Genomic DNA, 107,969 nt, shown 5'->3' on the forward strand with positions numbered 1-107,969 from the left:
ATACTATAGATGGGAAGATGCCAAGAACAAGATGTATCTCTTTCTATTGAAGTTTTCTATACTCCTTTAAAAGAAGGAAATAGTGATGGCAGTAAATCTACCACCCCACCAATTTTCTGTAACTTTTTATCGAGTATTACTTCATATGTTTTAATATTACAAAAGGGTCCCTCTACATATGATTCTACCTTAATTCATCTCTCATATACAAGTTTGTTATGCAAAGACTAAATTGTCCTAAAAACCTCACAATTAGTCTGTTCCAAGCAATGCTAGACTCAACTTATTTTAACCCATAGCAAGGCATGGGTATTTAGTGTGAGATACATACTTTTGTATCGAGTTGCAAGGTCACACTGCCTCAAAGCTGGAAGCCAAGTACAGCTAATACAGTTTCTGACTGTACTTGTCCATGTTACTACTTTACTATAGAGGGGAAGATGCCAAGAACAAGATGCAGCTCTTTCTAGTGAAGTTCTATCTGATGAAAGCAACAAAGAGAACCTCCACACATGCCTGCAGTGGGTAGAAAGGGTAGGAGGGGTGTCTGCCTTACAGCCACATTTTCCTTCTTCAACTGCAGCCATTATTTCAGCTTTTGAAGGCAGGCACTGCATTGGCTCTGGAGCATTGACCTTCTGAAACCAAGCATATCATAACCTCTAGAGAATTCATCTGCATGCTGCTGAGGGAGTTTGAGATCATAGGATCATAGGAGTCAGCTACCCTGTCATGCCAACAACACCTCCATTGTTGACAATCATCGTCGCTTCTTTCGCGATATATGATCTCCCCGACAGCCCGTGAGTCGGGACTAGTAAACCAAATGGCTTTCACAGGTGATGAAACTGTGCTGGAAAGATGAACTGGAGTGACCTCAACCACAAGAACTCTGGATGATGAGAGGGGGTCAAGAGAGTAGTGGCTAGAATTCATCGGCGCGGCAGAGAAAAAAGGCAGGCGCAATGATCCATCCTTGAGGTCCATAGGTGATGGCTGGATGAGAATTGTGTGCACCACAGTGAGGGATTGTTCTTTCCCCATCATTTGATCTGCAGACAGTAAGTAGTGTGTCACACTCAGCAGGGAATTCCTGGAAAATGGTCCCATTTTGCAGGCCAAAGCTCCTTTTCTCTCAAGGGGTCTCTGAATTCATCATCCTGATCAGTTCCTTTCCTACATACCTCTTTCATCTACTTTGATCCGTTGCCATTGGTTTTATCTCACCTTTTTTCAGATTGTTGGTAGCAATGTGAGAAGTTCATAGGGGTGTAGATGGATCAATCAAAAAGCTCTGATAGCAGATCCAAAGCATGTTAGGTGATAATGGACAGACACAACATCCAGAATCCACAGATGTGACACTGAATAATTGGAATGAATTGTGTTACTCCAGTAAGTCAAGCCTGCAGTGGTTTCTTGAGGAGAAAAGAACGGTTGAAATGCATCTGTGGCCTGTAGAACTGATAAAACTGCACCCTGCAGACAAGAATTCAACATTTGCTTTGGGAGTGAAAGAATAATACTACACAGTTTTAAATAGTATGCACGCACATATCACATTTCTGGTAAAGGGGCATTTCATACTTGTAAGCATTATTGTTGCATAAACTGTACTCATACTGCAGAATTTTCTTAAATTGTTCCATGTAGTACCTCAGAAAGCCAGGAAACTCCCAGAATTTAATCATCCAAAAACATTAAGATGAAAATACATCACCAGGAATGTTTACAGTTTGCATTATGCAAGTTGTGGGTGTGATTCTGTTCCATTGAGATGGAACCACCGAACCAGGAAACATGAGCAAAATGCATCATACTCAAGTAGATCGATCAACATACAACCATACACGCTAGCTGTAAGTAATCTCGATATATCACCAGGTGAAGGATTACAAGTATCAATTACTGTAGACACAAGGTTTAATCAAATCAAGCAGCACTTTGCAAGTTTGGGTGAAACATTAGGTGATTGTTTGGCTTTTTCATAGAAAAAACAAACGGCATATTTGCAAACAAAAAATAATTTGTAAATAAAACTTCTATATACGTATTCTTAGCGATCTAAAAGACAAGGCTGGAAAATAAACTTCGGTGAAAGAAAACCCAAAATCAAATCTAATTTTAAAGTTGAAAATTTAAATTTTGGCTCATAAGCATAAACATAAGCGAAAAGATGGGGGTGTACAAAAGCCACAGTGAACGAAACCAATGAAAATAACCACATTAATAATTCCATGACCAACCAAAAGATTAGCTGATCCTTGTACAAAGAAACAAAGTAATTCAGCAACCACAAGTTCACATCACTGTTTACTATTATTCATACAGCACACTGGTTGCCTAGTTTCAACTCTCTTAACTTGAGAATTTGCGCCCTGTCATCTTCTCAGATTCATACAGAATGTGATTGATAAGGCCCCTTGCCGCACTGCACAGCAAGAAACAATTAGAGGATATGTACGAACATTATAAAGTAGCAAACGATAAGAAGTATCATCCAAACAAAGGTGTATAAATAGAAGTAACTTACTCATCCTTCATTTTCTGTATCTTCTCTGGGTCAGTTTCATGCATATTTTTCTTAAACTGTTCCCTTACCATGGAAACAAGCAGCCCTGTATTGTGTTTCTGGGTTACAAGATGCAACAATTCAGTCAGGACAAAACATGTGCAGTTGATACAGATACCCCATAAAATCAAGGAAAAAAAAAGGAAAGGGGCTCTTAATCTTAGTTTTGCTGGAATTTTATTGTATTCCGTGTAACTGACTCTCATGAATCTTACAATTGTATAAAATATTAACCAAATATATTCCATCTACATTTTATGGAGATCAACCTGAACTGCCCGCAAAGGCGCAAACAAACGACCTTTCTTACTATATGATTTTTCCAGAGAAACATCAGTTCTTTAGAGCAGATTTCTGAAAAGAAATCAAAGGAAAGTATCCCAAAATTCCATATTAGCTAAAAATGGGATAATTAAAATTTATATTTTCCCTGCCATTAAATAACTCAGCTTTTGCTCTGTTCATCTGTTGCGAACTATAACCTGATCAGTGTTAAGAAATAGCATACACAAGATAGTGAGATGGAGAAGTGAAAACAAAATATGTGTACCTGATGGCCAATGAACTTAGCCCTCCTTAAGCATTCACGGTATAACTACAGCATGAAAAAAAGTAATAATGATCAACACAGTGAACAGCATATCTCGCTCATCTGCTGCCATGATTTCATTGCACTTTTTTTTGCAGTGGTTTCTCACAAATAAACAAGATTAAAACTAAGGATGCAACGAGCATGACAGAAGTGTTTTTGGAAAAAGCTTTTAAGTTAAATTCTAGGATGATTCACTGATAGATTTGTTCTAGCTATACATGTAAAAGCTCAGGATTCAGGAATGACTGACTGACTGCTTATTAGTCACTACTACCGCCGTTCCATATTATAAGACGTCTTGGCCATATCTAAAGTCATCCATGGATCAATATATATATGTTATATACATATCCAGATTCATTAGCATCCGTATAAATTTAAGTAGGACCAGAACATGGAACGGAAGTAATACAACGTACAAGTTGTGAGGGTTAGATTGCCAATTAGAAAAGAGAAATGCGCAACACAAAATGGATACTTACTCTGAGCACATTATCAGCAAGCTCCGGAGGCAAAGCCTTTTGAATTGAAGGCATCTTCTTTCACTCCTGAGCCTCTCAATCAACCAGTCACTGAAAACATGTAAAAATGAAAGCTTTTTAACATTTGATCTGCGTTTAAACCCACAGAAACTGCCCAGCGATCCAAACAAAACAAAAAGGATGTTCCCGTCGGGAACTAGGTACAGCTCCAACATGGAACCGATCCAGCTCCTCATCCCTACCAAAGAACCGGCGACATGGAAGCCATCCAGGCTTGAGCCCTTGACCCGGCGGCCTGAGACGTTCCCAGCTTTGGAGGAGTAGGGGACGGGGGAGATGATAGGTGGCCGAGCGAGACGGGGGAGTACCTGTCGCTGCCACGGTGGTCGCCGGTCGCCGCGGGAAGGGAGGAAGGTGGCGGCGGCGGCGGGCAGAGGCGGAGAGTTTTTCCGCGACCTATGGAGCGAGCTGATGGTTATGGGCCGTGCTTGGGGGCCCAAAGCCCAGAACAATGTGGGCCTCTTTCGGCCCACTAAAAGTTTATTAGCGTACCTAGTAGAAATCGCTGGATTCGCTGGCCTTCGCCCTTCTGTTCTGCAGATCAGGCGGCGCCACCGCCGGCGAGCCCCGCGGCCCGCGCCCCCTCCGCCCTAGCGCCGGCCGCCACGCCGATCCGCCTCGGCTAGTCGGCCTCGCGTCGCGCCTACGCCGCCGCGCACCCCGCCACCGCGCCTGCAGCGCAGGCCGTCCGCCAACTGACCGCCACACCGCCGCGCACCCCGCTGCCGCCGACCCGCCCGCCGCCCGCCGCCAGGAGCCCAGGAGGGGAGAGAGTGAGTGAGAGAGAGGGAGATTGGAGGAGGCGCCTGGCGAGAGAGGCTGTGGAGTGAGGAGGACTACTGGACTAGGGTTTGGCTGTTGGCTATTGGGCTAATCACTAAGGGCTGCTGGGCTTCGAAAAGGCCAAGGCCTGATGTGGGGCTAGCCCAAATGAGTAGGGCTGAACTATCTGAAAGGCTAATTAGCGCGTGATCGTGCAAACGGCCACGTGCGAACAGGCTGCATGTGGCCCAAAACAGGTATTTTTTTAGTTTATGTGTATAAAGTTTATATTTTTTTATTTTATGTGTAAATTTTGCATATATAAATGTATATATATAAAGATTTATATCTCTAATGTTTTGTGTATATATAATATTTGTATCTATTAGATTTTCATAGGAAAATGTTTGTATGTATAAAGATATATATGTAAGTTTGTATGTCTAAAGTTTATACTTATAAAGTTTTTATGAATAAAGTTTATGAGTATAAAGTTTGTAGACCTAAAGTTTATATTATATATATAGAGAGACATATACGTATACACTATATGTTACAGTGATCGCGCGGGGCAGGGGCGCGCGCCCGCAAGCGCATTAGACCACCCCCTGAGCTACTGTTGTTGTTTTTTGGAAAATACATAGGTACTAGTAAACTAAAAAAAGTTCAAGAGTGGGGCTAGGGCCTAAGATGTCCTAGGCCCAATTCCACCCCTCTTTTTCTTTACCACGTAGAAAATTACAATGTCTGTAAAGTTTACTATAGGTTGTATAAATATTCCATGTATAAAGTTTATTATTTCCAGTATAAAGTCTATGTATCTTGTATAATGTTTATGTGTGTTAAGTTTACTATTTCCTATACAATGTTGCAATGTATAAAGTTTACTAATATTCTATATATAAATATTTCATTTATGTATAAAGTTTTTAGTATAGTTTTTATCATATAGTGATAATTTAATTGGATATCTATTAAGAGAAAGTCCTAAAAAATGCTGTATTTTCCATAGAATTTACAATATAAGACAGAATTTTTGAAAGAAATTAATGTATTTTTTTATTTAGCATGGATGGAATGGGTAAGTAAGAGTAGTAGAGGCTAAAGTGTGATGGTGTTAATTATGGTTCAATTTGTTAGTACAATATTCGTAGTTAGCTAACATATAAAAGCAAAATAATTTAACAAGTGTGTGTAAGGCTTATCCAGAGACACATTGATGGGCCATTTGATCCCACGCAGGGCTATCAGATCTACGTGTGGCCTTCATATACTCCTTACGTTCATTCTCATATACTCCTTACAAGTGCATTGCATCATTATTTAAGATAGTCTGGCACTTGATCATCTCCGAGCAAGGTTGCTATTTGTTACTCTTGGAGGTTGCCACCTAGACGGCTTGGAAGAGTTGCCCGGTGACATCTTTGAGGATGTTGTGGAAGAGGCTTGGTGTTGTTTGTGAGTAGTTTAGAGTTCATCACCTTCAAAGCGAAGGAAGAATTACCCTAGTGATCGAGGATTGGATTGACCACTTCGGAACCGGTTCCCATCTTGCCCACTCCTTGACGAAGGGGTCCAAAGGCTTGGAGGTGTGAGCAGTGAAGTTGGGCTCGCCTCAACGAGGGGTAGAAAACCAGCGAGTTTCCGAACATACGGTGATAATTCCTCATCTCTTGTCTCATTTACTTATTGCATGTACATTTATGCAATTTAATTTCATATATACTACTATTTGAACTCGTATCACCTTAGGATTACAAAACTTAATTTAGTTGCTTAGTTAGACCCATCCCTCTCCCTCGCCAAACCTAGTAACTTAGGTTAGTTTTGATTACGTGTCATCTATTTTAATAGTCACCTATTCAACCCTCTCTAGTCGACATCTCGATTATACACGTTCTTCACATTGTCCATGCTATCCATGACAAAAATCATGATTAGAATTACATGTCTCCTAATTTGATCCCAAACATGGGCATAACATTGATGGAGCATTGATCTCTTTTGTTCATGTTGCATATAACATAATGTGCAGTGAAATTGGTGGTTTAGATATGTTCAGACTAAGGAATTTTGATTTAATTATGTTTTCACTGTGTATCAAACTTCTCAAGGTTTTAATCCGCTTCTGTTGCCTATGAACAGTTGAGCAACTATGATATTATTCTGTTCCGAGTCACGGTTCCCAGTTCATCACCAAGTTAGACAAACTAACACTATTTTATATCTCTTGTTATACTGTTATAATTGTTCTTGATTTAATCTGGCTATAACATCAGAAATTCACAATTAGTGCACATGGCGTTTAAATCAGCCACTCAACCATCAAAATTTATCTAAAACCAAGCATATTTTCAGTTGGGTTAAAGAAAATCATCGGCGGTTGTGGTGGAAAACATCTGGACGTTGAAATACGATCGTACGGTCGTAGATGGCTCAAACGGGTGCGTCCCCTCCGTCTCGCTGACACGTGGGGCTAATCCTGCGGTGGTTTCCTCGGCGCCGCCGTCCTTTGCCCAAGTGCGTCGCCGGCGGTGGCAGAGTCCCCCTCAGAAGCGAGCCGGCGTCACCGAGGCCCTCGCCGAGTGCTGAGGGCATGCTCTCCATGTATTCGACGGAATGCCAGTAATGTGGATGCTCCACCTTTTCTCCTTCTTTGTTCTTTTGATTGAGATTTCATCTGGGATTTAGGAGGTGATGGCTCTAGTTTCTTTGCAAATCCGAGTAACCGAGTTTGATCGGTTGTTGTGCGCTCCAATCCCCTTGTGGTTCTTGCAGGGGCACCAGGAGAGATGGACTATGAGTTAAACCAATGTGTGGCATGCCGGTCCGGCAAAATGTAAGTTCATTGCTTGTTGTTGCAAAATAAAATTAATGCATTTGTGTTTAATGTTCCGCATGTAAAATAAAATTGTGTTTCATCACATATTAACAATGTGTAAATGCACACTTAAAAGTATGCTATAATAATACAATGAGCAAGAATAAGTTTTGCAATGGTACAACTACAATCAATGGGTCTGTGGCAAGTTGTGTTTCAGAACAATGAAGAAGAGGAAAGCAAGTGTAGCGAACATTGTGCACATTCCTGCTAAGGTCATCACATCAGCACATACCCTCTCTTGATTTAAGGACCGAATGATTGCTATCCTGTCCCACACGTATGTTCCGTCAGGGAGCCGTGGGCATGAGCAGCATGTTTGGCATTGCGACGTGTCGCAGTAGAAGCTTATTGTGGTGAGCGTGTTCATTGCATACTGGAACGGGTTTGTCCAGTACATCCACTTGTAGAACCTGATATCTGAGAAGACGACAACCACCCCAGAAGCAGAAACCCACATCGACGTTATTATCGAGACGAGGAACGCAGCGAGGATTGGGCTTGGAGCTAGGAAGGTGACCATCATTCCAAAGTATGTCATACAGAGGGTGAAGAGGAAGAGAACTGACCAGTATGCTATGAACTCTGTGGCTGTTTGCGTTCCAATGCCTGCCATGCCATTTCCAATGCCAGCGAATGCAAGTGTTGCAACAAGGAAGTAAGGAACTTCACTGACGACCCATGACAGTGGGTACAATATTGGGTGGTACATTTTGGACCTCATTTCTCGGAAGTAAGCAAGCCTATCTGTTCCGATTTGAGGAACCACATTGTTAGCAGATATAACCCCGATGAGTATAGTTTGCATGTAGATGTACAATGACCTTGAAGTCACCCCATATGTATCTTCATACTTAATCTTGAAGTAGAGTGAGCCCATCAATAAGCCAACCATCACACATCCAGTGAATCTGCTATAGGTGTAATGCACATTTCTCCATAAAAACCTCTGTGTCCTTAACAACACCAATCCAAGTTGTCTTATAGGTGATGCAGAGTAATTGTAATTGCCAGTTATCATGTTGTTATGTTTTCTGGACTCGTTCTCGGCGGTAGTCACTCTGGTGATGGTCCCCTTGGCTATCTCAAGCAAATAGCTGTTCTGAAACTCTCCTACGATGTCTGCAACTGCAACTTTTTTTCTTGGGATCCCAATTCCAATAACACCCATGATGAAACTGACAGGATTTTGTGCCTGAATATATGGAGGTAACCTTGGGATTTCTGTGAAGTACCCAAGTATTTCATTGCAGTTGACTCCTACTGGACCAAAGTAAGCTTGATCACCGTCTTGAGTTAGGATTATGACTTGATGGAAGTATGAAAGTGCCCGAGCATTAGGATAACTGACTGTTGCGATGACTGTTTGCCTAGACACTATTAACCGTGAAAAGACATTCATGATTGCTGAGGTTCCAGAAGAATCAAGACCAGAAAGGGGATCTTCAAGGAACAGAATACTTGGGTTCGCAGCAAGTTCAACTGCAATTGTGAGCTTCTTCGCTACTTCAAAAGTTTTGACAGTTCCATCTCTTAGGGATCCAACCAAGTGGTTAGCGTAGTACCTCAGGCCGAGCTGGTCAAGAACTGTCTCTACATGGTGTTGTCGTCTTGCTTTGGTAACACCATTGACAAGTCGGAGGCTGGCACTGAACTGAATGGACTCACATATGGTAAGATAAGGTTGATGAGCATCAAGTTGCTCGACATATCCCACTCTTCTTGTGAAATCAGTAGAGGGTCTGGTGCCATTGACTTGGAGATCTCCGATAATATTGCCATCAGGAGGTGGCCTGCCTGCAAGGCACTTGAGAAGGGTAGATGTACTTCCATTATTACCACCCACAATAGCTAGCAGCGCTCCTGGTTTTGCATATCCAGTAACATTCTGAAAGTCCAGAGATTCTTCCTTTTCTCCTTTTCTACACCTGTCATGAGAAAGCTTTGTCAATATTACACTTGATATAGAATTGAAGATTGTTCTTCTGTGGAACTTTTCATTCACCTTATATTTGCTTTGTTTAAGACAATTGATATACCAAAATGGCTTCTCTTATCATGTTTTATTTTTCAAGTATGACACTGTCACTAGAGGATCTTCTCATTATAACTGAAATATTTTATTTAACAGTATGCTAACATAGAACTCCATGTCCGATGATCTGGAAACATACCTGGAAAATGATAGGTCCATGAATGTTAAAGTAACTGGCATGACTGGAATTGACAAGTGTGCTGGTTGAGTTTCAACTCCAGATTCCTCCATCCAACTCCCATCACTCCCATCCTCAGACATAATTTTAGCAGTTTTAGATGCTAACTTTGGTAGCCCCAGAAACTCGTATCTGCCGGACTCTATTGAACCTTCCAGGTAGTCATCACATGAACTTTCATAAGTCTCTAAATCATATAAATAGTTCTTTGAAAGCTTCCTTTTGTTGATCGAAGGCACATAATGACTCATTTCTGAAAATTCTATCTTATTTAGGGACATTAATGCCAACAATTGTACAAACAGTATCCACCCAATTATAATTGCATAAGGAACCAAATGATATTTTGAAACATTTGTCAAAAGTTCAGCGTATATTAAGTAGGCCTTTCCAACAACCATATGACGATATCCCTTGCAGAAATTGAGTTGTTCTGGATACTCCTTGCAGGACTCTTTGTAACCATTTGAGAATTGTTGATCACAGAATGAGAGATTAGCCCAGCGGATTGGATTGATGTGCATTAGCCACTTCCAGTAATGGGGAATATTATATGGGTAAATCACAAACCCACTAAAGAGAAGAAAAATGGACACTACAAGCCCTGCAAACAGAAAACAAATATGTCCAAACTGTTTAAGTTTAACTTCTTTTTTAAAAGGTAATAACTAATAAGTTTCAGGTGTTCATAGTTTATATTTCAAAAACAGATAAGTCATTGTTCAGTGTTCACTGATCACCTGCTAAAGCATTTGCCACTTCAGGAATTGATGACACTGCACTCAGGAAGAAGAAAATCGATGATCCAAAGTAAGCTACCAGAAACATCAGAAAAAGGTACTCAAAGAACACTTTTCCGTCATTCTCCATCGTGAGCCCAGCTAGAAAATATACACAGGCTGAATAAAGCAGTGCCTGCATTGTATACAACATAGTTGCCAAAGTGATGAAGGTAGTAAGTACAATGGACATTATGTTTAGGATCCAGTAGCATATGTCTTGTCTTTAATTAAAATTACCAATAACAATTTACAGTAGGTTGAGATGTTGTCTATTGATGAAAAGAATGATCAGATCGTCAAAGGATGTGATTACCTCAACAAAAGCCTGGGGTAGATTGGTGACACAATGAGCAATAACATAGGAGGACGTCCTGAAAAATCTTTGGTCCTTGTGCTTATAGAAAATTGGTCTCTGAAGCATATATAGTGGGATGTGAGGTATGTTTATGAGCAAAATGCTCATGGTGGTTACAAATCCAAGTGCTCTCACAGAGTTCATGTCTTGAAGCCTGTACTGCCCACCAAGCTTGTAGAACAGTGTCCCAGCAAAGATACCAAGAATGCATGCCTGGATAAGGCAAAGTAAGCTATCTTTTCCTATCATATGGCACAGCAAGTAATTTATTCTTTTGAAATCAGTATTAATCTATAATTGGCAAACCTGGAAGAGTCGAAGCGTGCCCAAAATATAAAGATGTTTTAAGATTCTTAACTGCCTCTGGATAAGGGTCCTTGTTGATGTCCACCATGGTTGCACATATGGCTTCTTTAATTGCACCCACTGTGGCTCATTCTCGTTGATCTGTGCAATTTTGTTTATCAAATGCAAAAAGTTTAAGTTGGATTCACCATGATCGATTAAGACAGTTTCAAGCCAAGTAAACTTGTGCTTTTTATTACTGATAATAATCAGTGGCATAAGTTCTTGATAGAGATCATTAAGGAACTAACTTGCCTTGTTGTCGGATCGCTCAAGTTGAAGGCGGATATGGCCTCGGACATGGTGTAAGGTGGAGAAAGTTTGAGCTAGGTGCTTTTGTTGACCAAACATTGGCCCTGTTGATAGATACTGCATCGGCTCTTCATTTATGGAAATTCCTGTTACCACATCACCAATTTGGATATTGCCTGTACTTTCGACCCCACTGGAAGTCCCAGGTTTGTTCAGAAGCTTTGCAACAACTACTTCTGAATGTAAAAAACAAAAAGGATAACATTAGTGTTATGTGTTAACCTTGAATAATGCATGAACAATTGCCAAGGAACCATACCCATTTCTTGGTGATCATCTGGAGAAGCATCTGAATTGATAGTAGTTATTTTTCTTAGGGATAGGCCAATTCCTGGCTCACTCTCAACCCAGTATGTACTTAACTCCTTGCTCATGCCAATGACCCTTAATATATCTTGGTAATGATCTGATGAGTAGTAGCACTCCACAAGCTCCTCAAGGCTTCTTTGAGTTGACCTTGGTACAAGGTACTGCATGCTATTTTCAGCAGCAATGTCTTGGAGAAACTCCCAGGACTCAACATGTGGTGGTTTCATATATCTAAGTAGCAGAATCATGATAAATATTTACCGTAAGCAGATCTTTATTGAACTAATAGTTTAAAATAAAAGAGAGTAGTTAGTATTACCCTTGTTGAGCAAAGTATGTGACGGCATCTTGTCTTGGACCTTGGTATAGCACATGTCCTTCCCCAAGTAAGGTGACCCGGTCGAAGAGGTCAAATGTTTGTTGAGAGAGGTAATTGAGGGTCATGACTGCTGATGATTGCTGGATTCTAATAATAGTCCTAATAGTATTTACCAAACCATAAGTCATCGATGCGTCTGAGCTGGCCAATGGCTGGTCATAGAGAATGACTGAGTAGGTGCCTAGAGCAAGCTCTGCTGTTGTCAGCTTATCTCGGTCAGTTTTTGATATGGTGCTAACAAGGTGGTTCTCTATTTTCTTCAGGTCAAGGATCTGCAAGACATATTCCAGGAAGGGGTCTTGTCCTTCCACAAGGGCATATGCGAAGAATTTTCTCATCTGCGGTGTGAAATTTTCTGGCTGGAGACCTTGTGTGCAGTCCCTTGCAAACTCAAGGGTTTCTCGGACAGATAGGAAGGGAATGTGCCTACAAGAGCAATTGAAGTTTTGGATGTCAAATAATAAGTATCATAAATGTAAGAACGTCTTATACTTGTCTCGTCTCATTCTAACATTGTTTATTCTATTTTATTTGTTCATGGGAAGGCTGTTATAACATATAGCATTTTTCCCGTCCTTGAGGAGATACCATGAGGTATTACTATTTTCTATATAAAATTTGGTGTCTTCTAATATCTAAGGTACCAAGAGGTACTAAATTTTACATAGAAAACAGTGGTACCTCTTGATACCTCCTTACGGATGATAAAATTACTCTATAACATAACTTGATCAGAGTTCAAGTTAGACCATTTCCATAACTTAAACCTCCCCCAATTGTGCTCATCATTTGGTGAACTCTTACTGTTTGTTTTCATCACTTAAAATATTGTTCTGAGATTTCACACTTCCACTATTTTTTCTCCTAATTGGGAAGAAACAGTGTATTGTTTAGATAACTGAATTTTAATTCATCTGTAAATGTAAGAATATCTTCTACCAAAGCTTTTTTATGAAATCTGAAGTTTTATAATCACGACAATCTATATAGAATTAGTTTGCTCACTTGTTAAGCTGACCGCAAACATAGGCAATTAGCCGACTCTTTTGGACCTCATATGCTGTCTTGTCATTGTACAAGGCCATGCCTGTTAATCCATGATCCTTCCCTGGATCAATTCTTCCGGCAAGTATCTTTAGTAGGGTGCTCTTTCCACTGCCTGCATGCAGCACAGAATGGGCAGAATAACTGATAAACTTTTCATGTAATAAACTGGTGCACTCTTTTATGGGAAAGGGAAATGTTTGCTCGTTTTACAGGGAAAGAAATGACTGTCGAATTGGAGTCTCAAATTTCAATTTAGGTGAGACTGGAAACAGTACATGCACTTCTTGCCTAGATTTTAACTTGATAGTGTGGTGCCATTAGGAGCCTACTAAAATTTTAGACAGCACTTATAAAGTTTCAAGCCATTGTATGCTCCTGAAGGGTGTGTAGTTTGGAATTATTATTTCTGGGTGCAAATGAACTTCTCAACTTTTAAAGTTAGAAAAAAGAACAACCATTTACTTTTGTCAGGCTGGTGAATTATTCAGCTGGAAGACACTGTCTGAAAACTAAATAGGATAGGATTACTCACGGGGAATAACACCATAACAGACTTGGACTTATGGAAGCCACCGGTATTACTGAACTAAAAACATGATGTGCTTGAACCAGGTCAATTACCAGGTGGGCCAAGGAGTAGCGTCATGGAACCTGGCATGATGTAGCCATCAATTCCTTTCAAGATGTGGAGTTCAGTTGATCTCTGCCCCATGGACAGGCTCCTCACTGGTTGGACAAACCATTCAAGTAGCTTGTTGCCAAAGGTCTCATATCTGAAGGTTGAAGTTTCAATCTTTGCCGAGTATGTTATCCCACAGAATTTGACAATCTGCAGCAAACACACAATGTCATTACTGTCTGTTTGTGCCTAATAAATAATACTGGTTTGCATAGTAAGTTTATGTTTTCTAAACCTGTTAATACTCTAGTCTGGCACTTTTAGATGTTTCAATTTGTTTCCACTGTATGCTCTTGGATGTTTCTTTAGAATTCTTCAGATGCTATTGGAAATTAGCTTGAGTTTAATTTGAGATTGTTGCCTTAGGTATTCACTTATATCTGGTTTTGCAATCATTTGCTTTAATGAATAATGATTCATGCCATTTATTTATTTATATAATAATAAGAGAGGGAAAGAGAGAGAGAGTTCTACATCTGATTTGCAGCATGGCATTGGGCCTGTTTGGGGAGCTTCCTCCAACTGCAGTTTTTTTCTAAAAGTTGTTTCTGCCAGAAGCTGCCTCAAACATTCCATAACTTCTAAGAATCTATAGATACAGATTCTGGGAAATGAACTAAGAATCCAGAAGCTGGAGAAGCTAGGTTTAGTAGTTTTTCCAGATTCTCAGAAGCTGGCTACCAAGCAGCTGCTTCTCAGAATCTAAAGTTCCCCCAAACAGGCCCAATGTTCTGAATAAGCCCCGAGTACTTGAGGGGCTTGTGGAATGAGACTTGCCAATGACTAAAGTAACAAGAAGCAAGTCAAACATATTTCATGTCATTAATGTGATTGACATCATCCATCTCTAACATCATTTGTCTAATTAAGTAGTTGGTGCATACTTCTATTGCTAGTGTCAAACCATGGAGAATGTTTAGGTGAAGCCGGCTGACAAGCTATACTATATTCAACTTGTAAACCCACTTTCTACAGTACAGCGTATTTTCCTAATTGTATGAACATGTGGAGAGGTCTAGTTGATTCAACTAAAAAATAAGTGTTTTATGGAACTGCATTCGACATAGTTGCGTCCTTTTATTCCACGTGGTGAGAAATCTGTAGCCTTAGTTAATACTTTACTAATAACTGAATAAATCCAATAAGAATATTGGTTAGTCAAAACTGAAGTACCTGACTAGTGACTAATTATTTCAACTTGCAGGTTTAAATATGGAATCTGTTGTTGTTTTTTTTTCATTCTTTTTCCCATTCTGGTCTGGTCTCTGTCTCACACTAGATGCCAAGAAAGAACATTTTAAGCCACTGTATCTAGGGATGCTGTTTTTGTTCTTTTCATAAGATTGCTAAGTCTCTATCTTAAGAAATGTTCAAATTACTTATAGCTGCCTGCATTGAAAATATTTATTTTGTGCCATATGGTCGCATAGATACATTTTAGGATCCAAGCTTCCCCGTTCAGATTATTTGCATGTGTTTGTGTTATTGCTTTAAATTTCTCAGGGTAGATGATGTCAATGATCAATGGAACTAAAAAAACTTTGTTTTGCCTCAGAATTGGTTTTACCTTTTTGGTCTTGAGTGCAATGTTTTCTGCCCTAGAGCTTCATTTCTTCAAAGCAACTAATATTTAATCATCTTTGAATTTACAGAAGTAATGTTGTTTCATATCCAGAAACATCTATCAAACATGGTCATCTACTTTGTGAAGACATATTTTTCTTTCAAATGTTTCTTTCAGGAACTGAACTGATCGTGCCTTCATGATTCATATTAAGAAGATATTAAGAAGAGATACTCCCTCCGTTTTATATTATAAGACTTTATGTGTTTGTTTAGATTTATTCATGTATCAGTTTATATGTTTTGTATATGTGTCTGGGTTTATTAGCATACGTGGAACGGATGGAATATATATCAAACTCCATGTTTCTATGCCATTGTTTAGGTGCCCGAGCTTTTTAATGGATGCATATATGTGACCAAAGTCCCCGATGAATGAATATAATTGGTCGAGGAACTTGATCGAGAAATTCAGAAGCTAATTTTGAAAGGTTTTAACGAGGTATGGCCGTATGGGTGAGATTATTGACGCTATGTATTCCCAGGTCAGGGACGATGATCCTAAGACGAGGAACGCAGCATGGTGTAGCGTTCCCTGTGACTCGTCATCATTCAAACAATACATCAGTAATCACCTAATCATGCATATCTAATTTATACTACGTAGGTGTGATCGATGAAAAGATGAAAAAAAGTCAAACGATGTATTTGTTAACGAAGAATAATTTATGAATAAAACTTATATATATATATATATTTAGTGATCTAAAAGTTAAGGCTGAAAATAAATTTTGGTGAAAAAACCCTAAAATTAACTCTAAATTTAAAATTAAAAAAATTAAATTTTATCTTATAATTACAAGTAGAAGTGGAAGGATAGAGGTGATATTGTCCGCACATTGCATATTTGACCGTATGTTGAAGTAAAATTTTAATTAAAAATTTCATTAACATGTCTATTATAAATCATCATTTTCTATATATATTATCACTTAATTGATGCATAAATTTATTACTAACATGTGGGCTCATTAGCCACACTACTTTTACACATGTATTACCATCCCGGTAGAGAATTGGCGTGACTGTGGGAGTGGTTGATATGTGGATCATCTATTACTACATAGCCATTTTCTCTTTCGAATAAATATGGTGTTGTTCGTGTGGGTGAGAACTGAGAGGTTCACTTTTATCTCTGTTTTATAGGAATATAGATATACGATATACAATACTCTCGAGAGCAAGTGCTCTTGTTGCTCGCATATCAATCAAATAATTATAATTTTTTAAGTTTAAACTTGATTCCTACAAAATATAGATAAAAACAAATATTTATGTAAATATACGAACATTATGCAAAGAAGTACATGCATGATGTGGTACAGCATTGAACTATTGATGTCACCTGTTTAGGGATGGGCGGTGTGATGGTTGCAAAGCCTCGGAGGTAGCTGACGAAGCCGTCTTTGAGCAGGCACGCCATCCCCGTCAGCTCCTCCTCGCCGCCGCCGCCGTCCCGCTCGCGGCCGCCGCCGCCGGCGTCGGCGACGTCTCGGAACGCGCGGTCGGCCTCGCGCCGGAGCCCGTGGCGGCCGAGGCTCTCGTAGAGCCGCACGGCCACCCGCCGCGCGGTGCCGGGCGACGCGGCGGCGATCCTGTCCCGGGCCTCCGGCGACGTGCACCGCGACAGCCCGGGCATCCGGGCCCGCGTCGCCGGCGTCTCCGATCCCCTCGCCGGCACCACCACCACCACCGCCGCGGCAGACTCGGCGTCTCTCTCGTCGTCGTCGTCGTCCGTCCACGAGCTGGCCGCCGGCGTGCGGGCGGCGGCGGGGGATGAGCAGTACGACGACCGCACCGGGGACTGCGACCGCGCGTTCCGCCGGCGGCCGCCGGAGGTGGGGCGCCACGTGGCGTCGGCCGGCGAGCTCGGAGCTCGCAGTGACCGCGACATCGCTGCACGCTGAGCTGCTCAGCTCGGGTTGAAAGTGCGGTGCTATTTAAAGGGCTTTGCTACGTACGGATGCATTCTTTTTAACATATTGTTTTGTATAAAGTTAATTATCTTATATTTATAACATAGATTTTTAATTTTATATTAGTAAATTTTATTATTTATACTACGAAATACTTAATTCACACATATCAATATATGTATACGTGTCTAGATTCATCAGGACACCAAATAAATCTAATCAAGAACAAAAAATCTTATAATATGAAACAGAGAAAATAGCTATCATAAAACTCAAATAATTTTTCATCTTTTGTCTTTATCTAACAAAGAACATCATATTACTATGTTGCAGGTGAGCTTCTAGAAGAATGTTAATTTTAGTAATTAATTCTATGATGTGATCTTGGGCGTTCGATTTGGAGGGATTTTTTTAGGAATTAGGACCAATCCACAAAATGATACTGTTAGATGGGCCTGTTAACTGTTGGGCTTCTTTGTGGTCCAAATGCCACCCTCCTACTAGAAAAAAAAAAGATAGCATGCCAATGAAACTATATGTTGGTTTTATTTGTTACTCGAAAAAAATCACTAGATCAAAGGTTACCAAAATTTTGGTACAAGAAAAGAGCTCAAACATTTAGTACCAAATTCACAATTTACCATTTTTTTCTAGCAATGTCGAATCTTGCCACTCGCCCACTCCCAATATATGAGTAATGTTAATTTGCATTCCCTTCAATTTTTTATGTTTAACACTTTGACTTTTACGTATACTTTGAGAACTTATCTTATTTAAAATTTTGTGTAATTATACAAAGATAAAAGTTATGCTTAAAGTTTACTTAATGATAACAAACTATAACAAATTAAGTGATAATTATGTACTTTTTAAGAAGATAAGTAGGTTTAAAAGTAAACAACGTCAAAAATGAAAAACCAAGAAGATTTGTGGTAATGATCTCTTTCTAACATTGCAACATCTTTAGTGCAAAAAAAATCTTAGAAACATTTTAACTTCTTGCCACTTTTATGGTTAAGCGGTAACAAATTTGTTACTCTACTATCATAGTGTGTTGTTAGAGGGATTAAAGTAAAGAGTGTCAAGAAAAATTAAAAGCCCCAAAATCTTGCCCTATGCACCATGGAAGACTTGAATGGGGGAGTGTTTGTAGAATTTTTGATAGCTCACTGTTGCAGACATGATTGATATGTTACCTACAAAGAAGTTCCCTAACCCCATCTTTTAGCTTTGGGTTACGCTTATAACCAAAATTTGATTTTCAATCTTAATTTTATAGTTAAGTTTGAGGTTTTTCACCTAAATTTGTTTTCAGGTTCGGCATTTAGATAGCTATGAATACATATATAAAAACTTTATTTATAAATTATTTTTCGTTTACAAATATGATGTTTGGCCTTTTCTTTTTACAATTTAAAGATAACCATGCATATCTAATCTCAGGACCTTGATTCGACATCATACGCTTTTATAGTTGATTAGCCCACAGATTAATAAAGTGTCCTCCACAAAAGCAATCACCAGGCTGGGTCTTATGGGAAAGCACGCAATTTGATTAAATTGTACTCGCAACAGCACCTGCTTGAAAAAAAAAAGGTCTAATCATAATGTGCATGAGATGATTCCCGTGAGAGAGATCAGCTGCCATGTGTAATTGATTAATTTGGTGTCTGCTTTGGGCTGGCGATCAGTTCAGAGCAAATTAAAACCAGACGATTAAACTAATTAAGGTCTTTTTGTTGCCTAGATTCATTTTAGAACTTTACAAGGAAGTTAGTAAAAAGATGCTTAGATGCTCATATGCAAAGGAAGTGACTCAAGTGATGAGTGTCTCTCACCAAAGTTTTTTTTTTTTTGGCCTTGTCTAGGGTAGATACTACAATGGAACCATTGCTTAACCACGACCTTAATTAAATTCAATTTTAGCTGGGTCCCACACCTTTACCCAAGGCAAAAGGTTTCTTTTTTGCATAACATGAATCATGGCAATTAATTAATGAGTTGCTTTGTTCACAATTAACTAATTAGTGGCTGCGACAACAAGAAAGTAGATAAAATTCATTTGAAAATAAAGTAGATAAAAATATTCTAGTGTGCCACTCGTACTGTTATTACCATTTGTGTATCCTGTTCCTGTTAAAGCCGTCGTATTGGCTTCTCATTTACCATACACCATCAAAATTTAAAAATTTAAAACAACTTCGCTCCTTTAAAATGACGGATTGATATTCAATTATAATTTTTTTAAAAATAATCTTTGCACTTTTTAGTATTAAAAATAATATATGTCAATATCCGTGATAGCAAAAAAGATGGTTAACACCCTCCACGAATATTTATTTATTTATTTTAGAAAATATTATACTATATTGTGCTAATCCATAGCAAAGTACATGTATTAGGCTAGCAGATGTAATTTTTAATCTGGTATTTTTCCACCGTTCTGTTCTTTTTTTAAACTATGGTTCTGACTTCTGAAACCGCCAAGAGTAGACTTATATACGGCCTATCCTAATTTTTCTGTTTATTTGTTTATTTTCCTGCTATTCCGTGCTAGTATTTGTTTACCCTGGCTCAACCTAAACCCAATTGTGATGAGGAAAAAAAAAGCAAAAATCATCTCGTATCTTCCTATCAATTAAAGTCCATGTAAAATTTGATGGCCCAAACACATTTTCCACGAACATTGTTTAGAAATTCTCGCCCACTGCAAAGTGAAATTAGGGTTTACATCGGTGTCGGGCGAAACCACTTCGCTAGCTGCCCAGGACTAAGGGATGACATAAGAATACCATACGCTCTTATAGCTAACAATATACACTGTGAACTTTAGCCATAAGACAGTAATGACAAAAATTATCCTTAAGCTTAGAGCTTGACCTTAAGGAATAAAATGATAAAGTAAACACATGCACATGCCAACTAGTATATTTATTAGAGATAAAAGCTAGATTTCATACGTAGATATGGGACCCATATTAATATTTTTCTTGTTTTAACTATTGTGCCGATAACAATAGTGTATGATGAGACCTACCTTATTTTCAAACATAAATATTGATGATGCCCTAACGGATGTATATATTGTCAGTGTTGGGTGGATTGTTTGTAAATTCTTTTCTTAATATTCATCTATATAAATTTAGGCATGCCATTAATGACCATAACAAGACTAAACATACAAAAAATAAAAAATAGAGATTAAGCTCACTTTTTTTCCCTTTCACTCCCGTTCTGCGTTGCTACCTATTAAATGGTTGTATTCTTTTTCATTATTATGATTCTGTGATAGTTATTTAAGGGTGTAAATGATTGAATTAGACACTACAAAGCTAAAAATTTATATTAAAAATATAAAATATTATACTTTTATATAACTTTTTAGAGAATATGGACCGTTTAATAATTTTAAAAGGTGCATGTAAAAATAGAAAAAAATGATAAAAAATCAACGGTAAATAACGCAGCCCATGTATCCTTGGCTCGCACGAAACGTCAGAACGCGCCCCGGGTCCGTCCGACGTGGCGAGCCGAGTCCACGCACGCAAACGCAAGTGCAACAGAGCCCCCCGCACAGGCACAGGCGCATGCCCTCCCCTCCCTCCCCTCCTCTCCTGCGGGATCATCTGCGCCGGATAGCCACACACACCCAACCCCACCTCCACCCACGCCACGCCACGCGTCCGAGCAAGGACCCTGACAGGGTGGGGCCCACCTAGTGCCAGCCAGTCACGGCCCGCCACGCGTCCCCGCAAGGCCCCCCATCTTTTATATTGCTCTCACGAGCGCCTCTCCAACCTTCTCTTCTCTCTCTCTCCTCTCTCCTCGCCGTCGCCGTCTCCTCCACCCCCACCCTCTGACGCGTGGGGCCCGCCTGCCATCCTCCCCCGCCGCCGCCGCTCGCCCGCCGGCCGGGCAGGGCGGCACCGTGGGGGTTCGGTTCCGCCGTCCGCGGGCGCTGATCCGAGCCGGGGCCAGGCCCCCCCCCCCACTCCACGTCCTGATCGGCTCCCTGAGCCCTAGGGTTTCGTACACCCCCCTCTCGCCTGCTCGGCTCGCTCCGCGCCGCCCCCAGGTCGGGCTCCGGCGGGGATAGAGATCTGATCTCCCCGGCCGGTGGCGGAAGAGGGCCTCGTGGTGGGAGGTTGGTTGCGCTCGATTTGGGGCGCTGCGGAATTTGGAGGTCCGTGTGAGAGGGCGCTAGCTCGCGAGGAGGAGGAGGAGGAGGAGCTATGGCGTCGAGCCTGCTCACTACGGACAAGAGGTTCGCCAACCCCGTCACCCGCCCCCGAGCCCTAATGCGCTCGGCGATTCAATTTTGTGTCACTTGTGATTTTTGTTGATGTGATTTTTCGAGTTGCGATTATGGATTGGATGTGCAGAACCTTTGCATTGCTGCATACGGAGAGTTTGATTATGTATCCCGAAATTTAAGGATTTTCTTAGAAATATAAGGTTTTGATTCTACTTGATAGTGTGTGGTGCTTATGCTGGCATCAGACCATTGGTTTCTGATTTCGTGATTTATGGGTACTAGGTTTTGGATTGTAGTATGACAGGTCTTGTGCTCTTTAGGTCAATTGGTCTGATCCTGTGTTTTTGGGGGTAATGTTGCATGCGAGATGATTTTATCTGTGTGGTGGCATGCCAGTGATATTAAAGAAAATAACTGTAGCTCTATGAGCAGAGTGCCCCAATTTGTGTTTATTCAATTTGGACAATTGAGAATTGTGCAGTTTTGACTTGGTGCAAATGGAGTTTTTGTACCATGTTAGATTTTGCATATTCACAGTATCTGTCTCTGATGAGTTTCAAATCCTGTCCAATAGCCCAGCTCTTCAGGTGTAGTGATTTCACTTTTGCGCCTTGGTCTTGTGACTTTTACGTAAAGCTGATAGATTTTTTGTTATATATGTCGTCAAGCCCGATTTGGCATATTGTTGGCGTTCAAATCTCTAGTCCCCTTGATATAATTATCCAGGCGGTACGTGCTGCCTGATGTCATTCGTAAAACAACTTAGGGCATTCCTGTGGTTTCTTTGCATGGTAAATGATTGTGCACCATAAATGTAACATTCATACACTGTATATCTTATATTCCCTCTGTTTCACATTATAAGACTTTCTGGTCTTGCCTAAATTCATGTGTGCTAATGAATCTAGACACATATACAAAACATATATATTGATACATGGATGAATCTAGGCAAACCCAAAAAATCTTATAACATGGAACGGCGGGAATAGTTTTTTTTTGTGTGTGGTGTAGTTCTAGTATTTCCTTATAATATGGAACGGAGGGAGTATTTCTTCTCAATAGTATGCCTTTTGTGCTTGCATACTCAAAGTAATTCATTTAATAATTACTTATATATAAGGCGTGCTTTACTTGTATGCATGTTCAACTATATAAGGTGCTCACTGTTTTCAAATTAATTTTTTACTCAATTCCTCCGCTAACTTGGTTCTGCAGCATGCATGTAATAATAATTCAAATCACAAATTTGGTTATTGTTTTGGTATGAGGATGTGGCTCTTTGTGATGAATATGCATGCTGTTGTTTTGGCTCCATAGTCAGTGCATTGAATGTGCAGCATGCATGTAATACTCCCATATAGTAGTATTCACCATATGAGTTAAGAAGTTGCATGAATGTAATTAAGGCACAAATGGGGGAAGTGTAGTCCTTTTTGCTGGATCATTGGTTTACGTGCAAAAATAAAACCTCATATAGTTTAAGGAAGGGAGTTCATAGTTATGTTAGCATATTCATTATCTGCTACCTTTTGCAGATGGGCTGCCCCTGCAAGGAAATCTGGCATGACTGTTCTAGGAAAAATTCCAAAACCTATTAATTTGCCAAGTCAAAGGTATCTGGTTTCTATCTGGTTGTTGACACCCATATCTTGATTTATGGATTTGTTTATGTGTCGGCTGATTCATTAGTTTCTCATGAAGGTTGGAAAATCACGGTCTTGACCCCAATGTGGAAATTGTTCCAAAGTAAGCTACACTCTTTTTATATTTATCACTTGCTTATGATTTGATACTTTCAGATATTCAATATGCTACATTTAAACTTCTCTATGTTCCTTGTGATTGCTATTGTGATGTGTCTATGGTACGTATGTTAGGGGCACCCTCACATGGGGTAGCAAACCCAATACTACAACCCCAAATGCATGGAATTCATCTTCACTCCTTTCTCCCAAGAACGATGGAAGTTCCAATTCACCCAGCCACTTTAATGGACGACCCTCTTCTGGGGGAGGATCAAGACCCTCAACAGCTGGAAGCGAATCCCTTGACTCACCGAATGCTTGGGGTTCAAGTTCTCGACCATCCACAGCATCGAGCACGCTCCCAACCAATCATTTACAAACGGTGACAACTCGTCCTCGAAGTGCAGAGACAAGACCAGGAAGCTCACAACTTTCCCGGTTTGCAGACAATTCTTCAGAGAATATGAAAGTATCAATAAGAACTATTGACAAATCGGTAATAAACCACACTAAAACCTAACTGGATCGAATGTAGCATATATTTCATATGATTGGTTAAAATTTCTATATGCAGGGATCTTCATCACATGGACATGGATTTACTCTAAGTACCGGTGATTTCCCAACACTTGGCTCTGAGTCAAACAGTCAACGAGGTAATCTGCACCATAACATATCTCATGTTATTTTTTTCATTTGGATTTATAACGTCGTGCTTTCTAATTAGCATGTTAAACTCTTAACTGTATTGAGCATGTGAAGTGTACAAAATCGCCATTGCACTATGGCCAATCTCAGTATTTTTCCAATTTTTTGATGCATAAAAGGTGTTTTGATGTACAAAAGGAGCTCATAAAAGGTGTTTTGATATACAAAAGGAGCTCCCTTTACAGTTTACAGCTTTCTTAATTATAGGTCATAGCTCTAAAGGACGCCCGACTTCTAGTTCGGGTAAAGAGGCAGCACAAAATGAACAAGGAAAGAGCCTGCCAGCTGGTATTACTAATTAAACTGCTTTCTCATTGATGGCAGTGCTTATTGCTGCTCGAAACATTCAATTGCCTTACCGTTGGTAATGTTTGTGTGTGCTAGGACCTACTGAAGAAATATTGTCAGCCAATAGTCAGTCTGTGGATAACATAAAGACAGAGCAGCATGTGTATGATCATGGAGGTGCTCCCTTCCCAGCTAAAAGTCTGCCAAATGAAGTTCAGCAGCCACAACCTTACCCTGCTAACTTTTGTGTGCCCCCACCACATTTTGATTCATGGCATGCGCCTCCAGGTCATCCCCCTGATGGAATGTGGCACAGAGGAGCGGCACCAGGTGGGCCATACAGACCACTAGGCCCACCTGGTGGTGGTTTCCCTGTCGAGCCATTCGCTTATTATGGTCAGTTCCCACCCAACTCAGAAGCAACAGCAAGGCAGGGCCCAGGACATGGTGGGTATCAACCTAAAAACGGAGATGCATATCTTTCAATGCCTCCTAATTCCTACATGATGAACCAGCCTGTTATTCCAGTCAGACCAGTTTACCAGAGCCCAATGTCTTATGATGGGTATTATGGCCCTCCTCCACGAGCAAGCTTCAACAATCCCAATGTGAGAGATTCACCTTTTGTTGGAGGTCCTCATCAACCAGGAATATTAAATCAATTCCCCAACCAGCAAGAGAAGTTCCACCCTGGACATCCTCAGAGCAGACCTGGGAAACATGAAGTAGCTCCTAATGAGCATTTGGAATCTGATAGAATACATGTGATCCAGCGAGGACAGCCTAGGATTTTGCATGATAACTTAAGAGGGCCACGTGAAGTCGAGAGAAATGCTCAACCAGCACCACCACTTCTTCCACATCCAAATGGAAATCGGATTGATGTAAACAGGAGGGCAGATATAAGGGAAACCTTTAATGAAAAGAACAGGGTCCTTATGAAGTCGGTGCCTGACCATAGAGGCCCAGCGGATGCAAGTCATTTGTCTATTCCAGAAAATGTGCACCCGCATCCCAGGGAAACTGATGATGGCACTATCCGGAAGAAGTTCAAGGACGATAACCCCATTATTCCTGATCAGCAACCTGTCATTAAGAAGAATGTGGCTTTAATAGAGAAAATAGAAAGTTTGAATAACAAAGCTAGAAATGTTGATGTGCGAAATATTGCAGAACCATTATCATCCAAAGAAGCCAAGGAGAAGCAGCAAAAAAGTGCTCCTTCAAAGGAAGTTCAGGTGATGAAATGTGTCCCATCTGCTGTTGCCATCCCAAATTTTGCTACCTCTTCTTCCCTGCCTGCTGATGTTTCTTATATTTCTCTTATGGTGCAGAAACAAGTCAAACTACAAAATGTACCTGCTGGTGGTATGGCTGTTGAACTGTCACACTCTGAGTTAACTGAAACCACTAAAGCTGGAAATCCTGGTGAATCAACTCGTGATCGACCACACAGGAGGGGTGATTCTTCAAGAAGCAGTCACCATGGTCCTGTTAAAGATAGGATAGCTAATAACTCTGCAGGACAGGGACTCAGAGAAAATTCTGGAACTGATTCTTCACCAATTATTAGTTTGAGAAATAGCCAGCATGACCAGCCTCCTGATGATGCTTTGAAGCTGGAACCTGTGATGGTCACTGATGATATGCCAGCTTCACTTGATTTTGAATCTCAGGTATATGGCTCTAGATTTCTTATCATATCTTTACAATATTTCAGAGCTATCTGCCATACTAATTTTCATTTTTCCCCATATATCTTTACAAAATTGTACAGCTATCATCCTAGTTTTTCACATGCTTTCTGTAGTATCTCAATTTACCAGTTAACTATCTTTATATACATTTTAAATGATTATATTACTTCAGATTACCTTGATATTTTTTTATTTACAAGAATTTATTCAAGTAAAACTGTTAAAGAAGTTGCATTTTTGTTACCTTGATAATTTTTTTTATCTACAAGAACCTATTCCAGTTAAAGAAGTTGCATTTCAATTTTTTTGACAATGTTTCAAGGTTCTAGTGAATTAACCTGTACTCTATCTGTATTTGAGATGCTCATGCTGGTCATACTTCATATTTCAGTACAAACATAGGCCTGATAGCTTAAAATTGGGACACCTAATGCTCTTCTTTGTTCTCAATTCCCATTCTACACGCTTAGGTGAATCTTTTCATTCTTTTCAACGTTTAGGTGTTCTTAAAATATATTATTTAAGTTTATAGGATGTTTTGGATGCTTCATGGTTCTCCAATATCTATATATGACCATTGTTGAGCTAGTTAAAAAATATAGGAACTATTATATTACCAAGAAAACATTTTTTCATGTAAATCTAATGAACAATATTTTCTCATGGCCATCCAATAGTGTATATACATTGTTCTTCAAATTAGGTAAGTCTGAGTGAACACTGTCTACAATGTCATTTTATTTCCTTGTTACTTGCATGTGCTACATAGTTTTGCCATTATTAGGTCAGTATATACTTATAGCAAGCTAAGTTTACTGAATATAGTTGCTTTAATATAATTTAAAATAGTTCATTTGGTCATATGGATGAAGTGGTTAAAATGGACAACAAACAATGTAATGTCTAGTGCAAGGTTAGTGTGACATGTAGGAATTCATAATTTTCTGCTTAGTGACTTTCTTTTCTTGGTTTTACTTCCATTTAGCGTGCAAAAATGAGGGAGTTGGCTGCACAACGCGCAAAACAATTGCAAGCTGAGGAGGAGGAACGTACAAAGCAACAGAGAGCAAAAGCTCTTGCAAAGTTGGAAGAACTGAATAGGCGTTCGTCAGTACATCAGAAGAGCTCAAATGATGCACCACCAGAGATTGCCGTAGTGCAACAAAAACAAAATGCTGGATTTGATGAGACTGCCAAACCTGCTAGTTTGGCTGCTGAATCTTGTGATGTTGCATGTGATAGTCATACTGCTCTTCAGCCACCAAATGGCCCCAAGCATACTGAACTTTCTGTACAGTCCAAGTCTTCTACACCAACACATGCTTTAGGTGTTGGTAAAGATCCTACTGTTCATAATAGCTCATCGTCAGCCAGGAACTCAGAGCATGAAGGCCAGAAAGTTATAGCACAATCACATGGCATTAATGTCCCAAAGCCTAGACAGGGCTACAGAAGAAGGCAAGCTGTCTCTGAGGTCTCTGAGAAATTTCCTAGTGAGAAGTCCAGTGCAGTGTTAAGCACAGAAAGTGGCAAGAAAATTGTTGAGGCCCTTTTGGACACTCCAACTGCTATTGTTACATCACATGACGATACCCTGGCCCACAACAAGAAGAGTGCCAGACACTCAAGAAATAAGAAAAAGTCTGATGAAGCTCCAGTTACTTGTAAGCATCCACCTGTAGTGCTCAATGAGCAGGATTTAGTCAAAGCTCCTAGTGACAAAGTCCCTAGCGAGCCAAAAATGCAAACATCTAGTGAGCCAAAAACACATACTGCTGGTGTTATCATCAGTAGTTCAATAGTTCCTAGTAAAGGTACTGTTGTCACTGTGGGAAGTATAATGGTGGGTGGTATTTCGTTTGGATCTTTGAACCAAGCAGATGAAACAGATGAAGCTCATAGTAGCAGCTTCAACAGCCACCCAAGACGCCAGCAGGCAAAAAAATCAGGAAAAAACCAGCAGGCTGTCCGACCTATTGAGAGGCCACATGGGAATGAGGGTGCTGTATGGGCACCAGTTAAGCTGCCAGGACAGAGCGAACATTCTGGCGATGCCATGAGGAAAGCAGGAGTAGTTGCTCCCACTCAGCCAGCTGGACAGAACACCAATGATGGGGAGAACATTACGAAAACAAAAAGGGCTGAAATGGAGAGGTATGTTCCCAAGCCTCTAACCAAAGAGCTTCAGCAGCAGAATTTGGAGGAAATAATTGAAAAGTCTACTGGTGGTAAACTTGAGACTGCACCTGAGGCCAAGAAATGGGAGGGCAAGAAAACTAATAGAGGGCATGGGAAGTCTCATCCTTCTTGGCGTAGAAGAAATACAGATGAGTCAACTTTGGTAGGACCCAATGCCACTGAGCTATCAGACAACTATCAAGAGTCACATGAACCTCAGAGACAGACTGATCAGCATCAATCGCTTGAACCTGATAGGCAAGAAGATGCTCTTGCTAGTAATAGTTCAGCTGTAGCTGAAACTGTTACATCAGTAGTTACAGTTACTTCTGCCAAGGAGCATGGTGCAGCTAACAGGCAAAGGCGTCAGCATGTTAAGGCTCAGAAAAATGAGGGAAGTAATTACCCTACTGAGAACAAGGATCAAGCAGCAGCACCACCAGCACTGGGCATTGATTCAAACTCGTATGAACGTAGAAGTATGTTGAGATCTGATGTGAAGAACAGTGGAACAATATCACAATCTAGAGCACACTGGAAGCCTAAAACCATCTCCCAATCCCAGAGCAATTCACATGAGGCTTCCATCTCCCAGTCCCAGAGCAATTCACATGGCAATATTGCTAAGGATGAACACGTGGATAGTGCAACTCCACAAGACAGCAGCAGCATCAACCTTGCTGGAAACAGTGGTGGAGATGATGAAAAGCATGCACACGGTGGAGAAAAGAGACATGTAGAAGATCATCAGAAGAGCGAGAGCCATGAAACTGCAGAACAGCAGCTTAGTCATGCACCGCGCCGACAGGGCAACCACAATGGGAGGTACCACAGAGGAGGTGGCACAAACAGGGGAAGGGGTTATGATGCTGGGAAGCCAAGCCATGGCGCAAACACAGACAGGCGGAGGGGTGGCACTCATCTCGAATACCAGCCCGTCGGATCCTTCAGTAAATCCACAGACTTCCAGCAGAACCCAAGTGTCGATGAACGGGCCGAGGGGCCTCCAGTGCACAGGGAGCGCGTCCACAATAAGGGGCCACACCCTGCTGGCCAGTTCGTCAAGCGGAACCCTGCCTCGGCCCCATCTGCAAATGCTTACCGAGACGAATAATTTTCCTCCACCCCAAAGGATTCCTAAGCTGTGCGATCTCTCTCTTTCTGGGTGACGAACAGCAGGTTTGTGAATGTAATGTTTCCACAGTTGATGCCAGTTCAGGGGACTCGTCTGATGTGATGATCTCAACTTCTCAGGCTCCTTGTGTCTAACATGTTCAGAGATTAGCAGGTCAAAAGCCACGGCGGCGGCAGCCCTTCGTCGTCGTCGGCGGCGGTTAGTACTAGTGGGGTGTAATGGATTTTGTCTGTTCCAGGGCCGTTTGGCCCCTCGCGTGTGATTGTTAATTGTTCTGCAGGAGCATCATCATCATCCCTTGCTTCGGTGAGATGTGATGTTGGAAAACTTTGGAATGTGTACTAACTGGAGTTGACTGAGAACTCAGGTGTTATTAGCATCTAAACAGAAGATAGTTCGTTTTGGGTGATCTGATTTGGGGTTCAGGAGGACAGATTATTGATGTCACCATGATATTATCATACGATGCCCATGTTTTGTGTTATTTGGGGAGATCAGAGCTGGGATACTGGGTATCATGTTTTACTTTTAGTTAGACAGGAATAGAAGATAGCCATGATCTCAATATAGGTTTGATTGGGATCGGAATGATCACGTAGGTTTGATCGTGATGGAGACTATCCTGATGGGAATACTATTATCTGCTTGCATTAAACGCAAAGGGAGAGAATTTTAGTTATGTAAAATATGAGCCTTTGCTTGTTAATGTGGGCATGAAAAGCCCAACCAACACCTACCCCAACCTCCCATCCGATACCTCAGCGTTCCAAGCTTCCAACCTCCATCAGTCAGGCATCATACCAGTGTCTAATCCTCCTTTAAAACGACCATCATCCGCTTAGGAGAATGACACGTTAACAGCGTTAGCTGTATAGTCTATGCCTCTTTTAAGTATAATTTCTCTGGAAACTTGCTTCACCAGTATTTTGTAAGATGTTTTTTTAAGTTAACCTTTCAACTTTCTGATATTTAATTCATTTGTGTCCTCGAATGATATTGTAATTGTCACAAACTTTCATGCATCATCTGATCATCCTTCAGCACTTCGGGATGGAACTACTTGTGGGAATCTTTACTAATATTTCTTATTGATGTTCTTAGTCCAAAAGAGAAACATTATTTTTTTTTCAACGCTATATGTTAGCGCGCTCATTTGATCTTCACTTGCAGTTATGGACACTGAAAATCTACTACAATAATTATTACTCTTTGATACACTAGTGATCAAAACTGGCAACATACAAAATCCAAGCAGACGTCGTACAGAATGATCGTACTAACATTCCTAAACACAATTAAGTGAGACCTTATATCTACTCTTTTCCTTTGAATTGGAATATGTGTAAAAAGGTCCAGATAAACTACCTCAGCTATCTTTTATTTGTCATCCAGCATGTCGACACTATTCCAAACCACATACTTTATTATTGCTTTTTAAAATTATATAAATATAAATCAACAAAAATATGCACCCCATCTTTTCAATTCTTCTTATGCTTATAGCCAAAATTTGAATTTTCAACCTTAAATGATTTTAGGATATTTTTTTCATCATACTTCATTAACTTCTAAATCGCTAAGAACAAATATATAAAAGTTTTGTTCATAAATTATTGTTTGTTTACAAATATGTTGCTTGTCTTTTTCCCCGAAAAAGCCAAACAAACATCCCCATAAATATTCAGAGCTGAAAAATCCATCTATATTTTTTAATTAAATGTTAATATATTTTCTGAATGACAGTCGATCAGGCTCTCTATGGTGGAACATGTTACAATTTTAATATGTGTGCTCACATTTCCTATTATTCATTCTTTTTTTTTTTGCGGAGTCCTATTATTCATTCTATCAGCGCCATGCAAAGTAACCATTACTAGCAAGACACTATAATGATTTTATCAATTTTAAGGTATATCAGCCTTAATTTTGAAAGGCACTTGCAGAACATGCGTGTGTGGGTTGATTCGAGAACAAGATATCTTAATACATTTTCGCTTCGACGTACTCCATTAGTATCTTATTGGACGAACATTAATAATTTTAAGCTTGAAAAATATATTAATATAACTTTTGATCTACTTTTCTTCGTAGAATATTTAGGGAGGGAGAGAGCGTGCCAACAGCTTACAAAACGTGGTAACATAAAATGAGTTACACCCCCATGCCTTCGCTTCTCCTTATATTTATAAGATAAAATTTAAATTTATAACGTTCCAGCAAAAATTTAAATTTATGACATTAAATTTGTGGATGATTTTAGGTTTCTTTTACTAAAACTTGTTTTTCAGATCTAGCTTTTAAATAGTTAAAAAATACATATATGAAAGTTTCATTTTTGAATTATCTTTATTTATAAATATACAGTTTATATAAAATAAAAAAATCATCTCCCCTGACTTCTCAACCCTCGGGCCTCGATGAAGACCCTGTTTAGTTCCCAAAATCATCTCATCGAATCTTTGGACATCTAAAAGGAGCATTAAATATAGATAAAAATTAAAACTAATTACATAGTTATAGGGGAAATCGTGAGACGAGTCTTTTAAGCCTAAGTAGTGTATGATTAACCATAAGTGCTATAGTAATAAATATATATTAATAATGGATTAATTAGATTTAAAAGATCCATCTCGCAATTTTCAAACGAAAAATAAAATTTAATTCATAATTAGACTATGACCTCACTCAAAAAAAAAATTTGGGAAGCGAAGGGGCCAAAGTAAAAGATTGGGAAGAAGCAGACGACCTCGCACGCAGCCAGGCGGCGACGAGATCCCAATCCAACGCCCACGCACCGGAGACAACCCGCCTCTGCTATAAATACGGCCCACCAGCATACGTCAGCGCGCACGCGGCCCAAGGCGATACACACTTCGGTCGGAAAGAGGAGGAAGAGGAGCAGAGGTTCTAGAAGCTTCTTCGTCGGAGGCGGAGGCGGCTGCCATGGCGCGGAAGAAGATCCGGGAGTACGACTCCAAGCGCCTCCTCAGGGAGCACCTCAAGCGCCTCGCCGGAATCGACCTCCAGATCCTCTCCGCCCAGGTATACTCTCTCTCTCTCCCCCCGCGCTGGATCGTGTTCGGTGATTGGGGTTTGGGTGGCGCGAATTCTCTCGTTTACCGCGGTGGATCTCGCCGACCCGGGCCTTAGATTCGGCGTCGGTGTTTGGACTAGGGAGTTGCTCCAGTTCACCCGAGTTCTGCTCGAGCAGAGCTCGATTTTGCGTTGGGAAGGACCAGTGGTTGTGGATGCCCCGCCCCGCCCGGGGATGTGGAAGTTGCTGCAAGCGTTGAAATGAGCCGTATGCTCGTATGCGGCAACGGAATCTGCTGGGATAATCCAGGCAATCGCGTTTCGATTGGATTACGGAAATGGGAGATTGCTCACGCTTACCTGCGGGCTGGATGGGTCGCGTGATGCACAAAGTATCTGTATCTTAGATCTGCTGCGATGTGATGTAGGCGTAAACTCTGTTTAGTGTTGCTTCGTTGTGCTCGTCAAGGTTGTTTTTTGGTTTTGGTGTGCGGTTTGCCTTAATGGAATCGCGGTGCTGGTAGGTGAAACTGGTGTGGTTGGTAGCTTCACTTCGGAGAACTCTGTTTCTTGATATTTGATTACCTTTTTATTTTTTTTGCTTTTTTAACCATGGCAAACTTAATGAGCAGTGCTACCATGGTTCAAGGCTCCATTTGGATCCGAGCAATCGGATCTCTAATTTGTGCTGGGATAGTTGTGCTCTAATGATGTGGGCTCACGTTGAAGTTCAGTACCATATATGAAAAGATCAAGTGTTGTCACATTTATAATCACCAGAGAAGAACAAGCAATCTATATGTGCTGATTTGCTTTGAACTCAAAAGTGCACTCGTTTGTGTTGCGTTAGCTAGGATTATGGGTGATAATGAGCAAAGTTGGTTTAGATAAATTCTTGGCTGCATTGTCTTTTGTTCTGCAGTAGTTTATGTTTGATATCATTCCAATCAATGACTAATTTGATTCGTACTTTTTCTTAGGTCACAGAATCAACAGATTTCACAGAGCTCGTCAACCAGGAGCCATGGCTTTCGTCTATGAAGTTGGTTGTGAAACCTGACATGCTGTTTGGTAAACGTGGGAAGAGTGGCCTTGTGGCACTCAACCTAGATCTTGCTCAGGTTCGCCAATTTGTCAAGGAGCGGCTGGGAGTTGAGGTAGTTAACACACAAACATTTTCTTGCCTCTAAAAGCTTGTTGATTAGAACTATTTCTGAGCTGTCTGGCATGCTGCTGTCTGTAGGTCGAGATGGGCGGCTGCAAGGCTCCTATCACAACATTCATCGTTGAGCCATTTGTTCCCCATGATCAAGAATATTATCTTTCAATTGTATCTGAGAGGCTTGGCTCCACAATTAGCTTCTCAGAGTGTGGAGGTATTGAGATTGAGGAGAACTGGGATAAGGTCAAGACAGTTTTTCTTCCCACAGAGAAGGCAATGACACCTGATGCTTGTGCTCCATTGATTGCCACCCTACCATTGGAGGTAAGCTTACATTGTTATCTTCCCTATCTCGTGCTCTTTATTTTGATACTTTTGATTAAACCCATTTTTGACTCAGTTCCTCTTATGTTAGAATTTAATACTGATGATACTTCGTTTAGTTCTGCATTAGCCATCATGTGCTTAGGTCGCTCATGTATTCTGTCTGAATTTCAGGTTCGCACAAAAATAGGTGATTTCATTAGAGGCGTGTACTCTGTTTTCCAAGGTAACATGCAGTTTAAAAATGAAGATAATCTGATATTATTGCTTTACCTTGAAATCCTGTACTCAATTCATTATGTTGGTCTTTTGGCAGACCTGGATTTCTCATTCCTTGAGATGAATCCGTTCACCATGGTGAATGGGGAACCATATCCTCTGGACATGAGAGGAGAATTGGATGACACGGCTGCTTTTAAGAACTTTAAGAAGTATGATTCGGGCTTTTGTCTAGCTTTCAGAGTCCAGTTCCATCCTTTCACCATGCTAGTCGTGCTAACCAGAGGTTCCATTTACAGGTGGGGAAACATTGAGTTCCCTCTGCCTTTCGGAAGAGTCCTCAGCCCCTCTGAGAGCTTTATCCATGAATTGGATGAGAAGGTATCCTCATATTACTTTTCTTTTTTCTCTCCTCTGAAATCTGCTGCCTGTTAGTGACTAGCACTTACATTTGTAAGCAAATTGTATCTCATTGCCTCTGAATGCAATATTGAGTCTTGAATTGAGGATGGCCTGATTTTTCAGACAAGCTCATCGCTGAAGTTCACAGTTCTGAATGCAAAAGGGCGCATTTGGACAATGGTTGCAGGTGGTGGTGCTAGTGTCATATATGCTGATACTGTAAGTCTAACTCTATCCATATCTTATTTAGGTTAAGTTTTGAAGTTTATCAGCACTCTTCAGAATCTGAATTCTATTACCAGGTTGGAGATTTGGGATATGCGTCAGAGCTTGGAAATTATGCAGAATACAGTGGTGCTCCCAACGAGGAGGAGGTTCTGCAGTATGCTAGAGTGGTTTTGGATGTAAGGGCTCCAAAGGAACCTATCACCTGACAAATCTATCCATTATATTTCCTCTCTGACAAAATAATATCTGAATCTTTGTAGTGTGCCACTGCTAATCCTGATGGCCGTAAGAGAGCCCTTCTCATTGGAGGTGGTATAGCTAACTTCACCGATGTTGCTGCTACATTTAGTGGCATCATTCGAGCTTTAAGAGAGAAGGCAAGTTTCAGTTGGATCATTGTTATGTCCCCAACTACACACCACCTGTCTCTATTAAAATCCTCATCCGTCTTATTGTTGTCTCGCTTCCAAATCTGGTGCCAGGAATCCAAATTAAAGGCTGCAAGGATGAACATTTATGTTCGGAGAGGTGGTCCAAATTACCAAACCGGCCTTGCCAAAATGCGTACACTAGGTGCAGAGCTTGGTGTCCCAATTGAGGTATGCACCTACTATGTTCTTCCAGAAAACGTAGCTTTCCAACCATTTCCTATACTAATCAGAATTCGTCAGTGATGAACTTTATTAGACAGTAGACATAGGGCACCATTGGACCATCCTCATGATCATAACAGGCGAGCTGAATTCACTGAATTGCAGGTGTATGGACCAGAAGCAACAATGACTGGAATCTGCAAGCAAGCCATCGATTGCATCATGGCCGAAGCATAATTCAGACTATGATCTGCGCTGTTGCCAGCTTTGCGTCCGTTTTGTTTCAGACATTGTCAAAGTGAGGTGTTGCATTTTTCTTTCAGAGTGTGTGTGTATGTGGATGTCGTTGGTGTAGAACAAAACGAAGAAAGATCGTATTGTTTAGAATAAACTGCCACTACAAGTCTGTAACGTAATTACTCAATAATGTTAAATCTTGGTTTATATTTCTGGATCCTCTGTGCTTCGGTACAGTTTAGTTGGCCTGATCCACCAAACTCAGAAGAGAACCATTGATGAATTTTATCTTATCTTCTGGTCCTAACCTCCTAGATCAATCGTACTCTCCTTGATATAACGTTTTCTATATTTTTTTCCCACGGAGATCTAAGGAAGGTGAGGGGGCATGCCTGATGGTTTGACATGGGGAAATTAGCTGAAGGAATTAAATCAGAGATAGATATGGGCTGGTTTATGTTCACCCATCAGAATCCGTGAAATTTTAAGGTTTCAATGTTGGACGAAAGTATATTTCGAGTGAAATTTCGACTGGTCTACGGGATTTAAATTTGAAACAGGCAAACCTGATCAAAATTTGGAAAAAAAAAGGTGTCATATCACTTTGGTCAGGATCTAGCACTCAATTGGAAAAGTGAACCCACTTGGAATCTGTTGAGATGGTAAGGAATTTGTTACACAAGTTAAGGAATTTGTTACACAAGTTAGTACTCCCTCTATTTCATGATATAAAATATTTGCCTTTTTTTTTACAATGTTTGATCATGTCTTATTCAAAAAATTATGAAAATATCATTTATTTTGCTTGTGACTTACTTTATTATCAAAATAACTTTAAGCATGATTTATCATTTTTTATATTTATATTTTTTAATAAGACGAATGGTCAAACATCATAACCAAAAAAATCAAACATTTTATATTACGAAACGGATGTAGTATATTTTTTGATAATTTTTTAATGAACTTCTATATTTATGATGTATACAACATATATTATACTACCTTTTCAAAATATAAGCACTTCTAGGTTATTTTAGGACTAAGGTTAAAAAATACTATTGTGTTACCCTCCAATAATGATAAGTGGATGGAAGTGGAAGATAAAATGGAACGTACAATTTTGTATGATAAGTAATTAATGGGACGAGTAGAAATTAATTGAACACCAGAAACTATAAAAAAATGATTTCATCACTAGTTGCAACATCCAGGCATTATGTGAGTTATAGTAAAAAAAAATCCTACGGAGTAATAGTTAAAGTTTCATACATCATCACTATTAGCTTAGTAGTTTGCAAACGACTGATAAAAAAAATTGAAGTAGGAAGCTCAGGCGGTTAGGCTCTCGGATGCAATCTAATTTACCCACTCTGGTTTTTATTTTTACACTAAAAAACATATCCGTAGTGCGAGACACCTACAATGACTTCATTAACCACAAAATATATTTTGGAGATGTTAATCATTTAGGTATTTGTGCATGTATACATTTACAGAAGTGAGCGTGTGGAGTGTGGACATGTATATATAATTATAATGTGTACAAGTGTTTGCGTTTACAACATGTTTTGAAAAATAAGAGTGAGAAAATTTTGTTTTTAAGTTTCTTTAATCATTGCGAGCACGAAACGTTCAATACGGAGTATCATGGTCTCTCCCAGGCGTTCTGGACCGTTGGATGAGAAGCAAACGGTGGATACGTGACCCGTCCCGTTACTTGTTCACGGCAGGGGAAACAATCCACACACATCCCGTACGGACGGACCTCGATCGAGCACCGGGATCGGCGGCCGAAGCAGAAATCGGACGCGGCGGCGGCCGGAGAAAGCGAGGAGCGTTGGAGTGGGGGCGGCAGCATCTTGACGTCGCCAGTTTGCCGCGGATGGGGATCGGCCACGTGCTCGGCGTCCTCGGCGGCGCCCTCCTCGCGCACGCCGCCTACGCCACCATCCAGTGTAAGCTCTCCCTGCCTCCCTCCCTCCCTCGAGATTCCGGGCGCCCCCGGGGTTGCCCCCCCCCCCCCCCACGGCGGCGGCGGGGGCTGCCGCGGGGCTGAGCTTTGAGACGCTGCCGTTCCTGCTCATGTCGGTGGGGTTTAGATCTGGTCTTGGCTAGTAGGTAGTAGTTGGGGGTTGAATTGGACGGAGGACTGGCTTGTTGTTGTTGGCTAGATTCCACGATTTGATCTTGTGTTTGCCTTGTCGCTGTTGCAGATCGGGCGGTGCTGAAGATCACGGAGGAGGAGTTCTCGAGCCCGCCCATGGATGTAAGTGATCCCGCCCGTCCCTCCGAAAATACTGCTTTCCTTTAGTTGATCTCCGTTGCGTAAAGCTGTGGTCAAAGTATGTGTTTGGGTTGCTTGGTTTGCAGTGAGTTTGGGCTCTTGGTGATGGTACTGATGTAGGTGGTGGTCATGAATTGTGTGCAAATAACGCTGCCCGTGGAAATTCTCCTCTATGTGTTGTTGAGCTTTATTGCTTGTGATTTAGGCTGCTTTTGTTGGGGAAAGGAGTGGTTTGTTAGCACCGAATACTTTAAGCATGCTGTTCCCACAGAAATGGCATGTGGTAGTTATGTGGATTAAAATTGCGCTTCGATGTCTATGAGGTGCACCATGTGTTTACATAACTAATTACACGCGCTTTGGTTCCAAATTTGATGCTGATTGTTTTGGTCTACTCACTCCATTTCCACAGTGTAAGATTTCCTAGCCTTGCGCGTATTCATATGGATGCTAATGAATCTAGACACATATACAAGCTATATACGAAAATCAATGGATGAATCTATGCAGGGGCCGCAAGTCCTACAATATGGAATAAGGGGAGTCGTAACTGCTTGTTTTACTGGCAACTTGGGATCACTGACTTTGTCCTTTGGGTGTCTTTGCATTGCATAATTTATGCTTTTGATTGCACAGGTGATGATGCAATTGCTCCTGGGGCTGGCCTTATGCATGTGGGCAGGTCTTGTGGTTCCAGCGAAGTTCCTCTCGGTGCTCCCTCATTCTGAGGAGAATAGGTAAACCTATTTGTAGTCAAGTATTTTACATATCTTGAATTTGACATGCTAGCTTTGAAGATGACACAATCTTAGGAAACTCCGAATTAGTTTCCTTTCCTATTTTCTATTGGCATATCACGGGTGATGTGGTTCTAACTTTGTTTGAGCAGTTATTTTCTAAACTATCGTTGTAATTGACTGAGTTGTTATTCCAGTATAGTTATGTATCAGGGTATGGTTATGTGCATGGTAGACGTCCTCAACAAACATGAATTTGTTTGACAAGCAAGCAACAAATATACTGTGAGATGGAAAGTTAAAAAGTCAACTAGCCAAGTAGTACATAACACTGCTGTTGCATTGATTCTTTGAATTAAATATAATTAGATAACACAAGAGTACAACACTGCATAATGTAGAATATTTGAAACTTCAAGAATCAAGTCGAACATGTATTTTTGATTCTCAGAAATCAGAATTGAGATCACAGTATCACACCATATCTTTAGTCTTGACACTCAGTTGTGAAGCACATATGATTTGGCACTTTGACGTTACTTGCTAGGATCTGAGTTGGGAACAAGAAAATCTCAGCCGTTAATTGTGCAGGACTTCTGAAATGTAGTTGATATGTGCATTAGGATATAGCATAATATGATTGCGGTATTAGATATATGTTGCTGAAATTTGCTCTTTTGTCATTGTATAATGTTGGAACATTGGTAGCATTTTGTAATTAGTGAATAGAATAATAGATAGTTGCACTGCAAAATAAAAGGAGAGAATAACAAATGCTTTCTTGGGGTTTGGGGGAACTATATTTTTTTATAATATTCGTGGACATGTGAATACTATGTTTTGAACTGACTTTGATACGTCCTCACTTCTTTGATGGTCATAGCAATACCCTGCCATTCTCTACCTATACCATTTCTCTCTAATCTGTGTTAATGTCAACTGCACGATTGTTTCACTCCTGGCTAACCTGGACTTCGTCATTCTCTACCTATACCATTTCTCTCTAATCTGTGTTAATGCCAACTGCAGGATTGTTTCACTCCCGGCTAACCTGGACTTCATGACCTTCAACCATCGGGGGAGGGCGCTACCATCAGACCCGGACTTGAAGCTGAAGACATGATTAAACATTCACAGTTTCTGTTATTTACCACAATAGGATGATCCATCCAGTTTTTTCGTGTCACTCATTGTTGATGGGGAGAAGCATTTCCCAGAACCCAACATTTATACTCTGTAACTCTAGATTTTGTGTCACATGAATTCTATATCTGTATACCACTCTATCTCATGCCAGTCCATGTGAATCATCAGTTGTTCGTTCACTAGCTTATACTGAAATCCTGAGATGCATGCTTCTCCAAGTACACACATCACTATTGTATTATGGTTTCTGTTGGGAAGTTTGCAAAAACACATCCAGTTCAGCACTCGCCACTGCTGCCTGTAAAGGTGCCAAGGCCTTGTTGGGAGGAGCGGAAGATTTTGAGGAACATAACATCCTAGATGTATAGATATGAGTCCTAGAATTTGGGGTATGGGGGCAAAAACCGTTGGATTATTTGGAGGAGTTTACCTTTAGCTTAACAAGTCATAGTGTGGCCAAAATTTGAGTATTGAATTTTAACGTAGGAGTTGATCTTAGAGATTTTTTAATTGTGCCTTATCTTCTACTCTATCCAGTTTCATAATTCTTTTTTTATAAGTGTGCAGTTAAATATTTGTTTAACATTTAACATATTTAGTTTGAAAATAATAGGATAGCATGTATGTATGTGTGTGTGTGTATATATATATATGTGTGTGTGTATGTATGTATGTATATATGTATGTGTGTGTGTGCGCGTGTGTATATATATATATATATATAGTCATAGTCAAACATAGATTTAGAAGAGCATGTCGGTGTCCAAACGATAAGATATATCAAACTAGAGTACCATTGCCAACTTTCTTTTCGTACCTGATAAACCACGGTCCCAATCTGCCTTTCCGCACGCGCTCCCTCCCTCATCGCCCAAAATGTCATGCACCATTACCCTGCCAACGGTCGTTGCATCCTGCGACTCCTTAGATCTGTTAGTGGCAGCGTTTCGAGCACCACCGAATCAAGTGTCATCGGCCCGCTTGTAGTTGACTGGGCGAGTGTGCTACGGAGGGGAACGTGCACCACCAGTGGCGTTTCGCACCGACGACGGATTGAGTCGCCTCTCGTCGAGAAGAACGAGTTATTTCCCCTTTCCTGCATCCGCCCCAGCATCCTTCGACGTTTCTACCTTCACCCTTTCGAGCGTCACCATCCCGCTCCATAGCTTCATTAGTGGGCTCGACACACCGTGGGAGTAAGGCGGTGGTGAACAACTGGCGGGGATAAGCCAACAACTTCTCTCTCCTTTTCTTTGTGTGCGTGCGACGAACTGGCAAAGGAGAACAAAAGGTGAAACGTCATTGAGGGGATGTCTCCTTCCATCTGCGTTTAGGCCTAGTGTACACGGGTTATTTTTGTGGGCTGAGGCATGGGCTAGATCAACTTGCACTGTTGCTAAAAGTAGTTGCAACGCGTGGTCTCAGAGTTGCTTGGCCGATGGTTACAATGGCTTGTATTGTACAACTCGTGGCCTTCAAGTGGCTTGAGCTCACATGGTAGCTTGGGGTGTGCCCGGACTGTGCACGCCCTTAAACTCTAAGGGCATTCATAGTGCAAAAGTATTGGCGGAGAAGCTCTAGCATGTCACATAGATGAAACCGCCCATAAAAAAATCTACTTTCCCACGGTGCAGATAGTTCTAGATGTGGTCTAAACTTTGCATGTTAGCCCTTGCTTTATAGTAGTTTACAAAGGACTCCAAATTTTCACACTAAATATACAAAATCTAGAAAAATAATACAAAATCAATCCTAGACAGAGAAACTTTCCCTTTCCTCTTTCTTGCGGCGGCGGTAGGCAACGGAATCCGTGGGCGTGGCGACTAAGGCGACAATGATGGAGGCGACTGGCGGGGCTCGGGGCAGCCGCAGCGGCGGAGCTCGTGGGCAGCTCGAGTGTTGGCGGTCGGGCTCCACGAGCACTGGGCGGCGGAGCTCATGAGCTCCACAGGGATGGTAGCGACGGCTGGCGATCGGGGCGACGTGGCATCCAACGACACTCAGGGCAACGCGTATCGACGTCGCGACAACTCGGCGTGGCTCTGGCAGGACAGATGCTGGGTGATGTCGATAGGCGATGACGACGACTGTCGGGTGGCAGCTAGGGATGGCAACAGGGCGGGTTGGACAAGAACGGACCCAAAACAGTCACCCGACTTTTATACTCGAACCCGAATGGAGAAGCGGGTCGGAATCCATCCCCATACCCGACCGGGTGACCCGCTCACCCACAATGTGTAATGTCTCACTTCGGACAATGATGAATTCAACAAGAATAAAAATTAAATTGGATGAATGTGCACTATTGCAATTCAGTAGATTGCGACAACAATGATGAATTCAACAGATAAATGATTTGCCATGACAGAAATGTGGGCTTAGGATTGGGATTTTGCATCATCTATGGGCTATAATTTAATGGAGACATAGTCTAATATATCCCTCTTGGTCCCCGCGGGTCACCTACGGGTACAACTCCATCCCCGTCCCCTCACGCGCTCAAATGCAGGGCCCCGGACCCAGTTACCCACGGATCAAAACTGGGACCCGTCCCCGTACCCGTAGGGGTGGGTACCCGCCAGGAACCCGGTCCCGTATGTGAAATTGCCGTCCCTAGCGACAGCGGTGGAGGTCACCCCTGTGACAACGGCGGTGAGCTCCGTTGCCACCATCCTCCCCCTTCTCACTCCTGCTTCCTAGACCACTCACAATGTGATGACCTTCCAATACAGTATTTGCTTGTTCTTCTCCTTCCCCGGCCCTTGCTCTGACGAGGCTTGCGTGTCCTCTGCAAGATCCAAGCGGCTAGCTTGGGCCACGATCCAAACTGAGTTGGAGCAGAATCTCCTACGCGATAAGTTAAAACCAATCACCACGTAGGAGCGCTATGAATAGCCGCAGCCCTGGTCGCGCCTACCTCGTAGGCCGTTCCACTTCCAGCAAAACCCCCTCGAAAAGAACACAAAATCGACGAAAACAGCAGAAAAAAAAAAGGAAAAGGAAATCCGCCGACCACGGCTCCCTCCCTCTGACGTGTGGACCCCACACGTCAGCCTCTCTCGCCACCTTGTTGCACAGCTGCGCGCTACAAGGAGGGAGGGACGGCCACGCGACGCACGTAACCTTCCTTCCTTTCTTGGCCCGCACCCGCTACCATGTCGGGCCCGCGACCCGCCGCGGCGGCGGCTGCGGCGGCGGTGGCAGCGAACCCTAGCGCGTCCCCCACGCGGCCTCCCCTTCCTCTTCCTCCTCCGGCGGCGTCCAGGTCGTCTGCGGCGGCGGCGGCGGCCAGGGTGCGGGAGGAAGGGGAGGTCTCCTCCGGCGCCGACGACGATGAGGTGAGAGCTTACGCTCCCGACCCCCCCCCCTCCCTTCCCCCCTCCTCCGATCTAGTAGCTATATGATAGGGGACGGAGTCAGCAGCAGTCGTAGCAGCAGCAGACATCGGTAGCGACTCGCGGTGGACTCACCGCGCGTAGGGTTTGAATTGGAGCTTGTGATTTGGAGCAGTGGGCGTTGCGTTTGGTTTGCTGTAGGATTGGTGGTTGTGGGGCTGTGTTTGGCTCACCATGCGTAGGGTTTGGGCTTGGGATTCGGAGCCCACTGCTCGTCGTTGCATTTGGTTGGAGTAGGATGGGTGATGGGGGATGCGTTGATTGATGGGTGTTGAGATGCAATAGGGATGTAGAATAGATTATGGTCTTCATTGCTTGTAATTGTTTGGTTATTTAGACATAGAAATCCACCCACTGGTGTTTTGAAGAAGGGTAGGGCAGGGCATGGATGTGACTGACCCTGTAGCTATGGTTGGAGCTTCCTTCAGTTTTAGCTATTTAGCTGAAGCTTCCTGAGCAGATAGTCTCCTTTCAGTATCTATTGCCAAGTGAACGTGTAAAATTCGGGCAGGATTTGTGCTGTATGAGTATTTTGAATTTCTCCGGGGGTGTACTTATGTATCTAACTATGCATTTATAGCTATTTCACGTCGTGTACGTAGCCATGCAATTATCACCTTAATCCATGCTTAGCATTGCGACATTTATGGCTTACCTTGTTTATTCAACTGCTGTGGCAGTCTCTGCGAACTCGGTTTACTGCTCCATCCAATGTTTCCAAATATGCGGATGCTTCTGCGCAAGTGCTGTCAGCATCTCTCCCTGGTAAAGGTGAGATCAATTACTGTTTCTTTTTATGCACTTTTGTCTATCTCCCACCTTTGCTGATGCAGCATGATGATCCTTTCGTAAATAGAAAGTTCCTTACACCTTTTCCGTTCTCTTGCCTTTTATGTTTTTATTTGGTAGGCAGTAATAGCTTGAATCTCTCAAGTGTTTTTCCTCACAAAACAGTTGCTCCAAGTTATAAGAAGACAACGCGGGTGAATCAAGGGCTTTTCAAACCTGGCACCAATCGAAACCTTAGTTGGCAAAAGCCTGTGTCAAGTGATAACCTTGTGATAAGTTTCTCTGATGATGATAGTGGGTCCGACTCTGGAAAGTCAAAGCAAGATAAGAGTAGAGGCAGGAAAGACAGTTCACAAGATACACATAAAGCATTGATTAATGTGCACACTGGAATTATGAGGGAGGAAGCACCTCAACAGAAAATCCATGCTGCAAAGGTTGGATCTGCAAGTTGGTCAGCTGTTCCACTAACATTCAGGAATTCAGTGGTAGGCAGGGGATCGAGTGCCACCTTTCCTAGGAGAGATCCACCAGCTCGGCAAATCACTCCCCAAAAGGCTTTCCATAAGGATGGAAATGTTATGGGAGTAAGTTCAGCAGTTCATAATTTGGAAAGCTTGCGCCACAAAATTGCTGCTAGAGAAAATGAATTGAAAGTAAAAAGACCGATGTCACCTGGTCTTTTGAAGGACTCAAGTCTTCCCACTGGCCATTCAAGGTTACCCTCGGAGAAGGTAGGATTTGAAGCTTCTAGCATTGGTGCATGTTCGCGCCTTAATGATCCTGTTGCACATGATGGTAGACCAACCAAAAGGTTGAAACCCAATCCGGAGTGCTCCAACAACCAAGTTCTTGTTAATCATATACCACCTGTACCTTCTGGCAAGTCACTGGGGAAAAGCAATGTGCAATCCTCTAAAAGAAGGGAGCACATTGAAAATGGAATTACCATGGATTGCGATGTTAATGAAGCAATTTGTGCTGTAACAACAGAACCATTGGATGGGCATCATAATGGTGCCATTAAGAGCCTTTCATTGTCCAAAATACAGCATACAATTATACAGGGTGCTGACAACCATGCTACAGGTAAACATTGTCCGGCAGCACCACCAACTCTGAATGAGCAATCTGCAGTGGAAGATGCTAACACTCTGGTGCCTATTACTTCTGCCCAAGCTGGTGCTAGTGTAGAAACGCCATCTATTCAACTGAAGGATCACATGCTTTCTATGTTGAATGGGCAACATGTAATCCCTTCTGATACAGCAACTGTGTCAAACCTGAGACAGTACTTGCGACCTGGAGTGGAGGTTAGTTCATCCTTTTGTCCATTTCATGCTTGTTCTTTTGCAGTTTCTTATACTGTTCTATTAGAATGCACAGACTAGCAATCAGAGATTCATACTATTGGTCTAGAGCATCAAAGTATATTACCAAGAGTTTTCTTATTTTTTTCATTTTGGAACCGGGAAAGTTGGAATTACAAGTTACTTTATTTCTTAAATAACACTACTATTGTGTTACATCTTGCATTAGAGAACACACTGGCACTGAGCCTACAAATTTAGAACCGTAATTAGCCTCTTGCCACTATTTTCCTAATCCTACAATGCGGCATATATTTATTTTATTTCGTTTTTCCCTCAAATATCTACAAGGTTTATATCTCTACCGCATATAGTGCAAACTTGAATTAACCATCTGTTTGCTCATCCGCAACTCTTTTTTTTTTAAAAAAAGAGAGGTGACGTTTTATTGTCATATGAGTCACCTAGCAAATTCTATGGCAGGCCAGACGACAATCTTTGTTTGCAACTGATATCTGGAAGATGCATATTACTCATTTTACTTTAAATGTTTGGTAGCAGCTATGCCTTTATTTAAAATTTACTCCTAACTCATATTATTTTCTCCTGTTGTAATTTGATTTGAGTTGTCAGGATGGTTATCTGCAACATCTAGATTCCTTTTTTAATTTCCCATGTGTGAATATCATATTCTGAAAAGTAAATTTCACATAAATATAACTGTTCTATTGCATCATAAAAACCTAGAAGCTTCATTCTGCAGTTCACAAAGAATACCACTTTTAGAACAACAGTCTCAAAACCTACAGCACTCTCACTTCCCCTGTTTGTTGACCAGGTAAACCCACCTGCCAGTTTACACACCTCTCTGCTTCCGGTGTGAGTCATATGTGGCTTACACATGGCCTTATGCCTGCGTGGGCTTGCCCATCAGATAATGAATGGAGTAGCAGGGTTTTAGATTTTGTATATTAGTCTAAAGTTGCAGTTTCTCAAAATGTACAACAAAAGTTGATGTTTTTTTACAGTAAAGTTTGTAATTTTACTAAATTTACTCCAATCTGATGCCAACCTGTATGGAGAGTAAAGGCAATTTCCGTCTGTTATTTTTGCAGAATGCTGAATTGAACTATGGTGACCAGATAGCTATCACAGGGCAGAACACGTCATTGCTCTCTCTGCTTGAAATGGAGGAACTTCAAGAGAGGGAGCTGGAGGATGCTCAAGAGCATAGAAGGAGGTGTGAGGTAGAGGAAAGAGAAGCTCTAAGAGCTTATCGCAGAGCACAAAGAGCTTTAATTGAGGCCAATGAAAGATGTGCCATTCTTCGTAGAAAAAGAGAGGCTTGCTCTGCACAAGTCCATGGTTTTATTGCTGAAAATTCTTCCTTGACGCAGCCTTTGAGTATTCAGAATGCTAGAAAAGGTCTTGTAATGCCATCAAAACTCAACTCTCAGACTAATGCAGATCAGGTACCTGGAAATCAGGGTGGCAGGTCTGGCAGTCCATGCCCAGACGAGTCCCCTCAGCAGCCAGTTGATAAGCATGAGGCGCGCTCTCACAATTTTGATGAGCTTGCTGCCAGCACTGGTGATCCAAAATTCGTGAGTACTGTCAATGGTAACGGTACACCTTCAGATTACATGGAGGAAGATCTTCTATTCCCTTCCTCAAATCGGGCACGATCAGATAGTCTTTCAAATCTGGAAGATCACATAGAAGAAACTATACATGTATATCAGGTGGAAAACAGACAAATCTCTGATGAAAGTGTGCAGGACTATGAGCTTTTGGAAGCTTCTTTGAGGTCAAGGTTGGTGGAAAGATTTGGGAAGAAATCATATTTGAATAATGCTGAAGCCACTGAAGAATTCTCCTTTGGAAAAGTCTCAGATGTGGGACCTCTGTTACAGGAAGCTGATGACAACGTTATGACAAATCTTGAAGGTTATACATCTCTATTCTCCAAGTCCATTGTATTCTTATTATTGACTGGTGCTTTAAACTTAGTGAGGACCTACGAACATGTCATGCATCAAAATGTTGCCGATTGCCATCATACTGGTAGATCCAGCAAGCACTCCTCTATTGAATGATCAGTCATCTCCTATCTTTCTGATAACTAATTAGCAGCCAGATTCTTCTCAAAACAAAAAGATGTCTAAAATTGTTCCAATTTAGTGGGCATTAAGTCCTTGAGCGTACTTCCTCTCCAAAAATATAAGGCATATTAGTTTTGTTAAGAAAAGACTTTGACCAACAGTTAATCTATTAGAATATAATTTTTGACATAAATTGATGCCATTAGATTCATATTAAAAAAAATACTTTCTTATGATTATATTTTTGTATAAGATAAATGATATATTAGTAGAGCAATTGTTAGTTCAAAGTCTTGTCCTAGCCAGACAAAATATGTCCTATTTTTTGGATGGAAGGAGTAGTTTTGTGTCTTTATATTTCCTATGTGCACGAGAACTAGAAGCCTGCTTGGATCTGAAGTAAAAGTGTGGCTAAGCATGGCATGCCTTTCTACAGTTTAATGCCGTGACTCATGTAAGGTCTATTTCACAGGTACAGTGGATCTTGGGAATGATGGGCATGAAAAGATAGCTGATTCTAGCAATGCACCTTCAATTGGCAATTGTGATCATGAAGAAAATATTTTGTCTTCTCGAGAATTATGCCTGCCGTTGGGTTTGACTCATCTCATATTTCCTTCTTCAGCTCCACAAAATGCTGCAAGACACATGAAGAATGTATTTCCTGGTTTACACAAGAAAGCTGCAGACGACAAAAATGATTGTGAGATCAGCAATGCAGCATCTGTAACAACAGTTAGTGTGCCAGATGTGGCACAGGACCATGCCAAGGATAATGCTAAGATTCACTCAACAACTTGTAAGGATAATGCCATTGTGAGCAGTGGGATTGATCCCTTCTGGCCTTTCTGCATGTTTGAGCTTCGAGGAAAATGTAATGATGAGGAATGTCCATGGCAACATGTTGAACATCATTCTTGGAGAAAGTCAAAGCATACAAAAGATTCAAAGCCCTCGGTTTCAGGTCTGTTTTATGTGCTATCAATATTAATCTGGTTGAGTGATTGATTATGGTGGATGCATGTATGGTTTTTATATGTTTTGGTGAAGTTTCTACATTAATGCCTGTAATAAATTAATGCAGGACGGATTCCTTATGGTCTGTTTCGGCATATTCTGCCCATGCCAACTTATCGTGTTGGTTCCAATCTTGTTAGAGCTGATCTGAACTTGATTCAGTCGGTGTTGGCTAGCAGCATTTGGCAGTATTGGCAAAGGGGGTTTTGTGCTTCCTTTCCTTTACCTTTATCTGTCCAAAGAGTGCTTCCATCAGATGCTCCATTCTTGCAGGCTGGTGATGATTCGATTGCAAGTTTTGACAGAGACAGACAACTATTAAGTTTCCGAATGCTGGATAGTAGGAAGGTGGGTAAGGATTCATTGTATCACAGTTCTTGTCGGATCTGTGGGAGTGACATATATATACCAGTATCTGGTTCTCTGCGCTGAACTTACCCTATCAAGTTTGCTGTCCTGCCTGATCTTGTGATGGCATGTAGACATAGTATATTCTGATTAGCTCATTTTGGTGCTCATTGATGTTAGTGCACTCTTTTCATGCTACTCCTTGCCACAAAAAGAAAGATAAGAGGCAAAGATGGTTTTTACATGCATTGATAGTGTTCTTAGTTGCATGCATTTATTTCCTTAGTAGCTGAAACTCATGCACTTATTTTCATGCATTGATAGTGTTCTTAGTTTGTCTCTCTACTGTCTTCTTATATTTTGACTAGTAATTATTTGACTTTGTGTGCGTAGAATAAGATTATGCAGGGATCTGTTGATGCTGAACTATTCTTAGAGGGGGCACTAATTATTTATTTTGGAAAATTCAACAAACCTGACAGGCTCAAGGTGATCTTCCCCATTTAGACATGTTGTTATAACATGTTCTAGCTCTTACAAGTTTCAACACATTTTTATTATGTTTTATTTATTCGCTACCTGCTTATCTCAAATATGCATCCTGCAGGCTCTTTTATATCTAGCACGTGCTATTGAGGCTGATCCAAGCACAGTTATCTTGTGGGTGTTTTATCTTCATATTTACTATCAAAAGGATGAAGGACTAGGGAAAGATGACATGTTTTCCCATGCGGTAGACTTTATCAATCTTTTGCCATTCAATTCACGCCCTACTATGAAAGTTTCATAGTAAAATGCGTGAACTGTTAATACCTTTTCCTTTTATTTAGCGCACATGTCCTGTTTTATTTTTATCTGCTATGTGGGTGTTCTGCTCACCTTAGAAGTGCAAAAACTATATCATTATTTCATTTAATTTGCTACACTCTTTTGGCTCCATACTCAGTTCATTCATTTATAATACATTTGATGGGTCTTTTCATGCCATATGACATACTTCAACTGCGGAATGCTCCGTGGTGGAGGTTTGAGCAGTGAAAGGCGTATTTCCACTGAAATAAATAGAAGGTCCACTGAAAAAATACCTTACCTAATATTGGTATATTGAGCATTGTTGTATTTCTGGACCATGTATGCTATATTGCTATGACATTCTGTATTTTTTGCTTTAGTTTATATCAGCTGATACTAATATTTGTGGTCTTTGATAAACCATATACTTTTCTTCCTTTTAGGTGCAACACAACGTTTGCTGCTATGAGCTATGGCTTATGTATATTAACAGTAGGTTGCGTTTTGACGATCGATTGGATGCTTATAATGATGCTTTGAGCATGCTTTGCCAAAGGACAGCCAACACCGACATGGAATTGAAAGATAGAAGTGCTTTTGTGCTAGATATCTTCTTACAGATGGTTTACTTCTTGTGCATGTCTGGAAATGTGGACAAAGCGATTTCTAGGATATATGGGATTCTGCCTACTGCAACTCCTGACTGCTCTGGTGACAAGTTGCTAGCTGACGTCATTTCTTGCTTGACCATTTCTGACAGATGCATATTTTGGATTTCCTGCCTATATGTCTCAATTTACAGGAAACTTCCAGAGGAAATTATTGATCAACTGGAATTTCTGAAGGATTTACCTGATGCGCTAGTGTGGTCTCCTATTGAACTCACAGTAGGTAACAGAAGTCAGATTTTAGTGCTACTGAACTATGCTGCTAGAAAGATTGCTGTAGATATTAACGAGACAGTTGAAAATGGGGATCCATCTTACCTGAAACTCTCTCAATTCCTCACTGTTAACCACATTAGTTGTCTTGCTGCTCTTGAAGGCTTCCAATCTTGTGCTAATCTGTTGGTGAAGTATATGGAGGAATACCCAATGTGTCCTCATATTCTTGTTTTCTCAGCTCGGCTAGATAAAAAGTACGGTTCATGTCCTGGTCTGAAAGGGTTTGAGGAGTTGCTTCTGGGTTGGCCTAAAGAGGTTCAAGGAAGTCAGTATCTGTGGAACCAATATGCTGAGCATGCTTTGGCTGATAATGTCGAGCTAGCTGAGAAGGTGCTAACTCAGTGGTTTGAAGAATGTGGAAAAGAGAGTGGTATGCAAAGTGATCGTGATACTGGTGCAGTGGAAATAAACAATGAAGAGTTTGTACGTCCATCAGTTTCCTCTATACAAGAAGTTGGTTCTGGTACATCTAGATCAGAAGATCACATCTTTTGGTTATTAAACCTCTCGTTATACAGGATGCTAGAGAACAACCTACAGGAAGCAAAAGTTGCCGTGGACAAGGCATTGAAGTTAGCCCATGGGGAGAGCTATGAGCACTGTATAAGGGAACATACTGCAATTCACACACTGGAGAAGACATCATCTTCTTCAGATATTCAAGCTCAATCAACCTTCAGTCTTATCAGTGGTTATCTTGTAGATCAACGGAACCTGCCCATGAAGGATCTGCTGTCAAGACGGTTTATGAAGAATGTTAAGAAGCACCGGCTTAGGAAGTTGATAGATGATATTATAGGCCCAACATCTGCGGATTCTTCTCTGATAAACGCTGTCCTCGAAGTGTGCTATGGTCCGTCTCTCCTCCCAGAAAAGATAGTTGAAGTGAAGAACCTGGTTGATTTTGTTGAATCAGTGATGGAGGTTCTTCCTGCAAACTATCGTCTAGCCTTGGCAGTTGGTAAATTCGTGGTTAAGCATTGTTCAAGTCCTGACCCTACTTCCATTGGCACCCGGTTCTGGGCAAGCTCCGTTCTGATCAACGCCATTTTCCGAGCTGTTCCTGTTGCGCCAGAATCAGTATGGTTAGAAGGTGCCAGTCTCCTTGAGAAACTGCAGGCTGCAGAGACAGTGAAGAGGTTCTACCAGCAGGCAACTTCAGTCTACCCCTTCTCCTTCAAGCTATGGCACGCCTACCTGAACTCCTGTAAGACCAGTGGGAACAGCACGGACAGCATCGCCGAAGCTGCGAGGCAACGGGGCATCGAGCTGAATGTAAACGCCTCCCTAGCATAGCGTCCCTCGGTTCGATGACTTGGCGGTTCGCCAGCTGGAGCTGTAATTAGTGTCGTTTTTTACTGGAAGGTGAAGTAGATATACTGGTGGCGATGGGGCGATTGGATAGTTTTCTTCTTGTTTAGGTACAGGTTTAGCGATACATAGCGGTGGTGGATACCGTACATCACAGGAGCAGATTTACTGGAGTGACTTATGTCCCAAAAGGAAAAAAGATGCATGCATAAGGGTTGCATGCCACTACACAAGTGGAGTTTTGGCTGACTTGAGTATATGTTAGGCAGAGTTCTTGATGTGTTTCAGTTTTTATGTTTGTTTACCCTGTTGAAGTGTATGGCATGCATAACCTTGTTTTTGAAACATTATGATCAATGAATGTGAATGAAAATTTTGATTAAGCATTGCAATGTGTTTATCTGAATGCATAGATTCTGCGGCGAATTTTTGTTTGATTTACCAGCTCAGGCGCCATTTTCATGTTTGTTTTCATCTCAGATCTCTAGGAGTATCCGGGTACTATGGTCAGTATATTTATTAGTAACAAGCACCCCTGTTTTTATTTTATCCCTTGTAGTATTTTGATAAACATAGTCAGATTATACTCTCTATTTTTTATTTAACGTTGTTAACTTTTTGATACGGTTAGCCATTCATTCCATTAAAAAGATTACATAATTATTAATTGTTTAACTATAATTTGATTTATTATGAAATACATTTTAAGCATAATTTTATATATTTGCATAGAAATTTTATTAATTATGCATCTTTTTAATTTTTTATTTAACGTTGTTAACTTTTGAGCACGCTTAACTATTCATCTTATTAAAAAGATTACAAAATTATTAATTATTTTACTATAATTTAATTTATACCTAAATACTTTAAGCATGATTTTATAATTTTATATATTAGTATAAAAATTTTGAAGACGGTCAGTATATATTTGTATAGAAATTTTATATATTAAGCATGATGTCAAGTAAGAAAACGAAGGGAATATATGAATAAGTTGTGTATTACCTTTAGAGTTTCGTGTCATTAGTAATTTGTCTTCTGGTCATTTTTTGATTTATTATTTTAGCCTTATGCGTTTTTAATAAAACAAAGGTCAGGTCATCCATTATCTAAAAAATAATACTAACATTGCACTAGTATAAAATTTTAGTTTCTACGATTTTATGAAGGTCCAAAATAAAATGTTCAAATGTCACCGTGAACCAAGCCCGAAAAGAAAGAAATAAAATAAACAGGTTTTTTAAGGGTGAAAAAAAAGCAGCGCACGGCGTGTGAATTTTTTTTGAGAAATATTATTATTTTAATAAAAAAAAAGTAAAATTAGAGGTCATCCACGTAAAATCGTAAATCTAGCGCCCGTAGTTCGATAGGTCCCATATCAAATGGCCAACAGTCGACTGGGGAGCGGATCAGATGGTTGTAACTTGTCAAACTGTCCCTATTCGACAGACCCCTGTCGATCTTACTCTATTCGATAGGTCCTAGACAGGTGACCAGGGGCAATCGTCCTGCAGCAGTTTGACAGGGGCGGTGGGAGAGCCCTATCAGCCAATAGCAGTTCGACAGGCCGCGCGACGCTAGGTGGTGGGCCCAATCAAACGTTAGGCCTTCGATAGGCCTCCTGTCGAACAACGGTAGGGCCTAATCGATTACCCACCGTTCGATAGGGTGCTAGATTTGCGATTTTCCGCGGACGGTATATGATTTTGTGATTTTTTATTAAAATAATAGTATTTCTCAAAAGAGTTCCACGGCGTGTTCTTCCCTGCTTAGTTCACCCACTCGCGCACCACGAAACTCACGTAACCTCTCCATTTCCTATCGATCCATCCATCCATCCATTGCTTGCGATCGCGATCGCATCGTCGCACCCACTTCACCTCCGTGCCGCGCGATGCATCCGCTAATGGGGGCGCTGGTGGAGGCGCGGGAGAGGTGGCGAGGCGGCGGCGGCGGGGCGGCGCTGCGGCGCGCGGTGGTGTGGGCTGGGGCGCTGGCGCTGGCGGTGTCCGTGGCGTCGTTCGCGCCGGAGGCCGCGTTCGTGTGGGCGCTGACGGGCGGCGGCGGCGGCGGCGGGAGGGCGTGCGCGGCGGGTGCGGTGCGGGTGCCGCTCGACGGCGGCGGGGACTTCGTGTGCGTCCCCGCGAGGATGGCGGTGCGGTCCGGCGCCGACATGATCGTGCCGCCGGTGTTCGCGGGCCTCGCCGTCGGCGCCTCCGCCTGCTTCGTCCGCGCCCTCGCCATCGGCCGCCGTCACGAAGATTACTAGCGCGCGTCTCCTCCTCCTCCTCCCTCTCCGTCGGCTTCGTCTCTTCTCCGGCGAGACCAAGTCATCAACGACGGCATGCCCTCTTTTTCTTTTTCTTCGGGCTTACAAAATACGCCTTCCTGTTTGAAAGGCGTAGTTACTCCACATTTCCTTTTCACAGGAATACGTCTCCCTCTTTCGAAGGCGTATTTTATTTAACATTCCTTTTCATTCAAATACCTGAAATTCTGAAATCTGAATGAGATGTGCATACAAATGCGGGTAATCCTTGCTGTAATCACAAGATTATCAAACAATACAGACCATGGAAGATGTGCATTCAATCTACTAAAAATTTCTGCATAATGTTTCTAGTGATTACATATGAACTGTTAAAACTTCTTTACGATGACAAAAATTGCCATTATTTGTCACTGTTTGTAGCTGTCAAATCAACTTGTATTGATTCAATAAGTTCTCCCTTCCGTTTCATAACGTAAAACATTTTAACTATACTAGATTTATTTATTAATTAAAGTATATTATTTATATATTTATACATCTAGATTCATTAACATTTATATAAATCTAGACAATGTCAGAAATTCTTACGTTATTAAACGAAGATAATACCAATTAAGTAGTGTGTCTGAGACGATTAAGTACATGCATGTTTGGTGATCTACAACACTACTATTGTGTACTAGGTAAGACTTCCAACTCCATCACCTTTCAAACATATAATTAAACAAGTAGGTTTCACCTATCACTTTCAGAAAGAGATGACTAACTGAATGTCACCAAAGCATAGTAGATGCTACTGAGACAGTACAATATATGAGCACCTTTCTTCTCCTGTCAACTTTTCTTTTTATTATTTCTCTGCAGTGATCAATGGACACTGCTTAATTTCCAAGCATGACAACAAATGCTCCATAGCACAGGAGCAATTAATTATTCAGGAAAAACGATACTTGCATGATGTGTTTATCTGATATAATTCTGTAGTCTTTTGGAGGTACCGTGAGATATCAATCCATATAATATACCTATAATACCAGTCCATTGATGATCAAATCCTGGCCGTCCGATTTGTGCGCGGCGACCGATGCTCCAGATCGACGGCCGGTGGGGTGACCAGCTGGGTGAAGCTGATAGGCTCGGCGTAGCGCGGCGAGCCATGGAAGAAGCCATGGACGCAGCGGTGGTAGGCGGCCTGGGTTCCGTGCACCCTGTCCCAGAAAATGTAGTCGTCGCGATCTGGGCACAGCTTGGCGTTCGCCGAGCAGTCGGCCTCCGCGTTCAGCTTGCCATCTCCGCAGCACGCCCTCGCCACCTCCTTCAACCCTGATCCATCCATACATACATACACAATTAATTAAAATGTCAGGAGGCTTTGTTTGGAACATAGGAATTTTGTGAAAGTTTCTGCGAGAAATTGTTTATGTTTTACTGAGTTATGAAGTGAATTGTTTGTGTTTCTCTATCTAGCTTTAAACTTTTATGTGAACTTGTTAAATCAATGGTGGGTCAATAAAGAATCTTCTTGCACACGTATTAAGATGCTTGCCTGATTTCGAGATTGTCGGTTCTGGAATAGCGGTGGGAACTGTGATGTTATTGTTGACTATGATTATCCAACAGTTCAAATAAAGTTGATATAGTTGAAGCACAATCAAAATATGGTTTTCTGGATGGAATCTTTGGCGCCAGCCTATGGTTTTTCAGGTCTTTCTAATTGCTTCTTTGGCAGAATGCGAAAGAGTACCTTTTCATTTAGTATAAGCAGAGGAAGAATTGATAGTAGCCTAGCAGGTTATCAAACCAAATATTCTGGTATCAAATATGTATAGTTTGTGTGTGTGTTTAATTCTAGACTTCTAGCTGCAAAATGATGTATCTCCTCCTACAACGGTTACGAGTATGAGAATCAAAAGGCATGAAAATTCTCAATTCTCTACGGGACCTAGGAGATAGAATATTTGCAGAAACAAGAAAACCAGAAGTATCTTTCTGCCTATCCTCTATTGTTTCGCATCTTTTAACTTTACTATCACATCCATTCTATATTATAAGACTTTCTAGCCTTACCTATATTCGTAGGTGCTAACAAATCTAGACACATACAAAACATATGCATTGATACATGAATAAATCTAAACAAACTCAAAAAGTCTTATAACATAGAATGGAGCGAATGTTTCTTGAAACTTACCAGCTAAATCTGGATTCACGGTCATGTCAGTGAAGGTGTGGTAAATGCTGCCGATGGAGTACTTCAAGTCCGGCATGGAGCCGGCGACTGCGGCGGCCATCTCACGCCGGATGAGGCGGTTGAAGAGACGACCCTGCCAGTTGTCTTCCTCACTGCATGAACCATTCTCCATGGGAAGCCTGGAGATGGGAAGACACCCCAGAGGCAGCATGTCAAGTATCCCCAGCCTCCTAGCTCCTAGCTTGTACAACGTCTGCACCACACAATATGTGCATTTTCTTTTTAAAAAATAAGATGCATGTTTTTAAATGCAAATTGTTTGAGACTATTTTTTTATATTGTTTCATAAGATTTTCATAGGAATTACTACCTCTGTCCCAAAATATAAGGATTTCTAGATTGTTTAGCTTAGATTAAGGTTGAGAAGAAAAGACTATAGTGCCCTAATAATAACGAATAGATAAAGGTGGGACTTGGGAGGGTGGGTGGGGAATAAAATAGAAAGAATCTTGAATAAGAAGTGATTAATGAGATAAGTAGTACCGTGAATAGTGATACGAATGTTTATATTTTAGAACAAGATTTAAATGCTAAAATTCTAATATTTTAGAACAGAGGGAGTAGTACATCTCCTCCAAAATTTCCGCAAAATTCCTTCATTCTAATGGAGGTCTAAATAGGTGGAAATAAGAATATAATTTTTTTCACAAGTCCAAGACAATCTTGCTCCTTTTTTTCCCTCTAGGGAGAAAAGTATGACCTTTGGTTTGGAATCATGAAAGTATATATATACCTTGATGTGCTTGATGTAAGTGGTGACCATGTGGGCGATGAAGGCCGGCGCCTCGCTGACAGGGACGATGCCGTCAGTGAAGGCGTCGTAGTCGTTGCCACCGGTGCAAGTGATGAACAGTGACCGTGAGAGCAAGTGGTTGATCCTCTCGCCGTCGACCTCGCCGGCAGCGACCATTGCCGCCTTCGTGTTGGCGAAGAGCTTGACCTGCTCTCCCAGGCTGATCGTCCCGTTCCCCTGGATGTCATATTATGCAACCCATCAAACTGTCTGGATAATTCGTTAAAAAAATTAAACTGTTTGGACAGAGTAATTAAGGATAGTAACCCAGAGAAGCTGGCATCTTCTGTTCTTCAGTATGCAATGACTGACAATTGATATAGATTTCGCTGCAGTAACTTTATTGCAAGCTTCTTCCAATATACTGACATGCAAAGCTTTTGCACGTTCACGAAAAAATTACAAACTGTCACCAACCGATTTATCCACTGATTTGTTCTGCTTCCAAATCAGCAATCGAATTCAGGCTAGCATGGTACCCCAGTCAGCATGTGCGTCACTGAATGCATTTCAAGTGAGCAGGTTGTGCGAGCAATGATCAGATCTGGACAGGGGTGGCACAGGGATGGTGTTAAGAGCAGCGGCGGATCTAGGATTCAAAGGCCAAGGGACTGATTATCTTCTTCTCTTCTTTCTCCTCCTACCATCTTCCCTATTTTCCGTGGTATTTCCCATGGATCCGCCCCTGGCTAAGAGATGACTCCAGTTTTGTTCATTGCAGCAAGAACGAGATGGTATCTGTTCATCGTTGCAGCTGCATTTTTTTCCTTTAATTTTGGGCCTGCCGTGTAAATAAAATTGGCAACGAAATAGGGCTACCGTAAGATTGTAGTTCAAATATTCGGATCCAGATTCTCTACAATAATACAGAGGAGCACTGTTCATGGGAGGACAGACAACAGTGAAAATACTGTGATTAGTGTTGGAATACCGTAGTTACGGTATTTATGAAACATTGGTTCCTCATGCAGCTATCAATGTGAGCCTTCCGTTTTAATCCAACGGTAACAAAATGTCTCAGATAAATTCCAACTGTGTTTATTCTGCTAACGCCATTGCAAAGGTTGCATTTTTTTTTTCCTTTTACTTACAGTGAAATCGAGGATGCCGGATCCGCTGGAGGCATAGTTGACGCCGACGAGGCCTCGCCGGAGGTCGCCGCGTCTTCCCGGCGTCGTCAGGGAGAGGTACGCCGGCGGGCTCATCTTGAACCCCACATGCTGCGCTGCAAAATGATATATACTCACGCGTAATTTAATTTTCCTTTCATCCATAATCAACAATAAGAGATTGATTCACATAAAGAATGTTTTTTCAAAATCGAATCTTTGAAAATAAATTTTGTCTATCTGTGCGTGTTGATAAAAAAAATGTATTTTTTTTCCTTTCTCACACAAGCTAGCTTCTTCGGCTGCTCACCGATGATGTCGGCGAGGTTGAAGCCGTTGGTGAAGCGCCCGCCGCCGCCGCCGGCGAACCCCGGCGGGAGGTCGACGCCGCACGGAGGCTCCGGCGCCCTGGGCGCCGGCGGCGGCAGGAAGTCGTTGTTGCCGACGTCGACAAGCGAGTCGCCGAACACGTACATCGCCGGGACCTCACGTTCCGCCGCGGCGGCGGAGGCGGCGGCAACGGCAACGGCAACGGCCACTCGCAGCAATCCGTCCGCCGTGCTCCACCACCTCCTCTTCTCCATGGCCGATTCGAATCAGCTGCTTGAGCTACCAGTGAGGTAAGTGCAGTGATGTACTCCCTCATTATTTGTCTACATTTATTCATATAACAAAATATATATTTTGTATATACGTCTAAGTTTATTAACATATGTATAAATCTGGATAAAATTAAAAAACTTTATAGTGTGAAACGAAGTGAATATTTATAGGATTCTAATTTTATATTTAATAATTTTCTTTTATAATTTTACTTATTTTAATATTTTAAAACTAATTAGGTACGTAGTCTAATCAATTAAATTCATGGCCACTAAATAAGTTAAGAAAATATTTTTACATTTTTAACATATATACTAAATTATCTAAAAATATTTATATTTTGAGAGTCAGACGGAAACAATTGCAAATTTATCAATGGTTTAAAATGTTATTATAAAACTGTTGATATAAAATTAAAAAATACCACTATAACTATTATTCTAGGGATATCTTTGTAGTTTAAAAAACCGATTATAAATTTATAAAAGGCTCGAAAAGATAACACGAATAGCTAGCCTGCCTTGTCCATTAGAGCATGGTTAATAATATAATCAATAAGTTGGCTATAAGATTTTTTGTAGTACTTTTATAGCTCACTTATATAATGGTTAGCTCTTTATCTTTAATATAGGATCCACATGTCTGTCTCACATGCTGTCTTAGTTCTTGTGCTTGAGCTGACTATAAACTTATAGACAGCTTCTTATCTCTCCTCCCTTCTCTCTTATACATCAACATTTAGCTGGCTTATAACATGCTATTATCGCTCTTGGTAGGTGAGCTCATTGACAATCGCTTCGCAAATCTCCTGGTCCAGGATCGATGAGGGTACAGGTGGGGCCCATGCATCGACGAATTATATTGTTGCGCGGTGGGTGTCTGTCGGGTTGCCTGGAGAGGCTGGAAATTAATTAATGGACATGTCCCGAAGGATTTATAACGGGTGTTTAATCGGAGAAAAGAAAATATTTGAAAGTCACGTCGGACGTTTGATTAGATATCGAAAAAGTTTTTGGACACGAGTGAGAAAATAAATTTCATAGCTCGTATATAAACCGCGAGACGTATCTTTTAAGCCTAATTAATCCGCCATTAGCACATATGGGCTAATATAGTATTTATGGTTAATCATGGACTAACTAAGCTTAAAAATTCGTCTCGCGATTTTTCATTAACTGTGCAATTAGTTTTTTATCTATATTTAATGTTCTATTTAGATGTCCAAATATTTGATGTGATACTTTTAGAAAAAAAATATACGGGGCCTTCTTGGGTTAGACACCTGCCATGACTCTCTCTGATACACGTATAATATCGAGTAAATTTGCAAAACTGTACCTAATTCAATAAAATTATCCTAAAACCATATAATGAAAAGTGTGTCACAAAACTTTTAACATTATTTTTTCACAAAATTATAAATTTATGGTATTATATCACAAAATTATAGATTTTAGCATTAATGTTATCCCAAAACTATAACTTTTGCAACTTAAAAAAGATAATAATTGAAGTCTAAACAATTTAGTTCTTCAATAGCTTCACCATTAAATCTGTAATTTTATGATCTAGGACCTTAAATACATAGTTTCCTGATAAATTTGGAGTTAAAATTGTAGTTTTTGAAACATAAACTTAAACTTGTAGTTTTGCAATAATTTAGTCAAAGTACATGTAGTTTTATGAAATTTGCTCTATAATATTATTATTTCAGTCTCAAAATAATATTATTTTTTAGTTTAAATTTAAACTACAGACGGGATAATATTTCAAGACGAAGGTGCAGTTATGTATTAATATGTTTATTGTAAAAATTGCCCATGCATCGCATTGGAACACATGACGCAATATGGTAGTCCAGTTATCATAAAAATACTTAGGCCATGTTTAGTTCCCAAAATTTTCCCTCAAAAACATCACATCGAATCTTTGAATATCTAAATAGAGTATTAAACATACATGAAATAAAAAACTAATTGCACAATCATGTGAGAAGTCGTGAGATGAATCTTTTGAGCCTAATTAGTTCATGATTAGCCATAAGTGCTACGATAACCAACATGCGCTAATGACTGATTAATTAGGCTCAAAAGATTCGTCTCGTGGTTTCTACGCGAGTCGTGAAATTCATTTTTTCATTTGTGTCAAAAATCTCTTCTAACATCTGGTCAAATGTTTGATGTGAACCAAAAAATTTTATTCCCCAACTAAACGGCCCCTTTAAAAAAAACTATGAAGCCCACTTGTCATCACCTTCTTCTCCTCCCCTCTCTCCCTCACTCCTCCCCTTTCCCTCTCTTCCTATCCAGACATTGCCAACCTCCACTCTCCATGCCACCCTCTTCCCTGCCATTCCTCTCCACACCACTCCGCTCTCTGCAAATGCTCGACGATGTCAATGGGGGAGAAGAGATGGAGAAGAGAAGGGAAGCAAAGGGTGGAGAAGAGAAGGGAAGCAAAGGGTGGAGAAGACGGAGATGTCGGCACTCACTTACCTTCCCTCTTCTTCTGCATCGGTAGAGGTTTGTGGAGGGTGGAGGTGGATCTGGGCAAGCTTGAGCTCCACCACCTTCAACTCCTTCACGAAGTTTTTGGCGCTGGTACGCCTTCTGTGGGCTTTCAGCTCGTCAATAGGTATCTCAGTTAGGGAAAACAAGTTATTCTTCTATTTCTTGGTCTGTAGTTGCTGAATAGATGGCTGTTGCTCGAGGCTGGGCGGTTTGTATGGCAAGCCGGTCGTTCCCCCAGTAGACCTTTGTTTGTTTTGTATCCTGGTGCTTTTTAAAAAGCTGGGCTCAGACCTCCTTCCAAAAAAAAAAACTCCTTCACGAAGCGAACTCCGTCGCCGGCCTCCACGGCCGACCACCAGGGCCTCTCCCCTATCGGTGAGCCCAAGCTCCGCTACGGTGCCTTCCCAAGTAAGCTCGACCTCCAATTACCTCCACCGGTCCGTCGGCTACCGTCCCTAGCTACCCTGCATCGTCACCTCCTACCTAATCGAACAGATGGGGGTGCCACTCACTTTCTTTTTAATGCTTTGAACTAAGTTAAGATCATAACGGATGCTCGAGTTTGGATTGAGAGAGACGTATATACACGATGAAAATAGATAAACTTTAGCTAAATAGTTTTCTAGACCGGATTGCAAGGAACCCCTCACGCAACCCAGTTCCACCCCCTGGTTATCAGCTGAGGGGTAGAGATTGAGAGAAATGGAGGGGAGGCGGCAGAAGAAAAGAGGAGAGGACAAATAAAGCACTAACATGTAGAGTCATTATTTTTTATTTAATTCAAGGATAATTCGTACCTTTAATTTTCAATAAGATTGTCATGTAAAGTACAGTACTTTTCTTGTTCTTACACAACCTGTGCAAAGTTGGTACATTTACGTACATACAACAAAACACCTGATATCGCTCAAATTCAAACACACACACACAGAAAAAGGCTTACGCGGTTACGCCTGACATATATTCCATCAAGAATGTGAGAACATCTTCAGTATGACAATATCAGCAAAGTCAAAATAACACCCTTTTTCAGAACAAAAGAGCAGCTCTTACAACATATATGACTGCAGTAACATTGCTACAAACAAACACGGAACAGAAACAACGGCACCAAACCAGATTTGCTACAAGGCCCACTTTCTAAATTTGAATGCAATCACTTCAACTCAGCAAAAAATCGCTGAACCGAATGGTGGGCAGAGTGGTGTTGTGTTATGCACATCATCTGATAGACAGTTCATTTCCTTTAGGTTTTGCATTGGTCGTGCATACAAATATGTGCTGCTTGGGTTGTTGCTGCCAGTGATGAAGAAGGTATGTTTGGTGCAATTGGCACCACTTCCGAATTGGTTTCTGTTGGACAAAAAGTTCTGCCTCACGATCTGGCGGTCGATGACTTCTCCACAACAAGAGTAAGTAACAAGAATGAGCCGAAAGAGATGATGAGTGCAATGGCCATCAAGATAAGCATGGCTTGTAGCGTGATGTTTGGGCTCAGGAAGAAGATGACTGCGATGGCACCTGATTGCCAAACCTTCAACTGTGCAAAAGCTGCCTCCTGCATTTAACATTTTCCCACAATAAATATGTATCCATTTAAGATACATAGTTGTATCAGTGAATGAAATGACATATACATAGTCCACCAAATGAAATAAAAACATTATATTCAAATCATATGAGCAGACGAAAACACTAAAGAAAACTAAAATGAGATTACCTTGACATCCTCGAACAGCAGCCCAAGTAATGCGCTTAACTGTGTATTCAGGACTCCGTCACCAACACCCCACAAGGCACCTATAAACAGTGGAATTGCTGCACCAAGTAGTCCACCCATTGGACTGTAGGCAATACAAATATGAGTTTACTGTGATAAGGATGGCAAGCAGATCTGCAGAAGAATGGCACAACTGCACAATGACGACTAAAGAAGCCAAACCTGTAAAAAAGAAGCAACCAGAAGAGGACTACAGCCTGAAGAATAGCTCCAACTGAAACGATAGATGTAGCTGAATGAAGCCCAGAGGTCAAACGTCCAGCAACCAATGAACACTGAGTTTAGCATGAAAAGGATTAGTTATAGACATATAATGCCTTCAGAAAGCTATAGCAACAGTAGGACCATAGGAAAATGAGAATGTAGAGTTCAGAATGAAATGGCATGAGGATAGTGCTAACAGCTAAGTGATTTAACTTACAACAACATCAGCTGCCCCATATATTGCCATGGCACCGCCAACTCCAGATATGCCAAGCACAGGTGTTACAATACTTTTCGTGAATACAGCCCTAAAAAATGCACAGCCTAATCTCACAAAATGCATAATACAAAATGAAACAGCAATAGATGTCCAAGTCAATTTGTGCTACTGAGTACTTACCATACAAATGCCTGTTGTAAACCTGAATATGCTATAAGAGGGACGATAAGAATCATCCTTCGGTCCTTTAGAGGAGCAACAATATACTTCATCATAGCTCCAAATGAGGAATGTGTTGGAGCATTATTTCTTTTCTCATCCCTTTTGGAAAGTAAACACATTAATACAATGCCGACAATCATGCAGCCAAGAAACACAACAAACAGCAAATTTTTCCCCGTGACACTTCCTCCATCCTGGAGTAATATAAGAATTGTATGGTCAAACATGAGTGTTATTCAGAAAATAAAAAAAAAAAACAAAACTTAAGTCAAACAGAACTTAACTAGTATATTTGTGTAGTTCTTATTCTGCTTGAACAAATATTTTCAGGGTTTAGAATTGTGAGTATTGCTAACCCCAGGACATCCTAGAATAGTTATGTTTATCGCAAATTACAGGACAGCTAATATTTTCTATATTTATTTTAAAATGTACATTTAAAAGATAAACGCAATTTTCTGTATTACTCATGGATCTATTTTTTCCATAGTTTTATTGGAGTGTGCTGCGATATTTTTGTTCGCAGTCATTATTTTTGTTACAACTAACATACTGATGCATTTTGGGACAGTTCTGGGTTATTGTACACCTAGCTGAAAGCATATTTTGAATTGGATAAAGAAATACAGCAGAAGTTTCCAAGATAGAATGAAGAAACAATGGGACTCTCGCTAATACTAATACTATATTTTATTCCTTTGCTATGTCAAACTCATCATACTAAAATACTACTGATGAAGCTCACTTTAGTTACTAATTAGCAGTCACAACAGAAATAAATGACAGTTGGCTAACCTGTCCATTTCTCAGTAGTGCAAGAGAGATCAAATTCCCAATGACCTACATAATTCAAATGTAGTGTTAAAGACAATAATATCCTTGTGTCTGTACATCCCAGATATGCAAAACGAAATATATGTTACACTCGAGGTATGATGACCAAAGACTAAAATATATCTTGGAAATTTTTGGTGAACAATAGCTCTGTAAAACCATACCTGTGTGCTAGCAAACATTCCCCAGAATTCTCCATTAAAGCTCCCCAAAGTTGGCCCTTCAGGCAAATTATTGTCTCTTGCATGACTGAGGGCAGCAGATGTGAGATATGTACCCTGCAGTGTGAGATATAGTATGTGAGTTCGAGTGGACAAAACAGAAGACTAAACAAGCTCTCTCTTTTTTAACGAGGACTAAAAATCTCAATGGCAAGTAAACACCTGCCCAACCCAGATGATCGATGCAGTAAAACCCAGGTACAGGGAAGCTGGCACCATTGTGTACCTGGCAATTTGTTGTGCAAGTTAAAATCCATCGAATCTCAACATGTTAAATACTGAAGGGTTCATTTTTTTAATAGTGTTTTGCGCAGCTGAAACATTTACTGGATTAGAAAGTTCATCAACTAGGGCCAAATTACATTCATATCCATACGAGGTTGCTAATGCTATATATCAAAGAAAATAGAATATTGCTGCACTGGCAAACAGTCCATTACAAAATGGTTCTAAGTAATTTGCTATATTGACCTATTCATATTTCAGTCTCGGTTGAACAGGGTAACAGAGCATTTGATTTTTCAGAAAAGAAGCCTATAGCAGACTGATCGGAGCACATCTTGAACAGGAGCTACACCATACCGCCAAAGCGCAGATGATCAGTTAAGGTGACTGGTACCTTTTTCTGAGTGAAAGGAACAGCGTACCAAGACGGTCTACCTAGGCATTTCATCAAATAGATACGAAGCATCCAAACTAGCACGCCCAGCAAGGTGAGGCACCAGCGCTAGCAGTAGCACACGCTTCGTGTTTCCATGGGATTCGTATCCGAATAACGCTGAACGCACGCACCATGTCGGGACGAGGTTGGCGAGGATGAAGAGCACGTATCCGCTGGTGCCGACGACGAGCGCGCGCTTGGAGCCCAGCCAGGTGACGACGGGCGACGCGGCCACCGCGAAGACCGTGAAGGAGGTGTAGAGGATCCCCATGGAGACGGTTCCCAGGCCGCCCTCCTGCAGCACCCACCCACCCACCCACGGCGGATCAGAGAGAGAGGCGATGATCAGCACGACCGAGATGAAGAGGGGGACGGCACAGATGCACGCACGGTGTTGACGGAGGTCTCGAGGTTCTGCGCGGCGCAGAAGGCGGAGAAGATGAAGAGGAACGCGGCGGAGAGGACGTGCAGGTCGGCGGCGCGGCCCCGGCGTCCCGAATGACCCGCCGGCACGGCGAGCAGCGACGCCGCCCCTGCGGCCACCGCCTCCTCGTCGCCGCCGCGGTGCTGGTGCTCTCGCGCGTCCATGGCCAGCTCCGGCGGCTTCTAGAAGCGACTCGATCCGCTGGGTTTCTTCTAGAATCGAAGCCATCTTTATAGCCCGGGAGGAGAGGAGACGATGCCGGCGAGCGAGAGCGGCGGGGAGCAGCGGAGATGGGCCCACATGGCAGTGACTCTAACTTCCGGTAGATGCCTAGGTGGAGCCCACATGGCAGCGACTCTACGTGCCTGTAGCTGCTTAGATGGGGCCCACACGACAGTGACTCGATGCGGACGGCTGGTCCCTACCTGCCGCTATCTGATTGGCGTTTCCTGCGTGCCCTCCCCGGGCCGCCTCTTCTTGTCACTTGTCAGTGGGGATATTTTTGCCCCTCCAGCTGGCAAGGTCCACGTGGCATTAGTAATGGATTTTTTTTTTTGGAAGCTCCATTGGTAAAGAGACCGGGGGCTGATTGGCTCGCAATAACAGTACAAACACATGCGCTCATATCGTTCAACCACTTGTTGCTATGGATGCACACAAGCACACCCTATTTCATCCAAGCGCCGTTAAAGAACGAGTCACTCGTATTTTGAGATCAATTGGCCAAACTCAGTTTGTCATAAGTGTGGCAAGTTATATAAAGTGTGATTTAGCAAATGAGATTATAATGTGTGGGTTTATGTGTCGATAAAATGTGGCTTAGCATAACTATGGCAATTAACTAAATACTATCCTAACAAGTTGTGGTCCACGAGTAAAAGAGCAATACCATAATGGTTACAGTGACCTACGTAGCATCTAAGGTCTTAGTTTTAAATCTTCGTAGGAGCATGAATTTCAGGTTGAATTATTTGAGGGATTAAGCCTTCTAGTTGGGCTAACTTCCTAAATATTAAAATGGTTTTATTTGAGGGGTTAAGTCTCCTATTTGGACTAAGTTTCTAAACTAAACAATATTAAAATAGCTGTATATATCCATCTGGATATAGAAATAACCAAACAACCCTATAATCTGCCGGTTCAGCTAGTACCAAATGAACTATTTCCTATGTGATTAAATCCCGAAATATCCGATGGAGTATGTACATGAAGATGCGACTACAATACTCCTGGCTCCCTCGCAAGAGAGAGACAATCAGATAACACTTTCACTAGTCAACTTGTTTGTAACAATTCTACTAGTTTCATGGAAGATAAACCATATTATTAGACTGTGTGAACTACAATTATTGGCTTAGGTAGTTAGGTGTATTGTAGTGTACACTAAGATTCAAAGACTAAATTATCAGTGACAGCCCTAAAAGATAATTAAGTGACGGAAGCAAAGAGTTTGTAGCAATGCAGCACCAAAACAAAGCGTTTGCCTGCAGCCCCTGTGTTGCTACGCTCTTGGATTTTTTTGCAGGATGGCAGTGACAGTGGCTGGCCGCTGCTTGAAATCTAATCCAATGCTGCCGCTGGAGCTAAATAGTTAATCGCATCCATTTGCAGCTTAGGCAGTATCATATATTCATATGCTTTGGAGGATCCTGTTTGTCAGGTGACGCATCTGAATATATCTGATCGAATCATGGAGCTATGCTAAAAATCATCAGCTGCCGACGAGATTATCCTATCCTACCCTGATGAATGATGATACTTTGCTCCGGATTTGTCGCCCGTTTGAGCCAAAAAGTTTGAGCTTGGACGCATCTTTACTTTCTCTCTGCAAAAATGCTGGAGGTTCTTGTCTGCGACTTGGCATGTTGTTGCGTTTCATCGCAGTCACTCTACTCCAAACGAAGACATGTTTCGTGGCATCGCGACAAAAAATCAAGCAACTATCTAGGGTGATTCTAGACATTGTAACTGTGACGAGGAAGGACTACCGTGAACAGTGCAGAAGCAGCATGGCTCGTTAACATGTGGGTCCAATAGCATATGAGACCTATTTGTCAGTGAGCAACTCTTCAGTATGGTAAAGGGCGAGATTTGGACCATGCCTTATATTTTCTACTCGTCATTGACCACGTATAGTGTAATCTCTTATATCGTGAGACGTAGGGATTAACATTCTTGAGATTTTGGAATAAGTTTTTTTTTCGTTGCTTATGGGCAAAGAGTGGATGACAAAAGTGATGAAAATAATTAATTTCTAAAATTTAGTTTTGAAGTTCAAATTTTATATGAGCTCATATGAATTAGTCATATAGAACTCTAAACATTGTGCTTTATGAACTGTTGCAGCTCGGTTTTTTTTTCATTCCGCTTTGTGTGGATAACTTGTAATGATAGGTAATCATAGATTTGTGCATCTACGGGTATAGCGGCCAGGATATCATTGTTTCATTATTAAGAAAATAAATAACTTCTTTGTACTTCAATCCTCACATAAAATTATGCTCCAAGCATCCTAAATATGCAAGCGGCAATAATTTTCATTTAACCTATTCACCCTTTGTGAACAATCAAGACAAATCCCCCAAAACCATGGTTGAAATTATTATTATTATTATACTACTAGTAGGGCCCTGGCCGGCTCTATATTTCCAAATTAGATAAACGAATAAAAAACTTATTTTTGCATTTACCACCCGGGATCCCCTTCGTATTTCAACCCACTCCCTGTCCCCCATTTTTGTTCTACTCTGCTCTTAAATAAACTGCGAGCGAACTCCCCATTTCACACAGCAAATTTATCAATTAATCAATGTATATCGGTAGTGTGTATATATTAGTATTCATATTAATTTCGGTAACACTAAAAATTTTTATATCATTAGGGGAGTAGTTAGATGAGCTGTCAGAATTCAGAAGAGATTCAGCCAGTCTCGTGTGGATCTCCGAATGTTCAGATTTATCGATAGAATTTACGCAGCGATGAGGAGGAAGGAGAAGGTTCGAGGAGGTGGGTACCAGGTGGGGACGAGGTTGGCGGCGATGAAGAGGAGGTAGCCAGAGGTGCCGATCACGAGCGCGCGCTTGGACCCCATCCGCCGCACCACCGGCGAGCCCACCACCGAGAACGCCGTGAACGACGTGTACAGCAACCCCAGCGACACCGACCCCAGGTTCTCGTCCTGCACCAGCAAACGCAATTCGATCGGGAGTCTGACGGGAATCCATGGAGGTCGTCGTCTGCGTGCTCGATTGGGATCGGGTCGGCTACCGTGTTGACGGTGCTCTGCAGGTTCTGGGCGGCGTGGTAGGCGAGGAAGACGAAGAGGAAGGCCGAGCTCATCAGGTGCAGGTCGCGGGTCTGGGACGCCGCCGCTCCACCGCGTACACCGGAGACCAGCGGCGCGGCCTCCTCCTCCCCCTCCTCCTCGTCGCCGCGGGCCACGGCGAGCTCGGCGGGGGCGGGGGCCCCCTCCATGGATGCCGAAGAGGGCGGGGCCGATTTGGGGGGGAGGAGGAGGAGCTGGCGGTGGTGGCGGCTTCGCCGCTTGGGTGCCAACCGCCGAAGCACTCTGCTCGGCGCCGTGCGGTTGTGATTTGGGGAAGCGGGGAGGGGCTTGTTTTGTTAAATTTACGGTCTAACAGGGGTGTTTGTGAAAGAAGTTTTGGCTTGTGTGACTTGTCACTTGTCAGAGGTTGTTTTAGTAAAATAACAGGAGGTAGTTTCGCTCTTTCGAGGGTTGTGGGAGCCAGTGGGTTGAGATACTCGTTTAAGTCTCTAAAAATCAAATATGGTATCCTCTCATGTTATTTGATTTATTGTATAGTCGTATCTTCTCCTAGGTTTAGCTTTTACGAGACAAAAGGAGTACATATTTGCTTGATGTAACAAGAGGTAGCTAGATTTTTTTATATCTCATCATTTTATTTTTACTTATGTTTATAAAATAAAATTTAAATTTTTATCTTAAATTTAGAGTATTTTTATTGTATTTATTTTCCAAATTTATTTTATATTGATAAGAACATATGTATACAAGGTTTATTACAATATCTTTTGTTCGTAAATATATCATTTGGTTTTCCCCCTAAAAGCCAAACAATCACCCGATGAATACTCCATCTTTTAAACTATAATTATTTATTAGAGTTGAAGTTTGTATCAAAATAGAAGCATTTTTCCGTTGTTTACATTATTACTTATCTCAGGAATCACTTATCATTTAAAATTCATCTCATTTTATTATCATCTACCCTCCTACTCACACATTTCTCATTTATTAAGGGTGTCATAGTCTTTTTATATTAACATTAATCTCTGTTAAACAATTTAGAAATGATTATATTTTGAGATAGAGATGGTAGTAAAAGTATGTGTTAATATACGGTAAATTTCTAGTACCTCCGCCCTAGAAAGATTTTAATTTTAGCCAAATGTTTTTTATTTTTCAATTCCAATATATTTGTCTCATACAATTTTAAATCTCAATAGATTTGTCCTCTATTTCACCAACATGCATGGAATAATTGATAAAATGAAAATCTTCATAGAATGGAGGCAACGCAACTTAGAATCCTTTGTGCGTAATGACCGTCTTCTTGAAGAAGCACAATAATAATCAGTTGGTTACAATACAGTAGAAGAGATGGTAGTTGGTGACTCAGCTCCCAAGCGAGACCCACCGTTCGAAAAAGAGACTACTACGGATTATGTGAAGGGAGTGACCTGGAAGGTATGTTACTCATGGCTTCGCAACCTTTTCAAGATGAAGCAAATACATGCCTAACTCAATACCTATAGCTTTGACACACGTCTGATAGTGTTGGCGAGTAAAACTTCATGCCCATAGGAATACATAACGGTACAAACATACCTAGTGGGTAATCGGTAGATCTCACATGAATAAATGTTAATATATAGTAATTAACAAAGAGCAACATAATCAATAAAATATAAAACTATCACAAGTAATTCTATCGCTAAACTAGTTTAATTTCATCAAAGTTTGAAGACTTCGAAAGGGACAAGGATGAAGTGGTATGAGGGGTAAACAAAAATAATCTAATATATGTATAATGGTTAGGCCTGGTTATCCGAGGACAAAACATGACTCTTGCCCATTAAATTCTTAGGTCACAAGTGGGCACATCCACGAACAAAAAATCGAACCCATGATGGATGTGGTAATCAACAACATGTAATTCTAGGTCAACCCTATACTGTGATATCTAAATTTGCTCACTCATCAAATCAAGGATTAAAAAGTGTTGATCAACGGGGCCTTGGAAAAAGATGAAAGCATTTACTCTCACGGTCCAAAAATATGACAGACTTGGTGCTGATCCATGAGAGCCTGTGAAGAAGAAAAAAACATTTACTCCCGTCTACCCAAAATATATCAGCTTTGTATATTAGTATAAAGTGTCAAATATCAAATTCAGTACGTGGTAGCTATATTCCGGGACGGTCGATCTTTATTTCATTTTGTTAGACTTTCTTAACCTTTTGTTAGGCTTCATTACACGTAATGAATGTTCAACATTAAAATTCACACATCCCAACTGTCCAAGAGAGTAAAACACGTGAGGTACAAAAAGCCGTAAACGCCGTAAGAAAGCGGTAAAGCAGCAGACGTATCCCAGCAAACCCTCCACCCACGTCACAGCGAACGGGCTCGTCAACCCTCCCCCTCTCTATGACAGTGGGCCCAGAAAGCGGCCGGGCCCACATGCAGTGACCGCGAGGCCTCCCCGTCATCTACCCGGGACAGCGACACCCCGCCTCCACCCGCACTCGTGGCCATGTCGTCCGCCGCCGCCGCCACCGCCACCGCCGCCGCGGCCTCCTTCGCCGCCACCGCCGCCCCCTCCTCCTCCCGGCGCCGTATCACTCTCCGCGGGCGCCCCTCCCCGCGCCGCGGCGTCGCCGCGATGGCCGTGTCCACCCCGAGGTCGGCCGCCGCCTTCCTCGAGCGCCGCGAGTCGGAGCACGCCCTTCACTTCGTCAAGTACCAGGGACTCGGGAACGACTTCATCATGGTGCGCCCCTCGGCTCTTCTCTTCTCTACTCTACCACTTCCATTTCCGTTTTCCTTAGAACAGGTTTATCTCTCTCATTTCCCCCCCTTCCCTTGTAATCGGTTCGTCTGTACGAATTCGAGCAATCTCTGATGCTTTAGACGCTGCGATTTCAGTTTTTTTTTGTTTTTTTGATTTGGTGTTGGATTTTTCAGGTGGACAATAGGGATTCGGCGGTGCCGAAGGTGACGCCGGAGGAGGCGGCGAAGCTGTGCGACAGGAACTTCGGGGTGGGCGCCGACGGCGTGATCTTCGTCATGCCTGGGGTCAATGGAGCGGACTACACCATGAGGATCTTCAACTCTGACGGCAGTGAGCCGGAGGTGAGCAGCGTGGGATAGCGCAGTGCGTGGTAGGAAAGGTATTCCATGTTGGTGTATTTCGTGTTACATGGAGTGATTCTTCAGTTAGAAACGAAATGTGGATGCGGATGATGTGAGCTAATCTAATGCTAGCACAATGCTCAAGGTGGGACTATAGTGAATTTTTTTCAGAGAAAACACAAAAGCTTTGCATGTCATTTCACAAAATTCCTTGTGTTGCTGAATTGTTAGGCAGTGGTCCTTAGCCTGAGAATTAACTGTATAAGTGTGCACGAGCCGTTTGTACCTCTTCCTATAGGCTGGGCCTCCTATGGTTGATCCACACGCAGAATGTGCCATAGGTAGTTCATCTTAAGTGAATTCTTCTGGTACTCTGTACAATGGGGTTGTGGATCTAATTCCATCATTATTCATTATCTTTAATTTGTACTCCTTCCATCCCAAAACCTATCTATCTCTATCTATGAATCTGAACATTTTGGGATAGAGGGAGTACATGTCTTACCGTGTAATTTCTATTGTTTTAACTTTTAACCAAAATTTAACCTTTTTATCTCATGACATTCTAATTTGCTATCATGTTACCAACCCCAATTTCTAAAACAGAACTTTAATTTATCTACATCACCATGTCAAGTAGCTGTGCTCCGATGGAAATTAACAATGTCACAAATTTTCATGTACTCTTCATTTTTGGTGAAGCAGACATGAGCAACCATCTGTTTTATGTTTGTCAAATTGTTTGTTTATGTCATATATTTCTCAATTCAGCTTGTTGCCGCTGAATAATTCGTACATGCCTTATGTATTATTTATTATTTCAGATGTGTGGTAATGGAGTCCGTTGCTTTGCTCGCTTTATAGCTGAGCTTGAAAATCTACAGGGAACACATAGGTAAATTATCCATGCATGAATTTCTCAATACCCTTGCATTAGGATTACACAAACATTGAATTCAAACCATAGATTTTAACAGCTTATCATTTGAAAGACATATTAGTCTTTAGGTAGTTCATAATCAGACTGCAACCTGTTCTTTGCCAATGCTACTAGAACTATGATATGGTTGTGCCATTCTTTGCAATGGACCTGAAGTTACATTCTTGCATTTCAGCTTCAAAATTCACACTGGTGCTGGGCTAATCATTCCCGAAATACAAAATGATGGCAAGGTAAATGCCCTTAGTTTTAAGTCACTATTTAATTTTGAGTTAATTGGTCATGCCTTTTAAATTTAGAAGGTATAAACCACTTTGGTTTGCTGTTCACCTCATTTGACAATGAGATAAAATAAAAAGTTATTTTATTTATATATTTGCCCATTACATGGTTTTAAATATGGTATATATACCTTCCGGAAGGATCTTGTATGCTTCTTCACCTTGCAATTTTTAGCAACATGATCCTTTATACCACTATGAAGGACTGAAGTTTTCACAGATTCAATGTAAATACAGAAGAACCACTAGAAGTCATATAGTTCACATCCTTTACTTCTAGTTGCAATGTGCAATTTTAGTAACCATTTTGTTCTTATTATTCCAAATTACATTTCAGTAAGTATGCCGGAAGAACCTCTCTACATTGTCGTATGACAAGCACATTGTACTTATGGTTTCAGTCTAATATATTGTTCTAACTCTTGCAATTTTCTTGGATGCGTTAAATGTTATAAATATGTTGGCCTGCTTTGTTAGCTCCAGTAGCTTCAAGAGCATTCTTATCATATCAAGCATAAGCAATTAATTGATGACTCATTCTTGTTGAATGTGATTCCTAAAAGTCCGGAATTATTTTGTTGATGGACCCACATGCGTTATCTTGCTGACAGGTAAAAGTTGATATGGGCCAGCCCATCCTCTCTGGACCTAATGTTCCAACAAAACTGCCATCCACCAAGAATAAAGCTGTTGTTCAGGCTGATTTGGTAGTTGATGGTTCAATATGGCAAGTCACATGTGTTAGCATGGGCAATCCACACTGTGTCACGTTTGGCACAAAGGACCTAAAGGTAACTGATTTGCAAGTTCATATTCCCTTTATTTTAATTAATTTAAACATCATCCTCTCAAACCTGTCAGTTTGCCAAAAAGGTTCCTGTACAAAGATGTTAGATTGTTGCCTACCGGTTCATGCGGACCTTGCAATTACTCACTTATGGGAATAGCTTTCCTTATCAAAACATTTCATATTAGTTATCTTTGTGATCCACCTGTTCATTACCATGTCTTCTAATAGTTGTTGGTTTCACTTCCAAAAAATGTTTGTACTATGTTGTATGTTCCATGAAAACAAGAGAACTAGAACCTGTAACTATTTTAGGCTTTTTCTTGCTAGTGAATAGGTTACTATGTTGGTTGAACTGTATATATCTTAAGATGCATATGATTATTAGCCTATCCCAGATATCCATAAAATAATGTGTTCGTCTTGGCTGGAAAACAGGATTTGCATGTTGATGATTTAAAGCTTAGTGACATTGGGCCTAACTTTGAGCATCATGAAATGTTTCCTGCTCGGACCAACACAGGTTACTCTTACTTATTGTACGGCATATATATGCATATCACACTTGAGTTTCTTTAAATAAGTTTCCTTCTGCAGAATTTGTCCAGGTCCTGTCTCGCTCACACCTCAAAATGAGAGTTTGGGAGCGTGGTGCTGGTAAGTGATGTTCCCTTAAGACTATTATATGATATGCCATGTGCTTGAATTTCAGTATGTCTTTTCCTTCCCTGTTGTATATATCTTTGTCTGTTGAGAATGTTGCACGTCATATAGTTCTAGCCTCAATAGGTGATGCTTTGCTATTAGCATGATAACATCTATGAATTATTACCTCCGTCCTCAAATGTAAGGTATTCTAGGTTGTTTTGGAGAAATGAAGGATAAAGTAAAAGGACTATAGTGACCCTCATTAATATAGAGAGTAGAGGGTGGTTGGGAGTAAAATGGATAGAAACTTGAACATGAGGTGATTGATGTGATAAGTACTAGCGTAGGATACTTTACATTGGAGGACAAAATTCAAACCTTAGAATCCTTATTTTGGAGGACGGAGGGAGTATCTAAATATCTTCAGTGTACATATGGGATTTAGTAATATCTCCTTTTATATTCAGGATTACAGTACAAATGTATACACAATTTATGATTTTGACTGTAGGAGAGACTCTTGCTTGTGGAACTGGTGCTTGTGCAGTAGTTGTTGCTGCTGTCCTCGAGGGCCGAGCTGAAAGGGTTTGTTCTTTTCTATTTGCACTTTGCCCTATCAATTTCATCTCTATTTTACCTTATGCCCTCACGTGCAATTGGTTAATGGTTGTATTTTGTTGTGATACAGAAATGTGTAGTTGATTTGCCTGGTGGACCATTGGAAATCGAATGGAGGGAGGATGACAATCATGTTTACATGACTGGTCCCGCAGAGGCTGTTTTCTACGGATCAGCAATTCACTAGGTCAGCTTGACTATCTCAGTTTGCCAGTAGCTGCTTTGTGAGGGTCTGAGATTGAATAATATATTGCCTTGTTACAAGTGTATTGTTCAAGCCATTGTAACTTTGATATTGTCAACCTGTGGAATAGGTCAAAGTATAAACCATATTTGTTTTCACATGACCTGCATGGCAAGAGTGTTTTGATTTACCTTGTGAGTTTGTTACTATCTTATGTTCATGACTGTTGATAAAATAGATTTGCTTATCTTTTTTGTTTTAATTTCCTGATTATTTAGTCTTTGCAGAAAAAATAACACTGGAGCATAACTAGGAAGTATAATTAGAGGAACCAAACAAATTAAAAGGGCAAGTCATTTATAACATTTTGACTATACTCAGCAGTCACAAAGTAAAGAACAAGAATAACCTTCATATGGAGTATACAGTTACCAACTGAATAAAGATTCATGCCAAATATTATGTGATTTGAATCATTCTAATTATTGTATTTATTGGTTTATACAAGAACTGAGGTGTTCCAATCTAGATAGAGAGAGAAAACAAGGTATAGCTCTGCTGTTAATAGATTGTACTGAGTATTTGAGTGTGGGCATAAATAGATAATACTTGTTTATGAGTTATCACTGCTTGTTTTCGGTAGTTAATTATGTAGTTAGGGGAATTTTGTCTTGTTTGATCCCTAGTATCTTACATTGCTGAGTGGATTTCATATAAATAGTTGTCTTTTTATGCAAGTGGTAAACATGCCGTACTGCATGCTCCCTATATAGTACTGTTGTTAATTGGTGAGAAGTAATAGTTGTTGTGACATGTGAAATTAGTACTTATATTTAGTAGCATGATGCTCATGTTTTTTTACCAAAATTTTAGCCAAGTAAATGGAGTTTATTCTGTAACAAATCATTCTTTAAACTACGATGACATTGCACCATGTTGTCATTACCAAATTAACATATCAATTCATGTAGATGCTTACCAAACATTTTTTTAGGTACCAGGGACCAAGCTGGAAAGATTTGCCACAATTAGGAGCCTGAGAGACTGAGCATAAGGTCTTTCAAACAGATGTTTTGGTACCAGTACAACCCCTCCTGGTTCTTAATTGCATCTGTTTACTGTGGACAGAATTAGAGTCTCCTTTCAAATAATTCTACTATTTTAAACCTTTTGTGCTCCTTTAGCTTGTCAAGTTGGAACCCTATCTCACCTACTTTTTTTGTTTCTTTTCTTTGGCAATGAACCCATGCTGTTTAAGTGCATATGCATTTGAATATTTGTGTCTATGAATATCCCAATTTACTACAGAATGTTTGGGCATGTGTGTTGTTCAGCGAGATGGTTGTTGCCTGCTTCCAGGAAATATCTGTGTATCAAACTACATGGGTTATTGGTCATGGTAATTGACTAAGAAACTGCCAATCATGCGCCACATCATGTAGATGATTTTGATCTGACTGACTTGAGGGAACATTTCTTTCATTCCAACTTGAAGCCTTACAATTGTGATTATTTATAATATTATTGGTCATCCTTGATCAGGAAGAATTAATTAAACGGTTAAATATGTCTTTTCCTTTAATATCTTTTGCTAGGTAATATTTATAGGATGCTCAAGAATCATCATTGCAGCATTGTACACAAACTAGTAATTAATATTCCATTGTGTTATGAGGCACAGGTTTGAGAATATATTTATTGTTGTTGAGATGTATATATTTTATTTGGAGGCAAAGTGGGACGTGTCAATTTTCCAAAAAAGAAAAAGGATGTCATTTGTATTGTGTTTCTTGTCTGTTACTGAACATTGTTGTGTTTTATTCTGGCACTTAGATGGTGCTTATTTTATTAGTGGTGGTGTGATCTTCTAGATTTCCCAGTAACCTCTCTATGGGCAACCATGAAATTTGGTGGCCCTTCGACTCTGTATTTAATATTTGTTTAACTATAAAATGTATAAAACATGTTGATGTTCCTATAGATCTAGTAAACAATGCAAAAAAACACTGTGGCCAGCTGCCAGCATTTGTATTGTTGCTGTTCATTTTGGTTCATGACAGCGGTGTCCTTATTTTTCTGTTGAACTGTCCCTCAGATCATATGCTTTAATAAATTGTTTTATCTGATTTATTTTGATTCCAGTATCTTATATATTTTTAATACTATTGATTTCGTTATTGTTGGAGAATTTGTTGTAGGGGAAAGCAAGGACAATCCACAATTCATCTTACCACAGTTTTTTTAATTTTTTTTCCTTGAGGCACTATATGGTTAGTATTTTAGTAATGGTTGGATCCAGGCGGTTAAGCACTAAGCATTATTCAATTATAAGATAATATAAGGTTAATTTGTTGCATATCAGTTGCAGTAAAGTCGATGGCTACAAAGCTCTCGATGCAGACCACTTCTAACCACCTTTTAATTCCCCTATAACAGTGAACTTTCTTTTTTTTTTCCTGCATGCGTGTCTGCAGCTAATCTTCTCTAAAGGAAAAAAAAGTATGCAATAAAGGTCACTCCTCACCCATTCTCTTCTTAACCTCTCGTCTGCTTGCAGTCTATATAACTCCATAGTTCTATAGTAGTATAAAAGAAGCACACTACCTTTGCTTCTATCTGTTTCTGGTGTTGGATGGAAATTTGTATTTACTGGATTTGGCTCACTTAGGAAAATGGTTCACTTCTTCCATTGTGAACTCTAAAGACAAATCCCAATACAGAATACACACTTGCAGGGTCAAATATTGCATACTTTGGCCAACATTGCGGTACTACATTTTAATCTTAGTTTCGGTCCGGTACTATGAGAACAAGTACTTCTAGTGTTAAACACCACAGTAACATTGCAATTAATATTAATACTACCTCTGTCTCAAAATATTACAACCTTCAAATATAATTGCCATTTTACATTAAACTTCAAAAATTCAGTCACTGGTTTACTTGCATTAGTTGATGTCATAACATCATTCTACTGTATTATCATCTATGAATTCCACCAACATAATCTTCATCTTATTCAAGGTCCAAATTTAGAAAGCAGTCATGTTGAAATATAATAACCATATTACATTAAACTTGATAGAAAAGTAGCTAAGGAGATAGCTGGTTGTATTGTGAATACAAAGTGCCTTGACCACTTGCATTGTATACATCAAGGACCAAGTGGCAAAAGCTGTCTTGCACACTAGCTGATACATGAAACATGAGCACACCTGCAACGCTACATAGCTGTAAATATTTAGATCCATGCTAATGATTCTTCTACAAAAGCACTTCACTTCTGCTAGGTGGATAATTAACTTGGTAACCTGATTCAATATATTGCTTCAATAACATGGACCCACCCCTTTACCATAACCATATTTCGAGGCCACTTTGATCTCATCATCCATCGTCAAGCATGTTTCTGGGCAACAGTAATCCCACATAGGAGTTGGCAGTAGAGGACCAGACACACTATTGTATGCGTCTTCCTTACCTTCGTCAAAGCATGGCCCTGCAAGCACATTTGGTGCCTCAATTTCCATCCATATCTGATCCATGGGATAACCATCCATGTCAGCAGGGGCACCCTTCATGATGCTTGTGATGCAGCCACTTCCTCCATGATGCTCCTGCTCGTCGACTCCGAGGATCATTGATGGGGTCTCTGGGTGGCAGGACTGATATGTCAGTGAAGATGAGGATGATGAGGGTGACATGTTACTCTTCCTCTCCTGTGCTTTCTTCCTCATATGTGTCCTCCAGTAGTTCTTGATCTCGTTGTCGGTACGTCCTGGTAGCCGCCTTGCTATCCTGGACCACCTATTGAGGAGAACACCAAAATATATCACTCATAATAGTATAGGAAGCTCTCTGTTCTTTACACTATCTTTTGTATCATATCATACCATACCTATTTCCCCACCGAGCATGGAGCTCGAGGATGAGGCGCTCTTCATGTGGAGACATGCGCCCACGCTTGAGGCCAGGGTGGAGGTAGTTCACCCACCGGAGGCGGCAGCTCTTGCCTGTGCGGTTGAGGCCTGCATGGTAGATATGGAGGGTGGTGCAAGGAGATAGCTTGGTTAGAGATGCGTCGTTTCCTGTTGCGACTTAGCGCCAAGGAATTCAATATAGCTACCTAATTTTTGGATCCCCCACCCCTCAAACCTGATACTTTGGCAATGAAATCCCAACGACGTTCACCGAACAATCGGACAGTGCATACCAGTTGCAGGTCCTCCTGCTCTGTCCATGGCCCTTTGCGGGTCTCTTCTCTCACTGTCACCATATCGATTAACCTAGTATATGACGACGGTGCTTCACTAGCGCTGCTCGCTCCTACCTTGTATCGGCTGGGAGCCGGTCTTCTTGCTCTTCTTCCTCTGTGTGCTTGTTGGCTCCAGCTTCAGAATGTGATCCTTGATGAGCTCCAGCCTGTTCAGCAGAGGAGGAAAACTAGCTACTAGGGAGAGGAAACCACTTTGGTCTAGTTGTCAATGGTCTGGTGGCTTTTGCCCCTCATTTATAGGCAAGAGAGAGAGAGAGAGCTCTTGTGGTCACGTGATGGTGGAGCTCCCTAAAGATCCCATATTACATCATTTGTATTGTCCACAGATTCTAACTAATAAAGTGGCTTTTGAATGGGAGTATTGCACCTTCTTAGGTGTGCAAATTAGGTTTTCCACTATCTTGGCCTACAGAGTTCATTGGAGATAGAAGGATATACCTACGTTGTGTTTACAAATTATACATGAACACTGATGCATTTACATGTAACAACTTTATTAATACCGTTATACTGGACTGTCTGGTAAACTTTGGAACTGTATACTCCGCATCTGTTTCTTTGCACAAACATTTACTGATTGTTTACTAGTTCATGCTGATACCGTCTGGATTATTTACTGGTTTGAGCTGATACTGAATGGAAACTCCCACCAGGTTTCTAGCCAGAACTGCCTGAGTTTACCTAAATTTCTTCTGTTGGTTTTACGTCTGTGCAAATATATGCCTACCTTACAATAATATGATTATTTTGAAGGTGCTGCTTTTCTATTTATGTTCTTCTGCATTTACTTAAATTTAGTCTGTTAGTTTTTTGTCTGTGCAAATATATGCCCACCTTACAATAATATGATTATTTTGAAAGTGCTGCTTTTCTATTTATGTTATTCTTTGATGGGAATAGGATTCGTTTTGTCTCTCTTGAGAATAAAAGTCAGTGTGCTTATCACCTTTTTGGTGCTTGTATATAGACCACCATGCATGGTATAACTGTAAATAGTGCTCTCTTTCTGTTGTCCAACAAATCAGATGCTCTTCATATACTTGATTTGTGTTTTTGTATGCATCAAAAACTTTTGCACAGATTAACTCAATTTTGACAGTGCTATTGTTTGACTTCAAGAAACCTCTGATGACAGAATTTTCAATCCTGAGGTGACTGATGCTTTATTATAGAGTACTTAGTTTGTGTTGCATAATACTACCTTCGTTCATATTGTAAGACTTTCTAACCTGGTCTAAATTTCATCAATTGATGAATGCATATAATTTATATATATGTTTAGATTCATTAGCATCTATATGAATCTAGGCAATGCTAGAAAGACTTACATTATGAAATGAATGGAGTATCATTGATCTTTTGGGCAACAATTGATGTATATATATACCCTTAGGACCATAACCTAGGGTTGAATACTGGAAATACAGTAATGAATAGTGGGGTATTCTGAACAGGTAACTGCTGGCTGTCGATAAAATATTAGCAGTAACCAGTGCTAGTTTGAAAACTGGATGGCTTTTGGCTGAGGTAATTTTACATGAATTAATTGATGAGTCTTAATTGCCCTCCTTTTTTCTAGAATATTATGTAATATGCGTGTGTGTGCAAGATTGAAGAATTGAGCAGAGTCTGAAGATGCTCTAGCTTGTAGTAAAATGTAGAACGAAGGCTACTTTGCACTTTGTGAAAAGTTGTGTATATTCTGGAAATTTAACAGGCCTTGTTACCATTGGAAATGGGATCTTTGTAAAGTCTCTATCTGGTTTCTTCCAAATATTATTTCCCTGTCCGTCTGATATGAAAAGCACTAGCCTTTTTGTCAGCCATTATCATTGGCACAGAGGACTCCATCCCTACTTTTCTGTCAGCCATTATCACAGGCACAGAAAAAAGATCTTACAAGTTTCACAGGCACACTCCCCGTACGACCCCAGCTCTCACCTACTACTGTAGTACAGTTTGAGTGGCTGCACAGGCCTCTGTCATCTTCAGAAGTGTCCCTCTAGAGCTGCTTGAGCCAGCTGACAGCAAAGCTTTTTGGAAATCTCAGGTACTAAGCTGACCTTGGCCTTGCAAAAAAATCATTCATCGATGACCTGATCGTACAGGCTGAAACGATGCACACTGTCAAAATGTTTTTGAACATCTTTTCTGAATGTTTCGGTGCTGTCGAGTCAATAAGGCTCCGTCTTTGAATTGGTTTCATCAAATTATGTTTTATATGCTTAATTTAGAATGATTTTGATCCTATCATATTGATGACATCCATCCCAGCTTGATTGATGAGGTGACCCAGAGGTTAGGACATGCTACTCCTTTTTTTGCATGCCATAGTTATATATTAATTGTCAATCTTTGGTCATGTATCTCATTGTGAGTGGTGGTTTCTCTTTTGCCATCATCATTTGTGCTGAAGTCTGCATTTTTTCATGCGTAATTTTTGCCTGCATGCACAAAGAGTGTCCTGAGATGGCCACATCTCCAGAACAGTAGGGTCATTTGAAAATTGCTCACCTCTGGGACCTAACTTCTCCATTACTGTACATAATTGTTTGAGAGTTTTTATTTCTTCTCTCTTTCCTCAGGAGGGCCTCCATAACAGAATTGAAATGATTTTCTGATGTGAGGTTCAGCAATGGCAGCCAAAAAGTCATGGAAGAAGCTCTGATGTGGAGGCCACCGAACTGCAATCTGTGCTGCAGTCCACTTTGGCCTGGAGGGGTGTGGCCTCTCACCAGTCACCTCCTTTTTATCTTGGCATCTTTCTTTTGGATTGCTCCTCCAGATACACTGCTGCACTGTTCTATCCCACTACTACAAAGAAAAAAAAAACCTTTATTTTTTTTCCTTTTAATTTCCATCCTCTTTTCTCGTCAACTTTTGTTTGTTGTTTTGCGATATTACACCCAAGGTTACAAAAACCGGCGGGTAACCGGTCCAGAACCAAGCCACGGTTACCATATGGTTGGACCTCTATTATGTCATTATCAGTTGCTGTGGCCTCACCTAGTCACCAGTGGGGGCTGCCTGGGGAGGAGATGGAGAGCCCCTGCCCGCCTCCTGCTGCTTCTTCCTCTGGCAGCGGCAGCATGCACTCGCTTCAGGATTTGTCGGTCATCATCGGCGCAACGACGATGTGGAGCTCTCGTTTCAGTGCCAATCGAGTGCCCTGTTGAAAATCCCCAAGCAGGTGTGCAGCTGCAATGTATCCTCCTTGACTTCACAATGGCACCCCCCGAAGGAAAAGAAATCTCTCTCTCTCATGTGCAATTTCAATTGCAATTGCACTCAATTAGTGGAAACAGCACCGTTGATGATGCTGGGACTTTTCTTGGCTCGAGCTTTCTGGAATAAAACCAGCAACACTTTGATCATCTGTACATCCTAGCAATTAATTAATTAATTGCTTAACAATTTCAGCATGTTTTGCCGTGTTGTAGCAAGCATACATGCACACATCGTACGTGTTCCTTTTGTGTGCATGTGTGTGTCGCACTGGGCTGGCAATTACGAGTTCATCGACTGTTCACCTGATCATCTTTTCTCAACCTTTATCTGACGTTCTGTTAATGCTTTATTACAATGTTTCTTGTTTTCTGAGACTCTCCCTGTGACTGTTCAAGGACCCAAGGGTCAGTGGTCACTACAGCTTTTTTCTATAAAACTTCTTTGACATGCCTTGGTTGTCCTCTGTGTACCACTTTCTCACTTTATTTTTGTGTGGGTGTAATCTTATGTTGATCCTTAGCTGTTGATGTGTCATTAACAAGTGATCGGATCATGACATGGGCTTTATTTAACCTTGCATTACCTATTATTATATGCTTATATATTGGGCTCCAGTCTTTGATTTATGATATAGTTGCACATGTAGCACTTCCTGGTGTTTCTTTTTGACAAATTGCTGGATTTTTTTTTTGTCATGGAAAAGTGGACTACATCTGTGCTCCCTGAAAAAGAAAATTCATATTCTGTTGAGTGATGACGCTGAAAGTTTTGGACTTTTTGCGCTGCTCTCCATTTCTGTTTATTCCTTCCGTAGGCTACATGGTCACCTATATGCGTGTGTCCAGGAAAAAAAAGAAGAATTACATCGTAGAAAAAATATTCTTTACTTAGCATCGTTGCTCTATTTGCCATTTTGATGTTCCCGTCAGATTCCCAGAATTTGCAAGCCAATGACAATTATTGTGGTAAATGGATTCGCTTTGCAAGTTAATGAAAGCTGGTGAAACTAAACGATCAAGGGTCCATTTGAAATCCATATGGACCATATGAATTTCTCAACATCTTTGGTCTTATTTGGTCACTCAAAACTCTTTTGGAGCATGTAATCGGTATCGAACCCATGTCCTCAAGGTTAAGAGTGCTGTAAACTATAGGGTTATTCTAACCTTTATTTAATTTGTTGAGTAACATTCGCAAAAATCTTGAAGTTAAAAACATCATTCTATACAGATAATATATTATACAATATTTTTTTTAACTCATGTATCACCTTGATGGTATATTTTTAAAATTCTCTCGCTTTAAAGAGCGAAGAGGTAGAGGATAAAATGGAATTGATAAACCACGCTAAACACAAGGGATAAGTTTACTAAGTTTCAAACATGTTGTCTAGTGGTAAAAGATGTATGGTTCGTGGTACATGTGGCCTGGACGGCCAGCCGGCCGGCAAACCTTTCACGGCGAGGAAGCTGTGATCTTTGAGTGGCTTGATTGTGCCCTGTGACCATGGAAGCGATGGCTCCTAGACGTCTCCTGCGCCACCTGAAAGGTGAACAGATGTACCATTTCATCTTGCAGTCTTAACCTCAGTTTCTCACTTTTCTGGAGGTGAGGCAGGCATCATCTTTTCTCATGGATGATCAGATCAGATCATATGGAGATACGTCATGGTGGTAACAATTTCGGAGGCGTATGATTTCTTCGTTGCGTGTTTGACTCTCTACCGGGTCATTTGTCTTTTTTCTACTTAGGGTTTTAGTGAGGTTCGTGGAATTGTTCTCGGCCTCTGTCTCTTTGAATTTTGCGTTAAATGGGACGTATTTGTATTAAAACAACTCCTCTAACTTATTGTCATCTGACTTTGAGTGACTGATGTATGGTTCTCGTATCTTTATAGGCTCACACGTCAGAAGTAATTACGTAGAGACTCATTCGCATTCGTGGGTGTGGGGCATGTGCGTGTGCATCCGATGTCATCGCACAAGATGAAAAGCGAGGGGAAAAAAGTATAAATTCTTAGTGGCTGTGATCCCTAACGTGAATGCCTCGCCTTCTCTAGTGCTCTTGCCTTGGCTTTTGATGGGGATGCATGAGAGATAACCAACCATCCGGTTTACTGCCAAAAAAGAAACCCTAAAAGGATTAGTGATAAGCAGGGTATAGAGCCGTGGATTTCCTTCTTAATCCTGATTTGTTGAAACGGCTATGGTGGCTGCGACGACGGTGACGGCCATGGATACGAGATAAGAGCCACTTGGCTAGCAAAAAACCACTGGCATGGCATGTGTGCAGCTCTCCATGCTCGGTAATATTCTTTTTGTTTTGGTAATATTCTTCTAGTTTTCAAAAAAAAATTGCAAATACGCATTGCTTTTGCCTAAAACATGCATACGTAGACGACATTCATAGTGAGAATTTAATACTCCCTGCGGTTTCTTACGTTTGTGGCGTTAACTTTTGACATATATCTCATGATTTAATCATTCTTCTTTTTAAAAATTCAAGTAATTATAATTTGTTTTTGTTTTGATTTATTTTATCACTAAGTGAAGTTTGAGCATGCTTATATATATAATAATAAGATGAATGGTTAAACTTATAACTATAAGTTAATGGTGTTAATCTAAAACAAATGGAAGGGAGAGTATAACCTACTACCTTCAACTCAAAATATAATAACTTTTGGTTAAAAATATAGATACGTGTTTGCTTAAATTTATATGTAGAAATCCTTGTATTGTACTCCCTCTAGTTTTATTTGACATCGTTGACTTTTGGATCAATGTTTGACCGTTTATCTTATTTAAATTTTTTATACAAATATGCAACATTATAAATCATTTTTAAAGATACTTTAGTAATAGATTAAATCATAAAAAAATAATTATATAAATTTTTAATAACGCAAATGGTCAATGTAGACCTAAAAGTCAACGACACTAGATAAAAAGAGTGAGTATGACGGATGGTGTAACTAACATTCAACAATACCTCATCATAAATGAATAATAACAAAAGGTACAATAACTGGTGAAGGTAAATGCATCATAAACGTGGAGGTAAAACGCTAAGTATTTTGAAACAAAAAATTATTGTTGTGATATCAAACTTTGCTCCATGAATAGGTCTCATCTATGCATGGTGAACTTCCAATCCATGGTAAATTTGCTAGTATCAGTGTATCACTCCAAATGGCTCTCACCCTCTCAGGGATCCCAGAGGAAGCAAATGAAATTAAAGCATGGTCCACTTCAAGATCTCTCTACATGCTTTCTACTGAGCGAGACCAGAAACAATTATAGAGGTGTTTCTACACTTTAGAAATAAAGGGAGTAGCTATGCACACTTGGTAGTAAGACCTAATTTACAACCAGGCGTAATTATAGTTACACGAGATCATATAATCTTTACCATGGGAGCCCATGATCATATTCATATATCCATGATTCATGAGATGATTTACAACCAGGCATTCACGAAAGCTCCACTTAAACCTGTACTGCCGTGCCCAAGGGTTTAGTGGACTTGGTGCAATTGTGTGGTGGTGGTTGGAACATGTGGACATTATTCATGGGATCAAGATGGTAATTAAGCTAAATTATAGTTGCTCAATCGCATGGGACACGTAGGAAAGTAGCACGCACCTAAATCTCCTGGTGATGTGTCACTTATCAGTGACATGTACATCCCATGATCGAAATATAAAATGGCACTGAATGACAGGGAAGAAAATATATTGAGAAATTTCATGGTCCTTAAAATGGTACATAAAGATATCAATTTTTTTACGTAAATTTTAGTACCTTGATATACAAGTGAGAGATAACTAGTTTTAAAAAACATGATATCTCTATGTACTTTTTATAGGATATAAAAAACTAAAACATATATATGGCATTTACGATATGAACATGGTTAATTACTAATTAGTGCACTCTCTCGTGGTTGGATCCGAGGTAGAGGTGGAACAAGCCAGAATTCACATCTAGAGCTCAAATCTATTATCTTGTCTTAACTCTTTATAAAATTAACTTATTTTTTTAAATCTATATGGAATTTATATGAAGTATGGATCCGAGACCTAGGCTCAGGGCCCTAATTATCCCAGGTCTGGTTCTGTCCTTGATCTGAGCCATCCAATCAACCAAAGGAGATGGTGCATGTATCCTAACAAAGGCACGAAAGTCTTGGCTTGGAAAGTAACCTCAGGGATCATCATGGTGTACGTAAGCACGTTCTTGTCGTAGTTGTATTTTTGGCCATTTAAGCTAATATATATGGGGTATCCTTGTATATGGTAGACTCCCTCGTCTAGAGTCGTATCATGGGGCCACTTTACATTGTAAATACATTTAGGACATGTCAGCATGGATAGTTCCTCTGTCCAAATATGTAAGGGATTTTTCCCTATCTAAAAAGATTAAGAATAAGAAAAGAAAGACTAAGATACCTCCTTATTAGGTTAGGATGAGAGGGAAGACGAGGGGTATAATGGATAGAAATTTAAATAAAAAGTGGTAGATGTGATTGTTAGTACTAGAAAATACCTTGTATTTAAGGACAAGCTAAAACCCTAAAATCACTTATAAAATTGAATAGAGGGAGTATATGTGTTAGCTTTCATGTGTTGAATATAAGCTATCAGTCTCATTGTTTAAAATTAAGCATAAGTGAAATTGTTTATTAATGTTTAAGAAATAACACTTTTAGGAATAATTGTGCTTTTGACCTTGTTTTGAAGTCTAAATACCAATCTGACCCTTTTTTCTTTTAACTTTGCTTATTTGACCATGCTTTTCAAAAATAAAACTTTCGTCTCACCCTATTCTGTGAAGTCAACTTAACAATATTAAACTCAAGGCCAAAATACTATTTATACCCTTACTTATTTGACAATACTTTCTCAAAGTTTTGTTTGTGCCCTGATTTGTACTAAATTTATCAAGTCTCAAAGTCAACTTAATGATTCTTTTGAGCCTAATTACTCTATAATTAGCCATAAGTACTATAGTAACCCACGTATGCTAATAATGGATTAATTAGGCTCAAAAGATCCGTCTTGCGGTTTCCAGGCGAGCTGTGAAAACCATTTCTTTCATTCATGTCCGAAAACTCCTTCCGACACCAAATCAAATGTCCGACGTAACAACCAAATTTTTTTTCGTGAACTAAACACACCCTATGTTGTTGTATATCCGGTTTTGCGGGTTAATGTGAGGTGAATGAAACTCAACTCATAGTTGAGGACCAAAAGTGGATTTTCACTTTTGCATACAATCTCGTGTCATCTCCGTATCGTCCTATGTTGCAAATTGAGGCCCAGCTTGATCCTGACCCATGTGACTGTGCTTCGGTGGCCCACAAACGCATAACATGCAGTCAATAAATTCTAACCTGATTTAGGACCATAGAATAACTCTTTATTTCTATAATTCTTTACATTTTAGGCAAGGTTAAAGTTAAATATTAGAATTTTGACTGTCAATAACTTTTAGTTTGACCATCATGCATATATTAGTCTATAAAATGCATTCATATTTGTTTACTTATTTTTATATATTATAATAGAAAATTATATTCAAATGTATGTTTTGGAGTCTGTGTCATTATTCAAAACGTTAAGAGTTATGAAACTTGGAAGAAGTATACTCTAGCATATTGCTATAGAACATTGTTTTTCCTTGCATATTTTTTATATTTTATTAAATGTGCCTATTTTTTAGGTTTTCATTAAAAATAAATCCTCCCAAAACCTACTTTAAATTTACATCATCTTGCCACGCCGACATGAATAGCATGGGCTGCATGGCCAAATACACTATCAAACTAATAGGGTGTGACAGTGTTATATTGTCACGTCATGCGAGATGGTATGGTCAAATGGTGCATATTTTGGAAATAAACTTTGGGACAGCTTATTTTTAGAAACAAGTATTAAAAAGGTGCACTTGATAAAATATTTTTTAATTCCTACGTTAATTTGAAAACATCGATTTTTATTTATTTTGCTGAAGTAATCAAAACTATAAATACTTCTAGGGCATATAAAATATAATGGTAGACTATTCATGTTTCAAGATGCTTTTAGAAATTATCGGTTTTATCGTTATTAACAATAGTACTCACTTTGTTGCATATTTTAAGATGTTTTGCTTTACCTATATCCATCCATCCATCAACCAATATGTTTTATATATGTGTCTAAATTAATTAATATACATATGAATATAGAGATGCCTATAACATCGTATAATGTGGAATGGAGTTAATATATTTTACGAGAAACCAATGTTGTGTAACCTCGAATATTACTTTAAAATAAAATCGACATTTAGGTTCTGAGATGATAAGTGGATTGGTAATGTTTGTTTCAAGGAGCAATATCCTTCTTTAGATAACATTGTTCGATAGAAGAATGCATGAGTGGAATCTTGCTCTATGGAATAACTTGGTTGCTAAAATTATGCATGTCAGGTTAAGTGAGGACAAGGACATTTTCATATACAATCTTAACCAAAATAATCAGTTTTCTGTATGTTCGATACTCATTGATTAACAATGGTTATATAAACAGAAACAGTGATATGGAAACTAAAGATGCCTCTTAAATTTTAAATCTGAGAATATGTTTTATTTTGGGCTCTTTGACTTACTAGAAATGACATGGTTAATTTTTGATAACTTGTAACTAAATCTTATATGGAGATGATTTTCAACGCAACTCATTAGTTCTAATTCTGAGCCCAGTTACAATAATGAATTTATTCTTCAAGCATGATGAAGTATAGAGCCAACGGTCATGCAAATTTTTATTAATTTAATTTGGATGGAGATTTACTAATAGATTCTCTTATTAAGTTTGACTCTCCTTTTAGTTTGGTGTGTTTAGTTTGTCTTTAGTCATCTCTTTCTAACAAATATCATTAACAAACAGTTACTCCCTCCGTTTCATAATGTAATATGTTTGACTGTTTTGCTTACAATGTTTGACCATTTGTCTTATTCAAAAAATTATGGAAATATCATTTATTTTTCTTATTAATTATTTTATTATCTAAAGAACTTTAAGCACGGCGTGTCATTTTTTATATTTATACTAAATTTTTGAATAAGACGAATGGTCAAACGTTGCAAAAAAAACTAAACATCTTACATTATGAAACGGAGATATAGAAATATACAGAAAGCAATATATTCTCTTTATTTTGTTGTTCTGGAATTCCACGTTAATTACGGTTTAATTTACAATACAAATGAACTTGAGATCACACGAGAAAATCATTCGCAATCACGAACAGTAGCTCATCTGGATCATCCTGATCTTGGCTCGATCTCCATCATCTTGGTGCCAGCTCAAGCACACTCTCCTGCCTCAGCTCACCGATCTGAGCATCGCTGACGGCAGCAGCACTCGCCGCCGCGCTGGCATTGGCGGCGGCGGCTCTGCTGCTCGTCGCCGTCGCCGTCGTCGGGACAGAGCTGCCGCCGCTGCTGCTGTAGTCATCGTAGCCGCATCCCGACCGCGCGCGGGACGCCTCCAGCTCGAGGCACTCCTTGAGCTCGGCGACGACGTCGGCCATGGCCGGCCGCTCCCGCGACGGCAGCTCCTTGCACCGCAGCGCGAGCTCCGCCACCTTCCACACCGAGTTGACGTCGTAGTAGCGGCGCTGCTGCTCGCCGCCTCCTCCTCCTCCTCCCCCCATGGCCGGGTCGGCCACGCTCTCGATGTCGCCCTCCGCCAGCCGCTGCCGCGCCCACACCGCAAGGTGGACGCTCTCGCCGCCGCCGCCGCTGCCGGGCACGGCCGGCGGGCGGCCGGTGACGAGCTCGAGCAGCACGACGCCGAAGCTGTAGACGTCGCTCTTCTCGCTGAGGCGGGAGGTGTGGTAGTACTCCGGGTCGAGGTAGCCCAGCGTGCCGGCCGGCTGGGTGGTGACGTGGGTCATGGCGCCGCCGGCGAACGCCAGCGCCTTGGTCAGCCCGAAGTCGGCGATCTTGGCGTCGAGGTCGCCGGACAGGAGGATGTTTCGCGTCTTCACGTCCCTGTGGATCAGCGGAGGCTGGCATGACTTGTGCAGGTACTCCAATCCTGCATCCATGGACAGAGAAAAAAAAACAAGAGGTGTCTGAATTAGTAGCAGTGCAGTCAGTTGAAATTTGTCCAAATTTTGAGCAAAAATGTGTGATTTTGAACATACTTGAATTGGCGTGGAAGTTGTCTCTTGCTACTAGGGACGAAAATGGATCAGAAACGGATAAAAACTATATCTATCATATTCATTCCATATTTCTTTTCAGACTTAGACTCGGAAATCTGGATACGAAAATGGAACCAGATAAAGTATAAGTCTGTACGAAATGATTTTTTTTCTTGAATTATCCAAATAGCTATCTGAACAAATATACAGATAGTTTTAGACCGAATCAAGTTTCTACCCGATACGGCGATACTGGCCTTACCATATCCGTATCCGTTTACGGGAAAAAATATTCGAATCTGTTTACGAGACTATCAAAAAAATATCTGTCCGATACTATCTATTTTCCAAAAATCGTTCGGATTCTGGAAACTTTTTTAACCGATTTAATCCCTACTTGCTACTGTGTCATTACAGTTTCTTTTCAGGTGTAGTTACCAGGGGCGGTACCAGAAAAGATCATTTATCTTATAGTATTAACTATTTTTAAATTTTATATGGTAAATTTATATGATATTAAAGTGATTATGGAAGGGCTCCAGTTGCCCTAGGCCTAGTTCTGCCACTGTAGTTACTACTGTGCAGTACTACAGAGACCTTGAGCAGAGTCAAGAGCGATCTTCAGACGTTGATGCCAAGTCAGCGGTGCAGTAATGGAGGCCTCTCCTGCTATTGTCATAAATTTTAGATATGAAAACCATGCAGAAACAAATCTGGATATGAAAAAGAATTTCTGGAGAAGTTGGCCTTTGCTTTGGCCACAATCTATTTGTAGGGTGAACACATGTGTGTGGCATTAACAATTACTACGAAATTAGCATGACAATAGCACATTGAGTACTTTTCTTTTGAGATGAGCACATTGAGTACTAAGGGGCTAACAATTATCACCAACTAAGTTTCCACTTTTTTTCGAAAATGAAAGGTAATCAAGTAGTATCCTCTAGAAAATGATTCTTTTATAAGAAGTGTGCATTTTCTACAGATATGCTGACTATTTTGAAAAAAAAATAATGATTAAAACAGAAATTCAGCAATAGGTGAAATAGTATGTCGAACCAATTAAGCACCTGATTACCTGAAGGTGAAAATATTTTTGGACAGAAGCTAGCTTACCTCTTAAACGGTCTTCCAGGTTCCCTCCATGCATATACTCATAAACAAGTGCCAGATGTTTCTTATCCTTGCAATACCCAATCAAGGAAACAAGGTTTCTATGATGAACTCTAGTCAAGTGCTGAGCCTGCAAAATGGAGCAAAAAAACATTTTGTTTCGTTTCGATTGCGCGCAAAAGATGAATTTCAACTGAACAACTCATATAATTTACCTCAGATAAAAACTCTTTATCTCCCTGAGAAGATGTTTTTGAGCACATCTTGACAGCAACTGGAGTTCCATCCTCCAAGTAGCCTAGGAAGACAGTGCCAAATCCTCCTTGCCCTAATTCCTCTCTGAAGTTTGCTGTCATGAGTTTCAGCTCCCTGTAGGTGAACTGCCTGTTCTCGAATACATTCGACCTTTCTCGAGGGCTAATGAGCCTTGCATTGTTTGCCATCCAGGTCTCTGGAGTAATCAAAGACACATTTTATATGAACAAATCTTTTACAAACTGCAGGTTTCAGTTTTTCTGTTAATGAGTTATTAATTACCTTGGCTATTCCTCCTCCTGTGAAGGATAACAATTGCTGCCACAAACAGCAGAGTTGCTACAGCTACTGGAATAACTATTGCTATGACAAGGATTGTCTTGCTTTGTTTACTCTCTGGTGCACATGTATTGTTAGCACCATTATCGCAGAGATCTGCGTTGTTCCCAATCCTAGCATATCAGAGCAACAACTCCAAATTGATTAGTTTTAGATATTAATTAAGTCAAGGTCCATACAGACTCTTTCTTTTTGCAACAAGAACGAAAACTACATAGATCACAGGTCCATCATGGAATTTTATACAAGGTATGAGTTCAAGATGATGCAGACCTTAACACAAGAGATCCTTTTTGTCGCTTTTGAAGCAAGTCCTGAGGAATCGATCCACTGAGTTTGTTGCTTGATAAATCACTGCAGAAACCAAGTACATTACCAACATACTGGTACAATTAGTGAAGTTAATTCAGGTTTACAAAAATACTTACAGGAACTTGAGTGATGGCATTTGAGCTAGAAAATCAGGTATTGGGCCAGATAGGCTGTTATTGGACAAGTCCCTGAAATTGAAAATCTTGTACATATACTATGCTAGGTAAAACCAAGATTTAATAAGCAAAAGTTGAATGCCATGCTGCATTCAAGTTTTTGCAACAGAAATTAGTAGCCATGTATATGTATTTCAGGTCTGGAGGTGAGAACAGATAGCCTGAATTAAGAAGCCATAAACTCTTGCACTTACAAGTATTGGAGGGATTTTAGATCACCAAGAGAAGGATCAACTGCCCCAGTTAACACACTTGATGACAAGTTTCTGCAGAAAATCATTCAGTACATCAATAACTACATCAGAAACAGAATTTTTCTGCATTTTTGTAACCACTTACAAAGATGTTATCCATGCAGGGCCAGATGATGAATAACTACAGTTTAATCCAACCCAGGCAAATGCACTTGGTGCACATGGATCCCCCATCCAATTCTTCTTCAGTTCATACTTATCGCGAATTTCCATCATCGCCTTCGCTGTTCATACAGAAAAAAAAAAACAAGGAAGGAGATTCTGAACTTTTACCTTATACCGTTCTAACAAAAAAATCAAACTTGAAACAATAAATTGGACAAGATATTAATTTGGGGGGTAAAATATCAAGAACCAAGAAGTTGCACCTGTGTTGTGTTCCCTTTTATATTACAAGATGTTTGATTTTATTTAAAGCCAAAATTCTTTAGGTTTGACCATTTTTATAGAAAAACGTAGCAACATTTTCAACGTAAAACAAATATAATATTGAAACATATTCAATGTTAGATTTCATGAAACTAGTTTGGTGTTATAAACTTTGCTACAATTTTCTATAAATTTAATCAAACTTAAAGAAGTTTAACTTTATAAAAAAATTCAAAGCGTCCTCTATTATAAAACAGGGGGTATAAATGTACAGCAGTACAACGCACAACACCAAGAAAAGAACATTTTTCTTATCCCTAAGAAGATATCATAAGTTATCGTTGTTTTTTATGTATATCTCTTCGTACCTTACATACTAGAAGATATTATAGTAAATAATGATACCTTCTCAAGTATGGAAAAATTGCTCCAAGAAAAATACAATGCTTTGATCTATGCAAGCCGAATTTTATATTTATGCAAACAAATTTGAAAAATTCAAACGAATTTGAATCTGTTTAGAGCTGTACCATCTCCGCCGTTCGTCCCGAGCTCAGGCATCGGCTGCACCGTATATATCTCGAGCCCGTTCACGATGGGCGGCGCCGCGGAATCCGTCGCGGCGACGAGCGACGCCACGTGCCGCTGCGCCGGCCGCGCCCCCCGCACCGTCGCCCTCACCACCTCGGCGGAGAGGTACCTGGGCGCGTACCCTCGCCGACCGCCGGAGACGGCAGCGCCGCCGCCGCCGCCGTCGACGACGACGTCGAACCGCCGCGGCGCCGGCAGCCGCTGCAGCTCGGCGAAGTAGAGCAGCAGGAGGTAGGTGATCTGCGCCGTGCCGCCGCCGCCGTCGTCGTCGGAGCTCCACGGGAAGTCGAGGCGCGTGCCGCTCGCCGGCGTGGCGGCGCTCCGCAGGATCGGGGAGGGGTCGTCGGAGCGGCTGATGTTGGTGACGTCGACGGCGGCGGCGACGGTGATGTTCGTCCATGAAGGGTCGTCGCCGTACGGCTGCCACAGCCGGTCGTACGGATCGTATGGGTACCTATTAGTGGTATTTATTTGCACTAAGAATAATTAGAAGTTTAATTAAAGTGAGAAAATTTTAAGTTTGAAAGGAGTAAAAAATGTGTGCTTCAACTGTTCAAGAGATGTGGTAAAATAAATTTACAGTATGTCATGAAAGTGTAAGCTAAAAAATATGGTAATTTTTATTATTATCCTTGAAAAGTAGCTTAATATATCAAATATTTTAGTGTAAAATTTTAGTATCTTAAAATATAATATATCTCAAGTTATTAAACTTTTATAATAAAAACGTGGTAACTTGAGAGCTTTTTGAAGAATGATAAAAAAACTCAAAAAATATTGATGTTCCATATTAGTTATTATTGTGAGTTTTTTTTACCAGAGATATACTACATAACCATAACTATAGGGCACTTCGTCTGTGTTCTACTTTGAGGGTTGGGAAAAGATTTTCTCGGCACGTACAGTAGATCGGTGAATTAGCGTGTAATTAATTAAGTATAAGTTATAAAAACTTATAAAAATGGATTAGTGTTGCCAAGTTGCATTAGCAATTTCACTTCCTTATTTCAGTTAACTTTTATTTCAAATAGTGCATTTCTTCAATCTTTCGAGGATGTACCGGGAATTTCATCCCTTGAACTCATACATACATACATACATACATATATATATACACACACGTATGTATGCATGTATGTATGTACGTATGTATGTAAGAGTTCAAGGGATGAAATTCCTAGTACATCCCATAGAAAGATTGAACAAATGTACTATTTGAAATAAAAGTTAACTGAAATGAGGAAGTGAAATTGATATATATATATATATATATATATATATATATATATATATATATATATATATATATAAAAGAGTTCAAGGATGAAATTTCCTGTACATCCCCGGAAAGATTGAACAAATGCACTATTTCTATTTGAAATAAAAGTTAACTGAAATGAGGAAGTGAAATTGCTAATGCAACTTGGCAACACTTATATATATATATATAAGTGTGTTACTTGCCTAAAATGTAACATATTTTGTGAAGATGTTTTTAAATATGTTTAATATCGATACTACTCTCTAGTTATAAAATTTGAAGTTTAGGAAGGTTCAACTTTTTATAGGTGTTTTAGGCAACTTATGGAAGATATCGAAAAATGCTAAACTAACGTGTGGGTGTTTTATATATATATATATATATATATATATATATATATATATATATATATATATATAAAATAATCAGATGAAATATAGTATATGTACTTAGATAAGGGAATGGACAACAGCTTAAAGTGATAGCTTTGTTTAACATTGGTTATGCTGGTCAAATGCCATGCGGCAATCAGAGCGTGGTTCAGGGGAATCAGCAGCGAATACGTTGACATAGACGACCGATGGATTCTGAAACTACGTGCAGACAACCGTACTTGGTATTTTTAAGCTTCTTTAGAGCAAGTTCAATATTACAATTGACTCTAGATCATCTATAGTTAACTTAACAGTTAATTTATACAATAGGTATATACTATATAATTAATATCCGGTCACATCTATCGTACACACATATTTCTTAGAGTTCATGCTGTAGCTAGCTGCAAATTAGTAGTCTGTTGCTATTCTCCCTATTCTCTTATCTTCTTAGCTATTGTACCTGCTCTTATTAGGGATTAAATTTAAAAAGAAAAAATAAACTGGCTCTTAATAAGGTATAAATGATGATGCGATGATATTATATTTTGAATGGAAAGTGTTCTACGAAACAGGTGATATCATGAATAATGCTATGAATACATATATTCTAGAACAAAATTTAAATCTCATAAATCCTTACGTTTTGTAACAGAGGGGTTAGCTGCGAGGCTCTCACCTGAATAGTTTGTAGTAAGTGGCCGGGAGCCAGAACTGGTAGCGGCCGAAGGCGAACTTCGCCGGCGGGCGGCCGTGGTTGAGCAGAAGCAGCGACTGGTTCGCCGTCGCCTCCGGGTACAGCTCCGCCTTCAGAGGTCTCAGGTCCAGCCCGGAGATGAACGGTGTGCCCATGCCTATATTCACCAGGCACACCTGTAAAAAAAATATTTACAAATCAGTTCTGCCTAATATCTTACATCCTTTTTGGACGTAGAAACCGAGTTTTAATTTAATTCACAATCGAAAATATTGTGTTAAATCTTAGTCTGCTAACAGATGCTCCCACGGTTTGAAATGTAACCGCTCGATTGTTATGTTTATCGGCCATTTCAAGCCGATTCGTATTGAGAAGTCCTCTTGTAAAGCAAGCATTCAAGCTAAAGTTCTATTTTTTTAAAAAAAATTGCTGGGACAATCGTAATATTTGTCACCAGTTTAAATCACTACAGCAATAAGACAGTAATAAAAAAAATTTAAGAACATCACCGGAAATATCGTTCAAGTGATGTCTTTGCATAATAGAAAAAGGAAAGTTGACAAATGCTCCAAATTTGTTCGAATCTCACCAGTTTCAATCGGTTTACAGTTGAGGGTGGTAATAAGCTCAAGGTTTTTTTTATGTAAAATTTAACTGAAATTTTATAGTTGTTTTATTTAAGTATGGTTATAAAAAAACCAAATGCCTTGTACCATTATCACTTAGGCGGTAATCACAAATTCATAATAAGAGTATAATTCGCTTAGATCTAGAGACTTTTTTTTAGTCCATTGTCCCATCACATGTTTGGACATTAATTAGGAACATTAAATATAGACCGATAATAAAACTAATTGCATAAATAAAGGCTATTTTATTAGACAAAATTTTTTAAGCCTTATTAATCCACGATTAGCAAATATTTACTTAGCATCACATTCGCTAATCATAGACTAATTAGAGTCAATAGATTGATCTTGCGAAAAAGTTCAGAGCATAGTGTAAGCTTTATTAATAATTTATATTTAATACTACTAATTAGTGTTAAACATTTGATGTGACATGACCTCACATGTACTTTAAAAAAAAGTTAGACGAAAACAGTGTCTAAAATGGCGATGGTGTACCTGGAGGAAGTCGGCCGGCGACGACACCACCGCCTCGAAGATGTAGGTGGCGTCGGCGGCGGTGACGTTGACGGTGGCCCACCGGTTGGCCCCGAGGTGGAGCTCGAAGACGACGGGGAGCCTGGCGATGGCGCCGTCGTAGTTGCCGTAGTAGAAGGTGGCCCTGACGAGGTACCTGCCTCCCGGCGACAGCTACCGGAGCGTATAGCATCCGCCGCGGCGCCGCCGCCTGGGAAGTAGCGGACGGTGAGGTAGCGGGCGGCCATGTCCCGGTCGGTGTAGGGCGGGTTGATGCCGGCGTTGAGCCCCGCCCCGCCGTCGACGAAGCCGGCGTCCGGGACGTACCGGAGCCCCCGGGTGGACTCGTCGGAGTAGCCACCGCCGTCCGGTATCCCGCAGTCGATGCTGACGAACCCGAGGCTGTCCGGCTGGCCATGAACGCCGCCGCCGCCGCCGCCGCCGACGACGACGACGACGTACAGCAGCGTCAGCGTCAGCAGCCGCCGCAGATGAACGGTCGCCGCCGCCGCCATTAGTGACACCGTGCGAGCTAGAGGTAGAGCTAGCTCTCCCTGTCCTGATGCATATGACATAATGCTCTCTTAATTAACTCATCTCACCTTGAATAATGGTGATTACTGAGCTGATTTGGGGTGATTAGAGCGGAGCATAATTAATTATATCTGGTTAATTAAGTATTAATCATGTTATGATCAGGTTGGTGTGAGTGAGGCTGTGAGCTCGAGTGGTTTTATAGGATTGTTTTGATTTGATTGGGTATTCTGGCAAGCTAAGCTTCATATATATGAGTAGTTGTACGTAGCAACTCTTTTTTTTTCACCTATGTTGTTTATAAGTCAAATTTTAAATTTTTAAATTTAAATCTAGAGTTGATTTTAGGTTTTTTTCTACCGTAGCTTGTTTCGCTATTTACATTTTAGATCGCTAGAAACACGATATAAAAATTATTTATAAATTATTTTTAAAAAAAATATATCGTCGGGCTTTTTTTTGCAGAAAAAAGCTGGGTTGCTAGGTCAATTACGTGCATTTCCAAGCGTTTGGAAGGAACTTTCCCGGGGAAAATTAAGGTCACAAGTCAGCATGCGACAGCGAGAGCGGCATATCTAATAGCAATTAACAACTAATTAAACAAGAGATAGGCACGGCCTTATCCATAAATACACCTAGGCAACTCCAAGCAATTTTTCTTTAATCAACAAGTGCAAGCCCCTTGTCATTTTCATTAATTAACAGAAATAGAGCAACAGTTTACAAATAGTACAAACTTAAAAAGAAACTAGCATCCTTCTCCAGAACCATGGATGTCATCCTGGAAAAGTAATCTAAACTCTTAAACTCTTAAGAGATCTCTCGTCTATTACATTTCATCTAAATAGTTATAAAAAAATTAAAAAAATTATAAAGATAGATTAATACTAAATATACAAATAGGGGCGTATCTTATATGACACAGTGTAGCTCGCTTGCTAGGGAGGAAGAGGAAAAAAAGCTGAATGATATGAAGGATCAGATTCTGAATTGTGTTCGAAATCTCAGTCAGAGGGTTGGAGTGGGTTAAGTCTGCTGTTGCTGTTTTAGATGTGTTTGTAATTAGCCTGGTGCCTGGGGCACTCCTTGTCTGTTCTTATAGCTGGGTCTAATGTTTTAGGCAAGTTTGTGCTTTAGTTTTTGTTGTCATATTTCCTGCTGGTTCTCATACTCGGTAAGCTGGTATCCCCAGCAGTAAACCCTTTTGTGCTTTATAAAAAGCAGAGCTTTTAGTTTTTTCTTAAAAAATATTAAATATACAAATACACAAATATACAAGTTTAAAATCCACCTCATGTGCCATCCCATCTAGAGTTCTGAAGAGAACATGTGTGGTAGCTATTCGATAGCCCAATACTACAGCCACTAGCAAGGCCGTGTTCGACGGGATGGGTATAAGATAACTTATCCCTGACACGAAAAACGTGATAATAGATTAGTACATAATTAATTAATTATTAATTATTAAAAAAATATAAAATAGATTAATATTATTTTTTAAACAACTTTCCTATAGAAAATTTTTGCAAAAAAATACACTATTTAGTAGTTCGGGAAGCGTGTGCACGGAAAACGGGGTAGATAAGTTAACTTAGGGGCCCTGCCGGACGCGGTCTAAGGTGGTGTTTAGATTGAGAAAATTTTTGAGAGAAGTGTCACATCAAATAATTGACCGGATGTCAGAAGAGGTTTTCGGACACGAATGAAAAATGAATTTCACGGCTAGCCTAGAAACCGCGAGACGAATCTTTTGAGCCTAATTAATCCATCATTAGCACGTGTTGGTTACTGTAGCACTTATGGCTAATCATGGGCTAATTAGGCTCAAAAGATTCGTCTCAAGATTTTTTCCATAACTGTGCAATTAGTTTTTTGGTTCATCTATGTTTAATGTTTTATTGGATGTTCAAAATTCGATGTGATGTTTTTAGAAAAAAAATTTGGGAACTAAAACAAGTCCTAAGTAGTAAAGGGTTAGTTCGGTATGGATCCAGCTACAGATTGGGTTGACTTGATATTTCTGGATAGAATATGGTGTGTTTGGTTCATAAAATGCTAAATGATTGTATTTGAACATAAAATCGGGGTCCCGTGGGTTTGACTTTACCAGCAGATTGTAGCTACTTGCACTCATCTTTTAGCTTCCGTTTATACTTACGAGCCAAAAAAATAAATTTTTACCTTTAAATTTGAAATTGATTTTAAGTTTTTTTTCTCATCAAAATTTATTTTTCAGTATTAGCTTATAGATCGTTAAGAATATATATAGAAGTTTTATTCATAAGTTATTTCTTATTCGTAAATATGTCGCTTGGCTTTTTTTCAATCACCCTAGTTAGCCCATCATCAATTAATTGACTTCTTAGGGTGTGTTTTTGTCTCATGAGGGATTATTGACTTTTATGTGCATATTTTTCAAGCTCTTAAATATATATTTTCTTAAAAAACAAAATATAAAAGTTCTTGATCTGACTTTTATTTTCATCTTATGTAGAACAAAATATAAAGTAATAATTTTACTTATGTAGAACCCCGTATCTTTCCTACTTAAATAATAGGAATATTTCGTTGTGGCCCTGCATGCCAGTCACCTCGCGTTCGCCTTCGCTAGCCCGCACGTTGCCACCTTGCCCCTGCTCTTGGGTCACGCCTCGCGCTATCTGTGTGCATGGAGTGGTAATGAGTAATGTATGTCGGTTCTTTCATAACCCTGTTTAATTTTTTAAATTTTTTTAACTTAAAATTCTATACAATTTTATTTTTAACGTATTTTAAACCCGGACCATATAAAATTAAATTTTATAGATAAAATGATATCACCCCTATCCGTGCGTGCACACGCCGTTCGCTAACTGGGCGCCTCACTGCTCGCGTGCGTGGAGGCCCATGGGCCGGCTGGTGCGCCGCGTCATGGCTCACGTGTTTGGCAGGTGGGCCCAAACAGTGGCAGGATTGTGGCCCATGACGTCTCTTGGTCCACCCCTCGGCCCTCACCAGTCCACACGGTCCACGGCCATGGGCTGCAACTTAAGTAGTGCTTGGTTCTTCAAGAGTCAAGTGCATCAGCGATCTTTAAACCTGTGTGTATACGTTATCTGGGTTCCTAAACTCTCAAAATGTATTTTTGGGTCCCTGAACTTGTCTGGGGTGTCATATAAGTCCAAACGGACTCCGACCCGCTCCATCCATTGACGTGGCATGCCACGGTGGCGCCTACGTGGTGTTGACATCGCTCGGCCGCAGCCCGCGCCGTCGTGTGCCAGTCGTCTCCCGCTCGGATGCACGTACATGTGAGAAGGGAATGAGATAGCACAACAAAGGAGTGGGGGAATCGAGAAAGGTGAGAAAAGAATAAGGAGAGATATATTGACATGTGAGACCCACGTAGTCCCACCAACACGTAGGCGTTATCGTGGCATCCTACGTCAACGGATGAAGCGGGTCGGAGCCCGTTTGGACCTATATGACACCCTAGACAAGTTCGGAGACACAAAAATGTATTTTGAGAGTTCAGGAACCCATATAACACATGCACGTAAGTTTAGGGACCGCTGGTGCACTCACTCTTCAGGCAAAAATCAATTTTAATGTGCACCTAATTCTATCATCTGAAGTTCACGGTGGTGCATAGTCAATTAATACTGAAAATATACGTGTTGTATTAGTTAATTAAGAGCTTAAGTAGCTTCGGTTAAATCTATCGTGGATGAAGAAAAGACTAAGGCCCTCTTCGGTTTGGAATAATTTTATAGGAATTTTGAAAAAATTAAATTGTTTTCTCTGGAATTCCTGTAAAATTCATGTGATCCGAACAAGCCCTAACTCGTGCATGCATGATTAGTTTTTGCGTGGTTAATTGTAGCATCCATACAAGCGCTTCTAGCTCAAGATTATCTCTTCGTAAGTCGTCTGTCGCCGCGTCGTAACCAGAGTTAAAATAGAACCTATCTAAACTTAGACAGTTCACACTAATAACCTCATCATCATATGTATTTTTATCCGGATCACATCGTATCGATCATAGTTCGTGCTGGCCTATTAGATTATATACCCAATATATTTTAATGAAATTTTATAAGGAATTTTTTTATTTCCGTGACGAAGCACGTGTACTGTGCTAAGAACTATAAAAATGCAGAGCTGGGCGGTCAAATTAAGCACGCAGATCAGTCGATCGAGCTGCGATGAGGTGGCTGAGTTAGCTGAGCTCGTGAACACAGTCGTCTTCGTCTTCGTCTCCGTCGCCGGCCGGCCTCTCTTCGCTCGACACGCTCGGTTCACACTCCGATCATGTGGGATCGAGTAGCTGGCCGGGCGCACGCATGGTTCACGCCTCTCACGCCGCTGCACCGGGGAAAACCCGTGACGTGTCCCTGCTGGCTGCTGCCACCACACATGCACACTTGTTCACTTTGACTTGCTCACGGCCAGCCAGCCAATGCTGATGACTATACTGTCCCATTGGAGCCTACAAAAGACTAAGACCCTATTTGGATGATACGGACTGTCACATCGAATATTTGATACTAATTAGAAGTATTAAATATAAATTATTAATAAAACACATCTCATATTCTGGACTATTTTATGAGACGAATCTATTGAGCCTAATTAGTCCATGATTAGTGAATATGATGCTACCGTAAAACATTTGTTAATCATGACTTAATTAGGCTTAAAAAATTGTCTAATAAAATAGCATTTATTTATGTAATTAGTTTTTTGTCCGACTATATTTAATACTCGTAATTAACGTCCAAACATCCGATGTGACATGGGAAAAAAAATCCCTCGATCCAAACAGCCACTAATTTCGCCGTTATCGTGGAAGGTTAATGGTGAACAAATTGTTGATGGTACTAGATAAATGAGGAATGGATTTTATGTCTAGTTTTTAATTTAAGGTGGTGTTAAGCGCCTACAATAAGCGCAAATCTGATCACCCAGCGACCCTCTGTCAATATCTAGTTATCACCATCATGTCGAGCGGTGGAGCCAAAACAGTTGTTTAGCCCAAACAACTTGAGAGACTGTAATATTTATCGATCTATTTTTAATGAATTTTGGCGACTTTCCAAACACATATCAGTTATCGACATTACTCTCGTTGGATGATCAATATCTTCTTATACCAGGTCATTGGCTCATACTTCATCTGTCCCAGTAAAAATAATTTGTGCATACGAGATTCTATGACCAAATTGATTTCATCGCTATCAACGCTCCAGTTGTGAAAACAGAGTTGACATCCAACACTGTCACAAGCATTCAGTTGAAAGTACAAATCACTCACTCGAGTTCAAAGTCAAAAAAGCAAAAGGTCAAAAGCCGATCGATCAGCTCGTTTGAGGCCCCGTTTAGTTACCAAAAATTTTCGTTCAAAAACATCACATCAAATCTTTAGATGCCTAAATAGAGTATTAAACATAGATAAATCGAAAAACTAATTACACAGTTATATGAGAAATTGTGAGACGAATCTTTTGAGCCTAATTAGTACATGATTAGCCATCAGTGCTACAGTAACCCACATGCGCTAATGACGGATTAATTAGGCTCAAAAGATTCGTCTCGCGGTTTCCACGCCAGCCGTAAAATTCGTTTTTTCATTTGTGTCCGAAAACCCCTTCCGACATCCGATCAAATATCTGATATGACATACAAAAATTTTCATTTCACCGACTAATCACCCCTAAATTTCCACCAGGCGCCGGTTGGCCTATCTAACCATGGTAGCCACCAACCCATGCAATGCACAAACATTTGCTTTATCCGAGTTCACGGGCATCATATCGCACCGATCTTATCTTATCTCCCCCAATTTCTCACACTGTCAATCATACTATCAAGATGCAAAAAAAAAAAAAACACTAGTTAAACTTATTCCTCACTTGTCACCATCATCTCATGTGGCTAGCCTAACAGACCAGCCTTGGTTGTGTAACGTCTCTCTCCCACACTGACTATCGTACCCGTCTCGGTCACGGTTACACCGATTTGGATGACTAGTTTCTCATACTAAAAAAATCTGGTGAAGTTCAAATGGTAATCATGACGAATAGATTATGATGCATTGAACTGTATGCCTTAGGTATATGAGTAAAATAGGTTTAGCTTTTTCCGTGACTGAAACTGTAGTTGACATGTGGGCCTACTTGAAGTAGGAGAATTTGTTGACCGGTTACATCCTACGTGGTAGGAAATTTGATGGTGTCACAAGAGCTAAATAGTCCACTAATGGCATCATTAAATTCGATCACATGTTCGTGCCAAACTACCATCACACACGTGTCACCAATTTTTTCGCTCCCCTCCCTGAGGCTGCCATGTGGGCCCGGCACCCTGCCACGTCAGCGTGCCCGTGACCCAGGAACCCATGTATATATTCAGGTGGTGTGGATCGTGCGCGAGTGTGGCGGTGTTCGACCGGTCGTGATGCCGTCGTCGTCGCCGGTGCGCAACGGCGGCGAGCTGGCGGCGGCGGAGGGGAGGGGGAAGTCGGTGGGGCGGCTGGTCGGGCTGATGCTGCTGCTCCGGCTGGCGGCGCTGTGCTTCGCGGTGGCGGCGGCGGCGTTCGCGGCGACGGACGGCGCCGCGCTCCGGCTCGCGCCGTTCAGGTTCCTGCTCGCCGCGAACGCGATCGTGGCGGTGTACTCGGCGTTCGAGGCGGCCGCGGCGTCGTGGGAGGCGGCCAGGGGCGGCACGCTGCTCCCCGAGGCCATGCAGCTCTGGTTCGACTTCGGCCACGACCAGGTAGGCCGCCGCCGCCGCCGCCATGGCTATAGCTTCTTCCTCTCCGGTAGCTAGCTTGGCTGAACTGGAGTACTACGTACGCGTGCGCATGCAGGGCTTCGGGTACATGGCGCTGGCAGCGGCGGCGGCGGCGGCGGCGACGGCGACGTGTGGAGGAGGGACAAGCGGCGCGGAGCGCGTGCAGGGCGACATCGCCGTAGGGCTCGGGTTCGCGGCGTTCGCGTCCGTGGCGGCGGCGGCGTTCGTGACGGGGTACCGCCTCGCCTGCTTCCTCGTGACCGGCTCGCGCTCGCCGGCCTCGCCGCCGTCCTCTCCCTACTGACCGACCAAATCGACCAGCACGCATGCAGCCCGGAGCAAACACCTTCCGGGCGGCCATGGAATCGCTCTGCCGTGTCGTGCTCGAGCTTTGTTTGGATACAGCTAGCTGCTTAATTAGCTCATAATTGCCTAGGCTTAATTACTTGTTAAGGTAAGTGCCACTTGACTAATTAGACATATTTTGTATCCTATATATTTGTATGAGTGCTGCTGTTTCAAGCTGCATGTATGATCGAGGAGAGCTCAAATTAATAGCAGAAGACCAAATCGAAGGAAATGAAAGTATATGAGTTTTATTGTAGCAATTTCAAGCAAAGCTACTCATGTACTCTCTCCGGGATTTTTTTTATTTATTTAACGTCGTTAATTTTTGGACCTACGTTTGACCATTAGCCTCATTCGATTTTTTTTTAAATATGCAATATCATAAGTTATTCTTAAAACTAATTTAGTAATAAATCAACCATAACAAAATAATTAATAATTATATATATATTCAATAAGAGAAATGGTTAACCACAACCGATAAAGGGAGATATTTGCGATGGGGACGGAGCTACAGTGTATTGGTCGAGATCAGCCAACCCCAATGACCTTCGACGAAATCTATTGTTATATTGTTTAGACAGCTAAGATGATACTAAAATTTAAATAAAATTAGTGTATTCTAGCCCTAATTATTCCGATGAACTAATTTTCCAGCCCTGGCTCTAACTGCGCGTGTGAAGTGCAACAATTGCGACCCCCAGAGTGTGGGGTTGGGCTGGGATTTCAGCCCACGCGAGGATGGATGGGCCGATTTTATGGGCCGGGGAGACGGAAAGGCCGCGTGGGGGAATCTTGAGGGAGGTAGCAGCGTTGCGGGAGCAGCTGGAAAAACGCGGTTTTGCGGCTGTTTGCTGATGCTGATGCTGGTGCGAGCGATTCTTCCTCGTTGGAACGAAACCCCGGAAAGCGTCCAACTCCATCCTCCGTCACGCACGGCTGGATCCGTAATAATGCTACGTGCCACAAATTATTGGTCATGGGCGTCACAGGATTTTATACTTTGCCACGTTCGTTTGAGGTGAGAGGGCTGGTTAGCTATCCGGCACGAAAAAACATAATAATAGATTAGTACATGATTAATTAGTAATTAATTATTAAAAAATATAAAATAGACTAATATGATTTTTTAAACCAACTTTCATATAAAAAACTTTAAAAAAATACACCGTTTAGCAGTTTGGAAAGAGTGCACGTGGAAAACAAACTTAGGCCTTGTTTTGTTTCCAAAAAATTTCTCCGAAAACATCACATCGAATATTTAGACATCTAAATGAAACATTAAATGTAAATGAACCAAAAAACTAATTGCACAGTTATGGGAGAAACTGCGAGACGAATTTTTTGAGACTAATTAGTCCATGATTAGTCATATGTGCTACGGTAACAAATATGTGTTAATGATGACATAATTAGGCTCAAAAGATTTGTCTCGTAGTTTTCAAGGGTATGTGAAATTTGTTTTTTCATTCGTGTCCGAAAACCGCTTGGGACATCCGGTCAAACGTCCGATATGATATTTCTAACAAATATTTTTGCTATCTAAACAACCCCCCACCCATCCCCGCCAACCTTTGTAACGTGGATGACCAATTCAGCTCCTGCTCTCCCTCTCCCCTCCTCCCTCATTACAAACTATGGCCTTTTTTCCAAAAACATCACATCGAATTTTTATACACCTAAATAAAGTATTAAATATAGATGAACCAAAAAACTAATTACACAGTTATGGGAGAAATCTTGAGACGAATCTTTTAAGCCTAATTAGTCCATGATTAGCCATAAGTGCTACAGTAACCAACATGTGCTAATGACGGATTAATTAGGCTCAAAAGATTCGTCTCGCGATTTCTAGGCTAGCCGTGAAATTCGTTTTTTCATTCGTATCCAAAAACCCCTTCCGACATCCGGTCAAACATTTAATGTGACACTTCTTCTAAAAATTTTCTCAATCTAAACACCACCTATATATGGTTACATGAACCTCTCGTGCTTCCGAACGTAAATGAACAGGTAGTATCTAGTATAATTTCAGTAGCTAAGTTGATATGTTTTTTTTTGTCTCTTTGGT

The 107,969-nt window shown here is 40.7% G+C and overlaps 11 protein-coding genes, 1 long non-coding RNA gene and 1 pseudogene across 20 annotated transcripts; 8 read left to right on the forward strand and 5 right to left on the reverse strand.

Moving 5' to 3' along the window:
• Positions 1-2,199: 2,199 nt before the first annotated feature.
• On the reverse strand, positions 2,200-4,268 carry LOC102699736. Its single transcript, XM_006664047.3, has 6 exons — positions 4,199-4,268; positions 4,015-4,102; positions 3,647-3,736; positions 3,123-3,167; positions 2,534-2,631; positions 2,200-2,431 (listed from the first exon to the last, which is right to left on the reverse strand). Exons 3-6 carry the CDS (start codon positions 3,698-3,700, stop codon positions 2,359-2,361), a joined length of 270 nt encoding a protein of 89 aa, XP_006664110.1. The 5' UTR covers positions 3,701-3,736; positions 4,015-4,102; positions 4,199-4,268; the 3' UTR covers positions 2,200-2,358.
• A 1,240-nt stretch (positions 4,269-5,508) lies between these two features.
• On the forward strand, positions 5,509-14,081 carry LOC107305397. 4 transcript variants are annotated; one of them, XR_005812964.1, is made up of 8 exons: positions 5,509-6,123; positions 6,827-7,093; positions 7,247-7,307; positions 10,013-10,223; positions 10,327-10,399; positions 11,321-11,502; positions 12,308-12,519; positions 13,704-14,081. It is a non-coding gene; the product is annotated as an uncharacterized LOC107305397 (long non-coding RNA). The 4 variants fall into 4 exon arrangements; XR_001551541.2 differs by having other exon boundaries at positions 6,827-7,307; XR_001551543.2 differs by lacking the exon at positions 11,321-11,502 and having other exon boundaries at positions 6,827-7,307.
• Positions 14,082-21,163: 7,082 nt separating this feature from the next.
• LOC102700010 (protein MODIFIER OF SNC1 1) lies at positions 21,164-29,730 on the forward strand. Its single transcript, XM_006664048.3, has 9 exons — positions 21,164-21,573; positions 23,103-23,180; positions 23,269-23,313; positions 23,445-23,808; positions 23,887-23,968; positions 24,228-24,308; positions 24,405-25,546; positions 25,643-25,984; positions 26,991-29,730. Exons 1-9 carry the CDS (start codon positions 21,542-21,544, stop codon positions 29,295-29,297), a joined length of 4,473 nt encoding a protein of 1,490 aa, XP_006664111.1. The 5' UTR covers positions 21,164-21,541; the 3' UTR covers positions 29,298-29,730.
• A 2,425-nt stretch (positions 29,731-32,155) lies between these two features.
• Positions 32,156-35,801, forward strand: LOC102700290 (ATP-citrate synthase alpha chain protein 3). The gene is made up of 11 exons (XM_006664049.3): positions 32,156-32,360; positions 33,332-33,508; positions 33,595-33,837; positions 34,012-34,063; positions 34,154-34,268; positions 34,356-34,437; positions 34,582-34,677; positions 34,761-34,862; positions 34,947-35,063; positions 35,169-35,285; positions 35,445-35,801. Exons 1-11 carry the CDS (start codon positions 32,262-32,264, stop codon positions 35,514-35,516), a joined length of 1,272 nt encoding a protein of 423 aa, XP_006664112.1. The 5' UTR covers positions 32,156-32,261; the 3' UTR covers positions 35,517-35,801.
• A 1,450-nt stretch (positions 35,802-37,251) lies between these two features.
• LOC102700577 (membrane magnesium transporter) lies at positions 37,252-39,911 on the forward strand. The gene is made up of 4 exons (XM_006664050.3): positions 37,252-37,474; positions 37,733-37,785; positions 38,440-38,540; positions 39,570-39,911. Exons 1-4 carry the CDS (start codon positions 37,402-37,404, stop codon positions 39,661-39,663), a joined length of 321 nt encoding a protein of 106 aa, XP_006664113.3. The 5' UTR covers positions 37,252-37,401; the 3' UTR covers positions 39,664-39,911.
• A 2,914-nt stretch (positions 39,912-42,825) lies between these two features.
• Positions 42,826-52,077, forward strand: LOC102700851. 2 transcript variants are annotated; one of them, XM_015843188.2, is made up of 9 exons: positions 42,826-43,024; positions 43,762-43,852; positions 43,991-45,183; positions 46,296-47,127; positions 47,755-48,246; positions 48,367-48,647; positions 49,041-49,136; positions 49,255-49,380; positions 49,883-52,077. In XM_015843188.2, exons 1-9 carry the CDS (start codon positions 42,842-42,844, stop codon positions 51,677-51,679), a joined length of 5,091 nt encoding a protein of 1,696 aa, XP_015698674.1. In that variant the 5' UTR covers positions 42,826-42,841; the 3' UTR covers positions 51,680-52,077. The 2 variants fall into 2 exon arrangements, with proteins under 2 accessions (XP_015698674.1, XP_040385183.1); XM_040529249.1 differs by lacking the exons at positions 42,826-43,024; positions 43,762-43,852 and having other exon boundaries at positions 44,183-45,183; positions 47,761-48,246.
• Positions 52,078-53,466: 1,389 nt separating this feature from the next.
• On the forward strand, positions 53,467-54,377 carry LOC121056034. Its single transcript, XM_040529740.1, has one exon. It carries the CDS (start codon positions 53,592-53,594, stop codon positions 53,964-53,966), a length of 375 nt encoding a protein of 124 aa, XP_040385674.1. The 5' UTR covers positions 53,467-53,591; the 3' UTR covers positions 53,967-54,377.
• Positions 54,378-54,791: 414 nt separating this feature from the next.
• Positions 54,792-58,751, reverse strand: LOC102709702 (GDSL esterase/lipase At4g28780-like). The gene is made up of 5 exons (XM_040529235.1): positions 58,433-58,751; positions 58,105-58,238; positions 56,954-57,190; positions 56,161-56,413; positions 54,792-55,292 (listed from the first exon to the last, which is right to left on the reverse strand). Exons 1-5 carry the CDS (start codon positions 58,704-58,706, stop codon positions 55,018-55,020), a joined length of 1,173 nt encoding a protein of 390 aa, XP_040385169.1. The 5' UTR covers positions 58,707-58,751; the 3' UTR covers positions 54,792-55,017.
• Positions 58,752-62,169: 3,418 nt separating this feature from the next.
• LOC102709983 (UNC93-like protein 3) lies at positions 62,170-69,392 on the reverse strand. 2 transcript variants are annotated; one of them, XM_006664588.3, is made up of 10 exons: positions 69,070-69,392; positions 68,817-68,980; positions 64,879-64,942; positions 64,660-64,773; positions 64,457-64,501; positions 63,620-63,855; positions 63,437-63,527; positions 63,178-63,290; positions 62,956-63,079; positions 62,170-62,793 (listed from the first exon to the last, which is right to left on the reverse strand). In XM_006664588.3, the coding sequence occupies exons 1-10, from the start codon at positions 69,274-69,276 to the stop codon at positions 62,611-62,613; spliced, it is 1,341 nt and encodes a 446-aa protein (XP_006664651.2). In that variant the 5' UTR covers positions 69,277-69,392; the 3' UTR covers positions 62,170-62,610. The 2 variants fall into 2 exon arrangements, with proteins under 2 accessions (XP_006664651.2, XP_015698738.1); XM_015843252.2 differs by lacking the exons at positions 68,817-68,980; positions 69,070-69,392 and adding exons at positions 65,509-65,672; positions 65,768-66,035.
• Positions 69,393-71,564: 2,172 nt separating this feature from the next.
• Positions 71,565-76,964, forward strand: LOC102710263 (diaminopimelate epimerase, chloroplastic). 2 transcript variants are annotated; one of them, XM_015842955.2, is made up of 10 exons: positions 71,565-71,837; positions 72,032-72,199; positions 73,024-73,094; positions 73,315-73,372; positions 74,032-74,211; positions 74,646-74,730; positions 74,805-74,864; positions 75,367-75,440; positions 75,544-75,660; positions 76,652-76,964. In XM_015842955.2, the coding sequence occupies exons 1-9, from the start codon at positions 71,601-71,603 to the stop codon at positions 75,658-75,660; spliced, it is 1,050 nt and encodes a 349-aa protein (XP_015698441.2). In that variant the 5' UTR covers positions 71,565-71,600; the 3' UTR covers positions 76,652-76,964. The 2 variants fall into 2 exon arrangements, with proteins under 2 accessions (XP_015698441.2, XP_040385337.1); XM_040529403.1 differs by having other exon boundaries at positions 71,569-71,837; positions 76,659-76,964.
• Positions 76,965-78,703: 1,739 nt separating this feature from the next.
• Positions 78,704-80,138, reverse strand: LOC102701128 (myb-related protein MYBAS2). Of its 3 annotated transcripts, none has more exons than XM_006664052.3 (3): positions 79,813-80,138; positions 79,556-79,685; positions 78,704-79,464 (listed from the first exon to the last, which is right to left on the reverse strand). In XM_006664052.3, the coding sequence occupies exons 1-3, from the start codon at positions 79,931-79,933 to the stop codon at positions 78,987-78,989; spliced, it is 729 nt and encodes a 242-aa protein (XP_006664115.1). In that variant the 5' UTR covers positions 79,934-80,138; the 3' UTR covers positions 78,704-78,986. The 3 variants fall into 3 exon arrangements, with proteins under 3 accessions (XP_006664115.1, XP_015698399.1, XP_040385680.1); XM_015842913.2 differs by having other exon boundaries at positions 79,871-80,123; XM_040529746.1 differs by having other exon boundaries at positions 79,784-80,123.
• A 10,226-nt stretch (positions 80,139-90,364) lies between these two features.
• LOC102710550 lies at positions 90,365-98,760 on the reverse strand (annotated as a pseudogene).
• Positions 98,761-105,201: 6,441 nt separating this feature from the next.
• On the forward strand, positions 105,202-106,221 carry LOC121056024 (CASP-like protein 4C1). The gene is made up of 2 exons (XM_040529702.1): positions 105,202-105,532; positions 105,627-106,221. The coding sequence occupies exons 1-2, from the start codon at positions 105,215-105,217 to the stop codon at positions 105,852-105,854; spliced, it is 546 nt and encodes a 181-aa protein (XP_040385636.1). The 5' UTR covers positions 105,202-105,214; the 3' UTR covers positions 105,855-106,221.
• The last annotated feature ends 1,748 nt before the right edge of the window (positions 106,222-107,969 follow it).

This window comes from Oryza brachyantha, chromosome 12 (assembly GCF_000231095.2).
Source record: "Oryza brachyantha chromosome 12, ObraRS2, whole genome shotgun sequence".
NCBI classification, from domain to species: Eukaryota; Viridiplantae; Streptophyta; class Magnoliopsida; order Poales; family Poaceae; genus Oryza; species Oryza brachyantha.

Excerpts from the sequence above, each read along its gene's own strand:
- LOC102699736 (XM_006664047.3), bottom strand. The coding sequence starts at position 3,700 with ATGCCTTCAATTCAAAAGGCTTTGCCTCCGGAGCTTGCTGATAATGTG. Across the intron at positions 3,168-3,646 it reads TTGCTGATAATGTGCTCAGA|TTATACCGTGAATGCTTAAG; the intron begins GTAAGTATCCAT and ends TTCATGCTGTAG. Across the intron at positions 2,432-2,533 it reads ATACAGAAAATGAAGGATGA|TGCGGCAAGGGGCCTTATCA; the intron begins GTAAGTTACTTC and ends CTTGCTGTGCAG.
- LOC102700010 (XM_006664048.3), top strand. The coding sequence starts at position 21,542 with ATGGCGTCGAGCCTGCTCACTACGGACAAGAG. Across the intron at positions 23,809-23,886 it reads TAAGAACTATTGACAAATCG|GGATCTTCATCACATGGACA; the intron begins GTAATAAACCAC and ends TTCTATATGCAG. Across the intron at positions 25,985-26,990 it reads CACTTGATTTTGAATCTCAG|CGTGCAAAAATGAGGGAGTT; the intron begins GTATATGGCTCT and ends ACTTCCATTTAG.
- LOC102709983 (XM_006664588.3), bottom strand. The coding sequence starts at position 69,276 with ATGGAGGGGGCCCCCGCCCCCGCCGAGCTCGCCGTGGCCCGCGGCGAC. Across the intron at positions 64,943-68,816 it reads GCCAACCTCGTCCCCACCTG|GTACACAATGGTGCCAGCTT; the intron begins GTACCCACCTCC and ends ACAAATTGCCAG. Across the intron at positions 64,502-64,659 it reads GAATGTTTGCTAGCACACAG|GTCATTGGGAATTTGATCTC; the intron begins GTATGGTTTTAC and ends TGAATTATGTAG.
- LOC102700577 (XM_006664050.3), top strand. The coding sequence starts at position 37,402 with ATGGGGATCGGCCACGTGCTCGGCGTCCTCGGCGGCGCCCTCCTCGCG. Across the intron at positions 37,475-37,732 it reads CGCCTACGCCACCATCCAGT|ATCGGGCGGTGCTGAAGATC; the intron begins GTAAGCTCTCCC and ends TCGCTGTTGCAG. Across the intron at positions 38,541-39,569 it reads CCTCATTCTGAGGAGAATAG|GATTGTTTCACTCCCGGCTA; the intron begins GTAAACCTATTT and ends TGCCAACTGCAG.
- LOC102710263 (XM_015842955.2), top strand. The coding sequence starts at position 71,601 with ATGTCGTCCGCCGCCGCCGCCACCGCCACCGCCGCCGCGGCCTCCTTC. Across the intron at positions 71,838-72,031 it reads TCGGGAACGACTTCATCATG|GTGGACAATAGGGATTCGGC; the intron begins GTGCGCCCCTCG and ends TGGATTTTTCAG. Across the intron at positions 74,865-75,366 it reads AGTTTGGGAGCGTGGTGCTG|GAGAGACTCTTGCTTGTGGA; the intron begins GTAAGTGATGTT and ends TTTTGACTGTAG.
- LOC102700851 (XM_015843188.2), top strand. The coding sequence starts at position 42,842 with ATGTCGGGCCCGCGACCCGCCGCGGCGGCGGCTGCGGCGGCGGTGGCA. Across the intron at positions 43,025-43,761 it reads CCGGCGCCGACGACGATGAG|TCTCTGCGAACTCGGTTTAC; the intron begins GTGAGAGCTTAC and ends CTGCTGTGGCAG. Across the intron at positions 45,184-46,295 it reads ACTTGCGACCTGGAGTGGAG|AATGCTGAATTGAACTATGG; the intron begins GTTAGTTCATCC and ends TTATTTTTGCAG.
- LOC121056024 (XM_040529702.1), top strand. The coding sequence starts at position 105,215 with ATGCCGTCGTCGTCGCCGGTGCGCAACGGCGGCGAGCTGGCGGCGGCG. Across the intron at positions 105,533-105,626 it reads TCGACTTCGGCCACGACCAG|GGCTTCGGGTACATGGCGCT; the intron begins GTAGGCCGCCGC and ends GTGCGCATGCAG.
- LOC102700290 (XM_006664049.3), top strand. The coding sequence starts at position 32,262 with ATGGCGCGGAAGAAGATCCGGGAGTACGACTCCAAGCGCCTCCTCAGG. Across the intron at positions 33,509-33,594 it reads AGGAGCGGCTGGGAGTTGAG|GTCGAGATGGGCGGCTGCAA; the intron begins GTAGTTAACACA and ends TGCTGTCTGTAG. Across the intron at positions 34,438-34,581 it reads TCCATGAATTGGATGAGAAG|ACAAGCTCATCGCTGAAGTT; the intron begins GTATCCTCATAT and ends CTGATTTTTCAG.
- LOC102709702 (XM_040529235.1), bottom strand. The coding sequence starts at position 58,706 with ATGGAGAAGAGGAGGTGGTGGAGCACGGCGGACGGATTGCTGCGAGTG. Across the intron at positions 58,239-58,432 it reads CAACCTCGCCGACATCATCG|CGCAGCATGTGGGGTTCAAG; the intron begins GTGAGCAGCCGA and ends ATCATTTTGCAG. Across the intron at positions 56,414-56,953 it reads CTTACATCAAGCACATCAAG|ACGTTGTACAAGCTAGGAGC; the intron begins GTATATATATAC and ends TGTGTGGTGCAG.
- LOC102701128 (XM_006664052.3), bottom strand. The coding sequence starts at position 79,933 with ATGGTGACAGTGAGAGAAGAGACCCGCAAAGGGCCATGGACAGAGCAG. Across the intron at positions 79,686-79,812 it reads TTTCATTGCCAAAGTATCAG|GCCTCAACCGCACAGGCAAG; the intron begins GTTTGAGGGGTG and ends TCTACCATGCAG. Across the intron at positions 79,465-79,555 it reads CATGCTCGGTGGGGAAATAG|GTGGTCCAGGATAGCAAGGC; the intron begins GTATGGTATGAT and ends TCTCCTCAATAG.
- LOC121056034 (XM_040529740.1), top strand. The coding sequence starts at position 53,592 with ATGCATCCGCTAATGGGGGCGCTGGTGGAGGCGCGGGAGAGGTGGCGA.